This window comes from Sorex fumeus, unplaced genomic scaffold (genome assembly GCF_029834395.1).
Source record: "Sorex fumeus unplaced genomic scaffold, SorFum_2.1 ptg000038l, whole genome shotgun sequence".
Classification (NCBI taxonomy): Eukaryota; Metazoa; Chordata; class Mammalia; order Eulipotyphla; family Soricidae; genus Sorex; species Sorex fumeus.
In genome coordinates this window covers 3,514,614-3,658,792 of record NW_026606095.1, presented here as the reverse complement: position 1 = coordinate 3,658,792, position 144,179 = coordinate 3,514,614, and positions in this window count along the sequence as shown.

The window sequence follows — 144,179 nt, the reverse complement described above, 5'->3', positions numbered from 1 at the left end:
CTCTCCGAGAGGGGCGGCAGAATTGAACCTGACTCAGCTGGGCTGGCTGTGCACAAGGCAAACGCCCTACCACTGTGCTATCACTCCAGCCCTGTAAAAGTATTGGTAGACTATAGACCAAACATGATTATCTCCCATTGCCTCTTTTGCAAACCACAACACCCAATGAGAGAGAACAAAAGGGAATGCCCTGCCACAGAGGCAGGGTGGGATGGGGTGTTGGGGGTAGGAGGAATACTGGGATCCGTGGTGGTGGGAAATGGGCACTGGTGGAGGGATGGTTATTTGGTCATTCTAAAATCGAAACCCAAGCCCAAAAATGTAAGTCTACAACTGTACCTCATGGTGTCACACTAATTAAAATAAAAAAAATACACTGGGAAAGGAAAATAGATATAATTCTGATTGTTCATCTATAGCCTTATCTGCTTTTACCCAATGAATTTCATAATGCTTCTTTCTAAAACTAGTATCTGAACCAGAGTCACTCACTGTCCTTATTCCTAAAACCTTAGTTTTCAATATGGACAGTTACCCATATATCATTCATCTTTCTCAGTTATGGGAATGTGAAGTGTACTAGCCAAATGAGCTTTGTAGAATGATCTTTATGTACAATGATTATTTTTAATTGAATTGTGTATTTTTGGTAAGAATACCAAAAATAAGAGGTTATTCTTTTTTAGAAAATAAAATAAAATAAAACTTCTAGCAGTATGCTAAATAAAGCTTGTTAAGACTAATTCTTCATCCTAGGGAGAATGCATTCATTTCACCATTAAGTATTTTGTTTGGTTTAATAGATGCTCCATATTCCAATAGATGCTCCATATTCCAAATTGAGAACATTTTTAGTTCTATTTTTAGAACTTTTATCATAAAAAATTGTGGAGTTTTTAAAGCAATTTTGCCATATTTTTTTATCATGTGACATTTCCTTAATGTTAACCACAAATCTTTGATGTATTACATTTATTGTCTGAGTATTTTACCAGCATTGCTTTTCTTTTTGTCCTGATATTGAATTATTTTTGTGCAATTTGAAGTTTACTTTCCAAGACTTTGTTAAGGACTGTTATATCTATACTAATGATAAACATGGGCTGGAGCAATAGCACAGCAGGTAGGGCATTTGCCTTACATGCAGCCAACATGGCCGACCCGAGTTCGATTCTTCCGCCCCTCTCTGAGAGCCCGGCAAGCTACTGAGAGTATCTCGCCCGCACAGCAAAGCCTGGCAAGCTCCCCGTGATGTATTCAATGTGCCAAACACAGTTACAAGTTTCACAATGGAGATGTTACTGGGTCCGCTCGAGCAAATCGATGAACAACGGGAGGACGGTGACTGTGACCAATGGTAAACATGGGCATATTTTTGTTTTTAAATTCTCTTTGGTTTTGGTATGAGGCTAGTTTCAGCTTCAAAAATAAACAGTAGTCATTTCTTCAAATTTCTGGAAGATATATTTATTGTGTAATTGGTATTCATTTTCCTTTAAGAGTTGCATTTAGTGGGCTCATTATAAATCTCTCTGAAGAGAGCATAAAGCGACCTACTATAGCCATGCTGCCAGATCCCTTGCCAAGTTGTATCACTGGGGCAACCCGGATCGGGGAGGAATTCCCCAACCCTCCCCAATGGACTCAGCCCTGGCAGCTGAAAACCTCCAGAACTCAACCACCACCACAGTCACAGCCACTCTCCACACACTCGGGAGAGGCTCACCCACGAGCGAATCTGTTCCTGGACATCTCATTCCTCACACCACTCATTTTCCAAGAGTAGTGCACCACATTTCATGGGGTTTAAAATAGAAGTCAACCAATCTTAGAGGGAAATATATTTTTACATTTATCTGTCTATAGATATATAAAAGCACAAGGGTCAACATTTAACAATATGTTAATAATCTCTTATATAAGGACTTAATGGATCCTTATCTGATTGGGGATATGGTCCTTCTAGCCTATTTTGTTGTGTTTTTTTATTACGAATAGATTTTAATTGTTAAAAATGTTCATTGTATCTATTTATATGATTTTAGAATTTGTACCTTTCTTTTTTTATTATGGGACATCACATTAATGGGATTTTGTGTATTGACTCTTCCTGGCTTACCTGAAATGAATTCCATTTGATTTTGTTACACAACGGGTAGGGCATTTGCCTTACACGCAGCCGACCCAGGTTCGATCCCTCTGTCCCTCTCAGAGAGCCCGGCAAGCTACCGAGAGTAACCCACCTGTGTGGCAAGCTCCCCGTGGTGAACCAAATACATTAACAACAAGTCTCCCAATATGCCAAAAACATTAACAACAAGTCTCACAATGGAGACCTTACCGGTGCCCACTTCAGTAAATTGATGAACAATAGGAGGACAATGCTATGGTGCTCCATGGTATTATATCCATATTTTTGGATTTGTTCACTAAGATTGATTGAAGATCTTAGCATTGAATTTCCTAAGGTATTTGATCTGAGACTTTCCTTTTTAGTGATTTCTTTTATGTATTCTTTTGCGATTAGTGTAACGTTAGCTTTAGTAAAACTATTAGGAAAGATTCCTGTTCCTTCAATGGTTTGGAAGAGCTTGAGGAATATGGTCATTAAGTTTTTGAAATTTTGGTACAACTCACTAGTGAACACCAAAGATAATGTTTTTGAGATTTTTAATTTGCTTTCTCCTAATTGATTCAATTTTCTTTCTTGTTATTGATCTATTCAGAGTTCAATTTTCTTTCCCTTTATTTCTCTGTTCAGGTTTGCTATATCCTCCTGATTCAATCTTGGGAGACTACTATTGCATTGATACTTATAAATCTCTTTAAATCTATTAGTTGCTTTATAAAATTTACTTCTCCTTGCTCGAGCGGGCCCAGTAACGTCTCCATTGGAGACTTTGTTGTTACTGTGTCTGGCATATCCAATACTCTCGGCAGCTTGCCGGGCTCTCCGAGAGGGGCGGAGGAATCAAACTCGGGTCAGCCATGTTGGCCGCTTGTAAGGCGAACGCCCTACCCGCTGTGCTATCGCTCCAGCCCTTCTCCTTAACTTGGTGCATATATATTGATGAGAATTAAGTTTTCTTCATCTTTCTTTCCCTTAACCAGTATGTAATGTACATCCTTTTTCTTATCATTTTCTTTAGTTTGAAGGATATTTGGTCTGTTAGATCTTGGGAGGTCTCTTTTAGTCTACCACTAGTCTGTAATGATTGTTTTCCAACCTTGACCACTCAGCCTGTGCTTATTGTGAGAGTTTTCATATACTCCTTCAAGCAACAGAAGGTTGGATTTTGTTCTCTGATGCTCTTAGCTATTTTCTTCCTTTTAATAAGATATCCAGCCCATTGATTTAAAACAGAGAACAAAAAACAATCTGAGCTAGGGAGATATACTACCATCTACACCCATACCAGAAAATGACCAATGAGAAACAAGAATTCCAAATTTATAAAACTGCAACAAAATGCCCCAATATATGCACCCAAACTACCCTATTTTTAGATGTTCTGATTATACACTCACTTGATCACTTGACATCCCATTACTCATTGATTTGCTCAAGAGGGTGCCAATAATGTCTCCATATAGCTCCATTCATCCCTGTGGTGTGCTAGTATAGCCCAATGGCGTCTGCTCACTCCAGGGACCCGAAGAGCATCAAACTGATCTTTCAGGGTCTTGACAAAAAGTGTGACCATCTCATAGGTGGGCGGCCACGCTATCTCTTGACGTCCCATGGAATCTAGTCGGTAATGGCTCTAGTCCAGTGATCCAAATCACATTACTGTATCCAGCCCATCAGATTTTCGACGACTTGGCAAAGGAGACAGCATCCCTGATTCTTGATTGTCAATGGAGGTCGGAACTCTCAATTCTTTCTCTCACTTGAGTGAAGCGTGATACTCCAAGAATAGCTCTTTTGATTCCTCTTTGGGAGGCCCAAATAGCATTTTCATTCTGTTTTCATAGGGCCCAGGTCTGCGAGGCTTATGTGAATGCAGGAAGAATAGTGGAATCAAATAGATGTGCCTGGAGCTGGAGGTTCTTTATCCTTTTAGCTATTTCTTTGGTGCTCTTGAAGATGTTCTAAGACACTCTCTTCTCCTGTCAAACTCAGGTTCCAGGTCATTCATCATGTTGAGTTCCCGACCTAGGTACACATAACTGTTACATTTGGAGATGTTTGTTCCATTGAGAGCCAATGGAAAGTCAGGAACAAGTCCATTTCTCATGAACATTTTCTGAGATTGTGAGATTCAGCTGCAGTCTCACCTTTCCACACTCACAGTTGAAGTCAGCCAGCATTTGTGCTGCTTAGCTAATGTTTGGTGTTATTAGAATGATATCATCAGTGAAGCGGAGGTGGTGTAGTTGCCGATACTCAATACATCAGGATCTTCCATGAGCTGTATTACAGATTCACTACCAGGATCTCACCATTCTACAAGGAAGTGATCATCAACGTCAAGAGAGGGATTCAGCAGGGTGATACCATTTAACTCTTCAGTGCCACCCTTGAGAATGTGATGCAACGACTGGAATGGGAAGGAATGGGAGTGAAGATAGACAATTATATACTCACAAGACCTTAAAGATGACAGCAAGGAGCTGGAGTGATAGCACAGTGCTAGGGCATTTGCTTTGCATGTGGCCAACCCAGGTTCGATTCCCAGCATCCCATATGGTCCTCTGAGCACCGCCAGGAGTAATTCCTGAGTGAAGAGCCAGGAGTAACCCCTGTGCATTTCCGGATGTGACCCAAAAAGCAAAAAAAAAAAAAAAAGTGACACCAAAAAACTCTTAGAAAGAAAAACAATGGTAAAGGTAAAGGTAAAGGCCCTCCCGTTGATCGTCGATTTGCTCGAGCGGGCCCAGTAACGCCTCCATTGGAGACTTTGTTGTTACTGTGTCTGGCATATCGAATACTCTCGGTAGCTTGCCGGGCTCTCCGAGAGGGGCGGAGGAATCGAACTCGGGTCAGCCATGTTGGCCGCTTGTAAGGCGAACGCCCTACCGCTGTGCTATTGCTCCAGCCAATGAAACAAGATAAAAGCCTTCAAACTCAAAAAAAAAAAATCAGTCCCTCCAACATTTTGTAGTTTCTGAGAAGGTAAGTAAGGATTTAAGCCATTTAATTCCTGTCAGTTGGTAACATCCGTCTCCCACCTTACCACTGTGCGAGTGACAATAACTGGAGCATTTTCCGCTGGAAAAGATGGAGGTGACAACCTTTTTAGTTAGCTACTTGGTTATTTTTTTTAAAGAGCTATATGTGAGTCAGGAAATTTATCGCAATACTACTGATAGAGATCAAGTTGGTGATAGATCATTAGTCAAGACAAGGTACTGCCCAAAACCACACGTAAGGGACCCTGAGTGAATTTCTTTGACTTTTGTCTCCACCCAGAGGTAACAAAGTGGTGATTTATCCTCCCAAATTATTATCAGAGAAATCTTACATAGAATCAAAACTTCTCATAATATAATTAGAAAATATCCAGGTTTCATGAAATGTAACCCAAATAGCTATACCAAGTACTAAAGTGATCTCAAACATAATAAAAACTACCAGTAGGTCCTAACACTGAGATGTCAGAAACATTGTAATTATCAAAGTTATGAAAGTAGTCATGATAAAATGGTTTAACAAATACATTCAAATAAATACCGAAGGAAAAAACTAAAAATTCTTCAACAAAGAAATAGCAAAGAAGCAAAAATATATACAGTTCTATGTGTAGTTTTGTTTTTCCTGCTCTCATTTCCTCCTGTATTTTGTTGGCTCTCCATTCCACTGTTGCACTCATATCTTCCTGCATTTTCCTGGATGAGCTTTCCACTGCTTCTCTGAGTTCATTGAACATCCTCACCATTTCGCCTCTGAATTCTTTATCAGAGAGATTTTGTATGTGGGTATTTCTTGTTGGGGCTTCAGGGCTCCTATCTTGTTCCACTCCTCATGGTGGGGTTCTGCACTGTCTTTCCATAGTGCTTTTGGCAGTGCATGGATGGTGATCTCTTCTTTCCCCTTCCAGAATGTTCCCTTCCTTTCAGGTGTTCCTTTGTAACTATATGGAGCTACTTTAGAAGTGTATCTTATGGGTTATAATGTGTGAGTATAACTGGCGCCCACTGGAAAAGCCATGCACTTTGCCTTTCTAACCTGTACATGGAGTTTAGCAGAGTTGCATAGGTTAGAATCCTGAGCAGCTGTCTCCTAGGAATTGGACCAGGACCTGCACACTGCTGCTTCTGTCCTCATTGTAAAATATATATACAACTAAATTATAGTTATACAACAAACACAAATCAGAATAAAAATCTCAGTGGATAGTTTGAAGAACATAGTGGAAAACAAGAGAAAAAATGATTGAACCAGAAGACAATTTGAGAATTTACAAGAGTAGAATGTTAGAGAAAGTATGTTGAAAAAAATGTTAGTGAACGTAGGGTTGTTTTTTTTTTTACATTCAGGAGTGATTGCTTCTTTTCAGGATTTTTTGGACTGAGACTACAAGACTACAGCCTTTTGTTTGTTTGTTTGTTTTTTGGTCTGATACTGTCATTTCAGCTTCTTTTGTTTCTTTGCTTTTGGAGATCAATCCCTGATATTGTCATTTCTATCGAATTCTTCTCCAATTCTGGGATACTTAAGGGAACAATAAAACCAGGTCAGTCATTACAACTTTGAGTATATCTGTTATATTAGATCCAAGCTCATAAATTCTTTAAATGTCAGGGAACATTATTTTTATCTTAATTTCCTATGTATTTCATTTTTGTGGTAGTTAATATTGAGTTATTAAGTATTGATAGTAATTTCTTGGTCGTTCATATAGCAAGCTCAAAATCTACAAGGCAGCATGTAAGCAGAGTAAGATGAGAATGTATACTAACATGGAAGGAACATATAATGTGCAGTGATATTCTATACACAGGTAGTGATATTTGTATCAAGTAGCTGCAGATATTGTTTACAGTGATTTTTTCTATTTTATATTGGATTGTTTGTATTTTATAAAATAATTTTTATGTATAGTACTGCTCAGTATTTTCCATTTTCTTCATATATTAATACTTATAGTTGACATTAAAATATCAAATTATTTCATATGAGCAAATTTAGGTTATCCAATTAATTATGTAAGTTAACAGGATAATTTTTGCCAAAAGTGAGAGCACTAATAGAAGAACTAAAAATTTTAATTTAATAGCCGTACTGAAGTATCAGTGTTTACATGCAGTATGAGGAAGAAATCGGACATACTAGAATACTTATGTATATACCACTATTAAATAATATTTAATGCCAGGCATTAAAAATATCTCATGTGGGGCTGGAGCAATAGCACAGTGGGTAGGGCATTTGCCTTGTGCATGGCTGACCCAGGTTCAAATCCCAGCACCCCATATGGTCACCTGATCACCACCAGGAGTAATTCCTGAGTGCAGAGCCAGGAGTAACCCCTGTGCAATTCTGGGTGTGACCGAAAAAGCAAAAAAAAAAAAATCCCATGTCCCTTTATATGAATTGAGGTGAATTACTGGATTTCTTCAGCTGGAAAATAACAAGATTTATAATGACCTGATAATAGAAACATTTGTGCTCATCATGGAATGCAAATGTATGTCCACTTTGCTTGACTATTATATAAGAAGCAGAGCTTTATAAAAGCATATAAAGTAAGTCTATAGAGCTTACCTCTGCCACTGTCTAAAATAAGAGAGACTGAATAATACCAGAATTTATTTACAACACATAATTTTTTATAATTTTTACTATTGGCCTCTTTAATGATCTAAAGGTCCCAGAGAAAGTGTTTCAAATAGTAAGCACAAACAACAGAATACAGAAGATTTCAAAAGAAATAAATGATGTTAAAAGTGTGCTATAGAAATATATGTCCTTTTCATGAGTAGATTAAATTATGGAAACTAGAAGAAGGCCTAATAACAGCTATAATTTCAAAGAGGATATTTTGAGATTTTGCAACAACTATAATGTGAAAATACCTGCGATTTCCATTGGTGACAAAATCACATATTCTGCCAATGTTCATGTGCTCTACTGCATATAGTCTACTAGTGCAAAATGCTAAATTGTAGCTGGAAGAGAGTGAAATGAAGAAGTACTTTTGCACCCAAATTCTCAGATTTCCTGAATTTACCAAAGATCTTGTTGGGTGGGGATAGGAGTGGGGGTAGGGAGATTTTTATGAAAGGTTAACTATTCCTAACATAATATTAACTAAATTTGGAGGGTACAGATTATTTTTAACCATTTTAAATGCTTAAGCATTAAAATAATAGACACATATTGAAAGAATAAATACAATTAGAATTATCAAGAACTTACTTTTACGTGCGCTGATCTGTATAAATGTATTGTTTTTGATGTTGTACACTGAGGTTATATGGTATATATTTTGTTTTTATATGGGACTATGACAGATACATCTTTCCATTTCATTCCATCAATTTGGATTTTGTCCATTTGGATCTCATTGACTGCACACACTCGAGTTTCTACTTCCACTTTATTCAACCAGTCCTCTGGAAGTTTAAAACATGAGAGAATAATAGATGCTTGTCTGTAAACATATGCTTATTTTTCACTTTTGGGGGGATTACATTTCTGGTGAAAATAAATACTAGTCCATGCTTGGCATTAGGGCCTGTTTTCCAAGATTCACGAATCAAGAATCACGACCATCCTGTTATTTGTCGATTGCCTCGAGCAGGCCCCAGTAACATCTCCTTCATCCTCGCCCTGAGATTTTTAAGAAAGTGCTGTATTCAAGGCTCTTTAGGAGAATGAGACCCATTATTGTTACTGGTATTTGGCATATTGGGTACGCCACGGGGAGTCTGCTAGACTCTGCCATGTGGGCAGGTTACATTCAGTAGCCTGTCAGTTTGTCCAAAGTAGGAATGAGATAATAAGATGTCATAATAAGATGTCGCGCGGCCGCGAATTCCAAGATTCGGGAAACCAAATATAGCAAGAATGTTGAGAGGAAGGGATGGAAGAGAAGGAGAGAGAGAGAGAAAGGTAAGAAAAAATAGAGAAAGGAAGAGAGAGAAGAATAGAGCCCTAGGCCACATTCAAATGTAAGGCAGGTAGAGGGAACATAGGAATCTAGTGTCAGACTCCAGGCTTTATAACAAATGTACCTAGAGATATGAAAGGCTGATTATGATTGGATTCTACCAACATGGAGTCAGAATATACCATTAAAGTACTGCTTCAAGATAGATGTATTCAGTTCACCTTACTTCTCTGATGTATTTTAAGTCATTGCTCTCAGGTTCACGTTCTTGCTTCCTATCTGAAACGTATTCTATCATAGGACAGTTGACTCTGTGTGAGGAATCAGCAAAATCAGTGAAATAATGCCTGGCTTCCTTCTCATTTGCCTCTTTTATCTAACATGTTTCTAAATATAGTCATAAAGGAGATTCTTATCTAAAGATCCATCTCTATAACACTGGCAGAAAGCTGGATAGAGCATAAGCTATAATTGTGTAACATGTCTGATGAATCTCCCGTAATATGCCTGCACAAAAACAGAGAAATTTCTTCACTTCTCTCAGCTTCACCTTGAAGTCAGTCAGGAAACATCTCTGAATAATTTCTACCTGGTAGCCTTCTTCAAGTTCCAGGCCTAAACTGAATTCCCAAATAGGAAGAAAGAAAATAATGTTGTACTTCATAAATGCAGAAGTGTATGTGAGCATCTGAGAAAGCAGAAAACTTGTGGGCAGGTATCAAAGACCTACGTGGAAATTTTCATTACCACCATCTGTCTAACGCTACATAGGTTGGTGACATGAGTTCTTGTATTGTTTCAAGGTGACATGAGTCCTTGCTTTCAACAGGATGGGAATGTCAGTTCAGAGTGCGTGAGCATTTCAAGGGAGATGGGACTCAAGGCGGAGAGTACCTTCCATAGGCTTGGGCACAATGAGAAGAAAAGAAGAGGGGAGCGAAGGAATGAAGCGGGAAGCGTTGAAACACAACGGAGAGAGAGTTAAAAGCAATTTCCAGTGGCTGATAGATTTCAGTTCATCACTGTTGATTTTGAAAGAAACCCTTCCTTCCAGCCAAGCAGGCAGACTGGGTTGCATTTATCAGACGTGATTTTTATCAGAACCCTCCGTATGAGGCGGCCAGCAGTCACCGTGGAACCCCAGGGCCTGTGATTGGCTTTGACACATCCAGCCGCAAGGGCTCTTATTCCTAGAACGATCCTCTTTTTCAGATGGCATTGCGTTGGCACTGATTTTGATAGCCAGCTTCAGTCAAGAATCATAAACTTATTGCGCATTTAAAACCGTCGGCATGAGAATCATTCTCTCCCTCTCTCCTCTCTCTCCCATCATTTCACAGGGCTGCAAGGTTACAGAAAGGTCTAATCAATTGTCAAACTCTCTTTTATCACTGAGAAGGAGGTGGAAAAAAGAGAGAGAAACTAACTGCCCTACTGTAGGGGGTTCTCTGACTACACAGCACCCCCTTTCCACATACAATGCCTCCGTGATTAATGTCCTCCCGCCTCAGACCTTGTTAAAACCTGTTCTCTCAAGCAGCCTGGTGGAGCTCAGTGAGAGCAGGGCCGAGGTTGCATAAATCAACGTGTTCTCACAGCCCCCAGGATATCCATTATAGATGCCAGCTGGATGGCTGGAAGATAGAGAAAAATGAATATTGTATCCTGTGGCCTTTTGCCTCTAATGACCACTTTTCAACATTTTTGAAGGCATGATTAAATTTTGATAACTGGGGAAGTCACTCTGAGCAGGCTGAAATAGAGATAAATTGACGGAGGCTCTGACATCTCAGCGGAGAGCAGGCAACTAATTAGTGTGTGAAGCGCACTCTGAAAGAGATGTAAAAGGGAGGCAGGTTTAATCAGAGGAGCTGCTGAGGTACAGGAATAGTCGGGGATAATTGCGGCCTAGGTAGAAATCACAGGCTCAATGAGCGGCTTTTTTCTGTCTGCTTGATTGGCAGCCGCTGACCTAGTGGCCGGCACCCTTGAACCCTCACAACACTAACAACCTTGTCAAAGCAATTGGCTTGCAGCTCTCTGTGACCAGTGATTTCAGCGACTGAACTGGGACACCCCGTTTGAAAGGGCACCGCACTCCCCCGGCAGCTGGTGAGCCGGGCGGAACAGCCTTGTTATTTCCAATGACTTTACTTTTGAACCTCGTCGCCCTTTCTCACCCGAAACCCCGCTAGAGTACTCACCCATGGATGCTCCTGGGAGATATATATATATATATATATATATATATATGTATATATATATTTATATTTATATATATATTTCCCCCCAAGAAACAGCGTTCAAACTATTTGTTTCTTACTGGTGAGGGGCAGCCAGGGCTAGATTGGGTTGTGGGACCAGGCAAAGGGAGGCCCCATGGGGAACGGAGGGGAATGCACAGATTTGTTCCCGGGACTGATGGTTTTCTCCAGCTGCCTTCAAAGCATGCTGCACCGAGTACAGAGCAGGCGTGGGTCTAAGGTGCTTCCCTCCTTTTCCTGTTGGAGTATACTGAAGCTCAGCAACTGCCCAGTTAATAAGCCCCTGTCCCCTCAAGGACTGGCTTGATGGTACTGCCAGGGAATCTGTGTATTGATGAATCTGTTCAAATCACAGGAGGATTTTGTCTATTGCTGGCAGGAAGAGTTGCATCTCAGACTTCGTTTTAGGAAGCAATATCCTCTTCCCACAAAGAGGCATTAACAGGTGGATGTTCCTGGCATCCCCTTAGAATATCTAGGGGAAAGGAGATTAGATGGAAGGAACCAGCACTGCAGGATGGCATGCAGGGAGTATCCAGGGGACCAAGGGACTGGTATAGGGGCTGGAGCGATAGCTCAGCAGGTAGGGCATTTGCCTTGCACGCGGCCCACTGGGGATTCGATTCCCAGCATCCTATATAGACCCCTGAGCACCACCAGGAGTAATTCCTGAGTGCATAAGCCAGGAATAACCCCTGTGCATCGCCGAATGTGACCCAAAAAGCAAAAAAAAAAAAAAAGAAGGGACTGGTGTATAGTTCTTTCTTTCAAATGCATTCATGACACCATGATTTACAATACTGTCGAAGATAAAGTTCCAAGCCTCCACTGTTCTCACACCACAATCTCCATCAGAGTGTCCACTTCCCTCCACCACTATTCCAGGGTCCCATCCTGTCCAGTCAGGACCCTGCCCCACCTTATGTACGCACAGTTGTGTAGCGCATTCTCAGTTTCTATTGTCTTCAACCATTTGTTATTCACCTTATATCTTCTTTATATTCCACAGATGAGAGAGATCATCCCATGTCTGTCCTTTTCCTACTGAGTAACTTCACTCAGCAAGATATTCATTAGATTCATCCATGTAGTGGCAAATTATATGATTTCATCTTTTTTTTTTCTTAAAGCTTAGTAGTATTCCATGGTACCACAACTGTTCTTAGGCACTTGGATTCCCAGGTTTTGAATACTGTGAACAGTGTTTCAATAAGTCTTTATTTAAAGGCAATGGAGTATTTATTCTTCTCCATTTCCTTTCTTTTCTATCGCCTCTTCTCTTTCCTCCTTTCTCCTTTTCTCTTCTTTTTTCTCCTCTCTCGTCTTTTTTTTATTCTCTGTTTTTTTTCTTGGTCCAGTCTGTACTTACGATTTTCTCTTTTTATCAGTTACTGGACCATAAAAACATGTCCCAAATAAAGGCAAAACCTACAATTAACCTTCTCTCCTTCCTTCCTTCCTTCCTTCCTCCCATCCTCCCTCTCTTTCTTTCTTTCTTTCTCTTTCTTTCTTTCTTTCTTTCTTTCTTTCTTTCTTTCTTTCTTTCTTTCTTTCTCTCTCTCTCTCTTTCTTTCTTTCTTCCTTTCTTTTATTTTTTTCTTTCTTTCTTCCTCTCTTTCTCCCTTCCCTTTCTCTCTCCCCCCCCCCCCCACATAATACACACACACACGAGGCTTGGTTAGTACTCAGTGGCCCTAAGCATCTGATTCTTTAAATGTATTGATCTTATATTTGCTATGTGCTTGGCCAGTGGAAGCCACTATGGCGTATATTGCAATCAGCTGCCTGCATAGTGAAAAAGTACATTCAGGGTACTTAAACCACAGCATGTCAGCTGAGAGGCTTTTCTATTCTAGCTAATGGGGTGCTCCACTCAATCCCATCCTTAGATACTGACTTTGAATGAAGACTGGGGAATAATCAAAGAACAAGAGTTTTGCAGGGAATTAGAGAGTCAAGGCTGCATGCTTTCATTTCCAATGTCCTGACTTCAAACATTGTATACACTGGGAGATGCCTGTGTCCTTTATTTACTATGAGTATGGAGCTTGGGGAATGGAGAAGGAGGAAATTGAGTTACAACCAATCCCCAGAGGTGTTAAGGGGCTATTTCTGGCCCTGTGTACTGGAGTGACCTCTGGTGGAATCCAGGGAACCATATGTGATGCTTGGGACTTAAATGAGGGTCAATATTCCTTCTTCATATTTCAGTTGGGAAGTGTGATACAGATAGACATAGAAAAGCAAAACACAGACAGTAGCTGGACATAGTGATCCCAACTCTCAGACAAATATTAAAAAGTATACTTTCTAAAACAGAAAAAAGAACATTGAGGGATACATCCGGAGCACAGAAGAAGGAGTCTAGACTTCTGCCCCAGAAGCAAGCTAGTGAGTATTCACACAAAATGATGCCACTGAAAAAAATAGCACAAGTTTAACCAAGTGAAGTTGGAATGGAAATGAGTTCTCAATAGTGAACAGAGGGTGTGTTGAAGGAATATCATACATCCACTGAGCACTTGCCCATGGTCCCTGGATCTCAGGAGCATTACCAGAGAGGCAGATGGCAACCACGTATTGAGAGGTCTTAGATAAACTTAAACCCAATGCTTATTTAATGACTGGAACACAGTCAGTGGTCATTAAATATTGTCTTAATGATGAGTTGGAGAATATATGAATGAGAAAGCTGGATAGGAATGTGGAAATTTTTTGAGAAATGTTTAAACAAGGAATGCAGCTGTAGTATGTAATATGAAGAATGGTCCATATTAGAGGGATAGTTAAAGTACGGATTATTTAAAATAAAGTATAATTCGATCAAGAAAAGAACTAAAATAAAATTGTGCCTTCTGGAATGAAAAGGATGAGCATAGATGTAAGGGAAAGTCCTGGGATAAAGTTATGGCACTCATATGACTGAGGGACTGTGTGTGAGAAATATATAGAATGCTTTCAGGATGTGTGGCTTGCATAAGATGGATATTGTTCAGCATAGTTATTTGTTGATTGTGAGAAAGAGTTAAAACTAAAAAATTGGGAAGTACAGTTCAGTTAGGTAAGCGCTCATTGGAAGGGAAAGTGAAGAGATGCCAATTGGATTTTTCACCAGCATCTCACCTAAATGTTCTAAAGTGGATCTGTGGGTGTACTCACCTCATCTCACACTTTCCTAGTATTCTATGAAATTTTAATAAGTATGTGAAATTACAGTTTTTGCATTTTAATAAAGTTATTATGATGCATATTGTCACATAATGTTTATTCTATTGTAATTTTGTGTAATTATGTGGCATGGGGTATAATTTTTATTGGAATAGAAAATATGAGTATCACATCAAAAAAGACAAAAATAAAATAAAATATATACATATACATATATTTTCATTTGGTTTTGGGGTCCCTCTTGGCATTGCTCAGGGGAGACTCCTCATTTTCCACTCAGGGATGACAATTAGTGATGCTCAAGGGACTATAGAGGGTTGTCTACATGCAAAGTCCTTATACTATTCCTCCCTCCCTCCAAAGGAAATAGTATATATATATATATATATCACTATAGTTTTTATTAAAATATTGCTTAGTATTAAGCAATATTTGTCTAAATGTCCTATAAATATCAATTTTCTCTAATATTGCTATGCAGTAAGTATAATAAGCCTGTATATCATGTAGACGTGGAAACTGTGGAGTTTATTAGCTCGAATTAAAAGAGTCTAGAGCCAACCAATCTTCATTTTCACAGTCCTTGTACTTACCCTTTTCTGCTGTCTTATTTCCTTAGAATTGTGTGGCTAAGGACCAATGCAGGAAATAATAAATTTCCTGACCCAAAGACTAACTATTTATGATGATGTTACAACTATAAATAGTTTTTTAAACTTGGAGACAATATTCAATGTTTGGGAGGATTCCTTTTAACTACTGAGGACATAGTTTTTGTTCTCTTTTGGTCGATTTAATGTTTAATGTTCTGCAAATACAAAATAGTTGAGAAGTCACCACCAAATTTTTTTATTCAGAGATCACTATCTTCTTCTCTCAGGATATAGAGGTTAGATGCAGGGACAGGGGGCTTGAAATAGTTGGGTCTGTGACATGGAGTTAAAACTCTAAAAGTAGTTCACAGTCTTTGTACTTACCCTTTCCTGCTGTCTGGTTTCCTTAGAATTGTGAGGTTAATAACCAATACAGGAAATAATGAGTTTCCTGACCCAAAGACTAACTATTTATGATGATGTCTCAACTATAAATAGTTTTATAAACTTGAGACAATATTCAATGTTTGGGAGGATTCAATGTGGTGTGATTTTCTATATTTCTTCAATTTGGTGTGATTTTCTATATTCCTGAAAATTTTGAAGCTACTTAGTAGTGAAGTAGACATTCTGGTGTCAGTGCAGCTTAGTTTGAATCCTGGCTTCACTCCCACTATTCATGAGACTTTGGGAATATTATTCCTTACTTTATTGGTTCCCTCAACCATCAAATGGGGATATTAATGGTTTTTAATACTGAGGGTTACTGTGAAGTTTTATTCTGTCGTATTGTATTCATTGTATCATTTGTAATGTATTGTCTTTATTGTGGGGAATTATTTTGGGATTTATTTGTGGTCTGCAGATTATTGGTTCTGTCATTAGAATCCCAAAAGTGGAAATTCCCTTTCCACTTCTTTGACAAACTGACCTTCTCCTCTCTTGTGTTCCCATTGCAAGTCTTTGAATTGTTAACCTAGCAAAGATAAGGATCAGGAAACATGACTTATTTATCACATGAGACTGCACATGAAATGAAGTAGAGCCTTCTGATGGAGGATTTCACTCACACTGCTTTCCAACTAGACTCCTTGCCTTCAGAATCAAACAAACAAACAAGATGTGGCTGGTGTATGAAGCACTCATTAAGGTCCAGAGCAGCTTCTTTCCTCTGATCTGGGGAAAATCAATAACCTTTACTGTGAAAAACACGTGATATCTTACAATGACCATAATTCCACATCAGTAGTATTCTGTTCCTCATTGCACGTTATGTGCACAGCATAGAACCCTCAGTGGGTCTCTCATTTATATATTTGCATTCCTGTGTTGAATTACTCTGATGATGTGCTTGAAGCAGGACAGTAGATGTTGCAGGACAGTAGATGTGATAAGAAAGATCTTGCAGTCTTGTTTAGAAATGCAAAGAGATGGTGATTAATTTAAAAAGAAGACTCAACTTCGGTCAGTTTTACTATGTCATTGTCTGCTGGCAGTGTACCTCAATGTCTATGTCTGGGCCTGGTGTAATAACAATATATTCACACAAACCACAAATGTTCTTTCACTTTCATGTATGTCCAGATGATCATCATGTTAATTATGATGCGGAAACTTTGGAGTACCTTCCCTGATTATTTCATTTTTGTCTCTATTCCCGCCCACTTCTTTCTCTGAGTAAATAGTTATCCTGTCTCTTACTAATATAGAGTGGTTGTTGTATTCTTAATCTTTGTGTGATGGAATCTTGTATAGTCTTTTGTTCAAGATTTCTTTTGCTAAATCTTGTGCACAGAATTCATCTGAAATCTTTCCTATTGTGGTAATATATTTGTTTTATAGCTGTTTGAGATTATTTTCTATGCTGAAGTGGCTGTATATCCATTTGGATGCACTGGACTTATATCCGGTATTTGAGCTGCTTTGAGTGAAGCATCTGTGAAGGTTTGGTAGATGACATGCTCTTACCTTCTTTGAAAATATATGTAGGTGTAAGGTTCTTGGGGCATCTTCTGATACAAAGCTAAGTAACTACGTTCAGTATTATTGCCAACTTTTTTTACAGGGTGGTTATGTTAGCATAACTTACTTTTAATTAATCAATTATCTTTAGTAATTAAAAATCCCACAGTCCCTCTTCTGAATGAAATAAGAATTACTGCCTTTACATATGAAGAGAATGGATTCCAGAGAAACTGAGTTCTTATATCTATAACAAAGCTGGATTGGATTTTGGCTATATGTAGCAATTCTCAGGGCTTGCTACTGGTTTTGTGCTCAGGGCTTAATTTTGGTGGGCTCAAGGGAACATATGAAGTGTGGCATGAGGGTGGGAAATTAATCACAGGTCATCTGCAGGCACAGAAAGTACCTTACCTGCTGTACTATTGCTCAGGCCCAAAGTTGGAAAATTTCTTACATGGAAGTAGGCCCTGGAATTTTGAAATAAAAGAAAACTCTCCCTGATTTGGTTTCTTTATTTAACAACTCCTTCAAATCATGGAGTTTTCTATAATCAGAAAAGGTACTTGTTAGGCATTCAAGGGACTCTTGAGAGAGTAGAAGAAAATTTTGGCCAGAAGAAAATTTGCATATTCTATTTCTGCCAAAGGTATTTGCTGGCAGAAAGTGAAACTTCCTGCTGGACATAGATGTTGGCAGGATCTCCTTATACAACTTGCTTATACCTTGTTTGGCATCTGAGATTCTAGATTTTATGTGCATTCAAGGACAACACATATAATCCTTGCAATAGGTCTTCGTCACAAATGCTTCCCTTAAAAGATAACCTATACCCTTGGCAAGAAAAGTGTGTCCTATAGATCAACAGCAAGGCCTTGAGGAGATCGTTAGAAATTTGAAAACTCAGATTCCATTCTGTGCTCATCAAAACGTGAGAAGTAATGATTTGTACAGCAGCAGATAATGAGTCACTTCCTCTTACTTTGGGGATCTTTTGAAATGTAGTTTTTCATCTTTGAGTCTCAGTTTCCCAGTCTGCAAAACTGGGAAACTAGCAGTGTCTATTTTGCAGGGTTGTCATATGAACTAGGAAGATAAAAATAGCCACAAATTCTAGACAAATCTTAGTGTTCAGCCAAGTAATAGGTGCTCTTCTTAGAGGTACTCTCAAACAGGATGGACCCATGTAACCTTCTCAGTGGTAAGACGTGAGCCTTTAACTATTGTAAATACGTTGTGCCCAGCAGTCAGCCCTCCTCTTACCTGTGCCAGATCTGTAAGAGAATTAAGTGTTTATAAATGTCAAGCCAGAGTTGGAACTATCCCTGGAAGTTACCCAAGCATGCAGGCCAAATTCCAGTTTTGCCTCAGCTGATGTTCTCTGCTAACTGCTCTCTGTAAACTACAGAACTTAACTTGAAAAAAATACAGAGCTGCAACCATTAGAATAAAAAAATAAATAAATAAATAAATAAATAAAAACACCTGCCAGGATAATAAGTAGTCTTTCCAGGTGCAGTTTGTTATGCCATAGGACAGAAACATTCATGGGGAGGAGGAGGAGGAGACCAAGAACGAGGAAAGAATTGGGAGATTTGACATGTCAGAAATGCTGGTGTGTATACATGTTGCTCATAAGAAAATTAAAGACTTTAAAAAAAATTAGTTTCCCCAGCTGAGTTGTCTTGAAAAATGAGATGTCCCCAAAGTACAAATCAGTGCAGTTTTTTTTTTTAGTTGAATCAGAAAAAAATGTTGGATTACTCAAGTGTCTTCAGCAATGATAATTATAGAAGTACTTGAAACATTGCCTGCCTGGTCATTTTCTGCAGTGAAGAGATTTAAAAACTACAAGTTTTATTTGATAATTTTTTTCTCTTTTCCATGTACTAGTTTTCACTGGGTCATTACTGACTTTGGTGTCAGATTGTACAAGGAAACAGTTTAGAAAATATGATGATAAAAGCAGGCCTGATCAATTTTTATAGGGCCAGCAGCAGCTGATAACTTAATTGTCACATTGGTGAAGGACTGCGATACTTGTGCTAAATTATTTAAAAAATAGCACTCAGTATAAATTTTCAGAATTCTGCCCTTCCTCTTGGCATGTAAAATAATACCAACAATTTCAGTAGAGCCAGGCTTAAGAATAGTAAATTCATGGCTAATTTGAAATGCAGGCTTTCAGCAGCTCTCTGGAACTGAGGTACTGGAGAGGTTGTGAAGCAGACAAAAGAAGATGCAGATGACACACACAATGAGGGCAATCAATAAAACCTTATAGCCAGTAAGGACCAATGTTTCTGCCTTAAATGCTTTGCTTCCTGTCTTGGTGAGAGGCAAGTGCACTTATGTCCGGCTCTGCACACAGTATCACTTCTGGTAGGGCATGGGCACCTAACAAAGGTCAGCTCCATGCAAGGCAAGTCCCATGCCTGCTGTACTAGTTCTCCAGCTCCACAAATTAAATTATTTTACTGGAATTATATTGATGTCTTTCAAACATCTCTGACAGGTAATTTATGAACATGTGCCTCAAAGCTTTGTTGCATGATATTAATTTGGAGCAAGTTAAAACTATGATTTAATTTTTAAGTGAGGGCTCAACTATTTGGAGATAGGGGAGCTGTCATTTCCTCCATTTAAAAGTTGATGATTTTGGCATTTATCGTATAGTCTTAATACAAATAGGCACGTGTGTAATTAAGATACTGTGCTTCCTAGGAAGAGCCCCTCATGCATATATGTTTCTCAAAGAGTCCTCTCTTTCAGAGACTTTCAAGGTACTGAGGATAATTTTCACTTTTTTGTGCATGCCTTTTCAAACTGATAATATTTTCTAAGCTACTAATTTTCTGTAGCTTCAGTTTCACTATACAAAAAAGGCATATCGTCATCACTGCAAGTTAAATAAAATTATTGTTACAAGAGTATGTGATTGCTATCCAAAACCTGGAGGATTTTGAATTTTATTTCAGGAGAGAGGGTAATCTCTAACATGCAAGCAAGAGTGTCAAAAGTTAAAAACAAGCATTGAAATTGTTTCTCATAAAAAGAAGTGGGTGAAGTTGGTGAATTAATGTCTATCATTTCTGGCATTTTATTTTAACAAAGTGAAGAAGCTGATATTCCTCCTACTGGTATCTTATGTACAAAATATAAGGACAGTGTGTGTGACTTTATGTTTCATATATTCATTGAAGTAATAAACTATGGGAACTGGCAAAGAGGTTCACTGGATACTTAGTTACGATTCAATAAATTTGAACATTGACTTGTATAGAGGCTAAATGAATGAATGGTATATTCAAAGAAAAATGAACACTTGCACTATTATAGAACATGTGAGGTACTAAGAAACTTAATAGTCACACAATAAGAAGACAAAGGTGTTTGGTTTTGTATATGAAGCTTTAAAAAGTTATAGTACCCAAACCGATTTTTGGTCAATTGATGTGAAAGGTAAAGAAAAACAGGAACATTATATTTTTTAAAGAAACCTTTTATATTTACCCACTTTTCATTTTTTAATTTTTTTTGTGGTCAAGAATACTCCATTGTGATCATGTGGAAATGTTCTTATCTCTTTGCTGCAGGACATAATTTCTTTCATATGCATAAATATATAAGTATATATACACTTATGCATATATATCTAGAACTTCTATATTACCACAAAGTTGATCCTTTCTGCTTCAAGCATATATAATTACCTATTCCTGCAGTGACTCACGTTACCATTTACTTGGCAACATTTACTAAGTGCATGCACAAACAATGAAGAGTTCACTATATTACTCATAAGATATACAATGGTAATATTAATGATGACATTAGAAAGAGCTCACCATGACCTATCATTGACTATTATTTTGACACATTATATGTAGCAAGCTATGTATTCTTACAATAATTTTGTGAAAGATAGTGATTTTTCTTAATTTTATAGATATAAAAATGGAGATCAGAGAAATTTAGAATTTTGTCTTTAAACATACACAGTGTGAAATGGAAATTTGAGCCTATACTTTCTAGACTGTAGTCTCTGCTTTTAACTATCCAATTCTCACTGTATAAATTAAGTTGGGAGATAAACATACAAACAGTTACAGTATTATTTTGTATCCACAATGTTAGGGAAATAATATAGAAAACTTGAAAATAGACGGTTTTTAGTCTACCATTTTCATGAGCAGGTAATTCTCTGGAGGATACACTCTTGAAGAATGAATAAGATATCCAGAGAAATAGATAGCAAGCAAAGCATTAACAACTTCCAGAGCATTTTACAAATAGTACATAGTAAATATTTAGGAATCTGAGGTACTTGGACACATCGAGAAATACACAAGAAATCAGGAATTAGAAATTTGAAGAGGTGCAACTACTAAGGAGACTAGAAAATGATGCTTAGAAATTTATGGATGGAGTAGCAGACAATTAATAATTAGATTTGCATGTTGATAAAAGTCTTTCTAAAATCATTCGTTAAGTGGCAGAGGACTGGAGACTTAGAAAGCAGTGATATAACATGGAAGTATCTTCTCAAATCCATCAACTTTATCAATGAAGTACTGCCATCCAGGTGAGTTCAAAGCAGCACACAGTATGAGACTCAGAAAATCAGGTGTATCTGCTTTGCATCAAGGACTGTTAACTTTTTGGTCTCTGTGATTATCTTCCAAACTGTGCTTCCTAATTTCTTGGAGTAAGGGCATTTGTATTCTAAATGAATACCCCGCCTTTGTAGCTAGTCCAGGTGCCTGGCCAACTTCAGCTGTTGCTCAGCTGCTCTTAATGTTTTTTTTCCTGTTTCATCAGAGTCTTGCTGCGCTGGCTACTCTGTGTATTATCAACTGCCCTTTTCTACCAATTAAGCCCCAAAGATAAGAGCAGCAAACTAATATGTTATTCAATAGAATCTTTGCTATATTTAAAAGTTCTAATATTAAGGACTATATTGGTTTATTGAACATTCAATTTAAGAACCTCAAGTGATTAATTTAGGATTTTCCATAGGACAGGTATTGTTTGCTAATTAGTTAATTAAGTAACAAATGATTATTGAAAACATGCATTTGGATTAAGCAAGCTGCAAGAGAGATAAAGATATCTCCAAGGCAATTAGCTCACTGTAATTTTAGTGATAAATGTGTAATTAGACTCTTATTCTAAAGAGATTGTTTGCAATGGCTTTTGCAAGCATTAAACAGGCATGTAACAAGATATTTACTTACATAACAAGCAAAAATATAATTCAAATTCTTATTAGGCATTAGCTGGTGTGTTCAAATGATACCTAATTTGCTAAAAGCAAAAACTTACAAGTACTAGTACTTAAAAATATAATCCATTAAAAGCTTATGTAACTAACTTAATTATATTACAACTAGATTTATCTCCAAGCCTGTTTATTTCAGCTCTTACACAATTATCTGAGATTTTAAAATGTATTATGACTTAATAGCCAGCGTTTATGCATTTATGTATTCACCACCAAGGGGATTACTACTGCATTGCATAATGAAAACCTTCCCCATTCCTTTAGCACAACTTGTGGAGAGGAAAATAGATTCTCTTCTTGGATGTCTAGAACCTAACACAATTCCTGGCACATGCACTCAATAAATATGTACTAAATTGATTTGAGTCAGCAGAACCAGGAAGTGTAGATGTTTTTTAAGCATATAATCCTGTTTATTACCATTTCATTGCAACCCTCTCGCTTCCATTACCACAGATGATGCTCTTTTTGTATATTTTTCTCTCTCCAGTTAACAGCCTGATTGAATATGGTTGGAGAAATTTTTTCACAAAAGAAATACTGCTGATTGGGAATGCTTTGGGAATGATGATGATTACATACCAGCAAACATTTATTAAGGGTTTGCCATTTGGCCAGGAGCTCTTTTCATTGTCTACATAGTTTAGCGAGTTATTTTATATTTTATCTTTGTAAATAGAGAAACTGAGGCTTCCAGCAGCTACATAATTTCCCCAAGACTACATAGTTCAGATTAGGAGTCATAGAACAGTCTTAAGGACTCTAGCTCCCATTCTTACGTAAGATTGGGTTCTCCTGAAGTAGGTCCTGAGATGCAACTACTTGTGCAACTGACTTGTGAGGAAGCATGTCTGAAGGAATCATTAAAGGGGGTGATTCAAGCAGGGGTGGGTAGGAGACAAAGTTATCAAAGAGGTGAGTTCATCTGGGAGTCCAGTCTGAGAGTTCAAGAGTCCTATCTTGAGGCCATGGGGGCAGGGATTAGTAGCTAAGAATCTGACTCCATCAACTCCCAGGGAAGAAAGGATAATCCCACAGGTAAATGTTGGTGGGAAACTTACACATAACATAAAGTTGTTTCTGGTGCTGATTTGATCATACTGACTTTTCAAAATTAGGAATCATAAGTGGTGGATCATAAATCAATAGAAGCTCTAGACTAGATGAGACTTTAAAGAAGGGGAATGAGCCCCACTCAGCTCTGCTCTGGGTTTTCTCTTGGTTTTGTGACTGGGGTTGCTTTTGATGGTGTTCTGGGACCAAATGGTGCCTAAACTGGGGTTGAATGTATACAAGTGTCTTGGCCCCAAGATGACCCTTTTGATTAAATGTATGATTTTCAGGAAACCAAATATGTACAAATAAGGAATAAATAAGGATGGAATTGAACTTGAAAGAGGGATAAGCATTTAAGCTGCTTCAAGATTCCTGCAAAACATTAATAAACTAAGTTAACAAGTATGGAAACTGAGAGTCAGAAAACTTATCTACATAATTTCCACAACCTGTAAATGGCAGACTTATGCCTCTGACTCAGATAATTTAAATCCCAATATTATGGCATTTTTTCAGTTTTGCTTATCTTTTTCTATCTTCAGCATTTGCAAATATGAGTAACTTGTTTGAACATTTTGATCCAATGAACATTATTTTTTTTCTATTTCTAAATTCTCACATAGCACCATGTGCCTTGGGTCTTTCTCTTGAATCCATTAAATCTAATTAAATCTCTGATTTCTGTTTGGTCAACCATTAGCACATGCCTATAAGAAATATTTGGAACACTCTGTGAAGTTTATAAAGGCAAAGAGATCACCCTTAGTACTATATGTAGCGGGAGTCATGGCAAACTGCTAGCTTAAGGCATAGTCCTGAAGCCATAATGAAACACCATTAAGCCATTTGATAAGGAGAATGAAATTAAGGATTTGGGTTGGATGCTAATCATGAAGGAAGGAAACAATTTTTTTTTTTTGCTTTTTGGGTCACATCTGGCTATGCACAGGGGATACTCCTGGCTCTGCACTCAGGAATTACTCCTGGTGGTGCTCGGAGGACCATATGGGATGCTGGGAATAAAACCCGTGTTGGCCACGTGAAAGGCAAAAGCCCAACCCGCTGTGCTATTGCTCCAGCACTGGAAACTTAACTCTTCAGTGGAGTCATGTGTTGCTCCAGAGAACATCAGGCAGACAATAGCCAAATTGTCATTAATTCAAGCAAAGTTATCACTGGAACAAAATAACTTTGAGAGTAGTTAATAATCCAATTCATAATACACTAGTGAATTATCCAAGGGTTTGTATTACTAAATCAATTAATTTCTCCTTTTCTCTTCTTTCTCTTTTTCCTTGGATGAAAATACAGATGCCTTGCATACTGTACTTCCACTGTTTTCTTTTTTGTTACTTAAGCCACACCCAGTGGTGCTCAGGGTCCAGGTGATGCTGGACCCTGGCCAAGCTCAGCTCAGGACATATCACCCTGGGGGTCAAATGCATGCTTCTGGCCTCTGAAGTTCCCTTTCAGTGTATTGACAAGGTCTGCAGTAGGTGTGGGGGGTGGGGTATCTGTTTTCTCTGTTTTCCTGCCTTTGCTAATAGCGTGGAAAAGACCTCTACTGATAAAGATGCTCAGGGAACTTAGAAATGTTTTGTAAATACTGCCCAAGTGTCATTAGTAAAAGAAATACTTGCAATCATACTTTAAGTGGGGTGTGTTCTCTTTTCCTTCTGAGGTAGTACAAAAGGAATGTGCATGTCTGAATTATACTGGCATCTGTTAAGAAGAATGAGGAGAGAATGGATGATGTTAGGATGAGGAGAGAGTAGATGATGGATAGGTAAACAGAAAAGTACATATCAGAATAACAATGATATTACACGTTAAAATATGCTTACATATATTTTAGCTAATCTTATTAATTGGTAATAACTTATAGAATTTCTATTCTGATGCATAATTACATCCTCAAATACCCAATATCAACCTACAGATAATTTTTTCTTCCTAATATATCCTATGGTAGATGCGGCAGAAGCTGGGAAAAGCATTCGTAATGCCTGCCTGTCCTTCACCAACTATAAAACCAAGATGACTGCCCTCCGACATCATGATGGATCTATCACATCTTCCAGAAGGGCAATGGAGAAGATTATTCATGACTTCTACTCAGATCTCTTTAATAGCCACGTCCACTTGCCCACATACCACATACCACATGATGGATATGTCGTTCCCAATGTTCTCCCTTCCGAAACCCAACATGCCATCTCCTCAGTAAAGAAACAAAGAGCACCTGGCCCAGACAAGATCAGACCTGAACACCTGAAGAACTTACCATGAGTATTCATCAATACATTGGCTCGGCTCTTCACACGCTACCTGTCTAAATGCAAGGTTCCATCCCAATGGAAAACCAGCAGGACTGTACTACTATACAAGAAGGGAGACATCCACGACATTAGCAACTATCGCCCAATCTGCCTATTGTCTGTCATCTACAAACTGTTCACTCGAGTCATCCTGAATAGGATTAGCAGAACACTAGATGAAGGACAACCATGTGAACAAGCTGGATTCTGAAAAGGATTCAGTACCATCGACCATATCCACACGATTACTAAGCTCATTGAGGTTTCTCGGGAGTTCAAGATGCTGCTCTGTCTAACGTTCATTGATTTAAAGAAGGCATTTGATTCTGTTGAGATGGAAGCGGTCATGGAAGCCCTAACCATTCAGGGCGTACAAACTCAATACATCAGGATCCTTCGTGAGCTCTATTGCGGATTCACTACCAAGATCTCACCATTCTACAAAGAGGTAATCATCCATATCAAGAGAGGGGTTCGGCAGGGTGATACCATTTCACCAAAACTCTTCAGTGCCACCCTCGAGAACATCATGCGACAACTGGAATGGGAAAGCATGGGAGTGAAGATAGATGGTCGGCAACTACACCACCTCCGATTTGCTGATGACATCGTTCTAATAACACCAAACATCAGCCAAGCGGCACAAATGCTGAACGACTTTGACCGTGAATGTGGAAAGGTCGGACTACAGCTGAATCTTACGAAGACAATGTTTATGAGAAACAGCCTTGTTCCTGACGCTCCATTCGCTCTCAATGGAACCACCATCTCCGAATGCAACAGTTATATATACCTAGGTCGAGAAATCAACATGCTGAATGACCTGGCACCTGAGTTGCACAGAAGGAAGAGAGCAGCTTGGAATGCCTTCAAAAACGTTGAAGAAATAACTAAAAGGACAAAAAACCTCCAGCTACGAGCACATCTCTTTGATTCCACTGTTCTTTCTGCATTAACATATGCCTCAGAGACCTGGACCCTACGAAAACAGGATGAGAATGCTATTCGTGTCTCTCAAAGAGGAATCGAAAGAGCTATGCTTGGAATATCATGATTCACTCAAATGAGAGATAGAATCTGGAGTTCTGATCTTCGTCAACGCTCAAGAATCAGGGACGCTGTCTCATTTGCCAAGACATCAAAAATCACATGGGCTGGACACGTAATGAGGTTTACAGACAACTGCTGGACTAGAGCCATTACTGATTGGATTCCACGGGACATCAAAAGATCACGTGGACGCCCAGCTACAAGATGGTCAGACTTCTTCGTCAACACCCTGAATGATCAGTTTGAGGCTCTGCATGTTCCTAGAACGAACAGATACCATTGGGCTACGCTAGCACGCAACCGGGATGAATGGAGACATTACTGGCACCCGCTCGAGTAAATTGATGAATAACGGGGATTAAGTGATTAAGTGATAAGTGAATATATCCTATAGCTTGAGGCCTTGAGAGCGAATGTAAATCCTTCTTGCTAAGACATTTACAGATGGCATGATAATCCACTATAAATAATTTTGATAGTGTTGTAAACACTGTTTTGAAAAGGAAAGCTATTCAATCTCCTCTACAGTCTGTTTAGGAGCTTGGCTTTTGGTATTTGTCAAATCAGTACTTGAACTTTTACCCTGTAATTTTAATCACATATCACTTTACACTTTACCTTCAGTTTGTTCACTTATGAGATGGGGATCATAGGATTGTTTGAAAATTGAGTGGGATAAATACCTGATGAACAAGAGAATTTAGCAATCGTTTTTTAACTGTAAGCACAAAAATGGGATAAGGATGGCGGGAAGCATTAGCATGCTGTCACTTAAATAACATAAGCTTTTTATTGTACTTCACAGTGGAACACAAGGATTAGTTGAAGAAAACTGAGGTTTGATACAAACTCAGCTCTGTCACATTTTTTAGTGAAATATCTGAAAATAATCAACTGACTTTAATATATCATGATGTTATTCATGATATTATCTTTCTGACTTTACAAAGAAATATGTGAAGAAATTTCAAAGCACACACCTTTCACATAATCTGTACACTGTGGCAGACATTAGGTAATAAAAGTAAACTTAATAAAGTAGATATTTGTATGCAAGTGTTTGTGCTTTGTAAAGAACAAATATGAGGGACAGTGTGTTAGATTTTTTATACAATGAGCACTAGAGAGATAGCACAGTGGGTAGAACATTAGCCTTGTACACAGCTAACCTGGGTTTGTACTCTGACATCACATATGGCCCCTAGAGCACTGCCAGAAGTAATTCCTGAGTGCAGAGGTAGGAGTAACCCCTGAGCATATCCAAGTATAATCCCAAAAGTAAAAAAATAATTTGTATGCAAATTATGTTTGATTATCTACTATGCTAGAAACGAGAAAAGTACTCATGCACACGGATTAGTAGTTGGCGAACTCATATTAAAAGATATCACAATTTTTTCACATGTGAAAAGTCATATATCTAGTATATCTATTTTCAAATAGTCACTATTTTAAAATATAAGTCAAGAGTTCTAGAATGTATAAAGGTTAAGACACCTGCTTTGTAGGCAGGTGACCTCAGTTTGATCCTTGACACTGTAAGTGGTCCTCTGAGCAACAACAAGAGTAATTCATGAGCAGCACTTCCAGATGTGCCCCCCCCCCCAGGGAAAATAGCAAACCAAAATATCAATGATACTATCTCACTCCACTGAGATTGACAGAAAGAAACAATCAGTGTTTGTGGAACTGCAGTGAAAAAGGAAACCTCATTCACTATTGGTGGAAATGTCTGCTGGTTCAAATTCCATATTAAACAGTACGGAGATTTCTCAAAGAGGCAGTAATAGAACCCCTATTTGACCCAACTATTCTTGACACAGACCTCCAAAACACAAAATTATTTATTTATTATTTATTTTTGCTTGCAAAATATATGTGCACATCTGTGTTTACTGCAGCACTTCATAAAATAGCCAAGATCTGGAAATCATATAATTGTCCAATGACAGATATTTGGATAAAGAAGTTGCATAGATTCATGGTGGAAATACTATGCAGCTGTAAAAAATATAAAATCATGCAGTTTGCTGCAATAGTTTTAAAACTGGAGACTATCACATTAAGTGAAATGAGTCAAAGAGACAAAGAAAGACAGATATTGGATGATCTCATTCATTTTTGGAATACACACAAAAGGAATAGATCACATCAAACAATGGCAAATCATTGACCTTAGATTACAAAATTGATTACCACCTAGTGGAAGAGAGGAAATGGGACATAAAAAGATTGGATTCTAAAGATTGGCATAAAGACAGCTCTGGAGAGTCATGGGCACTCTTTGGTGATTGTGGGATAGAGTAACTTTTATGTGAATACAAAAAGGTTAAAACTAATTTAATCATGTCATTTTTTTTGCTCGATTCTGGGATTTGGGGACATAATACCAAAAGTGCTCAGTACTTTCTCCTGAAGTTTTGCTCAATGAACAAAACTGATAGTGTTTGGGGGACCATGTATGGTGCTCAGGATTGAACCCAGGACAGCTGCAAGACAGGTACTCTACCTGTTATTCTAGCTTTCTGATCCTATTTTAATCATGTTACCTAAACTATAAAATCAAGCAATTAATAAAACTGAAAAGTCACCAATTTAACGAAAACTAAATTTTTCTGTGTAGAAACTTGAAACTTTTATCCTGAGAATAAGAAATTAATTTTATCTTATTACAATTTATCTCATGATATATGATTTGGAAAAACTCAGACTCTAGCAGATTTCATTTATTTTCTTTAAACAATAGTCTTCGTTATTTTATAATTTCTCCACACTAAACATTTTAGTAGCATTTATAAAAACATCTTTTATTTTTATCATAGACTGATTTTTATTAGCATGAAGAATGGAGACAAGGGTTGAAGAATATATAACACCCGAGTCTGGAGCAGTACATCAGTGGCATAAAGTATGAGATGTCCAAAAATTCTAAAATTTTAAATAGAGTGATAGAACTGGAGTTAAATTTTTAACTGCATGGTAATTTTGGGGTCCAGGGGCATCTTTGCAGTGTGTTATTCTCTTCCAAGATATATTTATGAATCTCTGGATCACGGCCAGTTAATGAGTTCAAGTGGTGCCAGAGATAGTTCCTGGGTGTGACTGCCAGGCTCCCAGAAACACAGGGAGATGGGGGGGAGGGTGCGTGTCCATTTCTAATCCCATGTGGACCTGGAGATTTCAATCACAAAACATGCATACCTGGGATTTTCAGTGGATTCATATGTGATGGGCTCATTCATATGTGAAGATTGGTCATGAGCATGGTAGTGATTGGGTTCTGAAGATTTTTGGCTGCTGGGGTTCTATTGGGGCACATGGTACCAATAGAACCTACCCATCCAGGTGCCCTGGATGAAGTCAGCCTGGTGGCAGGTGAGAAGGCATCTCTGCAGCATGTTGCTCTTTTCGGGGATTTATTTGTGAGTCTATGAAAATATCTTAATCTTTGTAAGTCAAATTTTTCTGCACCGACAATAAAAAAATGAAGGCATGGGCTATTAAACAAACATCAATGATTGACTCCAGTATTTCACAATATTTTATTTGCTTAATAGGGTGAAAGCAATTAAAAAATCTGAAGTCTTTCTCAAATTACTTTTATTAACTGATCAAATTAGAGCTTTTCATGATGCTGAACACAAATAGTAAATGTGAATCAAAAGTAACAAACCACAGTGCCCAAAAGGAGAGAAAGAGAACAAAAGGGAATTCCCTGCCACAGAGGCGTGGCGGGGGGCGTGGGATTGGGGTTGGGGTGTGGGAGGGATACTGGGGTCATTGGTGGTGGGAATGGGCAGTGGTGGAGGGATGGGTACTCGATCATTGTATAACTGAAACCCAAGTACAAAAATTTGTAAGTCTACAACTGTACCTCATGGTGTTTCACTAATAAAAATTTAAAAAAATTTAAAAAGTGGTTAAAAAAGTGAATCAAGTAACATTATTAATTTTCAATGAAGGAAAGCAAGATAAAAATGTGCTGCTGCAGTCCAGTTATTTGAAGGAATATTCAATCACACATGACATTAAGTAAGTGAATATAATTTTACTCTTGCACACGGAGGATTAAATAAAAAACATGTCTCATATGTGTAAGACTTTGTGTGCTATTCTCAGGTCTGCCAAAAATAAATAAATCAATCATTTAATCAAAGTTTCTTTGAGGAATCAAAAAATCTTGAAATATTTATCATTTCTCCCTACCCCCTTTTCTGTTATTCCTTTCTTTATATACCTTCAACTGTCTTTTATTTTTGTGTAATTTTCTGTGTCATGGGATGAGTAAATATAAATTAGGAAGAGAAAAAAAATTGGGGTCAAAAAATTGCTCATTCCAGAGAATTCGGTAATGCTCAGAATTCGGTAATGAGTCCCTTAGAAGGGAATATTGAATATTTATGATTTAGTATTATTTTTTAGTGTGAAAAGGAAGAAAGTGGGTAGAACAAACAGAATGAAAGGTTGTCTGGAGCCTACATGACTTGATTTTTGGAGCTTTTTGTTCCATTTTCTGCTTGTTTCCTAAAATTCAACTGATTGAAAAGGTCCTGGGAAAAGGTGTGTGGAGGTATTTTTTTCTACTACATAATACTAACCCTAAACAATTTAAAGATAATTCATGAGATTTCAGTGTTAAATTTGTACAAAAATAAGAGGATTAAAATATTGCTGCACGTACCTCAAATGCTGAGTGAGAAGACAGTTGGGGTAGAGAAGGGACCACCATGACAACGATAGTTGGAAATGATCACTTTGGAAAAGAACTGGGTGCTGAAAACAGGTAAAAGAACAAACATGATTACTTCTCAGTACCTGTATTGAAAACCACAAGGCCCCACAAATGAAGTGTGTGTGTGTGTGTGTGTGTGTGTGTGTGTGTGTGTGTGCGTGTGGAGAGAGAGAGAGAGAGAGAGAGAGAGAGAGAGAGAGAGAGAGAGAGAGAGAGAGAGAGAGAGAGAGAGAGAGAGACTGCCATAGAGACAGGTTGGGCAGAGGGTGGCATGAAGGAAACTGGGCACATCAGTGGGTAGGAGATATATACTGGTGGAGGAATGGGTATTGGAACACTTGTATGGCTGAAACCCAACCATGATCAGCTTCATAAACCTGTATCTCATGATGATTCATTTAAAAAATTGTAAAAATAAAATATTACTACAACTTGGATGGAAATGGAGGATACTGTGTTAAGTGAAGAAGATCAAAAGAAGGTCACATACTGATATTCTCACATACTTATCTTTGGAATTAGAAAAGCATAACAAGGAATGGAAGGTATCAAAGGTGGGGAAATACTTGACCCTATATTATAAAAATGAAAAGGCCAGGAGAGGAGAGAAATGGAGGAGGATGTAAAAAGAGGTGGATGGGAGATAACAGGGAAAGGACCAGGGTCCTGGGAAAATTGGTGAAATAGAGATTTCACACACACACACACACACATACACTCACACACACACAATTGACAGAATCAAGATCATGAGAAATATCTATTACTGCATTGTGTACTAGTTAAATATCTCATCCTGACTTGGTTCTGGATCTTAATAAAGAAACAGAGACTAAATCTCATCTTCACTGTGATTAGAATTTCTCAACTTCTCAGAAGGTCCCTATCTATAAAATGCCCATTTCCAGAATAACTACAATCTCAACTACATATTTGCTCGAGCGGGCCCAGTAACGTCTCCATTGTGAGACTTGTTGTTACTGTGTTTGGCATATCGAATACATACTATTTTAGGTTATTTCTGTATACATTATAAAGGGATATACATCTTGTAAAAATGACAAGAAACCTTTGTTTATGCCTTTTTCTGGTGCTAAAAAGGTAATTATTAGGCTCATGTTAGTGTATTTCAACCAAAACATCAGAGCCTATTTATTTCATCTTATTAATTTAAACCAGCTATTGATCATGTCATGTTAAGCCAAGACTCTACCTGTCTTTTAACCGACAAATAAATGATTAGAAATGCGCAAGCAATTGCATCCTAAATCCCTAATATTTCTCAACTTCATCTCTTACACATGCAGTTATAGGCTGAAAAATGGAAGAGATGCTTAAAAATGGGAGATATAAATACATTTTCAACAGCAGTCTAACAACAATATTGTTTCTACGGAGACACAAAATTTTATCTTCACATTTTAATATGAAACTTATCTCGCACATTTACAGGTCCTCCATATTGATGATTACATACCAAGTGATCTGATGTATTTATTTGGATGAGAAGAGGAACTTGCATTTAATATTCCAGCAATACAACCAACACTTTGATCTATGAGGCATTGTGAAGGTGCACGCAGATGGAGTACGTGCACAGTTTTAAAGAATTTCATCCTTTGAAATTTTAGTTGAATATGTCAAAGTTGAGCTGCGATGAGCTTCATCTGAGAACGAGAAAGCCCCCAACCTCACTAATAAAACTTTCAGATTTTTTGATTGAATGCCATTTGAAATTACCCTCATCATGTTCATGTACAGTAGGTAGCATGCAGTAGGGTTGCCTCTCGACATGACCCTATTAGAGATTGCCACTTGTGAGGAAATCTATTCAAAAGCAGAGGCTGTATTAAGCTGGATACCAGGTCAAATGACACTATTTGGGGGAAAAATGGAGAGGTACTTCAGTCTAATGACTTGTGAAAAGTTAAGTAACAACAAATTCCATGAATATGAAATTGCGGAAAGAATGCTCTCATCACCGCCTTTATCCCTCGGCACTCTGAGCACGGGAGCTGTGAGGAATTAGAAACGGCACCTGCTGGCATGCCTGTCTCTCTCTGAAATGATGCTTTTAAAGACTGTGATTTTAGAGCATTTAAGATGGAAAGGGAATTTTTATTTGGGGTTTCTCAAAGCCCTTCCTTCCTTCCTTCCTTCCTTCCTTCCTTCCTTCCTTCCTTCCTTCCTTCCTTCCTTCCTTCCTTCCCAATAAAAGAGGAAGATAGAACGTGAAATTTGAGTATTCTGACATTTCCTACCTACTTTTGCTTACAAGAAACTGTATATTCGTATACCTGACTGTAAAGAACTCTGACAATTTTAGTTGGAATCTGTGGGCATCACTGGAGTAGGGGGGTAACAAACTTGATTTCTGCATTAATAAATGATGGAAATCGATCTCGTGTCCACCTCTCATTTATATTTTATATTTGCAATTTTAATTCTTTTTTCTCTGTTTCTGGGGGCCACACCCGACAGTGTTCAGGACTTATTCCTGACTCTGACTCAGGAATCACTTCTGGGGGGTTTAGAGAACCACATGGGATTTGCGGATTGAACTGTGTCAGCTGCATGCAAGTTAATTTCCCTACCCAATGTACTTTTGTTCCATTAATTTTAATTTTTATGAACTTTGCTGAAATATAATTGTACTAAAGTTGTGCAGTAGGTATACAATGCAGAATATCATATGCTGTAAACTGTTTACACCTGAAATATACAACCCACTGATTTTTCACAAATTAAACATGCACACGCACACCTGTACAAAGACATAAGGTCAAGTAGTTGCCTGAAGTTTCTCTCTTGCCTCCTTCTAGGCTCTGTTATCTGCCAATTTGAGTCTGGTTCATAATTTTTGTATTTTATATTAACTTATTTATCACCATCATTGTCTGTTTCAACTATGTGATTTACCCATATTCAATTGATCATTTAGGCTGTTTTCAGCTGCTGCAAACAGTGCTGTTGTGAACATGATTCTTGTGTGGGTCTTCAGAAAAAAACATAGATATGTATTTCTTTTGTGTATAGAATAAAGAATGGGCATGCATATGCGTCTAAGCCCAGGTGCTGCTTATGCCCATGTGCTCTTGCTGAGCATATGTGTTGCCATGCTCGAGTGCCACCTGCATCTCCCCTCTTGAGATGGTGTACTTTGATATCTAATGCTGGGACGTACACGAGTGCTCCTTCTCCACTCTGGAGAAGCCCACGTTCTCTCTTGACCATACCCTCTCTCTGTCTTTACTTCTCTATTTCAGTTTCTCTCTCTCCCTCAGAACTTCCAAATGAAATCTGTTATACTTTAAAAAAAATAATGAACCTTTTGAGGTTATGTTGGGCGTGAATTTATCCTGTGTAAATACTCATCACCATGTTTGCTGTTTGTACTCCTCTCAGCCATGGATGAGGGTTCCAATTGCTTCACATGTGGTGAAGTTTTGTATGTATTTGGAATTGTTGAAGTGTTTGATGTTTGCCCATTCATCTTTGTGTTCTGACCATACAGCACAATAATGGCATTTGGTTAGGTTCTCATATTTCTCTAAGACCTGTCACTGTCACTGTCACTGTCCTCCCATTGTTCATCAATTTGCTCGAGTGGGTCCAGTAACGTCTCCATAGTGACACCTGTTACTGTATTTGGCATATCGAATACGTCATGGGTAGCTTGCCAGGCTTTGCCGTGCGGGCGAGATACTCTTGGTAGCTTGCCGGGATCTCCAAGAGGGGTGCAGGAATCAAACTTGAGTTGGCCATGTTGGCCACTTGCAAGGCAAAAGCCCTACCCGCTGTGCTACCACTCCAGCAAGTCTAAGATCTAATAGTAGGTATATTTGTGAACAGAGGGAGAGTAGAAGACAAACTAAAATCGACACTGATGTCAAATCCTGGGGGATGGGTAAACCATGGCTCCCAGTGATGTTGAAGATGCACTAATGCTGAGGACAATTTATGAGCACAAGTCTGTGAAAATTGCTTCTGAGAAGAAAAGCTCCATTTAGCTGCCCACATTTTTTATAGAGTTCTGTTTTATTTTCTTTTGTACTTTAGTATGGAGACCACTCCCAGTGGTGCTCAGGGACTATTCCCATCTCTGCCTAGGAGTGATCCCTGGCCATACTCAAGCAATCGTATCCTGTAGCAGGAATTGAATCAGGCTTGGCCACATGCAAGGCAAGTATCTACCTCATTCTGGTGTCATCATTTTTGTATTTTCAGTTAATTCAGTCTTACAGAACCAAAAAGATGCACTAAAAGACATTTGTTTGCTACTGCTATATTCCCAAATCAGCTTGTACATTGCTATTGGAGAACAATATCTCTCCAACTCAGAGGTTTGGTTTAAAAATTTATTTATTTTATGTTAATATTCTGCCTGTCTGAATGCAAGGTTCCATCCCAGTGGAAAACCAGCAGGACTATACTACTATACAAGAAGGGAGACATCCACGACATTGGCAACTGTCGCCCAATCTGCCTATTTTCTGTCATCTACAAACTGTTCACTCGAGTCAATAGGATTGACTGAACACTTGATGAAGGACAACCATGAGAACAAGCCGGGTTCTGAAAAGGATTCAGCACCATTGACCATATCCACACGATAACCAAGCTCATTGAGGTTTCTCAGGAGTTCAGGATGCCGCTCTGTCCAATGTACATTGATTTAATGAAGGCCTTTGATTCTGTTGAGATGTAAGAGGTCATCTAAGCCCTAGCCAATCAGGGCGTACAAACTCAAAATACATCAGGATCCTCCATGAGCTTTATTACGGATTCACTACCAGAATCTCACCATTCTACAAAGAAGTAATCATCCATGTCAAGAGAGTGGTTCAGCAGGGTGTTACCATTTCACCAATCCTCTTCAGTGCCACCCTCGAGAACATCATGCGACGACTGAAATAGGAAGGAATGGGAGTGAAGATAGATGGTCAGCAATTATACCACCTCTGCTTTGCTGATGACATTGTTCTAATAACACCAAACATCAGCCAAGCAGCACAAATGCTAACCAACTTCGACCTTGAGTGTGGAAAGGTCGGATTACAGCTGAATCTCACAAAGAGAACGTTCATGTTCCATTCACTCTCAACGGAACCACCATCTCCGAATGTAACAATTATATATACCTAGGTCGAGAAATCAACATGATGAATGACCTGTCACCTGAGTTACCCAGGAGGAAGAGAGCAGCTTGGAATGCCTTCAAGAGTGTTGAAGAAATAACTAAGAGGACAAAGAACCTCCAGATCTGAGCACATCTCTTCAATTCCACTGTTCTTCCTGCTTTAACATATGCCTCAGAAACCTGGGCCCTACGAAAACAGGATGAGAACGCTATTTGGGTCTCTCAAAGAGGAATCAAAAGAGCTATGCTTGGAGTATCATGCTTCACTCAAATGAGAGATAGAATCCAGAGTTCCAATCCCTGTCAATGCTCAAGAATCAGGGACACTGTCTCATTTGCCAAGGCATCAAAAATCAGATGGGCTGGACAGATTTAGAGACGACTGCTGTACTAGAGCCAATTACTGACTGGATTCCACGGGACGTCAAACGATCGCATGAACGCCCACCTACAAGTTGGTCAGACTTCTTCGTCAAGACCCTGAATGATCGGTTTGAGGCTCTGCATGTTCCTATAACAAGCAGATGCCATTATGCTATGCTAGCACGCAACAGGGATGAATGGAGATGCTACTGGCACCCGCTCGAGTAAATCGATGAGTAACAGGGTATCAAGTGATCAAGTGATGTTAATATTCCATTAAGCTTCCCCCTGCCTTTAGCTTCCCTTTCCTAAGACGGTGATTTTTTTTTATGGGACATTGAATAAATAGTATCTAGTTTACTGCATTTGGTTCCAAGAGCTACAAAGCAGGAGGAATGATCTGTCTCGGGTCTCTAATTTTCATTGTGGCCTCCAGGTTACCCTGAATTCTGTGTTGAATTCTAATCCAGAAAATTCCTGGTTTCTGGTCTTCTGAGAAATCTTTGAACTTTGGAAAGTCTCTAATCCTAATGTCCCATAGATCTCTGAAGTGTGAGAAAATTTGTGGAAATTTTCATTGAGCTTATTTGCTGGGCACTTTCCCCCATCGCTACAAAATTTCTCCCAAGCATTAGGTTGCAGTCACTCTCATACATCTTTGGTATTTATTTCTGGGGCTTAAAATCTTCTTGGTGTAGTGATGGGCAAAACACTGAATGCAATAAGAATTATGAAAGTATAATGTGAACTAAGAAAATGTAATGGGGCCTGAGAAACAGAAAAACTGAATGTTACCTTAAACAAGAAAAAGGAGGAAGAAGCATTCCTTATACCCCCTCCAGGCCACCAGATTTACTGCGTCTGATGAATTTACGGGAATCCCAGAGCAATGCAGTTACTGTTGTGCTTAGGCACCAAATAGACAGAATACACTGTGACTGACTATTTTTCTTTTGGGACCTGAAGGCCATACCATAGGGAAAAGATGCTTTGATTATTAGATCTTTTTACCAATTATCTCTGTATCTCCTGTCTCACTGATAAGAAGGTATGTAGATTGTAGACTCTTAGAGGAAAAAAGAGAGACCCTCTCAGCAAATAGGGCTCCAAGTCCTGTTCTCTTCTGACTTGTGATCCTCAGCAGTGAGCTTCTAATAAATTTATGGTCCAGAGCCATCTCTCTATTCATTTGCGGCAAGACAATACTGAACATTTTTTCTCTTTTAACCATCTTTTGTTTGTGTGTTTGAAAGAAAATTAGGTTTGAAATTGTTGAGGAAACTCAATAGAACACAAGCTTCTTTATCTGAATCATTTTTTTCTTGCCTGTTCTTTGAACACGTATTTCCTGTTTCAGTGAAGGAAGGTAAATTCCATGACTCATGGTACATTCATTTCTGTCTGAAAAGGAATCAGGGACTTTCATGATATATTTGATTTATTTGTTAGTTTGGTTATTGATATTTAAAACCATATCTTGCTTAAGTCCAGCTCTTGCCCACCTAAAACACATAACCTTTACAAAAGTCTGCTGTGGAATTGAGAAAACTGTTTATATATTCAATTTAGACTCTTGGTCCAAAGTGTTATCTGCATCCTTCAGGTATTATAATGTTATTACAAGTCTATTAATGATGTAGCAATGGTGCAAAAAGTATGAATGGAGGTAATCGGGACATAGTTTAATAAAAAATTATCTCTCATACCTTGTGGAACTATAAAATTGTATGTAAGGGAAGAAACTTGAAGACACTAGAAGATTTTTTCTTTCCTCAGGGGCCTTATAACTTCACCATATAAAAACTTTCTTTTAATTTTTCTTACAAATATGAAAATAAAAAAACGAGTAGTAGACAAATTTTTAAAATATAAGCCTGTTTCTAAGAAGAGAAGTTATACATAATGAAACAAGAGGAAAGAACATAACATATTTACAAAACTTCCATGAAAATTCTCCTTTCACAGAGTTTTTTTTTTTTAACTAGAGTTCTAGATAAAGTTATAATATTGTGACAGGAAGTTACAGATCATGTCCCAAGGGAGGTCATAAAAAGATTTAGAATATCCTCTTTCTGTTCTGTTTGAGAAAACCGTCTTACAAGCATGTCTTGAAAATCGTCCTGTCTTGATTCATACACCGGGTCAAATAAGTTAAATCAATCAGGGTTTCCAGTTTTTCTTGGATGTTGGAACAAATTCTCCATCTGCAGAGAGCTAAATATATAGCCCTTCTAAAGGGCTAAATAAAATCCACTTTGATTTGTCACTTTCTTCTGATGTCTTGACATTTACATTTCACTATGATTTAGAATGAAAGTATGTCTGACTTTCTGGCCTGAGGGATGGCTTTTGTAATTTTGATATTGTCTTTATTTAAGCAATGGATTCAGAGCACGTGTTGACATAGCCTATTTTTTGCACTCTCTAAGTGCAAAGACACTTTTAATTAGGCATCACTATTTTCTGTCAAAATTTACTAAACATGTTTCACCCTTTACTTTATCCAAAGTTGCCTTTTCACTTTCTCTTGCATTCTTTTGTTAAATTTAGGCTTATTTGGTAGGCTTATGCTAGCTTAAAGGTTAATATAATGAGTCACTTAGCATAAGGATTAGCCTCAGACTAGGACAATAGGATTCTGGGTGATTTAGGTATTAGATTTTTCTGTGTTCATTCTTTATAATGAAAGTTAAGGATAGGGAGATCATTAAGGTTAGAAAAACTGGTAGTTTGGGGCATCACTTAGGTCAGGTTTACTATGAGTTATTTTTGGGATCAGGATTTGAGCTAGGGTAAGGGATTGTATAATGTTTAGGTGTTTAGTATTGCTGTGTTCAGAGATAAAAGAGGAAGCAAGAAATTGGAAATTGTTGAATTTGGGTTAGTTGGTAGGTATATGCTTATGCTTGGGTCAGATTTAGTATAATTATAGGATTATTAATTAGATCAGCCTCTATCTAGGATGAATGTTAGGTTTGTGGCAGTTCGGGGTGTTAGCCTTTTATGTGTTCATTCATAAAAACCTAGACTAAATGGTAGTTTATTCCTATGCTTGGTCAGGATTACTATATATACAATGATAGAATTATCCTTGGTCAAGGTTTGTGATTAGATTTGTGGAAATTTTAGGTGTCAGATTTTTCTGTGATCTTCTCAAAAATGAATATTATGTTATATTAAGTATAGAGAAATGATCAAATTTAGAAAATTGGTAGTTTTCTTATCAGTAAAGTTGAGCCTTAATATAGGGCAAGGGTTACGGTTAGAGACTGAACAGGGCTTTGGTGATAAATATTGATATTTTCAGAAAGAAAATAGAAGTGAATTGCTGGACTGTTGTTAAATTTGGGATAATAGGTAAGTCAAGGCCTATGATAAGGTCAGGCACCACAATGGTAGAACTTACTTTAGGCTAAGTTTAGGATTAGTAGGGCTGTGGAGCTTTCCGAGGTCAGCTTTTTCTGTGTTCATTCTTAAAAATAATGTTAAGTATAGAAAAATGATAAACTTTGGGAAAAAATTATAGTTTTCTCATCAGTAAAAGTCTTACTATGTGCTAAGTTTAGAATAAAGAATGGACTTCATTCAATTTAGGAAATGTCTGGGACTTAGATGATGAGTAGTTGCAGTTTTCAAAGAGAAAATGTGATATAAAGTGTCAGGTGATTGTTTAATTTGGGCTAATAAGTTGTCTTATGCCTATCCTGGGTCTAGCTTATTACAACAATAAGATTGGACTCATCAAAGGGTAAGGTGAGTGTTAGGAATTTTTAAGTGTCAGATTTTTCTATGTCCATTCTTTAAAATTCCCACAAGGCAGAGTCTGCAAGCTACCCATGGCATATTCAATATGCCAAATACAGTAACAATAACATGTCTCATTCTCCTGACCCTGAAAGAGCCTCCAATGTGGCAGCACTGGGAAAGACGAGTAAGGAGAGGTTGCTAAAATCTCAGGGCTGGGGTGAATGGAAACGTTACTGGTGCTTGCTCGAGTAAATCGGTGAACAGTGGGATAGTGATGCAGTGATAAAATAATTATTTAAAATTAATGTTAAATACAGAAAAAAAGATTAACTTGGTAGTTTTCTCATTAGTAAATGTCAGTCTTACTTTAAGCTAGAGTTAGGATGGAAAAAGTTAAGGGTTGGGGTTGGAGTTGCATAGGGTTTAGGTGATAAGTATTGCTATGCTCAAAAACTTAAAGGGAAGAGAAGTGTTCTGTGACTGTCATGTTTGGGTAATTGGTAGGTTTTATGCTTCTCCTTGGTCAGGTTTAGTATAATGATAGAATTAGACTCAGACTAGGATTTTGATTTCACTCTAGGTGCTTTAAGTGTTAGTTAATTTCTTGTTCATTCAGAAATATGAACATGGATATAGAAAAATAATTAATTTTAGGAAAATTGATAGAGTTGGGGCAGTATTACAGATTTCCCTTTCTATGGTTAGGATTAGGAAAAAGTCAAGCTTTAGGGTTAGGAATTGTATAGGGTTTAGGCTTTTAAATATGCTTAGTTCAAAGATAGAAAGTGAAATTAATTGTTGGGCAACTGTTAAATTGAGGGAATTGATAATTTCATGTCTATGCTCTGGCCAGGCTTATTGTAGTGATAGGACTAGCCTTGATCAAGGTTTAGGGGTTTTAGGGTTAGGTTTATGGAGGATCTTGTCGTCTTTTTCTGTGTTCACTCTTAAAATTTAATGTTAAATATAGAGATATTTAAATTCGTAGGATTGCCATCAGCAAAGTTGAGTCTAACACTGTGCTAGGGTTAGGATGAGTAATATGACTGGTTGGGGCTGGGAACTTGGCATAGGGTTGAGGTGATAAGTATCACTATGTTCAAAGAGAAAAGGGGAAGTGTTGAGACATTTTCAAATCTGGGATAATTGGTAGATTTATATCTATCTTAGGTCTGGCATAGTATAATGGTAGAGATTAGATTTTTCTGTGTTAATTTTTAAAAAAGTGAAGTATAGACATATGATTCATTTTAGGAAAATGGGTATTTCTGGCACTAAAAAAGTCATATTTTCTATGGATTAGAGTTAGGATTATGAAGAGTGCTAGGGTTAGTTTTAGGGATTATGTAATTAGGTAATTTGTATTGCTTTGTTTATGGTGGAAAGGGAAGTTAAGTGTAGGATAATCCTTAATTTCAGGCCAATTGGTAGGTTTATGCCTATGGTGGCTAAGGTTTAGTGCCTGAGACTAGGACTAATATTTTGATTGAGGAGATTTTACTTACTTTTTCTGTGTTTATTGTTAAAAATAAAATTTAAGTATACGAAGATCATTAAATTTGGAAAAATATGGATTAGGTTTAGTATTAAAATAAGGACTAAGGTTAGGGCTTGAGATTGTATAGGATTTAAGTTTTAAGTGTTACTATGTTCAAACATAAAAATTGAAGTAAAGAATGGGGTGATTGTTCAATTTTCGCTGATTGATAGATTTATGCCTATGCTTGAGCTAAGCTTTTTATAATGCTAGGATTTTTGTTGGTGAAGGTTAGGATTAGATTTGTGGAGGTTTTGGGCGTTAGCTTTTTTGTGTTATTTATACAAAATGAAAGCTAAAATTAGATCTTAGAATTTGGGAAAGTTCTTATTTTTGGCATCAGTAAAGATCAAGTCTAGGGTTAGGACTAGGAATTTGGGCTAGGGTTAGGGGTTGTATAGATTTAGGTGATAAATATTGCTGTGTTCGAAGAGAAAAATAAAAATTAATTATGGAAAGTCAATGGCATTTTTTAAAACTGGTAGTTTGGGGCATTAATGAAGGTCAAGGTTACTATGCCTTCCAGTTAAAATTAGGTTTAATAGAGCTGGAGCAATAGCACAGCGGGTAGGGTGTTTGCCTTGCATGTGGCTGACCTGGGTTCGATTCCCAGCATCCCATATGGTCCCCTGAGCATCACCAGGTATGACCTAAAAAGCAAAAATAAATAAATAAATAAATAATAAAATTAGGTTTACGAAAACAGGTAGGATTTGACATTGGAGTGATAGCACCACGGGTAGGGCATTTGCCTTGAATGCAGCCAACCTTGCTGACCTGGGTTCAATTCCTCCGCCCCTTTCAGAGAACCCTGCAAGCTACCGAGAGTATTTTGCCCACACAGCAAAGCCTGGCAAGCTCCCAATGACATATTTGATATGCCAAACACAGTAACAACAAGTCTCAAAATGGAGACGTTGCTGGGCCCACTCGAGCAAATTGATGAATTTGGGAGGATAGTGCAGTGCAATGCTATTCTTTATGTGTTTAGTACTGCTGTTCTCAGGATAAAAAGTGAAGTTCTGTGCAGTTGTTGAACTTGAACTAATATTTAGGTTTATGCCAATACTTGGGTCAGATTTTGTATGACTAGATTAGCATAGGATTATCCTAGATTTAGGGTTAATGTTAGGTTTGTGGAGATTTTAAGTGTAAGCATTTTTTGTGTTTATTTTAAAAATAAAATCTAGTTTCAGCCAGGTACTCGAGAACCTGTGACTGACATCTCCAAGCCTGCTTGAATGGGGACTGGGCCTCCTCCCCCCAGCTCCCCAGTTTTCCAGTAGCTTGGCAGTTACACTCACAAACCGCTCCACCCCTCCTTCACACTATGTAATCTCATCAATGGACAAGACCCAGAGACTATAAACTAAAGCTCCTGGAAGAGAGAGGTGCAGAATTTCCTGGAGTATGTGGCCACATTTGCAGCAGTGCAACCTCTTACATACCACCTTACTTACTTATCAAAAGTATTACACATTTATTTGATTTCTAACATACTTGCTTGTATTCTCTTATATTCATGTTTAAATGGCTCCAGAGTGAAGTACAACAACCTTCAACTTCTTATTGTGGTGGGAAGGGTCTTGGTGGTGGAATTGTTGTTTGAATATTATCTGTAATGAACTATTGTGAACTGCTTTTATGAAAATAAAAAGTATTTATAAAATTTTTTTAAAAATCTAGTTTCAGAAAAACAGTAACTTTAGGAAAATTGGTAGCCTTTGCATCAGCAAACATGAGGGTTACTACATTTTGGGGTTAGGATTAGTGTTAGGGTTAGAAATTGTTTAGGGTTTAGGTTATGTTTTATTCTGTTCAGAGATAAAAATGGAAATGAAGAATTGGGAAATTATTAGCTTTTGGATATTTTGTAAGCTTATGCCTTATGCTTGGGTAAGAGTTAGAATAATTGTAGTATTAGGGCTGGAGTGATAGCACAGCGGTAGGGCATTTGCGTTGCACGCAGCCAACATGGCCGACCTGAGTTCGATTCCTCCACCCCTCTCGGAGAGCCCGGCAAGCTACCGAGAGTAACTCGCCCGCGTGGCAGAGCCTGGCAAGCTCCCCGTGACGTATTCGATATGCCAAACACAGTACCAACAAAGTGTCCAATGGAGATGTTACTGGGCCCGCTTGAGCAAATCGATGAACAACGGGAGGGCCTTTACTTTACTTTACTTTACTTATAGTATTAGCATTAGAATTATCCCAGGTTGATGATTAGTGTTATGTTTGTGGACATTGTAGGCGTTGTAGATGCACGCTATTTTGACACTATCATAAGAATGTTAAAAAAATTTGAAGAAATAATGGCTTACATAATTAGAAAATCCCAAGAAAGTATGATGGTTGAAATGAAAAAGTTATTGCAATCAGAAATAACAAAACTGAAACATGAAAGGAGATCTAAAAAAGTCAATAGAAGCTCTGAGTAACAGAATTACAGAAGCTGAGCAAAAGATTGAGGAGCTCCAAATTGAGAAGTAAAAAATTCTTAGGAAAGAACAGAAAGTGGAAAATAGCCTGAAAAGTAATGAACAGCATACCAGGTAACTATGGGATGAGTCCAAGAGGAGCAACGTAAGAATTGTTGGAGTCCAGGAAGAACAGGAAGGCAAATGTGAATAAACAATATTTAAAGAAAATGTCAATAATAAAAACTACCCAGAATTGAAGATTACAGGTGTGGATATCCAAGAGGCCTGAAGAGTCCTGATGAAAATAAACCCAATTAAGAAAATTCCAAGTCACATTATATTCAAAATGACAAAAATTTAAAGATAGAGACAGAATACTGAAAGTAACAAGGTGAAAAAAGAGTTTATACAAGGGAAAGCTCATACGATGGACAGCAGATCTAATCAAACAAGACTCTTTATAATCCAAAAAAATATGAAAAGATATAGTGATTTCAAATGAAAGTTTGAAAGTTCAGTTTCTGGAGATCAGTAAATTAAGAAAATTGGTAGTATTTTTTTTTCTGATGCCACAAGAGAATGAACTTCATTTGGGACTACTGGAGGTGGATGAACGATTCCCACCACCTGCCTGAACAGAACCCCAGGAGCCGAAAACCTCCAGAACCCAATTACCACCATGCTCATGGTCAGTCTCCACAGGCTCAGGTCGAGCCCCTCACCTATAACAATGAATCCACTGAAAACCTCAGGATTACCATGTTTGTGACGGGAACTTCCAGGCTCTTGCAGAGTTGGGAATTGGCGACTTCCACGCATATCCCTGTGTTCCTGGAGCTGCCACACCCACAATTCACCTTCCGTGCCTTTTAAACTCATTAATGGTCATGATCCAGAGTCTTACAAATAAATCTCACAAGAGAGCCACAAGTTGTATCACCCTATCAAAAATCTCGAATCCCTGTATTGTGGCCACTTTTGTGGCCATGCATTTTTATACTCTACTAAACATGACAAGTGTGTGAGGGGGTAACTAAAGGGAATGGGAAGGTGTGTTATGATAGTGGGATTGGTGTTGGAATAGTGAATGTGGTAAATTGCTGTGAACTATCTTATTAAAATAAAATAGTGGAGAAAAAAGAAAATCAGTAGCATTTTTTATTAGTAAAGTTCAGGTTTACAATGCTCTAGGATTAGGATTAAGGCTAGAATTAGGATTAGGGATTGTGTATATTTAGGTGTTAAGTATTGCTCTAATTCAAAGGTAGAAAGAGACTTTAATTTGACTATTAAATTTGGGTGAATTGGTAGATGTATGCCTATGTTGGTACCGTTTCAATATACAGATAGGATTAGCATTAGAATTGTCCTATCACTGGTTCAAGGTTAGGTTTGTGGAAGTTACAGGTGTTGGCTTTTTCATTGTTCATTCTTATAAATGAAAGTTCAATTTTAGGAGATCATTAGGTTTAGGAAGTTTCTAGTTTTGTGAATCAATGAAGGTCAGGCTTACTATCCTTTACGGTTATAAATAGGATTAGGAATAGATTATCTTTAGGAAATTGAAGGATTTAGGTGTTATTTATTTCTTTATTAAGAAATGAAAATGAAAGTGTAGTATTGGGCTATTGTGAAGTTTGGATGTATTGTTAATTTTATACCTATACTTGGTTCCAGCTAGTATATAGATAGGATTATCATTAAGAGTAGCTTAGGTTGACAATTAGTTTTAATTTTGTGTAGTTTTAGATGTTATCATTTTCATTGTTGATTCTTAAAAATGACTTTTTTAGGAAACCATTAAGTTTATGAATATTGGTAGTTTTAGGCATCAGTAAAGATCAAGCTTACCTTTGCCTTACAGTTAGGATTAGAATTAGTGTTAGGACTAGGAAATTTGTGTGGTTTAGGTATTTAGTATTGCTGTGCTGAAAGTTAAAAAGGAAAGTGAAGTAACTGTTAAGTTTTGGGTAGTTAGCAGGTTTATGCCTAGGGTTAGTGTAATGAGAGGATGACACATTAAAATTAGCCTAGTGTCTAGGGTTATAATTAGATTTGTGAAGTTTTTGGTGTTATTCTATGTTCATTCTTAAAAATAAAAGTCAAGAATAGGGGTATAATTAAATGAAGAAAATTGGTAGTTTTCTTTTTTTTTGTAGCCACGCGGGTTCCGGGGCCGAGACCTCCAAGCCTACTCGAATTGGAGTCGAGCATCTTCCACCCAGATCCTCCAAATTCCAGTAGGCGGGGGTCACACCCACCACCTGGCCCCCTGGCGCCGTGTAATCCCATCAGCGGCCAAGACTCAGAGACTATAAAATCCAGATCCCGGACGAGAGCAGTGCAGTCTCTGCCTCCGCGCCTCGGTGTTCCTTCCCGGAGTCCCTTGGAGGGGAGCGGGTTGAGCTTTCCTCCCCGCCCCGGCCAGGGCTACGGCAGCCGGAGACCTCTAGGACCAGCCACCACCATGCTGAGACCACTCTCCGCACACCTGAAGGTACTGGCAGAGGGACAAAGCCACGCGGGTTCCGGGGCCGAGACCTCCAAGCCTACTCGAATTGGAGTCGAGCATCTTCCACCCAGATCCTCCAAATTCCAGTAGGCGGGGGTCACACCCACCACCTGGCCCCCTGGCGCCGTGTAATCCCATCAGCGGCCAAGACTCAGAGACTATAAAATCCAGATCCCGGACGAGAGCAGTGCAGTCTCTGCCCCCGCACCTCGGTGTTCCTTCCCGGAGTCCCTTGGAGGGGAGCGGGTTGAGCTTTCCTCCCTGCCCCGGCCAGGGCTACGGCAGCCGGAGACCTCCAGGACCAGCCACCACCATGCTGAGACCACTCTCCGCACACCTGAAGGTACTGGCAGAGGGACAAAGCCACGCGGGTTCCGGGGCCGAGACCTCCAAGCCTACTCGAATTGGAGTCGAGCATCTTCCACCCAGATCCTCCAAATTCCAGTAGGCGGGGGTCACACCCACCACCTGGCCCCCTGGCGCCGTGTAATCCCATCAGCGGCCAAGACTCAGAGACTATAAAATCCAGATCCCGGACGAGAGCAGTGCAGTCTCTGCCCCCGCACCTCGGTGTTCCTTCCCGGAGTCCCTTGGAGGGGAGCGGGTTGAGCTTTCCTCCCTGCCCCGGCCAGGGCTACGGCAGCCGGAGACCTCCAGGACCAGCCACCACCATGCTGAGACCACTCTCCGCACACCTGAAGGTACTGGCAGAGGGACAAAGCCACGCGGGTTCCGGGGCCGAGACCTCCAAGCCTACTCGAATTGGAGTCGAGCATCTTCCACCCAGATCCTCCAAATTCCAGTAGGCGGGGGTCACACCCACCACCTGGCCCCCTGGCGCCGTGTAATCCCATCAGCGGCCAAGACTCAGAGACTATAAAATCCAGATCCCGGAACCGCGCGACATCGCGGCCGCGCGACATCTTATTATCTCATTCGCGGCCGCGCGACATCTTATTATCTCATTCCTACTTTGGACAAACTTGCAGGCTGTCGAATGTAGCCTGCCCACAGGGCAGAGTCTGGCAAACTCCCCGTGGCCTACCAAATATGCCAAATACCAGTAACAATGATGGGTCTCATTCTCCTAAAGAGCCCTGAATATAATCTCAGGGCTAGGATGAAAGAGACGTTACTGGGGCCTGCTCGAGGCAATCGACGATTAACAGGATGATGAAAATGAAAAAAATGAAAAAATGTATTTTTGTATTTTTTAATTTTTTATTTTAGTGAATCACCATGAGATACAGTTAGAGACTTACAAATTTTTGTGATTACCTTTCAATCAAATAATGTTTGAGTACTGATCCCTCCACCAAAACCCTTTCTCCACCACCAATATTCTCAGTATCTTTCCCACCACCCCCACCCCTACCCTCCCACTGCCTCTGTTAGAAGCACATTCCCTCTTCTCTCTCTCTCTCCCTCTCCCTCTCCCTCCCTCCTTCTCTCTCTCTCTCTCTCTCTCTCTCTCTCTCTCTCTCTCTCTCTCTCTCTCCTATTCAACATAAATAAAGGTCAGTAATGGTGCTTAGGGTTAGGTTTAGAATTATGGTTGAGATTAAAGTTAGAGATTGTGTAGGGCTTAGGTATTAAGTATTTCTCTGTTTAAAATTAAAAAGGGAAGTGAAACATAGTAAATTATTAAATTTGAATAACTTGGCAGTATTAGGCCTATGCTTGGGTCAGGGTTATTATAATGATAGGATTAGCCTTAGATTTTGTTATGTTCAGGTTTTTCTGGAGGTTTTAGGTGTTAGTTTTTCTGTGTTCATTCTTAAAAGTGATAGATAAGGAAAGCTGACGCTGGTGAAGGGATTAGTGTTGAATGATTGTATGACTAAAACTTATCAGTAACTTTGTAGATCATGGCTCTTCAATGAAATTTTTTAAAAAAATTATAGTTAAGTATATGGAGATCTTAAATTTAGGGAAATTGGTGCTTTGGGGCATAAGTAAAGGTCAGGATTAGGGTTGATAGGGTTAGTATTAGGATTAGTGCTAAGATTATGTTTAGCAATTACATAGCATTTAGGTGTTAAATATTGTTCTATTCAAAGATAAAGTGGGTGAACATTAAATTTTAGTGAAATGGTTTGTTTATGCCTATGCTTGGGTTAGGGTTAGTATGATTCTAGAATGAGCTTTAGCATTCTTTGAGTTCTAGTGTTAAGATTATGTCTGACAATGTTTTAGTGTTAGCTTTTCTGTTTTATTAAAAATGAAATGTTAAGTATAGAGAGATCATTACATTTAGGAAAATTGTTAGTTTGGGGCATCATAAAGGTCTGACTTATTGTAGGTTTGAGGTGTGATTAGAATTAGTTTTAACTTAGTTTTTTTCCCTTCCAGCCATTTCCTATGTATGCCTTGTGTGTTCTTCAGTTGCATATGCTCACTGTAGACTTGCATGGTTATGATGAATTTCCAAACACTCATGGAATATGTATAATGAGCTGTTATGTCACTGTCTTCCTTTCGTTCTCCTACTGTCTACTCTCCCATCCCTTCTACTCCACCTTCTTCCTCTCCTCTTCCCTCCCCTTCTCTCCTCTCCTCTTTTCTCCTCACCCCATCCTCCCTTCTTCTCTTCATCTTGTTATCTTCCTTATCCCTCTCCTCCTCCATTCCTGGGATGGAACCAAGGTCCAGTACCGGACCCTTGTGCTATCTCTAAGTCAGTCTTTCTTTTAAAAAAAATTATACAGTAGTTTGTTGAGGTTTAGCCAGCGGTGTTAAGCAGAGGGGTGTGGGCCTAAAGGTAAGGAACTCTTGGTGACAAGGTTGTTTTTCATTTTCCCAGTGGTGCTTGGTGGCCACCAGGGCTACCTTAATGGTATTATGGAGAAAAATTGACATGCAGTTCTGGGGATCACAGCCGGGACTTCACATGTAATGCACATGTGTTCTACCACTTGGAATACTGCCCTGTCCCTCTATCAATATTTTTTTTTGTCCGCCTTCTTTACAGTTTCATGTTGAGGATAAATGATGGATCCCAGTTCATCTGGGATACTCCACTTTAGCTTTCTAAATATCACAGTTATGGAAAATCTAGGCAAACTAGGACAAGGATGACCTAAGTTAAGAGACATTTGTTCTGTGAATAAATATTGCTGAGAAGTTTCTTTGTTTTTCAATAGTTTTTATTATTACATGTTTGCCAAAATTTCACTTTTGTTTCATTTCTATCAATACAAGTAAGTCCATAAGGTTTGAAACCGTATCCATAGTCTGCACCAAATTGTTCCTTCTTATTTCCATTATTGCTGGATAACTGTGTGTTTTTTATTATCAGGTTTCTAATTAATAATTTATTTTTTCAAGGATTCACTTGAAGGGGTCCTTTTTCTGAGTATCATTTTAGAGACTTTCCACTGCCTGTTCAAATATTTTCTGAATGACCATTGCTATTCCAAAAAGGAAATCTGCTTGTCGTCGAGCGATTTGTGGCAATCCTTAAAAGAAAGTGTTAGGAAATATTGTCACATTTTCCACGTATATGATATATGTGGCTATATGTTCAGTGATGGACAATGATTATTTATCATGCCTCAGTAATACCAGAAATAAAATCCTAGTCTATTCATAAGCATAGGTTTTGATATGATTAGATATATTTGCCAGATAACCAGAATTGAAATCTCGAGCGGGCCCAGTAACGTCTCCATTGGAGACTTTGTTGTTACTGTGTCTGGCATATCAAATACTCTCGGTAGCTTGCCAGGCTCTCCGAGAGGGGCGGAGGAATTGAACTCGGGTCGGCCATGTTGGCCGCTTGTAAGGCGAACGCCCGAGAGTATTCGATATGCCAGACACAGTAACAACAAAATTAGTACAATTAAAAAATAATACTGATAACTTTGCTCGAGCGGGCCCAGAATTGAAATCTAAGAAAGTAAAATTTTTCAGAGTCCACAACTATCTAGAGGCAAATGTAGATTATGTTTGACAATGTTTTAGTGTTAGCTTTTCTGTTTTCTTTTTTTTTCTTATTTAAAAAAAGAAATTAAAGGTATTTATTAAAGGTTTTGAGATATATCTCACTATGTTTACTCTGCACGCGTTAGACCTCAGGTTTGAACTAACCTCAGGAATAACCTCACATTGTTGAGTGAAATCTGCATTTCATTGGGGATTTTGTCTTAGTTACACCCATGGCGATATCCAGTGTCAAAGTAAGTATGTAAGTGGTACTACATGGAAAGTATCATGCTAAGTGAAATGAGTCAGAAAGAGAGAGACAGACATAGAAAGATTGCATTCATCTGGGAACATAAAGTAACAGGAGACTAACACCCAAGAATAGCTGAGATAGGTACCAGGAGGTTCACTCCATGGGGGGTGGGAGGGATACTGGGATCAGTGGTGATGGAGGGTGGGCACTGGTGGAGGGATGGATACTTGAACATTGTATAATTGAAACCCAAGCACAAAAATTTGTAAGTCTACAACTGTACCTCATGGTGTTTCACTAATAAAAATTAAAAACAAAACAAAACATTCAAGTTGAGCATAACCCATATGACATAGTCTGATCATATTCAAAATGATGAACACTTAATGACTTCATGTTGTTTTCTTTGTTCTTGATTTTTGCATATTTAACATAACAACCACTGGATCCTGGCCCACAGGTATATAGGAGAGAACCTGTTTGCAGGTGTAGAAAGGCTGAAGAAGGCGCCAGTGCAGGTTAAGAGAATTTCTAATCTAGGCTGTTGTGTCCTCACACCTCGGAGCCCAGTTCACACTCATGTGACAAATAGTTGAAAGAACAGTTTAAACCTAGAAATACTAACTTGCCATTCTCTCTCTTCTGATATCATTAACTAATACTTCCAGGGTTTTATCTCCCCAGTGGTTCTCAGTATTGGTTTCAATTAGACAATTTGAAGATGCGGTCCGGGCTGAGAAGTGCTAAGTCTTGGAATTGTTATCTATTTTTCAAGGATATTTTTAGCATAAAATCAGTAGCAGAGACTGGGAGAAGTGATTTGGTTAATTGGTATACATAGATGTTCATCTTTATTTTAACTTATATACTATAATGCTTGTTGGATGAGTCAACATTTTAAAATTACATATCAAGAATTCTTAGACCAGAGAGAGAGAGAGTACAGTGGATAGGACTCATGTCTTGCATGTAGTTGACCTGGATTTAATCTCTGGTACTCAGATGGTCTCCCAAACCCTGCCAGGGAGTGATCCCTGAGCACAGAGCCAGGGATCACTGAGCATGTCTGGGTGTAGCCCCCAAATAAAACGAAAACAATTTGATTTCTCATATATAACAAAAGCTGAAGTGCTCAAATAACCATCTTTTTTTTCCGCCCCTCTCGGAGAGCCCGGCAAGCTACCGAGAGTATCTCGCCCGCACGGCAGAGTCTGGCAAGCTCCCCGTGACGTATTTGATATGCCAAACACAGCAACAACAAAGTCTCCAATGGAGACGTTACTGGGCCCGCTCGAGCAAATCGATGATCAATGGGAGGGCCTTTATTATTATCTTTATTATTAACATAACAATACCTACTGGACTTTTAGTGTTTTACAAAAACAAAAAAAAAAAAGGAAATATGTGACCCTGGAAAGCACCTCAACCAAGTGTGTCACCTTTGGGTGTTTTATGAATAACAAAGGGAAAGAAAGGAGGAAACACCATTGATCAGTGTTACAAGAATGTTTTACTTATAATGACACAGAAAATGTAATGAGAAAGACAATGACAATTATTGGAGAAAATGTGGAAATATTTTGACTTCATATTTTGCTGCTAGAGATAGAAAATGGTGTATTGTTGTTTCGGAAAATAGTTTGGCAGCTTCTTAAATAGTTAAATAAGATTTTATATCACTTGATGATTCCATTTCAAAGTGTCTATCCAAGAAAAACAAAAATTCCTGCATCTAAAAATTTGCACTTAAGTTGTTCATAATAGCTACAAAGTGGAAGCAACTTCACCCACTGGCTTCTAAACAAATAAACAAAATGGGTGTTGCCACAAATGACATACTAGTGGTGATAAAGAGAAGTGATTTTTGAATTAATAGTTGTATCTGGAAAACCTTGTTAAGCACGACAGGTCAATTGCAATCAATCACTATTTAATGATCTCATTTGCATGAAATGTCCAGAAAAGGCAGATCTAGAGACAAAAGTAGATTAACTGTTCCTGAGTCTAGAAATGTCAAAAGAATATGCTTTCTGGTGTGATAGAAATATTCTAAAATTAGCTTGTGGTGATGCAACTTTGTAAAGTTAATAAAAAATGTCAAATTATAAACTTTATATATGATTGGAGGTTATAGAAGGAACAAACCAAAGTATACTTCAAATAGCTAAATAATTTTTAAAGAAAGTGTTCTTTTTTTTTTCACCTCCTTTAGCTTTCCTTGAAGCAGCATAGATCTGCAAAGGGCAAGAGCTTAAAAGATCAAGATAATTTGAAATTGTGGGTATAGGAATCTCATATATCCCAGTTTGTTCCCTCTTAAAATAATGATGATTATTTTACAAAAAAATAAATTGAGCCTCTGCTAATTGGCAGACATTCTGTTTCGACGCAATTGGGATGGCATAAATCCCTTTTTCTCAGTCTAGCTCTCTAGTTCTCTCATTCTGTCTCATTACCTAGGAACCATTTGGTGGCATTTAAAGTGAGCGTGCAAATGCATTTTCTTATTATAGGTTTAAACAGAGTTTGGGGCCACAGCACAATGAGAGAACAAAAATTGAGGAGAAGCCTCATAATAAAATTCATGGAATCTTATTGTCTAGGAAGAATGGCATCTGACACCCTCTTCTTTAGCCATTGAAATCATTTGCAGTAAGGAAGAGCAGAGGCTGCATTCCACAATCAGACTCCAGCTAAATAGAAGTGAGCTCGTGCAGCCCACCTGCCACAGGCAGAGTGTGGACACAGGAGGTAAGAGCTTTGCAGCAGACAGTTGAAAAGGGCAAGAGACTGACCAATTTGATTTTTCTGTTTGAGGTTTCTTGAAATGCCTGTCTTCATATCACTTGTCACTGAAGTTCTGAGACCAATTTGGTTCTCACTTAGACTTTCCCGCTTCTTTCCTCTGCAGCTGTGTCTCTTGCCCACACCCTGTCTTGTTTTTCGTTGCAATACCTGGAAGTGAGCCCTTTGTACAAGTTAAGGACGGAATCAAAGCCGGCAAATGGAACATGTAGGTTATTTACGGATTGTTGCTGAGCAAATTTAATCACCGGCCTGCTGTAACTCCATCATCATTTCCCTTGACGAGAACATCACAGACTTAAATTTTGCAAAGGAAGGAGAAGTGGCTATAATCCAACTATAACAGTAACAGCCAATTCTGCTGTGATGGGAAGAGGCTCTGTATTAGTGCCAATACATTAACCAACTTTCCAATTGCAGCGGGAAAACTGATTGCCATTACAATTCCCACAGCACTCCTCCATGAAGGCAACAGGACCGCTTGAATGAGCATCCATTTCCAATGCTGCTGTTGTGTATGTGTGTGTGTGTGTGTGTGTGTGTGTGTGTGTGTGTGTGTGTGAAGGGGTGGTGTGGGAGGAAGGACAAGAAGGGACAACTAAATGCTAAATGACTGGTTATGCTGAAAGTAAGCACCTACTGGATATTTCTGAAAGATCTGTCCCACTCCAATGCTAATTTACTAAATATTTGATCATAAGCAAATCAATCCACTACCATAAAATTTGTGTTTGTCTTTGCAAATTTCCGAAGAATTACAATAAGACCACTAGTTTATTAAATAGTGTCATTTTTTTTAAGTGACCCATCCGGTAAAGAAAAAGCTGAAGAGGACTTTGTTGACTGCTTTGACAGAATAAGGCAGAAATGACACTGTGTAATTTCTGGACAGAGGCCTTAAAAGACTGGCAACTTCTACTTTTCACTTTCTGGGAGTCTTTAGCTGTCATTTGAGAAGTCATAAGATGCTGAAAGTACCAAGCTGATGTCTTCTGTTGGCATTTCAATTGATGGTCCCAGCAGTTTATTTTTCCAGTCACCCCAGCACATTTGTGATGTGAATAAAGTTTTGTGTTCTCCGAAAAAATCCTACCCAGCAAAAGAATATCCCAGTGACCTCAGTTGATGCCACATGAAGCAGAATTATTTCCCAGCCGAACCTTACTTTAATTCCTTGGCCACACACTTATGAAGCATATTAAATTATTTTATTGAATTAGCAATTAAATTAAGTATATTAAATCAGTTGCTGTATTAAATTGCTGCGTTTGATGACAGATTCAACAAGTGACCTAAACACCTACCATGAAACTATTGAAATATTTAAATGGAAGAATAAAAATGCTCATCAAGTGATAGCTTTTAATGCTGTTTAAATAATAGTGATGACAATACTAATTAAAATAAAATTTCCTCCCACTGTGGCTAAAATATAGCAACAACAGAAGCAAAAATTCTTGACTTTTTCAGACTTATTTAGTGACCAAATCTTTGATAAACTGCAGATTTTATCTTTAACAACCAAATGCCATGACTATTTGGCTAGAAAGAAATTAGTCATACACATCAAGATAAACTTACCATTTTTTAGTGGCTACCTCCAAATATATCATTGCACCTATATTTTGGCATTTAATCTCCTAGCAACCTTATGAGGTAAATACTATGAATACATTTCTCATAATAGTCTTCAGCTGAGTCACTTTTCCTAAATTTCACAACTCAAAAGTGATTAAATCAAAATCTAAATTCAAATTTGTCTACTTCCAAGGCATGAAGTAAATTTGAATTGAGTATCTGTAATCCTAAGACTGTCTGCATTGCACACAGTGAGGAGACAAGAAGCAGAACAGAGGACAGGAACTCCAACCAACAGTCTCCTTTTCTGGGCTGAGGGGATTCGCCAAGTCCTGACTTTTCATCCCTATCCCCCAAATGATCTAATGATGGATGTTATGGTAATGGACCTCAAATGAGGACAGGCTGCAGAAATTAGGATGAGAAAGGTGTTGCTTTAGTCTCACTGTTTCTGTGAAGTCTGATTTTCCTTTGCCCTCTGGACTTCTGTCAAAGCAAATGCTAAGGAAGAATAAAGACTGCTTAGAGCCTGAGGGACACAGCCGTTGTTATCATTTAGTGAAGAAACAAACAGATTGAATTTGTCATGAAAGCTTCTGAATTTCTTGCTAAATCACTGCAGCCTATGACCTAAAATAACCCATTTGAACTTTTGACCCAACCTACCCAGACTTTTAATTCTCTGAGCACAGTAAGGATCCCTGAAGCCATTTGCAATTCTGAATTGGGTATATGGGGTGGGAGGTTCAAGGCTGCCAAGTACAGATTTCCAGGCTCAATCATGCGCCCTCCTTAGTTCCTGGAATTGAGAGCTTCATACCACAGTTAATTCTTCAAATTACTCACATAGCCAGCCAGCCATGCTGACTTCTCATTTTCCCCAGAGAGTATCTGATTGGTATCAAAACACTTTTTTCTTTAGGGGCAATAGTGCAGTGGGTAGGGTGCTTGCCTTGCACACAGCAGACCCAGACTTAATTCTGTGCCCACCTAGGAGTCATCCCTGAGTGCAGAGCAAGGGATCACTCTGAGAGCCACTGGGCATGGCACAAAATCTCTCCATGGGCCACCACAGTACACTACCCACACCCCCTAAAAAAACCTAAACAAGAAACTTTCTTCTCTATCCTCACTGTCACAAATAGACTGATTTCAGCTCGATTAAATACGAACTCCTAGAATCCAAGTAATTTTTCTGATTTTCTTCAGAAAGCTTTCCTCCTGGAATACAAGGATGACTTTGAAGAAAATAATTTCTGAAATTCTAATTTTCTATTTGAAAACAGATGCTACAAAGTGAAAGTTAGATATTGACAAAACATGTGCTTAAAAGAACGATTATTCAATAGATACTCTTTAAAGCAGGATCAGGAATACAGCTTCAGTGGCTGAATGCATGCCTAGAATGTTTAAAACTCTGGGTTTGATCCCTGATACTGTCAAAAAAATACAAAACCCAAAATCTTAATCAAATAAACACACACAATAGCTCTTGACAGCAAATGGCTAATGACTATATCTGTGGTACAGCACAGAGGATTGAGGGAAGTATAGACTTGATCAACTAGCTGGTCCTAATCTCTCTTCTCAAACTTTATTAAAATTTTTATTTCGGGTTCAATTGTACCCAGTAAGAGGTCTATAGACTGCAGGGACTCATGTATAAGGAAGCCTTTACACGTAAGATTCATTTCCATGGGGCTGTACTACATCTACCATCAAAGTGTCAGTATTCCTCTACCACTGTCCCTAGAGTTTTTCTCATTCATCTTCCTCTCTCCCTCCCACATCCACCTATTCCTTTGTGAATGTACTTTGGTTGGCAGTCTCAATGCTTTAGGATCTGTTTCCAATAACCATTTCATACTCCCTTGACTTGTATCTTTATATTCCATATGTAAATGAAATCATATGCCATTTACCCTTCTTCCAACTTACTTTACTTAATTCCACACTTCCTGGTTTCACCGAAGTTGTGGCAAAATGCAAAATTTCATCTGATGGTATTATTCCACTGTGTTTGTATATGGTCACAGCTGGTAGTCCTCAGGGTTTACTCTGCCTCTGTGTCAACGTCGCTCCTGACTGCTTGGGGAAACCATATGCAGGATCAGGGATGAAATTTGGTACAGCTGTGTATAAAACAAACTCCTTAACCCCTGATCTCTATCTCTATTCCTTGCATCTATCTTGTTTTAGTTGGTGATTTCATGTTGCAGGAATAGATGCTAAGGAGTAGAATTGTTAAATCATATAGAAGCTTTGTTTCTAGGGTTTTGAGAGATTGCTACGCACCTTTCCACAGAGGTGAAACCAAGAATGCATCTACCACAACATGAATGAGAGTTCCCTTTGCACTGAGTCACTCTCAGCATTGGTTGTTTTCAATTTTTTATTTTGACACAGGCAATTCTCACTGTTGTGTGGGTGATATCTCATTGGCATTTTATTTCCAATTCCCTAGTAGTAAATAAAGGTGAATTTTTTTCCTGTGTCTTTAGACCATATGTATGTTTTTAGAGAAGTGAATATTTAGTTCTTCTCCTCAGCTTTTTTGAGAGATGTTTTTTGTTTTTGTTGCTGTTGTTGTTTGTCTTGAATTTTTTTGAGTGCTTCTTTTATCTGGGATAATATTCCTTCGTCATATGCATAGCATAGACATTTTTTTCTTCCATTATTTAAGTCTTATTCATAGTTCCATAGCAGTACAAAAGCTTTTAAATATTATCTAGACCTACTTGTTTAGTTTTTGCTTTAACTTTCTTTGCAATAGTGTTGAATCAATGAAAAATATCTCTGCAAGGAACGTCATGGAGAAATCTGTCTATATTTTCCTAGATGTGTTTTGTGGATTCCCATCTAAATTCAAGGTTCTTAATCCACTTTGAAATTTTTTGTGTATATTGAGTGAAACTTATTTGTTCCAATTTATTTTTTTCTTATTTCCCAGCATCATTTGTTGAAGAACCCATTTTTTCTGTACTTTATGCTCTTTGATTCTTTGTAATAAATTGATTGTACACATCTCTGAAAGTTTACTTCTGAGGTCTAAATTCTCTTTCACTTGTTTTTGGTCCAGTTCCATACTAGTTTTGCTATTATAGCTATATAGTAAAGATTCATCTAAGGTAATGCAATACCACTAAGTTGTTTTCCTCTCAGAATTGCTTTGACTATGAAGGAGTTTTATAGTTTTATGTAGGGAGTTGTATAGTTTCATGTAAGTTTTAGCAATATTTGTTGTAAGTCCTTAGCAGTGCTATAAATTTTCGACAGGGGTTGAGTTTATTCTGCATTATGTTTTAGGTAGAATGATCATTCTAACACCCTAATTTCTTCCAATCCATGAACATGGAATTATTTTTCCATTCCCTTGTGTGCTCTTCTATTCCTTTTAATGCATAGTTAGTGATGCATAGTTTTAAATAAATATTTTACCACCTTTGTTGTTAGTTTTCCTCCCAGGTTCTTATTTTTGACAAAATTATGAAAGACATTCTTATTATATATATTTATCTTTTATATAATTGCTTGCTTACAAAAATTCAGCTGATTTTTATGTATTGATAATCTAGCCTGCTACTTTACGATATAGGTTTTTTCTAGAAGAAATTTAGCTATTGTTTTGAGGTCTCCTCTGGTGGTGTTTAGGACTTACTCCAGGCTCTGTGCTCAGGGATATCTTCTGGTAGTGCTCAGGGGACCATGTGGGATATTGGGGATTGAACCTGAGTTGACGGCATGCAAGTAAAACAACTTACCTACAGTACTATCTCTCTAGCCCTAGAAGTGTTTTATATTTTGGTAGAATATTTAGGGTTTTCCATGTACAATATCATGTCATCTGAAAATAATGATAGTTTGACTTCTCCAAACTTTATTTTCTTTTTTTTACCTAATTGCTGTGGCTAGGATTTTCAAAACAATATAAATAATAGCATTGAGAGTGAACATCTTTTATTTCATGTAATCTTAGAGGAAGTAATTTCAGTTTTTTGACATTTAGTATTATGTTAGCTATAGGCTTGTAGTATAGATCTTTACTGTATTGAGGTAAGTTTCTCCTAGCCCATTTTGTTAAAGTTTTAATTTTTATAGATATAGCAAATTGATGATTAATCTTGTCAAAAACTATTGCTGCATCTATTTGTATTATCAAATGATTTTATGCTTTTATTGTCTATGTTTATCATAAGGGGCTATAGCAATATCACAGCGGGTAGGTGGTTTGCCTTACACGCAGCCAACATGGCCGACCCGAGTTTGATTCCTCTGCCCCTCTCGGAGAGCCTGGCAAGCTACCAAGGGTATCTCGCCCAAATGGCAAAGCCTGGAAAGCTCCCCGTGATGTATTCAATATGCCGGACACAGTAACAAGTCTCACAATGTTACTGGACCCGCTTGAGGTAATCAATGAACAACAGAGGACAGTGACAGTGACAGTTTATCATAATCTTTTTGCATACATTGAACAATTCTATAATTCAAGAAGTAAAGCCCACTTGATCATGATGAATACTCTTTTAATGTTTTATTGAATTTAGCTCAAAAAGTTGGTTGAAGTTAATTTCTGAGAGAGACAAGAATTCACATCTGGTGCTACTCAGGGATTACTGCTGCTTCTGTATTTAGCAGTTGCTCCCAGTGGTGCTCAGGGTACTGTGTGTTGCCAAGACTCAGACATCTTGCATTCAGAATGTGCACAGTGTATTGTTATCTCTCAAGTTCTTTTCATCTGTGTATCTCTATCTTCATCAGGGTTATTGGGCTAATTTTTTCCCGATGTTGCTCTGGTTTTGGTATCAGGAAAACTTGATATTATAAGCACTGCTGAGAAAAATTTCTATTTCTTCAATTTTCTGGACTAACTTGAGAGGTATAGGTAACTGGTCCTCTTTTGATGTTTGAAAGAACTCACTTTGAACCTGCTCTTTTGTTTGTGGTGAGACTTGGTTAAAGTTTTGCTTTACATACTAGTAATTAAAGTCTGTCCAAGTTTTCTGATTTTTTTTGATTCAGCCTTGGCAGGTTGTAAGATTCTAAAACTACATCAATTTCTTCTAGTGCCTCCAATTTATTGGTCAAAGTTGTTCGTAGTAATGTCTTATAATCTTTTGTATTTCTTTGATATGTTATGATTTCTCTTTGAATTGTCATCCATCAAGAGTTTTCTTTCTTTATTCTTTGTGAATTCAGATAATCATTTGTCAAATGTTTTTTCTTTAAAAAAACAAACTTATAACAATATATCTTGGTTTAATTTGCCATGTATTTTTTAAAAATATCTGTATTATTGATTTCTGGTCTATTTTTTATTATTTTGTTCTTTAACTTTTGGTTTCATTTGTTGTTCAAATTATACTTTCTTAAAATGATAAGTTTTGTTATATTTGAGCATTTTCCTTTTTCTTGATATAAGTTTACTTTTCTAGGAACTTCCCTATCTTCATAGCTTTTGTTATGGCCCAAATTTTTTTGTAGCTTGAGTTTGTTTCCAGTAATATTTTTTTAATAAATCACCGTGAGATACAGTAACAGACTTACAAACTTCCTTGATTACATTTCAGTCATACAGTGATCGAGTACCTATTCCTCCAACAGTGCCCATTCTCCACTACCAGTGTTCCCAGTGTTCACAGTTCTCTCCTGCCACCCCAACCCATTCCCCCCTGCCTCTGTGGCAGGTACGATCTCTATTTCTCTCTCCTTTTGTGTGTTAAGGTTGGAATACAGGTGCTATGTGGCTATCATGCTTGGTCCATAGTCTACTTTCAGCACTCTTTGACCCAGTGGCTTATCAGTTGTGTGTTGTGTAATTTCCAAATGCTTGATGAATTTTTCCTAGCTTTATTTTTCTGCTATATTTCTATAGTCATTTCACTGTGGTCTGAAAAGATACTTGATACAAATTTTATCTTAGACATTTTAGGGACACTTACTTGTTTTGTGTCTTAACATGTGCTAACATGGAGAGTTTCCTATGTGCATTGGAGAACAAAATGTACTTATATTTGAGGTAGGGTTTGGGGAGGGTAGAATGTTACATATATATATATATATATATATATATATATACACACACATATATTATTACATCCAACTCTCTCATTTATTCCTTTAAGATGGTATTTTCATTTATTTTTCAGAGAGTATGGTTAATCCACCTAAAGGTGAATAGTGATTACTAAAACCACCCAATACTACTTTGTTGATGTCAATAGCTTTCTTCATACTAGGTAATTAATTACCGTATATTATTTGGAGTTTCTTTATATATTTTAACAAAGTTTTCTTGGTGTATTGAGCCTCTAATTATTGTATAGTTTATATATTTGTCTCATTACACATTTAACTTTGAAACTTTAAAGCCAGAAAGATAGTCCAGGGGTTAAGGCAGATCTACCTGCCTTAAGTATGGTAAACTCAAGTTCTTCTCTAGGCATCATGTATGGTCCCCTGAGCACAGCTAAAAGTAATGCCTATAGATAGAACCCAGAGTAACCCAGACCATTGCCAAGTGCAAAAAAACAATAAAAAGAATTACTGAAATTTTTTTTATGTGGCATATATTTAGCATCTAAGCATTTTTAAGGTATCATTTCCCTGTCTCATTGCTTTATTGCCTTTTACTCGGAATCAATTTATCATGATAGTTCAAAAATGTAAACAGCAGAAGGTTTGTTTCTTTTTCTTCTCTTTTAATTACCTATCAAGCTTCTATGCAGTTTTTGACTGTTGAGTTTAGGTTATAGATAATAATTATTGAAAAAAAGGCATTTGCTACCATTTTCTATATGGATTCTGGGTATTTGGGGAAGATTTCCTGTGTATTTTATTTCCTTTCCCTGTACTTTGATGTATGCCTGCTATGCAGTGATCAGGTCCATTCGATTCTTTTTTTTGAGTCATAAGAGAATATCTTCCTTGAGGTTACTACTGACAATAACTTATCAAAATTGTCTGTCTGTCCCACACATGAAAACACTTTGCTCTCCTCCCCAAAACCACAAATGACACCTTTAAGAGCATAGTGATTACTTTTGAGTATCTATCATTGCTCATCATGTTTTTAAGGCACTGTAGTCTTTTTATTCCCAACTCGTTTAAACACCGTGGCTTGCAAAGTTGTTTATGACAATTTGTTACAGGCATTCCATATTCTAACATCAATCACACCACCACTGTCACCTTCTCTCCACCATTGTCTATATTTTCCCAACCACGTCTCAGGCCTTTCCTCATAGAAGGTCCTTGGTAGTATAATTTATATTCTTGTTACTGCTAAGTGGCCAATGGACTGATCACAGATACTTTAGTAAAAGAAAAATTGTGAAAATTGTATTTTACCATGGAGAAATTTAGTTCTCTAAGGGTTTACTGTGGTTACTTGTTGTAAGTTAACTCTTCTGTGTTAATGTTTTGTTAGTAGAGATTAGTTGGCATTCCCATGCAATCTGGTGTGCTCCTCCTGGAATGTCATTATTGTCACCGTCACTGTCCCGTGACTGTCCTCCAGTTGTTCATTGATTTGCTTGAGCAGGCACCAGTAACATCTCACAACAAATTGTGAGACTTCTTGTTACTGTGTTTGGCATATCGAATACGTCATGGGGAGCTTGCCAGGCTTTGCCGTGCGGGCGAAATACTCTTGGTAGCTTGTTGGGCTCTCTGAGAGGGGCGGAGGAATCGAACCTGGGTCAGCCATGTGCAAGGCAAACGTCCTACCCACTGTGCTATTGCTCTAGCCCTGTCATTGTTGTAGAGTTTGGAAATGTTGCAAGGCCATGAATAGAGCCAAGTGCTCCAGAATATTTAACTGGGTAGTCCATTCAGAGGCATGGCTAGCCATTTTTGTCTTTCTCACATTTTCTCCCCCCATGTCCCCATTACACTGTGTGTGCTACTGCAACTGCAATCATGAATTCCTACTAAAATCTCAGATATCTCAGAGCCTGGGTTTGTTTCTCCATAGAGTGTCTCCAACGGGGTTGGAGCAATAGCACAGTGTGTAGGGCATTTGCCTTGCATGCGTTTGACCCAGGTTCAATTCTCAGCATCCCATATGGTTCCCTGAGCACCGCCAGGAGTAATTCCTGAGTATAGAGCCAGGTGTGACCCTGTGCATCGCCGGGTGTGACCCTCCCCCCCGAAAAAAGAGAATGTCTCCAGTGTTCATCATCTCATCAATTGTAAAACAAGCTCACATCTTTAGTTTCCCTGGAAGTGAAACTAATTTTGTTTTTAAAGAAAGCGGGTTAACAATCTACACTGTGAATGAATATCCTATAAGAAACATACCTCAGGCTGAAGGAAGAAAAAAGTTTCAAGGATAGTCCTATCAAAAAGACTTTCAATGAATTTCACAGAACAAATGAGGTATGCAGTGCACACCTGCCTCTTAGTACTAATTCTCAGGTTACAGCGAAGCTCAGAAAATTGCTATTTCTTGACCTGAAAGGAGGTTAAAACACTTTCAGTAAAAATTGATTCACTTTAAGGTATTTAGCACTGTTCATATTTTGTAAAAGTCTCTATGACAGGGCTGGTTTCAATTGGCACTTTATGTGTGGTTGTAGGAAGCCCATCACATAGAGAGTGGAATCTGAATGAGTGTTTAAAAAGATGAGCTATTTGCTTTGTTTCACTTCCAAGATAAAAGGGGTACCTGCGTAGGTCCCACAGACAGGCTGGGGATATTGGAACCCTTATGCAGGTCAGTTACAGAAGTGGCAAAGTGATTTCTCAAAAAAGTAAAACTAATTTTTCTCACCAACCTTTTTTACTTTACCGGGGGAATTTATGTTACACATGATCAAATAGCATTATCTGCAATGAAAGAAATGAGGTATGAGGGAATCATTCAATAAAAAACGATAAATCATAAAAGATCATTTAGAGACTAATACTGCTAGGAAGAGTTTGAGAAGTTTGAAGATCTTTTTTCCCCATAGCTTTTAGGAAATGCTATCACAGGAAATTGCACCAGTTATACAGTTGTTATTCTTTGAATACATAGTGAAAATTTTCAAATGGAATTAAATAAGAAATAATGCAGGCTGTCAGTCACAACTGGAGACTGGTTGGAAAAAATTGCTTTTGGAATGGACAGAGTAAAATCGTAGTCATGACAAGTCAGAAAACAAAACCCAAATTATGAGAATGACTTCAATGACTATTGGTGACTCGTGGGAAGAAATATTTCTAAAGCAAGGAAAACTAAGAACTCGAGAGAAAGTAGAGAAATATGAACATTTACACATATATAGCACAGTGGGTAGGGCGTTTGCCTTTCATGCGGCCAACACAAATGACCCGAGTTCAATTCTTCAGTCCTGCTTGGATTGCCTGGCAACCTACCAACAGTATCTCACCTGCACGGCAAGGCCTGGCAAGCTACCTGTGACGTATTTGATACACCAAACACAGTAACAAGTCTCACAATGTTACTGGGTCCACTTGAGAAAATGATGAACAATGGGAGGACAATGACAGTGATATAAAACATACAAAGTGTTTCTGGAGTTATACGTTAATAAGAAAACATTAAAAATAAATTCGTGGGCTGGAGAGATAATACAGGATTTGTCTTTTATTCTTCTGACTGTGGTTGTGGCCCTTCATATGCCTCCCACCCTCAAGTACTTTCTGGAGTGATTCTTGAGCACAGAGCCAGGAGTAACCCAAATGGATGTGGCACAGCTGGATATGAACCAAACAAACAACCAAAACAAAAAGCAAACAATTATACAAAATTTTGAGAGGTGAAGTCAAAGCACAGATATAAATATTACTGAATTTGAGAGGACGGATTGTGAAATAAAATAGGGGAGAATAAGTTTTAACCAAATATACCTCGATTTTATATTGATATAAGTTATATCACTTGTATCACTTGTCATCCCGTTGATCTTCGATTTGCTCGAGCGGGCGCCAGTAATGTCTCTCTCCATTTGCCCCTGTTGGATGCTAGTATAACCCAATGGCATCTGCTCGCTCTAGGAACACGAAGAGCCTCAAACCATTTGTTCAGGGTTTTGACGAAGAAATCTGACCATCTCATAGGTGGGCGGCCACACGTCTCCTTTTGAAGTCCTGTGGAATTCAGTAGGTAACAGCTCTAGTCCAGTGGTCATCTCTAAATCTCATTACATGTCTGACCCATCTGATTTTCGACGATGAGACAGCATCCCTGATTTATGATCGTCAATGGAGGTTGGAACTCCAGATTCCTTCTCTCACTTGAGTGAAATGTGATATTCCAAGCATAGCTCCTTTGATTCCTCTTTGGGATACCTGAATAGCTTTCTCATCCTGTTTTCAGGGGGCCAAGTTTCAGAGGCATATGTTAGTGCAGGAAGAATGGTGGAGTTGAAAAGATGTGCCCGAACTCCTAGAAACAATAGACTTGTATAGTAAAGTTGCAGGTTATAAAATCAATACCCAAAAGTCCATAGCTTTCCTATACGCAAACAGTGAGAGAGAAGAAAGCAACATGAAAAAAACAATCCCGTTCACAATTGTGCCTCAGAAAATCAAGTACCTAGGAATCAGTTTAACTAAGGAAGTAAAGGACCTGTACAAAGAAAACTACAAAACGCTACTTCAGGAAATAAAAGAGGACATGAGGAAATGGAAAGATATCCCCTGCTCATGGGTCGGGAGACTTAACATTGTCAAAATGGCAATACTACCGAAAGCATTGTATAAATTCAATGCAATCCCTATAAGGATACCCATGACATGCTTCAAAGAAATGGAGCAAACACTCCTGAAATTTAAATGGAACAATAAGCCCCCACGAATAGCTAAAGCAATTCTTGGGAAAAAGAAAATGGGAGAAATCAACCTCCCGAACTTCAAACTGTACTACAAAGCAGTAATAATTAAAACAGCATGGTACTGGAACAAAGGCAGAACTGCAGACCAATGGAACAGGGTTGAATACACTGACATCTCCCCTCAATCATATGCTCATCTAATCTTTGATAAAGGTGCAAGTAATGTGAAGGGGAGTAAGGAAAGCCTCTTTAATAAATTGTGTTGGCATCACTGGACGGCTACATGCAAAAAAAAATAGGCTCAGAACTCTGCCTAACACCATGTACAAAAGTAAGATCAAAATGGATTAAAGACCTCAACATCAGACCAGAAACCATAAGGTACATTGAAGATAAAGTTGGCAAAACCCTCCATGACATTGAAGCTAATGGTATCTTCAAAGATGCCATGCCACTGGCTGAGCAAGTGAAAACAGAGATAGATAAATGGGACTATCTTAAACTAAGAAGCTTCTGCACCTCCAAAGAAACAGTGACCAAAATACAAAGACAGTCTACAGAATGGGAAAGGATATTCACCGAATACACATCTGACAAGGGGTTGATATCCAGGATATACAAAATACTGGTTAAACTCCACAAGAAGAAAACATCCAACCCCATCCAAAAATGGGGCAATGAAATGAACAGAAACTTTCTCAAAGAAGAAATCCGAATGGCAAAAAAGCACATGAGAAAATGCTCTACATCATTAGTCATCAGGGAGATGCAGATCAAAACCACAATGAGATACCATCTCACACCTCAGAGACTGGCCCACATTCAAAAGAACAAAAGCAACTGATGCTGGCATGGATGTGGTGAGAAAGGGACACTCCTTCACTGTTGGTGGGAATGTCGACTGGTTCAGCCCTTCTGGAAAACAGTATGGACGATTCTCAATAAATTAGAAATTGAGCTCCCATTTGACCCAGTAATACCACTCCTGGGAATATATCCCAGAGAGGCAAAAATGTATAGTCGAAGTGACATCTGCACTTGTTTGTTCATTGCAGCACTCTTTACAATAGCCAGAAACTGGAAGAAACCTGAATGCCCACGAACAGATGACTGGTTAAAGAAACTTTGGTACATCTACACAATGGAGTACTATGTAGCTGTTAGAAAAGATGAAATCATGAAATTTACATACAAGTGGTACAATATGGAAAGTATCATGCTAAGCAAAATGAGTCAGAAAGAGAGGGATAGACATAGAAAGATTGCATTCATCTGGGGGATATAAAGTAACAAAGTATGAGATTAATACCCAAGAATAGCTGAGATCAGCACCAGGAGGATTACTCCATAACTTAGAGGCCAGCCGGGTATCCTAGAGGAAAGGGCAGTTCAGATAGAGAAGGGAGCACCAAATAAAGGATGTTTGGAGGATCCTCCCAAGAGGGGAGATGCATGTCAAAAGTAGACTGTGGACTGAACATGTTTGCCACTCAATGCCTCTTTTGCAGACCACAACACCCAAAAGGAGAGAGAGAACACAGGGGATTGCCCTGCCACAGAGACAGGGGGGATGGGGGGATGGGGGTGGGAGGGATATTATCCATGGTGGTGGAAAATGGGCACTGGTGAAGGGATGGGTATCTGATCATTGTATAATTGAAACCAAAGCACAAAAAATTGTAAATCTACAACTGTAAAAAAAAATAAAATAAAATAAAGGGAAAAAAATAATAAAAAATAAAAAAAAAGGAGAAAAAAAAAAAAGAAAAGATGTGCCCGAAGACAGAGGCTGTTCCTCTTAACAACTTAGTCAATGCTCTTGAAGGCATTCCACACCATTTTCTTCCTCCTGTGCAGTTCTGGTGCCAAGTCTTTCCTCATGTTGAGTTCTCGACTCAGGTACACATAGCTGCTGCATTCGGAAATGTTCGTTCTGTTGAGAGCAAATGGATCGTCATGGACTAGTTCATTTTTCATGAACATTGTTTTGGTGAGATATAATGTTAAACTTAATAATGTAAATTTAATTATATCAACATTTATTAAGAAGTTAGAAAGATACATTTATTATATTTATTTATTTATTTATTTAATTTATTATATATTTATTATATTAACAAATGATACCTTTCTATCGGTGCATATATATGAAATAATAGTACTGTAGCACTATCCTCCCGTTGTTCATCGATTTGCTCGAGCAGACACCAGTAATATTTCACAACAAATTGTGAGATTTGTTGTTACTGTGTTTGGCATATTGAATACGTCAAGGGTAGCTTGCCAGGCTTTGCCGTGCAGGCGAGATACTCTTGGTAGCTTACTGGGCTCTCTGAGAGGGGCAGAGGAATCAAATCCGGGTCAGCCGTGTCATATTGGCCGTGTGCAAGGCAAACGCCTATATGAAAAATATGCATAAAATAACTTTCCCATCTGTAAGTCTAAATAGGATTAAATTAGAATCTCGTAGTGTTGTAACTCCAAGGATAAATCATAAAATTTGAAATAGTCACCAAATAACAGGAAAATATTGGAAGGAAAGCCAGAAAAACAGTAGTGCATTTTACATGAACCTTGGACTATAAAAGAAAATAAAAGTGATAAGAAAAGAATTAATAAAGTCATTAAAACTAAAATTTGGGGGAAAATACTCTGTATATCTGTATATACCCTCAGTGAAAGCAATCAGACTGATGATAACTTTACCATTTGAATCTGCTGAATAGTTAAATAAAGGGTATTCAGCTTTAGAAGAGAAGATTTTAGAGACACGGGATAGCAGTTTTGTTAATAGTAGAATGTAGTTATTATCTTGTTTCAGAAGACACAGCCAGGTCAATTGTCTATTCCCATTCTATAAATGACAATAGAACGGAAATTTTGATTGTCTTTTCTAACTCCAGGAAATTATTTAAAGCTGCAACTGTGATCTCTCTGTTACATAAAACTTTCTGGGCGTGTTGCTGAAGATCATAATCTCGAAGAAGGATGGACAGAATGATTCTCAAGATCTCCTATCTAGAACAGAAGAAGTAGCTCAATAAGGCAAATGCTTATTCACTTAGTTGAATACCTAGTATTTTATGGCCACTGAGCACTGCTCTATTTAAAAATAGAGCACTTCCTCTATTTAAAAATAAGCACTCTGTTCTAATTGATAAAATAATTGGTAAATAAATACTCTATTATAATTAATAAATTATTGTTTAGAATGATTGTAATAAGTTAATTATAATGATTATAATAAATTGATTATAATTAATAATAAATAAATGACTCTAATTAATAAAAGTACGCACTCTAACTCTAATTCTAGTAGTCTTATTGATTCATATTTCTTTGTACTTGATATTGTTTCTTCTAGTTCTTGGTGTCCACTTTGCAGTGTTTACCAAATTACTCATCTTATTTTAAAGAGAAAAGCTGTGCTGCTAATACCAACATAAACTGTTCCCTGTGACCACTGATACTAGAAATGTTAGCTTTAAAGCTATTTTTAAGATACTGTGATTTACAGAACTGATTATAAAAGAATTGTATCAGGCAAACAGTATTGCAACCCCAATCCCACCACCACTGTCTTCAGGGTCGCTGCCATCCTCAGCCTGAATCTTTGACAGGCCTATAATAAATTTATTTTATATTGCTTTCTCCATCAAAAACGAAAGAAATGGAAAATGGAATTATTAGAATATAAATCAATTAAAGTAAATTTATAATGATTAGTTGCTTAATCGGGCTGGAGCAATAGCACAGCAGATAGGGCGTTTGCCTTGCAAGTGGCCGATAAGGCCGATCTGAGTTCGATTCCTCTGCCCCTCTTGGAGAGCCCTGCAAGCTACCGATGCCAAACACACTAACAATTGTCACAATGGAGACTTTACTGGGCCCACTCGAGCAAAATCGTTGAACAATGGGAGGACAGTGACAGTGACAGTTGCTTAATGATTTTAATTTATGGAAATAAGAAAATTCAAATCATTTAATACAATATGGTATACTCCCTATCATCACTTATATAACTATGCTTTCAACTCTGGTTTCTAAAACATTTGCATTAAAATTTTTGTTTTTGAAACTTAGCGCAGTAATCATCATATCTTTCCTGTCATAAATGAGGCTCTGTCACCCATTGTCAGGCATATAACATATTTATTTCATATTACTTGCTCAAAAATACCCTTAATTGTATGGCAAATAAAATCATTAGAAAGAAATATTAAAAATTAATACCACTCAATTTGTGATGATTAATTGCTATATGTTTTAAATCTCTCATAATCTAGAGAACAACCAAATACAATACCGTGAATACTATATTTAATACAAAATAATGGGAAGTTTCTCCTGTATTTTAGAGCTCTTCTCACGCTTCTTGAAAAACTGCTTTCAAGGCTATGAATTCTCTAAGTGGTTACCTATCCATGCTTACATAGGTAAGACATCTGGAAGTTTGCATAGATCATTTACAAAGATAAAATATAAGAAATTCTCTTTGGGGAAGACTAATGCAAGGAGAAACTCTGTCTCCAAGGTACATCTACATTGCTTTTATCTTTCCCTCTAGTTGTATAAGTTATCAATACTTGCAGTTGTTTGGATAAACACAGTAAGAGACAAAGATCCCAACGCTTAGTTCTCTGGGCTGAGAGCAAGCAAGGCTTTCAGCACACATTTCTCTGGGCTCTGAGAGAAAGCTAGGCTTTTACCCTCAATCCCAGACTAAGTCCTCAGGCCAGTTCAGCTTGTCCTTTCCCAAGGGGGTCATGTCTCTTAAGTCATAACAGTTTGGATCAAGATCATGCATTTTTGCTTTCTAGATTGTCCCATTTCAATGCTGGGGAAGCTTTGCCATTCACAACAGGTCCATCCCAGTCCCACGGTGAGACCTCCCTTTTGGGGTGTTAGGAACTATAGCAACTGAAGCCTGAATTAAGTAACTATGACCAAGTAATTATGCCCAGGAGTAGATAAGTTTAAGGGTCAATCAATTCCCAAATATTAGGAGCATAGCATTGATGGTCTTTCTGTGTTTAACCAAAGAACATTGCTCTACAATAAATTATAAAAAGGCTACAGGGAAAATAGAAAAGCAGGTACAAATACACAGCACTTCAAATACAAAGCAGTACAAATACAAAGTTTAGAACTGCTAGAACGTTTTGACTTACAAATGATCAAGACTGACTTGGGGAACTGTGACAATGAGAGGTAAAACAGAAAGGAATGGTTAAAGATAAACTTTAACTAAATTAGGGATGCTAAAGCAAGATCATGGTAAGCTTTTCTGGAAGGAGGAAGGGAGCAATTCACTGCTGAAGACCAAAACATTTAGAGTTAATGTCCAACACTTAGATTTTATTGAATATATTGTATCTTGGAGTTTTTCTAATTGAGTTTATTTTCAATGGCACCCTTTGTGCTTCTTGGATCTCCATGGCTGTAGTACTCAACTCTGGGAAGTTCTTATCAATACTTTCTTTATCTACTGTTTCTTAACATTTGTCTTCCTGTTTGTTCTTCAGGCACTTAAATGATTTTTATATTTTTCTCTGTAATTCATCCTATAGTCCCCTGCTATGCTGTTCATTATTTTCAGACTATTTCCACTTTCTACTGTTTCCTAATAGTTTCTTCTCTCTCATCTTGGGGATCCTCAATCTTTTGTTAAGATTCTCTAATTCTGCTGTTCAGTGCTTCTATTGACTGTTTTGTATCACCTATGTTTTTTTGTCTCTGCATAGCATTTCCATTTCAACTATCATACTTTCCTAGACCTTGTTAACTACTTGTTTCAATGTTTTTGGAACTCATTGTATATCCTTGTCATAGTATCAATAAATAGTCGCACTGAGACATCATTGGTAGTGTTTATATCTTCTGTGGTTCTGTTTTCACTCATTGAGCTTGGTGGGCTTCTATATGTTTCCCCCCATTATTTTTCTAGTGTTTTTTTATTGTGCTGGGAGTGAGTTTATGTAGTTGACCCTTAGGGGAGAAGGTGAGGGGGTTAGCTGTCTGTCTTCTCTGCTGTACAGAATGATAGGCAGAATAACTGTAAGCAGTTTGCAATTTGTTGAGTAGATTCATCTTCAGAAGCTGTGATGTGGGCCCTTAACACGACACAAGCTGAACGTGGAGGCTGGTGGGACGCACCGGGAGGAGGGGCTCTTCTTAGCTCTGCCTCCCATTTGGAGTAGGCTCAGTAATAGCAGCCAGGAGAGATCCTCACCTGGGATGGTAGAGCAGCAAACAGAAGATCAAGAAGAAGCTGTGTTGTGGGCCCTTAATATGATACATGTTGGATCTGGAGACTGATGGGACCCATCTGGTAGGAACTCTGCTTTCTGTTCAGAATAGGCCCAGTGATGTCAGTCAGAGGCAAGCTCACTTGGGCATCAGGCAGGTCAATAAAAATGTTCTTACACTAATTCAGAATTGATATTTTACTGCTTCGTGTAAACTTCCAAACCATAATTCAAATGTCTTCTCTTTCTTTCTTTTTTCAAGAAAAATTTATTTTAAGCACTTTGATTTAAAATGTTGCTAATGGCAGGGCTTCATACATAAAACATTCCAACACCACACTATCCATCAGACAACCCTCCACCATTGAAGTAGTGTTCTTAACAACAGACCACATCATACCCTCCTCCAGGTCCTCTTTGGTGATATGCTTCCAGTTAAAGAGCAGTTCTCAGTTTCTGTTTCCTTTGAGCAGTTGCTGTTTGCTTGTGTGTTTATATACCACATGTGAGGGAGACCCTCCTGTATGCCCCTCTTTTTTGAACTAACATCATCGAGCAGAGTGCTTCTCAGATCCATCCGCATAACAGCAAATTGCATAAAACATCATTTTTTCAGAGTTGTATAGTTATTTCACTGATCTCCAAGGAATAAAAGGCGAGAAAGAATTTTGCTTTAGAAAATTAGACATGTGTTATGACATTTGAGGGAAGCACCTTAAAACTTGTAGAAATTATGAGATTCAATCCCCAAATGATAAAGAAGTAGAGCTTGGAGTTACAAAAGAGAAAAATGCAAAGTATTAATTTTAGAGCTATAATATTTCTGAAGAAAGATAAAAGGCGTTGCAGAATAATTGAAAACTCATAGATTGATATGTGTTTCTAAATGCTTGCATGTTATAACTTCGTATATCTTCTAAGAGTGCCTATCCTAGTTTTCTTTTATCTCTCCCATTGGCTGAGGCAACGATATCAGCATTACCTAGACATATTTTCATCGCCTTAACTCTAACTCTGCATTAGCTTATATCTTTGCCCTGGTATTGTGAAGAATCTGTAATTTAACTACTTTGCTATTCTGACCAGGTCTTTAAACGTTGGTAGCTCAAATACGAAAGTCACAGTGATTCCCTGAAGGCTCAAGTTTCCATGAATTTCTGACTACTTAATGAAGAATGATCAGGTTTTTCATGCAGATGTGTCACAGGGCTCAATGAATTGTTGATCAAGAAGTACATTATCTGTGTATAACTGAAAGGTGACTAAATGTAAACATTAGACACATTATACTTATGGAATCTATACTTATATTTATACATAATATACATATATTATATATAATATTGCATAAATCTATTTATGCAATATTGTATACATATAATTGGCATAGCTGGCGTGCTTCTATGGAATAGTATCATTTAATAAAGGTTAGTAATGAGGTGAATACTTATGGTATGGGATATTGGTTTCCCATTCCTGTTGCAACTTCCCGCTGAAAGTAAACTCAGTCTGTGTGACACTCCTGACTTTTATCCATGTTTGACTCAGCCCTAGTTATGATTTCCCAAACTGATAAAAATTGGGAACGAAAATATAAACATGTATGGGATGAATTCTCCTTTGTCTCTCAGGATCAAGTCTGGATATAGGAGTCACAAACTTCTGTGCATTTTGGACAATGATTTTAGGTCCCGAACTGCTACAAATAGGGCAGAAATATCTATTTGATTCTGAAATTCAATGCTAGAAAACCTATTTGACATGATACTAAACTGTATCTTTAAGACTATTAGTAAAACGATAGCTGTAATTTGACCCATATTTTGAGATACAGAATGATAACAAATTTGAGAATTCATACTGGGATGCATGTGAGAAAAAGCCACTGTCTTTTTTTTTTTTTTTTGCTTTTTGGGTCACACCTGGCTATGCGCAGGGGTTACTCCTGGCTCATGAATGCAGAAATTCCTCCTGGCAGTGATCAGGAGACCATATGAGATGCTGGGAATCAAATCCAGGTCAGCTGCGTGCAAGGCAAATGCCCTACTTGTTGTGCTATAGCTCCAGCCCCAAGTCACTGTCTTTTGATCAGAAAAATTCTGAAACCAGAATATCATAGCAAGGAAAGTTTTTCATTCAAGTTTCTCATCCAAATGCTATATGATAACCTGTCTTTTGATTCTAAGTTTCTTGTTAAGAGAGTTGATTTTACTAGCAGTTCCTCAGAACAAACAGTCTCTAAAGTGAAACGCTCAGATATTTTGCTGTCCTCTCACAGACCTATGTAAGTTCCTGCACCTACTCTGTAAGAAGGGAATAAAACAGGACAAATTCCCTCATTAGAACACAGATCTCTGCATATCTACTGCATTTGGTCTTGGGAATATCTCTGCATATCTACTGCATTTGGTCTTAGTCTTGCCATATCTTGAAAATCTTTCACATATTGATGTCAATAAAGTCTGTTTTTACCCATGTATTTATTATTCCAGGAGTATTTTCCTCTCTTCTATAACCAGCATGTACCCTTTTAATATTTACTATGATTAATAGTGATAGAATCCACAATTTGACAAATCAACACATTCACTTGGCAGCACACCACCTCTAGCATGGTTGTTCCCTCCTATTTCATTGCAGCTGAGTTTTGTAGTTAGCTAAAAAGGGCCCTTGGCAAAAAATTTCTGGAAACCATGAAACCAAGAAATGTTTGGGAGTGACAGTGCATCCAATGTCAGCTCAAACCCCCAATTCCAGCATCCTTTTAGAAATAATTTAGTAGAAACTGTAGCCCTGAGAAGACTCAGAATGCAGACTACAAGAGTTCAGAATACTGGGGAGGGTGAGGGTGGGGGGAGGGGAAGTGCCCTAGCAACAATGCTTATTTGCACAGAGATTCCCAAGCCAACATAGCTTGGAAAGACAATATTTTTTTTAAGGGTTTTATTATTACCAACAAAAGTAAAGTAAAGTAAAGGCCCTCCCGTTGATCATCGATTTGCTCGAGCGGGCTACCCAGTAACGTCTCCATTGGAGACTTTGTTGTTACTGTGTCTGGCATATCGAATACTCTCGGTAGCTTGCCGGGCGCTCCAACAAAAAGAATGGAATTCATTCATAAATTGTAACCAAAGACCAGTTGTTTTCTTATCCTCTCTAGGCTGACAGTCCTACCAACTTGCTCAGATTGTTGATCAAATCGATCCCCTTTCTCTCTGACTCTCTCCCCCCCCCTCTTTAATTTTATTGAATCACCATGAGAAAGTTACAAACTTTCATGTTTGGGTTACAATCATACAATAATCAAATACCCATCCTTCCACCAGTGCACATTCCCCACTACCAATCTCCCCAGTATACCTCCCTCCTGCCCTCCCCCTACCTCTATGGCAGACAATATTCCCCATACACTCTCTCTACTTTTGGGCATTATGGTTTTCAATACAGACACTGGTAGATCATCATGTTTGGTCTATTATCTACTTTCAGCGCACATCTACCATCCCAACTGATTCCCCCAGCCATCATTTTCTTAATGATCCCTTTTCTATTCCATCTGCCATCTCCCCTCTTCCCATGGCTTCCAGCTATGGGCAATCATCCTGGCCCTTGTATCTACTATCCTTGGGTTTCATGCTAAGTGAAATGAGTCAGAAAAAGAGGGACAGACATAGAAGGACTTCACTCATTTGTGGAGTATAAAATAACATAACATGAGGAAAGATAATATTTTTAATCAACTTTCAAAGCAACTCTGAGCACTTTCTTCTGGAGCTGCTTCTAACCCCATTCTTAGTAAATGACTAAATTTCTCTTCCTAATTTTAGGAACTCTCTCCTCTTTAAGAAGAAGCTTGAGTCTTTTACTTGGATAGATTTTAATTTTTCTATAGTTCAACTTTAGGATTCCTCTTGTTCTGAAATTACTTTTTTTGAATTCGACCAAGAATGTAGCAACTCAGTCCAAGAGATAGGATAGTGGGAAGAACACTTGTCTTGCACAATTTCAATTCAGGTTTGATCCCATTACTTCATATGATCCCCTGAGCACAAAGCCAGGAGGAAATTCTGAGTTGGTTGTGGTACAACATCCTCACCCCCTCCCAAAATTAAAAAAAAAATAAAAAGAACCTAACAAGACAGGTAGGGATTTGAACTGATATCTCCTTTTCCTGGAAGACATAAGCTTACCTCAGTAGCTCCCTGAAAATGTGGATGGATAGTGAGGGCTAATTCCCATGCTTTTTAGATCAAGTGGGTCTTACGGAGAGTTTGACAGCTGTCTTAGTCTGGCTATATTAGTGTTATACACAGAAAAGTTCAAAGCATAAACTGTGCCTTATACTTTGAAATGTCCATTAACCTTTATTAAGAATTAATGAACTTTTAGTAGCCTGATGGAAATACTGTAATGAAACTAAAGTCCAGGTCACTGAAACCCCTCTTGCCCAGAACCTGGGCTAAAAGACCAGGTCAAATTTGGGATGAAATCCTGGCAAGGCAGTCCCAGGATAAAAACAGAAAAGTAACCTGAGCTATTTTAACTAACTTTTGTGCATAGAGCAGCAAATTTGTCCCTTCTGATATTTCTTGAGGTTGTGCTATGAATAACCACCATTTGTTTTGCCTCTGATCTGTTCAATATATAAAATACTCCTTCCTATGGGTGGCAACTTTATCACAACTGTAGCTTTCAGATACTGATGCTACAATACTGGAACTAGAAGCTAACAAAGACTTTCTGGTACTTTCTCATGAGTTTGGAGTGTGGCATGTATGACAGTGACAAGTGTAATGGTTCGGTGAAAAGAAAATCAGAATGTGACTTTGTCACTACTTTCTCTGTATTACCCATCTGTGCAATAATTGAAGTCTTATTTATTTTATACCTCATATTACTTTTATGAAAAGGACTCCATTGAAATGCACCAGCAGTTTGATTAGAGGATAGAGGTAAAAAATAGTTGAAACCATGCAAGTTGATAATGGGCTTCTGTAAAAAGTAAAGTTCGAGATTTCCCATGTTCCTGACCAGGAAACAGTTGTGCTTAGGTGTTCTCATTTCTTAGTTTTTCATTAGCTCAAACCTATGGTCACCTACACATAAAACTTTTGTGTAGTGGACCTGGAAAATCATTAGAATGAGTAGAGCACTTGCCTTGCACATAGCCTCTCTGGGTTCACTCTCCAGCACCTCATTTGGTCCCCTGAGCTTACCAGGAATGAGTCCTGAGTGCAGAGCCAGGAGTGAGCCCTGGGACATGTATGGACACCCCACAAAAATAAAACAAAACAAGCTTCTGAGTGCTTATCTACATCTCTTAAATATCAGCATCTGGAAATATTTTTTATTTCAGAGTGTATTTATGTTTATTCTTGACCTATTAATATTTAGTGTGCTGTTTAATTTCTTTATAAAAATGAAGTATCCAAGTTCTTCTATATTTATATCTTTTTAATTTCATTACTGCCAAAGCATGAAGAATTTTAATGAATCTATGTATATACACACATAAGCACAATAAACATATGCGTGTATATATACACATATATACAAATGTTCATAAAGAATTTTACAGTCTTATATATAGCCTAACAATGCCAATCTTTAAGAATGTTCAATGTGTACTTATTTGTACTAAATATAAGTTGAACCTTTGTAGAATAAATTTTTGTAGTTTTTCTTTAGTAACTTTTATTTTTCAAGAGAAGTTTTAGGTTGTATAAAACTAAGAGATGCAGGTCACAGGACCCAAAAGGAGAGAGAGAGAGAACAAAGGGGAATGCCCTGCCACAGAGGCAAGGTGGGATGGGGGGGCGGGGGTGGGAGGGATGCTGGGACCCGTGGTGGTGGAGGATGGGCGCTGGTGGAGGGATGGGTACTTGATCATTGTATAACTGAAACCCAAGCACAAAAATTTGTAAATCTATAACTGTACCTCATGGTGTTTCACTAACAAAAAAAATAAGAATAAAAAAAAATTAAAAAAAATAAAATTTACCAAATGCAGAATTGGAAAAAAAACTAAGAGATGCATATATTTATTCTATACAACTTGTCTCCAACATCTCTCACTAGACTGGTATATTTTCTGTTTTTTTATTTTGTTTTGTTTTGTCATGGGGCCACACTGGGTGATGATCAGTATTTACTCATGGCTCTGTGCTCAGGGATTATTTCTGATGGGCTCCCAGGGACCATATGGGATGCCTGGGATCATATGTGTTCAAGGCAAACATCCTACCTGCTATAGGATGTATTATTTCTCCTAAATGGGCTATCTCTTCTCTCCCTTCCCCTTCCCTCAGGCAGCACCCCTTTCCATGTTTCTTGAGTAATACCTGAGGTACTCAGGCTTACTCCTGACTTAGGGATCATTCCCATATGGCAAACATATGGGATGGAACCTGGGTTGGCTGTGCTCAAGGAAAACCACCTTGCCAGCTGAACTAAAGCTACAGATCTCATTTTCTTTTAAATCAAAGATAAACCTATCTTGACATATTGTGCCTAGTCAAAACTGTAGTTTATCTTAGGGTTAATTCCTAGTGTTGTTTTGTTATAAGGGTTTTGACAAAGGTATAAGGTATGACATTCAAATATCATGAAGGAAATTTATAGTCCCCTAAAATCCCTTTGAATCTCTCCCCACAACCTGGCAACAATTGATGTTTTAATCATTTTGATTTTTCAGAACAATATAGAGCCTTTTTGTATTGGATTTTTCATCTAGTAATATGAATTTAATGTTTTGCTCTGTTTTTCTTTAAATTTTCACATGTGAACATCTAATTGTTCCACCACTATTTGTAGAAGAAATTTTCTTAGTTTCATTTCCTTTACTCTCTTTAAAAAGATTAGTTAACTATAGGGGGTCTATTTCTGCAATATTATTTTGTTATATTGATGAATTTATCTATTTTTTATCAGCATCACTGGTTACTGTAGTTTTATAGCAAGTCTTGAATTCTGGTAGCATCCAACTTATTTCTTCAACAATATATTAAGTATTCTGGATATTAAGCCTCCCCGTATAAACTAGAACTTTTGCCGATACACAAAACATAATTTGCTGAGATTATTTGGTTTAACTGAATCTATAATTTTAATAAAAATTGAAACAATAAAATGACTTTATCCCACAAAATTTCCTGAAGAATATGGATCTGCCAGGCAATTTTACCAAATATTTAAAATTCTAAAAAGAGGAATACATCCAAATATATTTTATAAGTCCAATATTTTTAGTTTTGGTACCAGTAATCCACATTACTGGTACCAAAACCAGAAATGAAAACAAACACACACATACACTATCTATGCAGTATAGCTGATGAATGTTGATGCCAAAATTCTCAAGAAAATATTAGTGAATAAAAAATAAATAATAAATATAAAGGATGACATATAATGAGCAAGTAGAATTTATCCAATTGATGCAAGGATGGCTCAAAATATGCGAATATGTCAATATATTATACCATATAAGTGAAATGAAAGAAAAGTTATGAACTAAAATATTAATAGAAGATAAAAAAAATTGGCAACATTTAGCATCCATTTGTAATAAATATAATAAAATGAGGGTAGAATAAAATAATAAAGACAATTACTAAAACACTACAGTTATAATCATACATAATAGTGAAAAATTTAGCATTGTTAAGAGTAATTCTTTTCAATTACACTTTCACTGTTCTTGTTTTGAATTTGTTGATTTAAGTTTTTATTTGAGTTTTTTATTTATTCTTATTTCAGTTTTACTATGCTATAAAATTTGGTGACATATACAAGTTATAGTAATATTATATATTAGTATCATAATCCTTTTCATGCAGCCTCATAATACTTTTTATTTCTGTGACTTCTATTGTTATTTTTCATCTTTTCACTTTGATTCTGTTTATCAGAGTTCTTTCTCTTTTTTCTTTCTTTTTTGTTTGTTTTTGGGGGCTACACCCAGTAATGCTCAGGGCTTACTCCTGGTTTTACACTCAGCGGTCACTCACGGTGTGCTCAGTGGACTATATGGTATGACAGGAATCGAACTTGGGACAGACATGTGTAAGGCAAATGCCCTAGCTGCTGTACTATTGTTCTGGTCCCAGTTTCTTTTTCTTTTCCTTTTCTTTTCCTTCCTTCCTTCCTTCCTTCCTTCCTTCCTTCCTTCCTTCCTTCCTTCCTTCCTTCCTTCTTCCTCCTCCTCCTCCTCTGTAAAAAACTATGTACGCAGAAGGTTGTGTGTTCGCGGGCTCTCTGGACGGCTCTATCTCACCGCCCATGTTCGGTGCCCTAGAGCCGCCGTGTGTGGCCTGCATCGGGACGGCTGTTGGACAAGGGCAGATGAAGGAAGAGACGAGGGCCAGGCCGGTTGATCTTAGTGGCAGTTTATTACAAGGAAGTTTATCCCATAGAAGAACTTGTATGTTGTGGAGGGCCTAGGTTCTCTCAAGCACATGTTCCCCTTGCTAGTTTCTCGGTAGTCCATCTTTCAGCCCTGCTCTCCCCTTCTCCAGCTCCCTTCTAGTCTGGGCTGACACTCCACCCAGTCAGGTAGCCAAATCAACATAAGAAAGCCCTTCCTGACTGCTCAAGGGCAAGATACCTCTTAAGGTGTTTTTCTCTTTTCCTCAGTCCAATAAACTATCAACTATTCCTGAGGTTATGCAGGAAGGATAGCACAGTGTTATCCTACACTCCTTCCTTCCTTCCTTCCTTCCTTCCTTCCTTCCTTCCTTCCTTCCTTCCTTCCTTCCTTCCTCCCTCCCTCCCTCCCTCCCTCTCTCTCTCTCTCTCTTTCTCTCTTTCTCTCTTTCTTTCTTTCTTTCTTTCTTTCTTTCTTTCTTTCTTTCTTTCTTTCTTTCAAATAACACAAGCTAAAGAAGCAGTGGAAAGAGGGACAGTACAGTGGGTAGGGCACTTGCCTTCCAAGTGCCCTACCCAGGTTCAAACCTCGGCAACAAATATGGTGCCCTGAGCATCACCAGTGGTGATCCCTGAGTGCAGAAACAGGAATAAAACATACTGCTGGTTATGGCTTCCCAATTTTTAAAGGTATTTAATTTTTTAAAAAAAGGTCTATTTGTTTAACTTATCTTTTGCAAAAAAGCTATTGGCTTATTAATCGTTTCAAAATTTTTTTGAAAATTAAACAGGTTTGATATTGAGGTTTTGAATCCATTTTGATCTGATTTTGTGCCTAGTGTTAGAAAGAGGTCTGAGATCTTTTTTTTTCTTTGCATGTTTCTGCCCAGTTTTCCCAGCACAGCTGTTGAAGAGGCTTTCCTTGCTCCACTTCATATTTATTTCTCCTTTATCATAGATTAAGTGCTCGTATATTTGAGGATCTGTGTCAGGACATTCAGCTGCATTCCATTGGTCTGTGCGTCTGTCTTTATTCCAAAACCATGCTGTTTTAATTATTACCGTTTTGTAGTACTGTTTAAAGTTGGGGAAGGTGATGCCTCCCATCTTCTTTTTCCCAAGGATTGCCTTAGCTATGAATTTCAGAAGTGTTTTTATCTATTTCCTTGAAAAATTTCATGAATATCTTTATAGAGAATGCATTGAATCTACTTTGGGGAGTATTGACATTTTGGCAATATTAATCCTTCCAATACATGAGCAGAGTGTGTATCTTCATTTCCTTATGTCCTCTTCTATTTCTTGAAGTAGTGTTTTGTAGTTTTCTTAATAAAGGTAAAGGTAAAGGCCCTCCCGTTGATCGTCGATTTGCTCGAGCTGGCCCAGTAACGTCTCCATTGGAGACTTTGTTGTTACTGTGTCTGGCATATCGAATACTCTTGGTAGCTTGCCGGGCTCTCCGAGAGGGTCGGAGGAATCGAACTCGGGTCGGCCATGTTGGCCGCTTGTAAGGCAAACGCCCTACCCGCTGTGCTATCGCTCCAGCCCCGATGGCCGAGTGGTCTAAGGCGCCAGACTCAAGTTTTCTTAATATAATGTCCAAATCACTATCCTGCTATGATATGGGGTGCCCTGGTTTGTTCGGGGCCAATAGATGTTCTCAGGCTGAGTGGAAGGAATGGGTTGGAAATGGATCACTAGACAAAAATCAACAACCTTTATTCTCAATTTCACAGACCAGATACAGGGGAGAGGAACTGCTGGAGAGTGAGGGGACAGTGTTAGACTGAGAAACAACATAGGGGAAGTGTGGCACAAAGGTGAAGTTAAACACAGGCAGGGGCAATTGTGAGTATCCCTGGGAGTCAATGACCCATGGAGCACTGAAGTGGATCAAACACAAGGGTGGCAGGTAACTCAATTAAAATAACCTCCTAGTAAGAAAAACATACCTGAGCCAAGCCTAATTTCTCTTAATAGAGGAAGAGTGACCACAAATTATGGGCAGCTGGTGCCCCTTTGGCACTGTACTTTGCTTCTGAAGCAATGACTTCAAAGCTTTCAGCTCAAGGAGAGCCCCAAATGTATAATCAACAGGGCAGTATCCCCCCAGATGATCAGGAGCAGTATCAGCAGGGGATCCAACATAGGTCCTTAACCCCATTGGTCTTGCTGTTTCTAGGATACTTGTTGTTTCCAAGGAATATTGTATGACTAAAACCCAATCATGAATAGTTTTGTAACTGTATCTCAAGGCAACTCTATTAAAAAAATTAATCTCAGGACAAGGCAACAGAGACAGGAAGTTGCTTCTAGTGGGTAGGAGGCTGTGAAAATGGTCCAATGTAAAGAAAATGAGATGGGTAACATCTCTCTAATGCAGGCTTGTTTCACACGACTTTTCAGCTTGTCTCACTCTCTCTTTCTTTCCTATTGGAAATCATAGTTTGCAATACAGATACTGAAAAGTTATCATGCATATCCCCATCCTCACTTTCACCACTCAATTCTTGTCCAGAGTGGTGATAATTTCAAACTATTATTGTCATAATGGTCCCCTTTCTTCAGATTGTATCAATCTTTCACCTTTTTATTTTTTTAACTTTTGTTTTTGGGTCACACCCAGTGGTGTTCAGGTCTTACTCCTGGCTCTGTATCTAAGGTTCTTTTCTAGCAGTTCTCAGGGGACCAAATAAACTGCCAGTGATGGAATCTGGGACTACCACATGCAAGGCAATCACCATACCCACTGTACTATTTATTACTTAGGATTCTGATCTGACCCATAGGTTGTCCTGTGGTGTGTGGACAGATAGTATGTCGTTTAGGAAGACTAGTTTTCCCTTCTGTCAGTCCACAGGCTTAATAGTAGCCACAGGACTCTACAGAGAGTGTGATTCTCAAAGTCCATTGGTGGAGTCATTAACAAACATTTGCGTATATTACAAGTTACTTTTAATTCAAATGCTGTAGGATCTGCCTGGAAGCAAGAAGCATTTGTAAAAGGAACCCCAGCATTGGACTCTAGGCATGGATCAGACAAGTCTCCTGAGTAACCCCCAGACCAGAAACTAAGAGAGACAACTTAGCAGGAGGCACATTAAGTTTCCAGCTAGTTCTTAAAGGCCCCCAGTTCACCCAAGGGCTGAGCTCAAAGGGCCTTGCTGAGTGCTAAATTGTCAGTTTCTCTCTAGATGAGTGCAGTTTCAACAGTGCTGTTTCAATTTTCCTCCAGAAAACTGCTATCTGTGAGTTCCATCAAGAGTGTCTCAGACTCCCAACACCCTTTATTTGGTGCTCCCTTCTCTATCTGAGCTCCCTTTTCCCCTAGCATGTGTGGCTGGCCTCCAAGCCATGGAGCAAAATTCCTGGTACTAATCTCAGCCATTCTTGGGTGTTAGTCTCCCATTTTGTTACTTTATGTTCCCCAGATGAATGCAATCTTTCTATGTCTATCCCTCTCTTTCTCACTCATTTCACTTAACATGATACTTTCCATGTAGTACTACTTGTATGTAAATTTCATGACTTCGTCTTTTCTAACAGCTATATAGTACTCCATTGTGTAAATGTACCAAAGTATGCTGAAATTAGACTATAGACCAAGCATGATAGCCACTCATTGCCTCTTTTGCAAACCACAACACCCAAAAGGACAGAGAGAATAAAAGGGAATGCCCGGCCGCAGAGGCAGGATGGGATGGGGGGATGGGAGGTGGGAGGGATACTGGGATTCGTGGTGGTAGGAAATGGGCACTGATGGAGGGATGGGTATTTGATTTGTATAATTGAAACCCAAGCACAAAAATTTGTAAGTCTACAACTGTACCTCATGGTGTCTGACTAATAAAATTTTTTTAAAAAAAGAAAAAGAAAAAAGAGTGTCCCAGACTCAAAGCCAGGAGTAGATCCCTGGGTACCACTATGTGTGGCCCATAAAACAGGAGGCAAACAAACAAAAAAGACAAATGATCTAATGTAGTCTTCCCACTAAATTGTTTGCCACTTAACATGTGGGCACTATAGGGCATAAAAATATTAAGTAAACCAGGAATCAGAAATTTTTGTAGTAGACTTCTGTTACTCACTATCATGCCTTAGTTTTCCACTTTGTTGAAATGGTACAGTAGTAGTAGTAGTAGTAGTAGTAGTACATAGAGAGTTTGATGGCTTTTTAATTCTTGATACCTTAGCATCACTTAAATCACTTAAATCACTTAGCTTCCCGTTAGTTGTCGATTTGCTTGAGCGGGCGCCAGTAACGTCTCCATTTGTCCCTGTAGCGTGCTAGTGTAGCCCAATGGCATCTGTTCGCTCTGGAAACATGAAGAGCCTCAAACCGATCATTCATGATCTTGACGAAGAAGTCTAACCATCTGGTAGGAGGGCGGCCACGCGGCCTTTTGACATCCGTGGAATCCAGTCAGTAACAGCTCTAGTCCAGCGGTTGTCTTTAAATCTCATTACGTGACCAGCCCATCTGATTTTTGACACCTTGGCAAATGAGACAGCGTCCCTGATCCTTGATTGTCAACGGATGTTGGAACTCCGGATTTTTTCTCTCATTTGAGTAAAACATGATATTCCAAGCATAGCTCTTTCTATTCTTCTTTGGGAGACCTGAATAGTGTTCTCATCCTGTTTGCATAGGGCCCAGGTCTCTGAGGCATATGTTAATGCAGGAAGAACAGTGGAATCAAAGAGATGTGCCCTGAGCCAGAGGTTCTTTGTCCTCTTAGCTATTTCTTCGACGTTCTTGAAGGCGTTCCAAGCCGCTCTCTTCCTCCCGCGCAGCTCGGGTGCCAGGTCATTTGTCATGTTGACTTCTCGACCTAGGTACACATAGCTGTTGCATTCGGAGATGGTCATTCCGTTGAGAGCGAATGGGGCGTCAGGAATGAGGCTGTTTCTCATAAACATTGTCTTCGTAAGATTCAGCTGTAGTCCTACCTTTCCACACTCATGGTCAAAGTCGGCCAGCATTTGTGCCACTTGGCTGATGTTTGGTGTTATTAAAACAATGTCATCAGCAAAGCGGAGGTGGTGTAATTGCCGACCATCTATCTTCACTCCCATTCCTTCCCATTCCAGTTGTCGCATGATGTTCTCGAGGGTGGCACTGAAGAGTTTCGGTGAAATGGTATCACCCTGCCGAACCCCTCTCTTGACATCAATGATCACTTCTTGGAGAATGGTGAGATCCTGGTAGTGAATCCGCAATACAGCTCACGGAGGATCTTGATGTATTGGGCTTGAATGCCCTGATTGGCTAGGGCTTCAATGACCGCTTCCATCTCAACAGAATCAAAGGCCTTCTTTAAATCAATGAACGTTAAACAGAGCGGCATCTTGAACTCCCGAGATACCTCAATGAGTTTGGTTATTGTGTGGATATGGTTGATGGTGCTGAATCCTTTGCGGACTATTTGGAGGACTATTATATTTCCAACTTTTATGCTAAGGTTTGCTTTTGAATCCATACCTTAGCATAAAAGTTGGAAATATAATAGTCCTCCAAACAAAGAATTTCAGATTTAATATTTAACTTTATTTGTGTTAATAGATCTTTTCTTTAGTTTTCAGCTTATATATCTAATTATTTCTCTATCAATTATTATTCTCTGTATTCATAATGAGATATTATTATTCTCTGTATCAATTTTTTGGTTCTTTATTAATGTAAGCCTGCTATCCTTTAACAGCAAAGGACCTTCTAGCAGCAAGATAAGAAAATGGAGAAAGGTGATTTTTCATCTGCCCTTTTGGTTTGAATTGGGTCAGAGGGTCATTAAGGTCACTAAGATTAATTTGGAGGTTGTCACAGACTTCATTTAAAGTGTACTCAAGTCTGACTGAGGACACTGACATTTAGAATAAAAGAAAGAAAATGGAGTAGCACTTCCTTCATTGATGCAAGCAATATTTACTGGGCACCTACTAAGTTCAGATTCTATATTACAAGGAATAAGGCATAAGTCTTTCAAGAATCTCCTGTTCTCTGTGGGAAAACACGTAACTCACCAGTATTGCATCAGGAGGTTACTGTGCACTGAAGAAAAAGAAACAGTGAAAAGATTAGTGAAATGTGCTGAAATTTTATATAGGGCACCAAGAAAACATTTCATGAGTTTAAGTGAACACGTGAAAAATGAAAGTAATTTCCTGTAGAAATAATGGTACAAATGTTGTGGGTGGGGAGAACAGGGAAAAAAAGGAGGAAGAAATAGCCACAAGAGTACCACAATGCTACTTCAGCACCAAGACCTTGCTGGTGATGTGGTAGCAAGTTCAAAGCTCATGAAATAGTGCATGAACTTATTAATAACATGCATAAAATCTACCAGACCACAAATGCAGCTGTTAAGTTCTACCCAAGAACCAGTGCATCTGAATCTTCTGGGAAATGATTTCTACCAACCAAATTTGGAAGGGGCTATGGTATTTCATGCTGAGACAAGATTATACTATTTGCAGAGAATGGAAAATTCAGTTCCAATCTGCTCCTGGCCCAGGTTTGTTGCTTAGAGTGGAATAACAAGGTAAGGCAAAGAAATTTTGTTCAAAAGGAAAAATGTGCCCCAGACAGAACATGGGTTTTTGCAGAAGTAGGAGAAGAGTCCAGTGGGTTTTGGGGAAAAGTTATGATGGCATTTCTCCAACTTGCCTTGACTCGGAACTTCGTACTGATGAGAGTCTGGCATCTTCAAAGGAAAGGACTTTGAACCTTGGGTGTTCTTTCTTTATATGTATAGCAGGTCTTCTTCCTGCTAAATCATCTCTTTTCCAAAGGGGGTCCAGTATTTAGGTTCAGACTGACTGGTAATAGAGTAACTCATTTTTAGGTTTTATTGTGTTTTTATGAGTTGGAAACTCAGAAAATTTTCCCATTCATATTCTCCCTTCACCCTCTCTGTTTTCATGCCTAGCTCACTGATAAAGTTAATAGCAAGTACTTAGAAGAATGATTGACACATGCAAGGACTGACAGGGAGGTTGACTGTGACTAACGCTGAATGAGAGAAAGGAAACACTAGGAGAAGAGGGTTAGAGGTAACACAAAGCCAGATGATAGAGGGGCTTGGAGGTCATTATGTGAACTATATTTTTTTACTATTGGGACTGAAAGCTCAATCTCAATATAGCAAATTAACAAATATATGTGTGATATGCATGTTAAAAAGATTATTTTTTACAGTAGGTACAGTACTTGGCCAGGTACGCACATTTGAAAATCACCTCCACTCCCCCCAAATTAGTTTCATTATAGAAACACCACAAAACTGTGGCATTGGACCACACTGACAACCATTAAGCAGATAAAAAAGTAAATGAAGCTTTTCAGACTATAGCTTTTCAACCTAATTTTAAAAATCAATTAGATTGTAGTATCTCTCATCATGAGGCCTCAAAATCCTCCAGTCAGGAAATCTGCTTCGTCCAAAACAGTATCAAGAGCTTTTCCCATTTTAAATGTGGCCAGGAGAACTGGCTTCCGGAGATTAGAGCCATAAATCTCATAGGGCTGTGTTGAAGTTTAGATCATTAGGCATATGCTCTAAAATATAGTATTATGTTTTTGCTGCACTTATTAATACATTTCCTCCCATTTTCTTTCTTCTCCTCTCTTGCTCCTGTTTCTATTACTTTTGTTTATGTCATTATCCTCAATAGGACTGGATATTAGTCGTGAAATAAAATATAATAACTGGAACTTTTTAAATGGCACTACCTTCTGCTTAGGTAAGTTCCAAGATAAGACTACAGCTTTAGGTCTTAAGTTACCTTTGTCAACTTCATAGGAAAATAGAACTTACTCCAACCAAGCATTTCTCAAACATTAGCTATACATTAGAATTACCTCAACAAAAGAAAATATAATGAGATATGGTGACATAAATCTTTGTCACACTCCCACCCATTACCCAGACGTTTAGATTTAAGAAGGTTCTTGATATTTTATATCTATATTTCTATTTCTTTTGATATTCCTTTTACTGAAAACAAGAAATTATAGGACTGGAGAGATGGAACTGGATGAGATTGAGGTGCTTACCTTGTGCACAGTCAACTTGGTTTTAATTTCTGAAACCCACATGGTCTACTTGAGTCCCTCTATGAGTGATTACTCAGTGCAGAGTTGCAAGTAAACCCTGAATACCACTGGATATGCCCCCCAAAGAACAATGACAACAAAAATGAGATATTCTACACTTATAGAGGTATAGACATAGAGCTCTTAAAATAGTCCTTGGTATAGAGATATAGCCCTTAATATAGTGGTATAGAGCTATAGCTCTTGAAACATTGTGTTGTCAACCAATGATTAATCAAAGAAAAAATAAATGAAAAATTTCTATTTAGGTAACTTCTTGGTCCTTGACTATGAACAGAGGAATGGTTTTGAACAGCTGAGCTCTACAAATTATAAAAGATCTTGTCAATTGTTCTATCTCAAACTTTCAATAATTTTGTGGGAAAAGTGTAAAACTGAAGAAAATGAACCAAATATGCTACACTTCCCACTTTTGTTGAATTAAATTTAAAGTTGTCTTTTTTTCCCATCGAGCAAATATTCATTGAAAACAAGAAATCAAATTTCTTTGTCTGTATTCTATTATGCGTATTTTCACATCTGCTTGGGTTAACAGCTGCTCACTTATTTTTATATGTTTTAGTATTGACTAAATAGTAATCAAATGTCAAGGTAGTTCCCCATTCTCTTGTCAATTTCATATGGTTAACAATTACTATATTTCTGCAAGCTTATTTGTTCTGCATCTGGAGAACATGAATTATTCTTTCCCACTAGGCTGCTGCTACCACTTGCCTTTGTGATTTGATTCTGTGTGCACAATTCTCTCACAGCTACACCCCCAATTGTATTACTAAAAGTCCCTAGATTTTTGTTTCACTTCCAAGTCTTTCAAAGGATGTCTCATACATATATATTCAATCATCTGTATCTTATTTATTTTTCCTTTAGGTCACTTCTGAATTCAACATTTATTAAACACTTACTATACACAAGGGATATGTTCCAGATGCTGGAAGCACATAAAGATGAGATCAAGGCTAGGAAGCAGATTTCAGTCTTCAGAGACAAAAGATTTATATCTGGTTAACACAGACAGATTTTTTTGCTATAACTTTGATAGTAATATAGAAAGAAAGCAAAAGTTGAAAGTAGCCAGTTCAGTATCAGTATATTTGATATTAGAAATATTTTAAATTTCTACTTGTAGAGTTGAGACATTAATCAAAAGTGACAGTTTCCAGTTTAATTGCCTATTTGCACTCATAATTATCAGGGTTTATGTCCCCCACCAGGCAAGCCTGTGACCCTAACACAGCCCTTTTGACTTGACCAAAATCCATGTCCATCTAATGAACATTTGACCTCAACTTTACAGTAGATTTTATTCTAAGCATTTGAACATAATTATTTCACTGGAAAATATAAGTCAAATATTCCTGAGCAAAAAGTAGTGGTCAATAGCTAAGAAAGATTCAACAAGTTATTTTAATGGTTATTGTATAGCTAAGTCTTTTTTTAAATATTCATGCATTGATTAAATGTCAGGGGAATAAGACCCATTGTAATTACTGGTTTTGGCATATTGAATACTCCACGGATAGCTTGCCAGGCTCTGCTGTGCAGGCGGGGTACTCTCCGTAACTTGCCATGCTCTCCAAGAGGGATAGAGGCTTTTAGGGCGGCCTCTAATCGCCCTTGCAGGTGTTCCCATGGTTCAAACCATATTTGAACCCTATCAAATATGGTGCTGCATGCAAACCTGCAAGATGGTATTAAGTGTCTTATGATATATCTTATGAGAAATCAAAAGAGCTATGCTTGGAGTAACCCACTTCACTCAAATGAGATAATGAATCCGGAGTTCTGACCTCCAATGATGGTCAAGAATCAGGGACGCTGCCTTGTTTGCCAAGGCGTTGAAAATCAGATGGGCTGGACATGTAATGAGATTTGGAGATGACCGCCGCACTAGAGCTGTTACCGACTGGTTTCCACAGGACATCAAAAGATTGCAAGGTCGCCCACCTACGAGATGGTCAGACTTCTTCGTCAAGACCCTGAATGATCAGTTTGAGGGTCTTCGTGTTCCTAGAATGAGCAGACGCCACTGGGCTACACTAGCATGTGGCAGAGACAAATGGAGATGCTACTGGTGCCTGCTTGAGCAAATCGATGAATAACGGGATGTCAAATGATCAAGTGATCAAGACTAAATGTCAGATGGCACATCCTCAGTGCCATAGGAGTGAATGGATTTTGATGTAGATCACAGGGGAGGAATATTTTCTTTTCTTGCATGATCTCCTTTCACACTAATGCTCATTACTGTCCCTGAGCTTGGATCTGGTGGCAACACTCAGAGATCATCATCTGTGATGAGCAGGTCCTTAATTGTCTGTGCCACAGTTATAGAGAAAGAAAGAAAGAAGAAAGAAAAGGCCCTCCCGTTGATCATCGATTTGCTCCAGCGGGCCCAGTAACATCTCCATTGGAGACTTTGTTGTTACTGTGTCTGGCATATGGAATACGTCACAGGGGAGCTTGCCAGGCACTGCCGTGTGGGCGAGATACTCTCGGTAGCTTGCCGGGCTCTCCGAGATGGGCGGAGGAATCGAACTCCGGTCGGCCATGTTGGCTGTGTGCAAGGCAAAAGCCCTACCGCTGTACTGTCGCTCCAGCCCCATATAGAGAGTGATGAGAAAATAAATTCTAGACTGATTATTAGCATATATTTTCTTTAATTTATTTTTATTGAAGGAAGGACTTAAAATCAATACTAAGGGGTACAGAGACAATTTCCACTAATTCTTGACCCTCTGTGCTCAGTTATTGCTGATCAGCAAAAGAGTTCTGACCTGCTCAGTGTCTGACCTAGGGTGGTTTACCTCTCCTTAAGCACTCTGGCGGCCTCCCCTCTCCAGGGGGTGGGGGGGGGCAACACATCAAATCTGAGCTTAGTTCAAACGTACACTACAGCCCAGAACTTCTGGAGTATGCTCAGTTATTAAATACTTGATCCAAGCCAGACAGAGCTCTCAGGCTCAGGAGTGCTTGGAGACACCAGGATTATACCCAATGGTGCTGAAGCAGGTTACATGGTGCCAGGAGTCAAATTAAGGGTCTTAAACCTGCAAAAAATGAATTTAATCTCTTTGGGTAATTTTTCTGATCACTCTCTTGTCTTTTGGCCATAGCCAGAGTACTCAGAGCTTGCTCCTAGATGCTCAGAGATCACTCCTGGCAAGACTCAGGGGATCATATATGGTGCTAGGGATAGAATTTAGGTCAATTGAGTATAAGACAAGTGGACTACTAATTATACTATCATTTCACCCTCAACTTTGGTTTGTATTTTAAATCTACAGAATGGGTTGATGCAGATCAAGATTTGCTCTTAATTTCAGATCATAGTTAAAAAATATCCATAATCACTGTTCGTAATACTTGTTGTGAAAGCAAGTGTATACACTAATGTGTGCAATGAAATTTTATTTTTTAAGTTCTATTCAGATAATTTATAGTTGCCTAAAGATTTATTCTTCATTCCATGGCTGTCTTTTGTTCTGTTTGGCTTGTTGAGGAGTGACTTTTTTTTCAAACTTAGAATAAGTAAAATGAACAAAGACTTCTAATCTGACACATCTTTTATTATATGTCAGAAATGTTTATTTTCTCTATATTGGACAGGTAACCAGATTTAGACATACCCCATATAAAAGAAAAATCACATTCCTAATGTTAAAAATGTATTTTATCTAGATGCTGCTATGGCTCTATAACAAATCTTTTCTCAGAAAAATGTAAAGGCTGTAAAAACATTCAGAATTTGAAGGACAGTGTTAAGAAAAAGACTTGAAAGATATTTAATGATTTCCCGATTTGACAGAATCAGAAAACAGATCCCTTATTAATGGATTGTGGGTCATTATGAATTAAGAAGTGAGAGCTGAAAGAATACTGTAATGTAAGTTTTTAATTAAAATCCATTTCTTTATGTCTGACTCAGGTCACTATGATCACAGAAAGCATAATGGAAAGTTATGCCTCGTGGATATATTGCATAAGATTACAGATCTAAGCACTTTAAATATATAATTGTCTTATTGCAAAATATAAATGTATTTTCTCTGAGGAGTCTCATTAACTCTTCTTCTTTATTGATTTCCCCCCTTTTTACGTTTGATTCTGTTATTCTTTATGTTATAGAGATTATGATGATCAGCTTTTTATCAAATGTGTGTAATTATCAGCACTTCTATATCTAGATAGGGCCATAAGTAGTTTTTATTAATAGAAAGAGGATAGAAACAGGTTTTGTTAGATTTTGATCAAGTGCCTCATCAACAACTATTTTTCCCCTTCTGTGATGAGATACTGACAGTTATGAGACATCTTTTATAAGATAGGGAAAATTTAATTTCAGAGTAAGACTTGACACAATCACATAGAAACACTAGGTGATGTTCCAAAACTAAATAAAACAATAATAAATTTCTGTTGTGTTAGTCACTAAATTTGTGATGTTGTTGTAGCAGCTAATGTTACTTTAGCAAAATCACATATCACTGTCACTGTCCTCCCATTGTTCATGGATTTGCTCGAGCGGGCCCAGTAACGTCTCTATTGTGACAATTGTTACTGTGAATGGCATATCGAATACATCACAGATAGCTTGCCAGGCTTTGCTGTGCAAGCGAGATACCCTGGGTAGCTTGCCAGGCTCTCTGAGAGGGGCGGAGGAATCAAACTCGGGTTGGCCATGTTGGCTGCTTGAAAGGCAAACGCCCTTTGCACTGTGCTATCGCTCCAGCCCTAGCAAAATGTAAAACAAAAATAATTGTTAGCATGATGAATTGTAGAATTTTTCATGCCCTGTAAATTTTGAAATTACAGGGACCTGAGCAATGGTATAGCAGTTAGGGCATTTGCATTGCACATGACTGACTAGTGTTCAATCCCTGGCATCTCATGTGGTCCCCCGAGCTCTACCAGAAGTGACTGCTGAGCCCAGAGCTAAGGATAAGTCCTGAGCACCATCAATTGTGTTTCAAAACTCATAATTTAAAAAAAAAATGTTTGAAATTAAATTACTTGGAAAAGTGTAAGAAATAAATGAAAGGAATAGTATCATGCACAGATAGATGCTAATACCAGTTTCCAATGCATCCAAGTCTAGTTCTGAAGTCAAACTTAGAGCATTTAAATGTACTCTAGTGAAAATCTAATTGCCAGAAGTAGTCCTTAAACATAGAGTCAGGAATAAGCCCTGAGTACCTATTAGTGTAGTCTGAAAAGCAAAACAAATAAAAAAAAAGAAGAATACTATATGATTCAATATAACCCTCTCCTAGGAGTTTATCCCAAGAAAATGAATATACCAATTACAATAGATATTTACATTCTTATATTCATAGAATTATTAACAATAGCCAAAATATAGATTCAAACTAAATATCCAGCAACAGATGGTTGTATATAGGGATATGTGTGTGTGTGTGTGTGTGTGTGTGTGTGTTCAATGGAATACTACTCTGATATTAAAACATTGAAATTATTTCTTTACAGATAACATGAATAGATTTTGAGGTGATTATGCTAAGAGAAATAAGCCAGAAAGTTGAAGAATCTCAAGTGAAAGAAACAGTTTTGTAAAAAAGAAAGACAATTAAATTAACTCTTAGACTTGGTGATGTCTGTGTTGATTGCCAGAGGGACAGTGGTGGTGATGGTGGTAGGCAGGGTAGGAGAGCTCTTGGTGCTAGGATTGTATTGGAACTTTGGTGGTGAGGGTTGAGTGTGTACTAGAGTTGTCAAGCTAAACACATGCAATTCTACAGTATTGTTAACCATTGAAAAATCAATAGGGACTGGAGAGATAGCACAGAGGGTAGGGCGTTTGCCTTGCTAGTGGCCGACCCAGGTTCGTTTCCCAGCATCTCATATGGTCCCCTGAGCACCACCAGGAGTAACTCCTGAGTGCAGAGGCAGGAGTAACCCCTGTGTATCGCCAGGTGTGACCCAAAAATCAAATAAAAAAAATAGAAAAATCAATAGAAAAATAATAGGGAGAAAAGAAAGACACTTTAAAAGACAGCAGCAATTACAAAAATGAGTGGGTTGGTATTTTAAATGATAAAGAATTAAATTTTTTTTCAGAATTCAGTGTTATAGGCTATTTTAATCTTATGCACTGATTTTCTCTGTTTTCAAATATTTAATGATGACTGCCACTTCTATCCATATATCGATGTTTTGCTCCGATCTAGTTCTTCTTCCTGTATTCAAACCTGAATTTTCTTTTCATTAGTTCTTTTGTTTTGTTTTGGGGTTTAGTCTGTTCTCGGAAGTGCTCAGGATTCCTCCTGACTCAGTGTTCAGGGATCACTCTGATAGATTCTGGGATATTTATGTCGTGTTGGGGATGGAACTTGGGTGTGCTGAGTACAAGGAACCCTACTAAACATATTGTCACTCCAGCCCCTCTATTATCTAGTTTTATCTAAATCATAGAGATCCTAATTCCTACCTATCCAAAGGATTTCTTTCTTCTTCCTTCCTTCCTTCCTTCCTTCCTTCCTTCCTTCCTTCCTTCCTTTCTTTCTTTCTTTCTTTCTTTCTTCTCTTTCTTTCCTTTCTTTCTTTCTTTAATTCTTTCTTTCTTTCTTTCTTTCTTTCTTTCTTTCTTTCTCTCTTTCTTTCCCTTTCCCCTTATCTCAATGACTGACGAAAACCACCCTGCCACTCAAGCCCAAATCCCCAGTGCCATATTCTGTGTGCCTCTCATTCACACCCATGCTCAGTCACTTACCAAGATACTGATCCCAGTCTTAAATATCTTATTAATTTATCATTATTCTTTATATCCTCTATTCTTCCTTTAGACTATGATGATATTTTGCTCAGACTACATCACATCCTGTTGACAGTCTTCCTTTAGAACTACTCTAAAGGGGCAGGGTGGTAAGTCCCATTAGTTTGATTCTGTCCAAAGTTTATTACAAAGAAAAGTCAAATAGCATATGCCTTATATGAAGACAATGATTGTTTCCTGAAAATCTAAGGAAAATCCTCTGAAGAATTTTAAGATTGGTATCTTTAACTAAGTTACAAAAAAATAGGATAAAAACCATCGATTTTTCCAGGCCATGTATGATCACCAATAGAGCTGGCAAATATCTTTTGAGAATCACATTTTCAATCGTAAAAATTAGTTTCCCATTATACTGAGAAAAGTAGAATAACAGGGTAGCTTTTAACTAGTGAGAAACAAAATGTTGACGAAAACATTTCAAGTTAGAGACCCCTATGGGATTCAAATGCACTTAACTTCTGTATATTAATACAAAATCTCTAGGCTGGGCAACAGATTGAATGTTGGGATGCATACAACATTATTTCTCTTTTTTGCAGCTATTTTATTATTTCCTCTTAAATTTTTCTTATTTTCATTTGAAGCACTATGATTTACAACAATGTCAGTAATAAGGTCTCATGGATACAATGTTAAAACCCCATACTCTTCACTAGCATGTCCACTTCCCTCTAGTATTGTTTAGGAGACTCTCCTCAACTTGTCCGCTAGTCCTCTCCCCCATTCTTGATAAATTTGGTCTGTAAACCAGTTTTCATGTTCGATTGTCTTTGACCATTAAATATTCTCATGCTATTTTACCTTATATCCCTTATGTGTTTCTCTCCTTTTGACTGATTTTTTACTCCACATGATTCCATCCAGTTTCATCCATGTAGGAGTAAACTGCATGGTTTCATTTTTTTTCCTTATAGCCAAGTTGCATCCTATTGTGTATGTACATATACCAAGTATCTTTATGCAATCATCTGTTTTTATTACAGATTGTTTTTGCATCTTGGCTACTGTGAATCATGCTGCAATTAAAATAGGAGTGCTTGGGGGTATGGTGCTGCCAGCAGGTCAATCTGTACTTGTGAGGTGAGTGAATCAGCAGCCTGATGGCAACGTCAGACTTTCAGATACTCCAAAATTGCTGCTGTGCCTTTGGCCAGACTCCAAAAACTTGGGGCAAAGTTTACCAAGAAAGTAACTGGCCAAAAGTTAGGTATGTGGGAGACACACTCCCAAACCACCTCTGGCTCAGCTATATAATTGCAGGCATGGCCTCTCTGGTTCCTGATCAAACTGCTTAATGGCCATGATCCCAGAGACTCAAAAATGAATCTCGGAAACCAAAGGTTTTGGGCAGAAATGCGTCCTGTTCCTGCAGAAGGTTACTGGCGCTGGGCCACTCCAGATGGGAATAGGTTTTGTGCCTTGGCCTGTTCCCCCTGGAGGCCTGGTGACTGCCATCCTCCAGAGGCCACTGGACAATCAGGTTTGGACCTGCAGTGATGAGACACGTGGGGCCTCGCCGGATGGGGTGGAACCGGCCCTTTCCTCCCCATCCCAACGAGACCCCAAGTTGCTGCCTACAAACAGCCTCTCTGGCTCCTGATCAAGCTGATTAACAGCCATGATCCCAGAGACACAGAAACAAATCTTGAAACCCAGGGCTTTTGGCAGAAATGCATCTGGACCGCATACAAGGTGACTGCCACCTCAGAGCTTATTGGAAAGCCAGGTATGAGCTGGTGGTGACGGGACAACTGCAGTGTCATGGGTAGGGGGGCAGTACCGGCTCATCCTTCACGCCCTACCGAGTTCAAAAGTTGTCCCCCATGAGCGACTCTCCTGCATGGCCATAACACCAGACGCACAGAAACCAATTGTAATTATCTGGCTCTTTGCAGAAATCCAAAATCGCGCGGCCACTATTGCAGCTGCACAACATTCCATGATTCTCATAACCAGCTATAGAAAACTAAGTATTTCACAATGCCTTTTCAGCAATTCTGATTGTTGGGGGGGAAATTCTAAACAATAACAGTGCATCTTTTGTTGAAATAATGAATGTAATCAATGTGGAGAATAGTTAAGTGGGAATCATATGCCTCATAGGCATTTGGAGGGGTGAGGGGGTATATTGGGGTTCTTGGTGGTGGAAGATGAGTACTGGTGGAGGGAGAGGTGTTTGATCATTGTATGGCCGAGACTTAAACCTGAAAGCTTTGTAACTTTTCCCACAATGATTCAATAAATAAATATAAGAAAAAAAATAGGAGTGCAAGTATGTAAACAAAATATTTATTTTGGCTGATTGGGATCATTGGGGTAAAGCAGAGAGTTGGGATTTTTGGATCATATGGATGTTTAATTCTTAGGGGGTTTTTTTTTGGTAATTGTCAGTATCGTTTTCAAATGAGATTGAATCAGCTGACATTCTCACTGACAGTGGATAAGAGTCCCCCCGCCCATCTATGCCAACACTTTTGTTTCTATGTGTGTTATATAACTTAAAGATTACAAAAAATTTATAGAAACAAAAAACTTGCCCAGTAAGGTGACAGGATACAATATAGCATTCAACAACTCATAGCATTTCTACTTGTAAATAAATAGAGGAGGGAGAAAAAAACCCAAATCACAGCTTTACTTCAAAATATTAGGTACCTGAAAATCACTTAGCAGGAAAGGTGAAAGACTTAAATAATCATTAAGTAAAATAAAATAAGGCAAAAGGAAATGGAAACACATTCCCTGTTCTTGAATTGGAAGGACTAATATTGTTAAAATGGTCATCTTATCCAAAACACCACATCGATTCAATAAAGTTCCTATAAATAAAACAACTCATAACAATTTTAGAGGTAGGAACAAATGCTTTTGAAGTTTCTAGCCAAAATAACACTAGGAATAAAGACAGATTCACAGATCTGTGGAACACTATTCAAAGTATAGAGTCAGATCCTCAGATATATGGACAGATACTTTTCAAAAAATATGAGTAAGAGTATAAACTGAAACAAGGAACACCTCTTCAGCAACAAATTTTGTTTGGGAAACTGTTCAGCCATATACAAATAAATTAATTCAGACTCCTGTGCTTGCAGCATGAACACTTCAGTTCAAATAGATGAAGGCCTTTATGTCACACAGGAATCCATAGGTTATATTAAAAAAAAAACTGTTAAAGAAAACATAGGCAAAATCCTCCATAACATCAGGAGTAGTCTTCAATGACGTAATGTCTTTGGCAAAGCAAAGGGAAACAAAAAATAAGCAAATGAGACTATTTCAATTCAAGAAGCTTCTGCATTGCCACGGAAACAATGATGATAATAAAAAGACAACTCACATACTGGCAGGATATTTTCAGAACACTCACTGATAAAGGATTACTCTCCAAGACATATAAAACATTTGTAAGACTTAACAGCAAGAAACAAACAACTTCATCGAAATATGGAGTGAAGAGATAAACTTATACTTCCTAAAAGAATACATAGACACATAAATATGTGTGTATATATCAGAACAATAATCAGCTATTCATAACTAGTGAGACTGGCACATATCAACAGGTGCAAAATTAACCAGTGTTGGCATGAATATAGGGTGAAATGAAATTATTCACTATCCTCAGAAGGTAGACAATATTTAAAGGTATATGTATTCATGAATTTATCATCTTTAGTGAATGAAGGGAAAACTGATGTATGGCCTGAACTTTGGTATGCTCTAATATATAGGGGCTCTTTAAATACATATGATGTGTCAAGGAAATTATGATTTTGCTAAATTTGAAGTGAACAAGGAGAGTGTTTTTCTGAAAATCAAGTATAATGTGTGTACCAAGAAAAAGAGTGATTTTCTATGTCAAATGTTGCTTACTGGTGAAATAAAATTAGGGCAAAATATTGGCCATTGGTCTTGGCAATGTGTACTGGGATTATTTGTAATCTTGAAAAAAGGCATTTTGTAAAACGTGATTAGAAAGGGTTCAGGATAGAAAAAAAAAGAAGGAAAGGGATTAGACAATTAGATATGATGAAACAAAAAAATTAAACCTTGAGAAATTTTTCTTAAAATGGGCAACATCAGTTCAAGAAGACATTAGTTAGATAAGATTGCAGTCAAGAAATTTTATATATTTTTACAAATAGAGGAAAATAGCATTTTTTAATACAGAGATCAGAAACAGTCCAGGAGAAAGTTAAAACTTGCTCATAGAAGAGAGAAAAATAGAATTTTTGAAATGAAACCTTCTCATAATCAAAAGGCAAAATGTATGGATTTTAAATATCTTTACTTATTTGTATATAACATTTAATTTGAGCAGTTATCTTTGGAAGCAGGGAAAGTTCATTCATACCAGTAGAGAAAGTAAGTCATGCTATGTGCAGATAATAACTAGTGAGTATTCTGGTACAAGTGATAAAATATGTAGGAATTTTTAAAGTTTTTGTTCTCATAATTTTATTTTGTGCAATATTTATCTGGTTTGATCATTTATTCCTTAGGAAGTATAAGACCCAGAGACTATAAAACCCAGCTCCCAGAAGTGAACAGTGTGGAGTCTCCTGTCCCTGCTCCTGGCTATCCTCGCCAGGGCCCCTTGGAGGGGGGAGAATTGAATTTTCCTCCCTGCCCTGAGCAGAGCTTCGGCAGCCAAAGAACTCCAGAACCAGCAACAGCCGTGCTGAGACCACTCTCCACATGCATGAAGGTACCAGCAGAGGAACAAAGGCGTGCAGGTCCCAGGGCTGAGATCTCCAGGCCTGCTCAGATGGGGGCTGAGCATCCTCCACCCAGATCCTCCAACCTCCAGTAGGCAGGAGTCACACCCATGAACTGACCCCCTGGTGCCGTGTAATCCCATCAACAGCCAAGACCCAGAGACTATAAAACCCAGCTCCCAGAAGTGTGCAGCTGCATTTGTGGCCGTGCGACATCTTATTATCTCATTCTTACTTTGGACAACCTGGCAGGCTACCGAATGTAACCTGCCCACACGGCAGTGTCTGGCAAACTCCCCATGGTCTACCCATATGCCAAATACCAGTAACAATGATGGGTCTCATTCTCCTAACCCTGAAAGAGCCTTGAATATGGCATTTTTTAAAATCTCAGGACTAGGACAAAGGAGACGTTACTGGTGCCTGCTCAAGGCAATTGACAAACAACAGGATGATTGTGATCGTAATCGTGATCTTTTGATTACTTGACATCCCCTTACTCATCGATTTGCTCGAGCAGGTGCCAGTAACACTCCATTCATCCCTGTCGCGTGCTAGCGTAGCCCAGTGACGTCTGCTCACTCCAGGAAAACAAAGAGCCCCAAACCAATCACTCAAGGTCTTGACAAAGAAGTCTGACCATCTTGTAGGTGGGCGGTCACACGATCTTTTGATGTCCCATGGAATCTAGTCAGTAATGGCTCTAGTCCACTTGTTTTCTCCAAATCACATTACGTGTCTAGCCCATCTGATTTTCAACTCCTTGGCAAAAGAGACAGGGTCTCTGATTCTCGATCAAGGTCAGAACTCTGGATTCTTTCTCTCTTTTGAGTGAGGCATGATACTCCAAGCATAGGTCTTTAGATTCCTCTTTGGGAGACCCGAATAGCATTCTCATCCTGTTTTCGTAGGGCCTAGATCTCTGAGGCATATGTTAATGCAGGAAGAACAGTGGAATCAAAGAGATGTGCCCAAAGCCGGAGGTTCTTCATCCTCTTAGCTATTTCTCTGATGCTCTTGAAGGTGTTCAACTTCATGCTCTTGCTTCTGCACCACTCAGGTGCCAGGTCATTCGTCACATTGAATTCTCAACCTAAATACAAAAAACTGTTGTATTTGGAGATGTTCATTCTGCTGAGAGTGAATAGAACGTCAGGAATGAGACCATTTCTCATAAACATTGTCTTTGTGAGATTCAGCTATAGTTCGACATTTCCACATTCTCGGTTGAAGTCGGCCAGCATTTGTGCCGCTTGGCTAATGTTTGGTGTTATTAGAACAATGTCATCAGTGAAGCAGAGGTGGTATAGTTGCCGACCTTCTATCTTCACTCCCATTCCTTCCCGTTCCAGTCATCACATGATGTTCTCGAGGGTGACGCTGAAGAGTTTCATGAAATGGTATAAACCTCTCTTGACATTGATGATCACTTCCTTGTAGAATGGTGAGATCCTGGTAGTGAATCCGTAATAGAGCTAATGGAGGATCCTGATGTATTGATTTTGAATGGGGCTTCAATGACCGCTTCAGTCTCAACACAATCAAAGGCCTTTTTTAAATCAATGAATGTTAGACAGAGCAGCATCTCGAACTCCCGAGAAACCTCAGTGAGCTTGGTTACCATGTGGATATGGTCGATCATGCTGAATCCTTTTCGGAACCTGGCTTGCTGAAATGGTTGTCCTTCATCTAGTGTTCTGCCAATCCTATTCAGGATGACTTGATTGAACAGCTTGCAGGATAACAGGTATACTGGGCCTTAGTTGCCAGTGTCTTCCTTCTTGTACAGTCCTTCTGGTTTTCCACTGGGATGGAAACTTGCATTCATACATGTGAAGAGCTGAGCCAGTGTATTGATGAGTACTGACGGCAGGTTCTTCAGGTGTACAGGTCTGACCTTGTTTGAAATGGCGTGTCAGATTTCAGATGGGAGAACATTGGGAACGACAGTAAATTTATCTGGTTTAATAATAAAAATCTTATATTCTCCATAAAATACGTTGGGTTTAACATTTATGTTTTAGATAATTTTGCATAAAATTTTAAAAAGATTTATTTGTTATAGGATATTTTATTTTTAAACTAATTAATAGGTGTTTCTAGCATTAGAAAGTTTTGTACTTTACTCTTTTTGTTATTTATATAAACTTACAGTCAGGTTTGATTCATCTCAATTTCATGAAACCATATGAATGCTTAATACTGGTATCTGCAGCCCTGTGAAAGTTTCACTGTATCTATTAAAACTTTACTGTGTTCCTTAGAAATATCCCAAAGACTCCAATCTCCTTTATTCTTATTTTCTTGAATTCTTCCTGCATAGATATATCTGTCTCTGCAACTAAATCACCATTGTTTATTGTTTCTTTTAGACTTATGTTCCATAAGGTTAATCAGATTTCTGGTCAAATTTACACTTTAAAGTATTGTAGTGTCTTTAATCCATTTTGATATGACTTTTGTGACTGGCATTAGACAGTGGTCTGAGTCCAATTTTTTTTTTTTGCAGCAGCAGCAGCTGTCCAGTTTTCCCAGCATTACTTTATGAAGAGGATTTCCTTGCTTCACTTCACATTTCTTACTCTTACAAGGGGCAGGAAAATTGATCCACAGCCTCAGAGGCTGGGGGAGAGGGAATTTGGGATAGAGAAGGAACCATTATGACAATGATTGTTGGAAGGTATCTTTCTGGATGGGAGACATGCTGAAGTAGGTAAAAGACCAAAAATGAAGGCCTCTCAGTATCTCTATTGAAGGTCATAATACCCAAAAGGAGAGAGAGAGAAGAAAGAAAGAGAGAGAAAGAAAGAGAGAAGAAGAAGAAGAAGAAGAAGAAGAAGAAGAAGAAGAAGAAGAAGAAGAAGAAGAAGAAGAAGAAGAAGAAGAAGAAGAAGAAGAAGAAGCAGCAGCAGCAGCAGCAGCACCTGGCATAGAGAGGAAAACTGTGGTAGAGGAGAAGAGGAGAGTTGGGCAGGAAGGATATGGGAGATATTGGTGGGAAATGTACACTGGTGGAGGGATGGGTTTTGGAACATTTTATATGTATTGTATATGTATATTTATTGTATTTGTATATATATATGTATATTAGTATGTTTCATGGGCTGGAGCGATAGCACAGTGGTAGGGCGTTTGCCTTGCACGCAGCCAACATGGCCTACCGGAGTTTGATTCCTCTGCCCCTCTCGGAGAGCCCGGCAAGCTACCAAGAGTATCTCGCCAGCACAACAGAGCCTGGAAAGCTACCTGTGATGTATTCGATATACCAAACACAGTAACAACAAAGTCTCCAATGGAGACTTACTGGGCCCTCTCGAGCAAATCAATGAACAATGGGAGGACAGTGACAGTGTATGTTTCATAATTAAATATAAATATTATTAATATAGTAAAATAGTAGCCTATGTCATATATTTCATCGTTTTAATACATTCTTTAAATATACGAGTAACATTATAATTATCCTGGAAGTACTGATAAGGAAAATACTGGAGAACTACTTACTCAGGCCTGTTTATTTTGCCTTGCATATTCTACATTGAATAGTACAGTGATATTTAAATAGAAGACTATATTCTTTGAATAAATTTATTGATATATTTATATAAAAAAGATATATTTATAAACTAATAAAGTCTGTTGAAACCTAGGCTTAGTTTACATTGTTACCTTATTTATTTCTAAACCTTTGTTGTGCCATGTACAACTTTGTACAGTAAGAATTGCCACACATGACTGAATATGTCTAATTTTTAAAGCATCTTTGGGCTTTAAAGGCATTAGTTTCCCCTCCTAGGTTATGTATAGAGAATTAGGGAGCACATAATTAGCTTTATAATAAGCTGATTATAGAGTAATACCAGAATGTACCATCAAAACATCTTATCATCCATATTAGCGCATGAGAATCATGGGGAGAGAAACATATTACACCCCTCCCAATACCTACACTTCCCATTTGTAAAAGGTAAGTATATAAAACTGGTGATCTTATAGGGGAAATACTTGGACACAGTTACAATTTCCAGATAAAATTTTCTTTTACATACATACATACATATGAAAAGTATTGGGGTAAAAAATTATTATGATTGTTTGCAGTTGTTTTTATGCAAGTAAAGGATGTTTGGAGGACTCACTCAGGATGTGAGATGCATGCTGAAAGTAGACTATAAACTGAACACGTTGACCACTGAATTCCTCCATTGCAAACTACAACACTGTAAAGGAAAGAGTGAGCAAAAGGGAATGCCATCCACAGAAGCGGGTTGGAGTGGGGGGGAGGATAAGGAGGGGAATGGGAAGGCTACTGGGAACATTGGTGGTGGAGAATGGGCATTGGTGGAGGGATAGGTACTGGATCATTGTATAACTGAAATCCAAGCACGAAAGTTTGTAAGTCTACAACCTCATGGTGTTTCACTAATAAAAAAAAATGATAACACCCTCCATCATTGTCCTTGTGTCACTCCTAACATACCTGTCCCTTATCCCAGAAGCTCCAATCCCCAATCTTCATTGCTTGCTAACTGCAATTTATAGTCAGTTTGTAGTCAGTTTGTAGTCCAAAGTTTGTTATAATTCAATGCTGTTTATTCTCTTGTTTTGATTCTATGTGTACTACGTATAAGTGAGAGAACATTCAATATTTGTTATTCTCACTCTGAATCATCTCACAGAACATAATATACTTCAACTTTATCTAAGTTTCAGTGGACTCCAAGATTTCATTATAGCTGCTTAATATTCTGTTATGTATTACATCTTTATCCATTCATGCCACCAATTTTGTGGGGCATTATAAATATGTTTACTGACATAAACCTAGAATTCAATCAGTGTAGATATTTCATTAATTTCTTAATTAACAACGAAAAAAGTGTGGAATATTTAACACTGTATAGTACATGCAATGAGTCAAACAAAACTGAGCATTGAATATTAGTGAATTTTCTATGAACCTACGTTAACCAACAACCTAAGTCAGAGAGAAAGGAGGGATCCAAGGTATCTAATGGGTGTTTCTTACAATTTAGTAAGAATATGGTTAAGTGATTATTGAATAAATAGGTTGAGGTTGTGCCTGGGCTTCTGCATTTTCAATATTTTATATAGATTATGCCATAAGTAATAAGAAAGGATGAAACATAAAGGGGTATTTCTTTGCAAATTTTCTCAGAACATATACAAGGCACAAAAGTAAGAGATGTTATACTGAAATGACAAAAAGTATTTTGCATTTATATATGAGGATATTCTAACCTTGAAGCTGTAGGCCATGTTGCCATATCAAATAAGCTAGTGGTCACCCTCTTAGTCTGATAGTCTTGCCCCCATTTGAAAGAACTGACTTGTAAATAATGCCCACTCCTGTCCTAGGGGTATGCTTGAGGCAACTTGGTAAAGGAATTCTAGGTGCTTCAGGATATACCCGACTCCAATAAGTAGCATATCCATTTGTCCATCCCATTTGTATGTTGTATTCATATACTTCAATAGATTAAAGGAATTGGCTTCAAGATCCTTTGATTTAGGAAATAGATTAGCTTCTTAAAAATTCCTTCTAGGATATATATGTATATATACATATATATACACATATATGTGTGTGTATGTGTGAGTGCTATATATTCAAATATTTCTAAAAAATTTCATGTATATGAGGGAATAACTGTCTATTAGTCAAACTATGAATGGAAATTTTAGTTAATCTAAAGTTTCTAAGAATTAAGTTTAGAATGGTTTATCTTTTAACTATCATCACTTTTTGTTCTGCCTCTTTAATGGAAGGAAGACTTCATCAATTGATCTACTGGTAGCTTATTGCAAAGGGCCAGAGATAGAGAGTATAGCAGGCAGAGCATTTGCCTTGTCCAGAGCAGACACCTGGATTCAATTATTTATTTTTGTAGCATTGAGGAACGAACCCAAAGCCTCACATGAAAAGCATGCACTCTACCAGTGTGCCACCTTCTTGGCTATACTGCCATTTAGTTACTTTTGTTATCCTATTTCCTGCTCTTATTTTCCCTTTTATCTTTAATGATCATGATCACGACGATCACGACCATCCTATTGTTCGTCGATTGCCTCGAGCAGGCCCCAGTAACGTCTCCTTCATCCTAGCCCTGAGATTTTTTTAAAAAGTACCATATTCAAGGCTCTTTCAGGGTTAGGAGAATGAGACCCCTCATTGTTACTGGTATTTGGCATATTGGGTATGCCACGGGGAGTTTGCCAGACTCTGCCGTGTGAGCAGGTTACATTCAGTAGCCTGCCAGTTTGTCCAAAGTAGAAATGAGATAATAAAATGTTGTGCGGCCGCAAATGCGACTGCGCGCTTCTGGGAGCTGAGTTTTATAGTCTCTGAGTCTTGGCCGTTGATGGGATTACAGGCACCAGGGAGCCAGTTGGTGGGTGTGACCCCTATCTATTGGAACTTGGAGGATCAGGGTGGAGGATGCTCTGCCCCGATCCGAGCAGGCTTGGAGATCTCAGCCCCGGTACCCGCATGCCTTTGCTCCTCTGCCGGTACCTTCATGTGTGTGGAGAGTGGTCTCAGCATGGTGGTGGCTGGTTCTGGAGGTCTTCGGCTGCCGGAGCTTAGATTAGATTCCTGGCCAGATTAGATTCCTGGCCATGTTATTGATAACAATAAGACTGACAGAAAAACTTGGCAGCAGTCAGCCCAAGAGGGGAATCATTTTAAAAATTAGTAGTTTAGAATGGCTAGAACTTAGAGTAAATAACTATAAATTTCTCTACTTTTGCTCTCACTTCCAAATCAGAAGCTATAATAAATGGACAAATAGACTTCTAAAGGCCACTTATGCCACGTATAGCTTCCCTGTTACAACACAAAGTGTTCAAATATTATTTATATATATATATACATATATATTTGTATTTAGGTCACAAACAACAGTGCTCAGGGCTCACTCATGGCCTTATCCTCAAGGATCACTCCTGGAAGTTTCAAGAGACAATATAGTTGCTGGATATTTAATCCATGTCAGTCACGTGCCTAGGAGGCACCCTATCCACTGTACAATACAGCCCCAAATATAATTTATAATAAACTTTTGGCAGATTTCACGGAGTTTATATCATTGGGTATCTAGAGAAGAATTCTAAAGAATGTCTGGTAAAAAATAATATTGGTACTGTCATAAATCTGAAGTGATAGACATATATTCTGATCCAGGAAACCCAGAATACCAAGCAAAATAAATTGAAAGAAAATGCTACCAAGGCTCATTGTAAGTAAATGAAAGAAATGAGAGAGAGATGAGAGAGAGAGAGAAGAGAAAAGCAAAGGACCTCTCTAGAAATTTCTATAAGCAGCAGGAATGCAATTAAATTTATTTAATTGAGTTTCTCAAGTTAAGCCCTAAAAGCAAGAAGAAAACAGTAAGATTTATCCAAAGTCTTAAATGAAAGATCATTCAATGAAAAAACTCTATAAAACCAAGTTTTTACTAATTTGTAACAAAGTGATCAAACTGTTTTCAGATAAATAGGAGCTGTAAGCCAGCTCTGAAAGACATACTATATGGTCTTCTATAAAGGCCACGGAATCACACTCAGAAGCAAGATGAATATGAAATACAAAATTTAGTAAAGAAGAATTAATAAATGAGGGACAAAATGAACTTGAAGTTCACTGGCTTTAAATAAAAGTCAGGGAATCGCACTTAGAAGCAGGATGCATATGAAATACAAACTTTAGTAAAGGATAATTAATAAAGAAGACACAAAATGAACTTGAGATTCACTTGCTTTAAATTCACTTAATCACTTATCACTTAACTTCCCGTTAGTCGTCGATTTGCTCGAGCGGGCACCAGTAACGTCTCCATTTGTCCCTGTCGCGTGCTAGTGTAGCCCAATGGCATCTCTTCGCTCCGGGAACATGGAGGGCCTCAAACCGATCGTTCATGATCTTGACAAAGAAGTCTGACCATCTGGTAGGTGGGCGGCCACGCTGTCTCTTGACATCCCGTGGAATCCAATCAGTAACAGCTCTAGTCCAACGGTCGTCTTTAAATCTCATTACGTGACCAGCCCATCTGATTTTCGACACCTTGGCATATGAGACAGCGTCCCTGATCCTTGATCGTCGACGGATGTCAGAACTCCGGATTCGTTCTCTCATTTGAGTGAAACGTGTTATTCCAAGCATAGCTCTTTCTATTCTTCTTTGGGAGACCTGAATGGCGTTCTCATCTTGTTTGCGTAGGGCCCAGGTCTCTGAGGCATATGTTAATGCAGGAAGAACAGTGGAATCAAAGAGATGTGCCCGGAGCCGGAGGTTCTTCGTCCTCTTAGCTATTTCTTCGATGTTCTTGAAGGCGTTCCAAGCCGCTCTCTTCCTCCTGCGCAGCTCGGGTGCCAGGTCATTTGTCATGTTGACCTCTCGACCTAGGTAGACATAGCTGTTGCATTCGGAGATGGTCGTTCCATTGAGAGCGAATGGGGCGTCAGGAACAAGGCTGTTTCTCATAAACATTGTCTTCGTAAGATTCAGCTGTAGTCCTACCTTTCCACACTCACGGTCAAAGTCGGCCAGCATTTGTGCCGCTTGGCTGATGTTTGGTGTTATTAAAACAATGTCATCAGCAAAGCGGAGGTGGTGTAGTTGCCGACCATCTATCTTCACTCCCATTCCTTCCCATTCCAGTCGTCGCATGATGTTCTCGAGGGTGGCACTGAAGAGTTTCGGTGAAATGGTATCACCCTGCCGCACCCCTCTCTTGACATCAACGATCACTTCTTTGTAGAATGGTGAGATCCTGGTAGTGAATCCGCAATACAGCTCACGGAGGATCCTGATGTATTGGGCTTGAATGCCCTGATTGGCTAGGGCTTCAATGACCGCTTCCGTCTCAACAGAATCAAAGGTCTTCTTTAAATCAATGAACGTTAAGCAGAGCGGCATCTTGAACTCCCGAGAAACCTCAATGAGCTTGGTTACCGTGTGGATATGGTCGATGGTGCTGAATCCTTTGCGGAACCCTGCTTGCTCGCATGGTTGTCCTTCATCTAGTGTTCTGCCAATCCTATTCAGGATGACTCGAGTGAACAGCTTGTAGATGACAGACAATAGGCAGATCGGGCGATAGTTGCCAATGTCATGGATGTCTCCCTTCTTGAACAGTAGTACGGTCCTGCTGGTTTTCCATTGGGACGGAACCTTGCATTCAGACAGGTAGCGAGTGAAGAGCCGAGCCAGTGTATTGATGAGTACTGACGGCAGGTTCTTCAGGTGTTCAGGTCTGACCTTGTCTGGGCCGGGTGCTGTTTGCTTCTTTACCAACGAAATGGCATGTCGGATTTCGGAAGGGAGAACGTTAGGAACGACATACCCATCCCGTGGAATTTGTTATGTCGGCAAGTGGACATGGCTATCGAAGAGATTTGAGTAGAAGTCATGGATAATCTTCTCCATTGCCGTTCTGGAGGATGTGATGGATCCATCAGGACGTCGGAGGGCAGTCATCTTGGTCTTATAGTTGGCGAAGGACAGGCGGGCGTTACGAATACTTTTCCCGGCTTCTGCCGCATCTATCAGTACTTCTGCTCTTCTCTCTTTGAGGTCTTCCTTGATCGCATCTCTGCACTGCTTTGCAAGCTCGGACGTTAGCTTGCGGTTGCCTGCAGCATGCGCCAAACCACGCTGGCGAATTAGCTCAAGAGTTTTCGAAGATAGGCGACTTTTTGTGGCTATCTCTCTCTTGGCGTTCCTCGCACATTCATGGAGGTGCTGAACCAGTCGATCGTATTCCTCGTCAATGTTGTCAACAATGGCATCTTCCCATGTTGCCGCAATAGTACCAAAGAGTTCCCAGTTGGTGGTCATTCTGGGAGTTCTCTTTTTGAACTTTGCAGCCCTTTCTCCCCGCTCTGTGAAGTAGAATTTTGCACGAAGGAGACGGTGGTCCGATCCCGTTTGAAATTTTGGGACAACAGCGACATCAGTCAGGCAAAACCGTGGATTGAATATGATGTGGTCTATTTCGTTGTGGAATCGTCCACCGGGAGACTCCCATGTCCATCGTTTAGATTCTGCCTTCTGGAACTGTGAGTTACCATGAATGGTCTTGGTCGACATGATGAACTCAGACAGTCTCTCACCCTGTTCGTTCCATTCTAGGCCATGGGTCCCGATGTGAAGTTCTTCAGCTGATCTTCTCGGTCCTATCTTGGCATTAAAATCACCCACAATGATCTTGTAGAAGGTGTGGTCTTCTTTATAGAACTTCTCTAGCTCCATGTAGAACTTTATTTTTGTTTTTGTTTTTCTTTTTTTTTTGGATTTTTTTGCTTTTGGGGTCACACCTGGCGATACACAGGGTTACTCCTGGCTCTGAACTCAGGAATTACTCCTGGTGTTGCTCAGGGGACCTTACAGGATGCTGGGAATAGAACCCGGGTCAGCCGTGTGCAAGGCAAATGCCCTACCCACTGTACTATCACTCCAACCCCAAGCTTAGAACTTTAGAGGTAAACTATATGATAACTTTAAAACAAAAGTACATAGAAGCAATATGAAACATATTGATACTGATCACTGCATAAAAGTTTTATAAATAAAAATACATGTAAAATGTCAATAAATACCTTTGCAGGATTAATTTCATTGAATGACTTGATGATCCTAATACAAATTACAGAACTACAGAGTGTATAGAAAAACACAATCAAATCTTCTGTAGTTTACAACAGATACATTTGAATTCTTATGATAAACACAGGTTCAGTGTGAAATGCTACGAATCAGTCATATGGGCAAATGACAACCTCAAATAAAGCCGTGTCAGTCACCCTTGAATCAGACAAAACAGAGTTCAAATTAAAGATGGTAATTAAGATAGGGGTAGATATTATATATTGATTAAGATAACAACACATTAAGAGCTCTTAACTCTTATCAACATATATGCACCAAATGGAGAGTCAGCAGACTTCTTAAAGCATCTATTAATCGTCCTAAGGAGTGATATTGACAGCAACACAGTGGTAGGAGACATTAACATCTCACTCTTACCAATGGCAGATCAACCAGACAGAAAATCAATAGAGAAGCAACATCACTTATTGAGGATTTAAAAGTGCTGGAATAGAGACAAGTTTTGGTCTCCCCAATCTCTCCAAACCAAAAAAAATATTATTCTATGGCACATGTGGAACATTTTATGGAACAGGTCATTGTAAATATTGTTTTTCTCTTCTCCCTAAATCCTTCGCATAGTTTATTCAGAGCAATGTCCTTTTTGCATGGACATAAGAAGACATGTTTTTGCAATGTGACTCTCAGTAATATTTCCCTCCTGGACATCTGTTCTCTCACCTAAGCCTCAGCTGCCTTTACTTCCTACCACTCCCAAAAGCAGGGTCCCAACGAGGAACTGGATGGAACCAGGGCAAGCAGTAAGCTATAGGCTACTCTGGCATCGAGATGGGCCTGGTCAAAGTGCCATAATCTTTAACTATAAGTTAAGAGCTTGGTCATGGACAAATGCGGTCATGCTCCAAAATTAATAACTAGATTTGAACCCTACTAGGGTTAGGAATGATTAATCTGGCCTGAGCCCTATAGTCTCTCTGAGTCTGTGGCAAGATATTCCCAGGAAAGGTGCCCTACAAGCCTCAATGTTGTCTCTTACTGTGTCCATACAAAATAGCTAGTATTGATGTGTTGATAGTTACTGGACTGAGGAAAAGAGAAAAACACCTTAAGGGATATTTTGCCCACGGGCAGTCAGGAAGGGCTTTGGAATATCCTATGTGGGCCCTCAGGAAGGGCTTCTTATGTTGATTTGGCTACCTGGCTGGGGGCAGTATCAGTCTGGAGAGATAAGGGAGTTGGAGAAAAGAGAGCTGGAGAGAGGAGAGAGCAAGGGAGCAAGATGGACCGTGGAGAGGCTAGCAAGGAAGACAGAGAGAGAAGAATGTAGAAGAAGAATACAGGAGCAGGAACGTGGAGAGAGAGACCAAACTGTGAGGTGGAGCAGAAAAATGAGTGGGAGAGACAGGAGGAGATGGGAATGAAGAACAGGGTGAGACCAGAATAGGAGGCTCAGAGAGACTGGGGCAGGCACGTGGGGAGAATGGAATAAACGGCAACTGATCAATCAACCGGTTTGGCCCACGCTTTCTCCACAGTCTGCCCCTCAGACCTGGGCCGCCCTGGTTGCGGGAGTGGACAGGGCCCACCAGAACACGGTCGGCTATGGGGAGAGCCGTTGGGGCCCCCCTGGCTGCCCTCAAAAATTTTTTACAAGTATCCTCAGAAAAAAATTATCTTCCTCCCTCAATAAAGCTAATTTACTTAAAAGACAAAACAAAAATATTGAGGACTTAAAAATAGTTTAGAAGTGGAGCTTTTACTTATTTAATTAATATTATTTTTAATAGTTAAAAAAAGAAAAATCTCTAGGTAATTATCATGCAACACACATGTCCTTAAAAAATGTTAGCATTTTAAGCAAAATGAGTCAGAAAGAGAGGGATAGACATAGAAAGATTGCATTCATCTGGGGAACATAAAGTAACAAAATATGAGATTAATACCCAAGAATAGCTGAGATCAGCACCAGGAGGATTGCTCCATAGCTTAGAGGCCAGCTGGGCATTCTAGGGGAAAGGGCAGCTCAGATAGAGAAGAGAGCACCAAATAAAGGGTGTTTGGAGGATTCTCCCAGGAGGGGAGATGCATGTTGAAAGTAGACTATGGACTGAACATGTTTACCACTCAATGCCTCTTTTGCAGACCACAACACCCAAAAGGAGAGAGAGAACAAAAGGGAATGCCCTGCCACAGAGGCAGGGTGGGACGGGAGAGATGGAGGTGGGAGGGATATTATCCATGGTGGTGGAAAATGGGCACTGGTGGAGGGATGGGTATTTGATCATTGTATAATTGAAACCCAAGCACAAAAAATTGTAAATCTGCAACTGTACCTCATGGTGTTTCACTAATAAAAAAAAAGTTAGCATTCTACATAAAACCTTAAGGAGTTACCTCTGAAGAGGTTTAAAAAGTCCAGTAGGCAATGTTGGTGTACAAGCCCTTATTTTAGGGAGAAAGAATATAGAAATCACACATTAGCAGGATAATTCTGGCAAATATTTACAAATAAATTATGACATGATCCAAATCCTTAAGGACTACTTAACAAACTCAGATGAATTTTATGTCTTTTTATTTCACTATAGGATTTGTATATGTTTGTAATATAGTATATCTGTTTTGTGGGTGAGGATCAATAACTATTCTAGCAAGTGACTGAAACATTGGTATACTGGAAATCACAAAATAAATTCTCAAAGTAGAACCTTTTCCCCCAAATTATACTGACATTACTACTAATAATCTTGTATGTTGGTTGGAAGAATTAGTGGCATCTAGCAAATACATCTAGTCAAACATTCAGGGGCCTTTGAGTGACCTTGGTCAAGATTACTTCTTACCCCTTGTGCAATAACATTACTGCTTGTTATGAACAGGTTTAACTTGCTTCTTTTTTAAAAGATATTTATTTATTTATTTTTTGTATCACACCCAGCGATGCTCAAGGGTTACTCCTAGCTCTGCACTTAGGAGTTACTCCTGGCAGCGCTTGGAGGACCATATGGGATAACAGGGATTGAACCCAGGTCGGTTGCTTACAAGGCAAATGCCCTACCCACTATACTATCAATCTAGCCCTGAGATTGCTTTCTAAAAATATTTTTAACATTATCTTGAATTTTTTTCATTCAGTAGAGTTTGTCTATGAGAGAGACAGGGAAATTCCTTTTTTTCCAAACTCATAGCAAGTAATATTATTTAGTTCTGTTAATACTTGTAGCTGTAGGAAGTAATTACTAGGTATCATCAGAACAATAAAACAGAAATAATATAAGGTTAATCTTTGTGTTCATATGGGAGAACTAAAAATCAAGAATACTATTTATCTTCCATAAGCATCTTATCCTCTGTTGTACACTGCAAATTTAAGACTTTTAGAGTTATCTGATGACTTTAGATAGAATACAATTTTTGCCCAAGATATTTTGTTTTACTTTGTTTGCATATAATTTTTCTCTTTATGTTTTCCTGATAACCATCAACCTTTTCTCGTTTTCCTTTGAATTTTAATTATTAGGCGATAATATACTCAACCGAGTGCCACACTTAGGTTTCCCAAATTGCCATCACTGCTCTCAACCATAGGAAATTCAAGTCAATGGCATTTGCACTTGAATCTATGTGAAAAACCACCGTTAGCAAATAACATTACAACTTTGCTGGGTTACTCTCATAAAAAGAACAATACCTTATAATTAGACCATAGGTCAATTTAAACTTGAATTTGGTGATCTTAATGCAGCCCTGTAAGCACTGTCCTCCCATTGTTTATCGATTTGCTCAAGCGGGCCCAGTAACGTCTCCATCGTGAGACTTGTTGTTACTGTGTTTGGCATATTGAATATGTCACAGGTAGCTTGCCAGGCATTTCCCTGTGGGCAAGATACTCTCGGTAGTATGCTGGGCTCTCTGAGAGGGGCGGAGGAATCGAACTGGGCTCGGGTGGGCCGGCTGTGCGCAAGGCAAACACCCTCCCTCTGTGCTATCGCTCTAGCCCTTTAATCCAGCATCGAACTAAATTCTTTTCATAAGAAAAATAAAAATAGAAATTCTCCATGGGTGACCCATTTAATATAATGTATTTATTCTGGCTTTGATATCATTACAAGTCGTCTTTTTTGGTCTTGGATCTCCATTCACACCTACTGGATACTACTCACTCTGTGAACTTCAAATTCTTAGTTCTTTTTTCCTAGTATTGATATTTAAAGAATCCTAAGAACCAAAAGATTTGTCTATGAATGTCTAATTTATAATTATATAAATCAAAATCTTTAAATTGAGTCATGTAAAAACTTTTAAAGAATAATACCATTAATTATAGATGCACTCTCTTTTCTTTAAACCAGGAATTACACTACACCTCAAAAGAAACAGTGACCAACATACACAGAGAGGCCATAGGATGGAAAAATTATTTACCGAATACCCAGCAGATAAGAGGTTAGTATCCAGGATATACAAGACACTGGCAGAACTTTACAAGAAAAAAACTTCCAACCCCATCAAAAACTGGGAAGAAGAAATGAACAAAACTTCCTCAAAAAAAGAAATACAAATGGCTAACAGACATATGAAAAAATGCTCTACATTACTAATCATCAGGGAGATGCAAATTGAAACAGCATTGAGATATCATCTTACACCAGAGAGACTGACACTTATCCAAAAGAAGAAGAGCAACCAGTGCTGACACTGATGCAGGGAGAAAGGGACTCTCCTTCATTGCTGGTGGGATTGCTGACTGGTCCAGCCTTTTTGGAAAACAATATGGGCATTCCTCAAAAAACTAGAAATTGAGATTTTATATGACCTAGCAATACCACTTCTGGGAATATATCCCAAGGATGCAAAAGAGCAAGTAGAAATGAATCTACACTTATCTGTTTATTACAGCACTGTGCACAATAGTCAGAATATGGAAAGAACCTGAGTGCCTGATAATAGATGACTGGTTAAAGAAACTTTGGTATATGTACACAATGGAATACTATGAAACTGTTAGAAAAGATGAAGTTGTGAAATTTGCTTAGAAGTGGATGGACATAGAACATATCATGCTAAGTGAAATGAGTGAGAAGAGGGACAGACAGAATGACTGTACTCATTTGTGGAATATAAAATAACATAAGATGAGACTGACATTCCCAAGGACAGTAGAAACAAGGGCCAGGAGGATTGCTCCATGATTTGGAAGCCTGATTCATATGCTGTGGTTTGGGATTTGGGATGTTGGGATGTAGATTGAATGAAGAAGGGACCACTAAGTCAATTATGGTTGGAGGGATCACTAGGGATGGGAGATGTGTGCTGAAAGTAGGCTAAGGACCAAACATGATGGCCTCTCAGTATCTGTATTGCAAATCATGACAATCATAAGTAGAGAGTAAGAAGGAAGGTGTCTTCCACAGAGTCAGGGGGGTGTGATGGGGTAGAATTGGCAGGAGGAATACTGGGGATATTGGCGTAGAAAACGCACACTGGTGGAGGGATGGGTGTTCGATCATTGTATGACTGAAACTCAAGCACGAAAGCTATGTAACTGTATCTCACAGTGATTAAATTAAAAAAAAAACAAGGAATCACAGCAGTGATACCAAGCACAGCCATAATATAAGTAAAAAAAGATAATACATGATCTTAGACTGACTAAAATAATTTGTTGATAATACCACAAATGATCTATTTGGAATACAGATCAACCTTCACCTGAACGAATGAATAGAATAGTGATGGAAAGTTTCATTGCTCTAGGTTTGTTGTTGGGCTGGAGCGATAGCACAGCGGTAGGGCATTTGCCTGGCGCGCAGCCAGCCTTGCCGAGTCAGGTTTGATTCCTCCGCCCCTCTCAGAGAGCCCAGCAAGCTACTGAGAGTATCTCTCCCATGTGGAAAAGCCTTGCAAGCTACCCGTGACATATTCAATATGCCAAACACAGTAACAACAAAGTCTCACAATGGAGACATTCCTGGGCCTACTTGAACAAATCGATGAACAATGGGAGGACAGTGACAGGTTAGTTGTTGGCTAATAATTTTGATCTTTATGCCATTGTTAATATTTCATGCTGTACTACATTCAATGACAGACAACCTAGAATATAGTATAAAATAAAGTTACCTGGCTCTATAGTTTTTTGTAATGGTCTGTGGGAATAGACATAGGTCTTTTGGTCCAAGTTGGACAATTTGGCTTCTTTTTTCTCTAAAGATTTTATAGGGACAACTAATTGGGTTTTTTTCATGGTTTTCTTCATATAGTTTCATTCATAACTTTAGCATATGCATCTAAAGCCAATGGGATTGGCATCTTTAATATTCTCCTAGTGTGGTTCTGTCACAGAAAATGACACAAACTGACATATATGGTTGCAGACAAACAGATAAGGACAATCCAAGTTTTAGGGTCATCTGAGTACTCATCAGTGAGCTCACAAGACAGATTTTATTCCATACAATGTAGCTTTTCCACCCTGGACCCCAACATATGAGTCATTGTTTAAGTTGACAGAATCATCAAGGACAATTAGTAAGCACATCAAAATTCAATATGTCCTTAAAGCACAGAGGTGAGGATATTTTACAGAGCCAATCAGCAGGCATCTTTAAAGAATAAAACCATGACAGTTTCCTATTCTATTTTTGCCTATGTTTACCTCTATACCTAAAAGACCCCAAATTGCTTTATTCTTTTATTTCCTGAGTGCATTTTGCTTGCCTGGGGGACTGTCACAATCCTGGGATTATTGTTAGGGGGATTGTCTCCCACATAAAAGTGACTATATGCTGTTATTTCCTCATAAGGTGCTTGCTGTAAAAATGCAATAAAAATGTCAAGAGTATCTCATGAAATAGTGGATTATGGAGATGTCTACAGAATGGCTGTAAGGTGAAAATATGGGTCTTTAGCCCTCTTGGCACTGTCCAACCATTCACGTGTAATAAACCAGCCAATTTGACCAAAAGAGGCCTATAAGACTGACTTTGCTTGAGCGGGCCCAGTAACGTCTCCATTGGAGACTTTGTTGTTACTGTGTCTGGCATATTGAAAACTCTCGGTAGCTTGCCGGGCTCTCGGAGAGGGGCGGAGGAATCGAACTCGGGTCGGCCATGTTGGCCGCTTGTAAGGTGAACGCCCTACCCACTGTGCTATCGCTCCAGCCACATAAAGTGACCAGAGCAATTGTGGTAACAGATTTTAGACCTTATCTCAAACCATTGTGGCACCCAGTCCAATGAGTCAGACCAGATCTCCATGCAATCTGTCCAGAGTGGTCAAGACTTGGTCAATTATTACCAAATTCTCTCTCTTTTTTGTTAATCATTCTCCCAACTCTGAACCAAGAAGAGAAAATGCAAAACGTTCCTGAAAGCCAAACCTATAAGATATTCTGCCTCTAGGATTAAAAAAAAAGTTGCCCTAGGCCACAAAAATGATTTAATGACAATACCAATAATGACTGGATTTATGTAGTGTTCTTGTTCACATTGAGACAACTGTGCAAAATCTATGGATTCAAAATCATATTTTAAAACTTGACCTTCTTTGGATGCCTATACCTGAGTTGGAGTTATGAGGTTATAAGCAGAAGAGAAATGAATTTGACCAGATTTGGAGAAAAAAAATGTCTTCACCTTGCCCATAACTATGATTTGTTTTGTCCTTTTGGGGTAATTAGCCATACTTCAGCAAAGAGAACTAGGAGGTTTTGTACCACAGCGCTGAAAAACTCTTGCCAAACAAAGAAGGTGAGAAAAAAAATTATTGGAGTTAAACGAGTTACATTTGCTCTTCATCAAAAAAAACAAAATTTGACAATGCCAGGTGACCATTTTAATTGACTAACCTTAGCAGGTTCCACTGTCATTTAAGAAGAAGCAGTAAAGAAGAAAGCTGTGAGACGTGGAAGATATAGCTGTATTTCTTGCCAAGGAAGTGAGGAAAGGACAAAACTACACCAGTGACATTAAGAATAAAAGAATTGGCAATGGTTGCTCTGCTTGAAAGCCAGTGGCCTTAATGTTGCATGCACATCTTGGCTGGATTTTCACTTCCTTTTTTCCCTATTCATTCATATTATTTCTGTCCATAGTCAGATAATCCACCTTACTTCCAACTTTATCTTTCATTTTTATTTGAATTATCTGAATTAAATAAAATAAAATAGTTCTCAACAAAAATTGAATATGTTCCTATGTAAATCCAGTTAAAACATGCTCACAATAAAAATAATATTTGAATAATTCCCTTTTGTGTATCCTATAATACCAAGTGTTTCTTTCTAGCACACTAAAATATCCTTTTTCCAATAGACAATTTTGGTCTTGGGGGGCAGGAAGGAACTATAGGAGTGTCACACAGATCTATGTTCAGGGCTTACCCCTGGCTCTGTGCTCAGAGATCACTCCAGGCAGGGCTTGCAAGGCAAGCACTTTATCTTCTGTCTTTTTTCTCTGACTGATCCTGTGCCGTTTAAAATCTGAAAACAGGAGTAAAATAGTAATACAGCAGCATAGCAATGATGAGCTGATAAAAACAGGTCTAAAGAGGATTAAACAACTGGATTAGTTAGATGAGTAACAACTAAGATTAAAAGTAACAAGAAAGGACCTACTTTATGGCCAAACCCAACCACCTAATAACTTTTTGTGAATGACATATGGGGGAATAAAAAATAAAAACAATTACAATTTCTAATGGAACATTTGATCTAGTTGGTGATTCTAAGGCACGAAGTGCCTTTAGGAAGCTTTCTTCTCAGCTGGAACCTAATTTTACTGGAGCCATTTTACTCTGTATTATAATGCAGATGTCCTTTGTGGCTACTAGGAGGTCAAAAAGGCATCACTGTATACTGTTTGGAAGTAAGCTTCTTTCTAAATAAGATCTGACTGGGTCATTACCCAGAAGCAGTAATTGGGTCATCAGGGACAAGATGAGCTCAAAATGAAAGAATTATTCACTGGCTAAAGATGATAAGCCACTAAAGCAAAAAATCAGCAAAAGCCACAGATTGTTTCATCAGTATTAGGCGCCTCTCCTCCTTCTTTAAATGAAAGATGGAATTAACCATATATGATTTGTTTAACAAGTCTTTTAAGATGCCACTTTTAAAAAAATTGGGGGCTACACCTAGTGGTTGGTTCTCAGGGCTTAATTCTGGCTCTTTGTTCAGAGATTACTCTTGACCAGGTTTGGAGAATGATAACAGGGTACTGAGGATCAAACCTATGTTGTCCACATGCAGGGTAAGTGTCCTCCCCACTGTACTATTGCTCTGGCACATTAGGGGCCACTTTTAACAAGAAGTATTTATTGCTTCCCTCAACTATTTCTCTGAAAAAGAGGGGATGAGAACATTTTAATTATTGTAAACCAGCAGTAAGGAGAAATTTAAGTACATATGTATATACAGAGAATACAAGATTTTGCGAAACCATACTCCATGATGCTCAGGGGATACTTCTGGCTCTGCATCCAGGAATTACTCCCAGTGGTGCTCAGGGGACCATATGGGACCGTACTGAACCTGAGTAGGATATGAGCAAGGCAAATACTCCTTCCACTATTTTTGTTCCAGCTCCAGAAATACAAGATTACATATTATTTATTATGAAGGAATTTGGGAATGAAGGAGGCCCATTATTGTTACTGTTTTCGGCATATTGAATACTCCACCATTCTTCCTGCATTAACATAAGCCTCAGAGACCTAAGCCCTATGAAAACAGGATGAGAACACTATTTGGGTCTCCCAAAGAGGAATCGAAAGAGCTATGCTTGAAGTATCATGCTTCACTCAAGTGAGAGAAGGAATCTGGAATTCTGACCTCAGTAGATAATTAAGGATCAGGGACGCTGCCTCATTTGCCAAGATGTCAAAAATCAGATGGCTGGACATGTAATATGATTTGGAGATGACCACTGGACTAGAGGCATTATTGACTGGATTCCACAGGACATCAAAAGAATGCCTGGCTGCCCACCGAGGAGTCTGTGGAACTTCTTTGTCAAGAACCTGAATGAATGGTTTGATGCTTTCCATGTTCCTGGAGCAAGCAGATGCCATTGGGCTACACTAGCACACGAAAGGGACAAATGGAGATGTTACTGGTGCCTGCTCGAGCAAATCAATGGGCAACAGGATGACAAGTGATACAATTGATGAAGGAATTTGGCAAGTTCAAGTGAAAATTAAATAAAATGGATAATTTTATTTGGAGCATAAAGCATAAGGCAGCTGAAGACCTCCAGAACCACTATGCTGAGACCACTCTCCGCACACATGAAGGTACCGGCAGAGGAACAAAGGCATGCGGGTACCGGGACTGAGATCTCCAAGCCTACTCGAATAGGGGCTGAGCATCCTCCACCGAGATCCTCCAAATTCCAGTAGGCGGGGGTCACACCCACCAACTGGCCCCCTGGTGCCCTGTAATACCATCAATGGCCAAGACTCAGAGACTATAAAACTCAGCTCCTGGAAGCATGCAGCTGCATTCACGGCCGCGTGACATCTTATTATCTCATTCCTACTTTGGACAGATTGGCAGGCTACCGAATGTAGCCTGCCCACATGGCAGAGTCTGGCAAACTCCCCGTGGCGTACCCAATATGCCAAATACCAGTAACAATGATGGGTCTCATTCTCCTAACTCTGAAAGAGCCTTGATTATGGCACTTTTTTAAAAATCTCAGGGCTAAGACGAAGAAGACTTTACTGGGGCCTGCTCGAGGCAATCGACGAATAACAGGATGGCCGTGATCATGATAAAGCATTATGTACAGTGGTTTCAACATGTGCAATAAAGTCAAATGTTTTGAAAATGGTAATTCTTATATCAAATATAGGATAACGGAATGCTGAGAATCAAACCTAGGTTGTCTACATGCACGGTAAGTGTCCTCTCCATTGTACTATTGCTCCAGCACATTAGGGGCCACTTTTAACAAGAAGTATTTATTGCTTCCCTCGACTATTTCTCTGTAAAATAGAGGATGAGAACGTTTTAATTATTGTAAACAAATATAGGAATATTTTCATAATGAAATATCAATTTTCATATTACTGGCACATTTATATTACATATCTGAAAATAGGGACCTATATGAATTTTGCAGTTCAGCTATAAAACTGTCAAAAATAAAAAAAATAAAATTCTATTTTTAATTATAACTCTCTACCAGGAATACTGCTCGGTAGCTGGAAGCCTGTCTCTTGAACTGGGGAAGAAGGCAGCTGGAATAGAGAGGGGATCACTAAGTCAATAATGGTTAGAGGAATCGTTCAGGATGGGAGATGTGTGCTGAAAGTAGATAAAGGACCAAACATAATGGCTTCTCAGTATCTATATTGCTAAGCATAGAGCCCCAAAGTGGAGACTAGGGGGGAAATTGTCTGTCATAGAGAAAGGGGGAAGGGTTGGAAGGAGGAGTATACCGGGGACATTGATGGTGTAGAATGTGCACTGGTGGAAGAATGGGTGTTCGATCATTGTATGACTGAAACTCAAGCATGAAAGTTTTGTAACTGTATCTCATGGTGATTCAATTTTTAAAAAAGGAAAAAAATTATAACCTTCTAAATATTTCATTTCTTTTTTGTTTGTTAGGGCTGGAGCGATAGCACAGCGGGTAGGGCGTTCGCCTTACACACGGCCAACATGGCCGACCCGAGTTCGATTCCTCCGCCCCTCTCGGAGAGCCCGGCAAGCTACCGAGAGTATTCGATATGCCAGACACAGTAACAACAAAGTCTCCAATGGAGACGTTACTGGGCCCGCTCGAGCAAATCGACGATCAACGGGAGGGCCTTTACTTTTACTTTTACTTTTTGTTTATTGAGCACAAAAAAACCACTTCTCATGGTCAAAAAAACCAATGGGAATAACTCTAATATAATTTGATTAAAAGTATATTATCGCACAGTATATATCTAGATTTCTATTAACAGAATTGTATTGTACAAAACACTATTGTGAACAGGGCTCTGTACCTCAGTATCCAAAGGTGTATTTGTAAAGATAAGAGAACTATTCCTAGATTAGTTGTTAAGAATATATCTTTAGATTTTGTGTATTAATGTTCACACAGTATAAATGTGGTCTCCCAATAGTTTGAAATTTGATAGTTTATAATCTAGTATAGCTGCCTATTTGCATTTTATATAAAGATTGTGATTAGAATCCACAAGAGCCCATTTCAACTCATGATGTAAATAAAAAAGTGACTAAATTGAGTCATTATGAGAAACTGGACTTAATAGTTACAGATTGTGAACATATTGTAAGGTAATTAACTGTCCCAATTTGTTCAGGGCTGAAAATTTTATTAGACTATGAGAATCAATGAAAAAATCGTAACCAAATGGGGCAAGCTAGAAGAACTTGAGTACCCTAATTCATATCTTTGATAATTTCCCTGGAAAAAGAACCCCTTTCTTAATGTCACCTAGGAAACTTTCTACCATCTTATCAAAGCACAGTATTTTGATAAACTGAGGTAATAATCCCTGCAAATACATTGGAACACGTTATCAGAATTACACAGAAAGGATTTTAGTTTGCATTTCAAATAAAGGGAAGTTTACTGAAAATTATGAATTATGTGATGCGATTTGACTGATTAGACTTATTTTCAATGGGGCCCATTTGGCTACAGGAGAAGCAATCATTGAGATGAGATGACCAGATAAGGGTCTTTATGAAGTGTAGTTGAAAGTAATTATAAGGTGATAAGAAATTGTTGGATTATCGTATGTTTTAAAGAACAAATATTTAGAATTGAACAGTATTTATTCATTTATAGGATACAGCCCTGAGAAAAACAGGAACCTAGGGTTATAATTTTTTTTCCTTGAAACTGGGTAATTGGTGTTCTTAATAGCAGAACTGCTTATGCGTTTTTAGTTTGTTTGTTTTTTGGTCACACCAGGAGGTATTCAGGACTTACTTCTGATTGTACATTCAATGGGGTATAAGAGGTCATATGGAATGCCAAGGATCTAACCTATGTTGGCCAAATGGAAGGCAAGTGCCCTACCCGCTGTGCTATAACTTTGGCCTAAAAGAGAAGACTTATTATGTAGAAGTATGGCCTAAAAGAGAAGACTTATTATGTAGAAGTAAACCAACAGTTTGTTTTAGATTTATTAAGTTTAAATGTTTATTAGAAATTAATTTAAATGTTAGATAAGCTATTAATTATAAAAATGTAGAATTTATGGAAATACTTGGGCTAAACATATGAATCTAGTGAAAACTGTGTGTGCATTGATGCATCTAAAGCATTGGACTGTTTGATAGGGAAGGAAACGTCCAAAAAGCTTCAATATTTGAAGGTTATAAGTTGAAGAGTTGGAAAAGATGTGTGGGAAGGAGAAGCCAGTAATGCAAAAGTAAAGCCAGAATGACTTTTTTGTCATAACACCATGAGAAGGACAAGAACGGAGTGATTAAGTGTATCATACGCTAGTGAGGATCAATTATTTTGATTGAATTGGTATTATGTAGACTCATGAGAATAGCTTCCAAGCAATTTTGGGAATAAAAGCATGATTGGAGTAGTTTGAGAGAGCATGAGGAGATAAGTGGACTCAGAATGTGTGTTCTGAGGATTGGAGGTATTGCCATGTAAATTTCATTGAATTTGTTCGCTTTGAATGTTTTTTTAAGAGTTGGGCTATAGTTAAGTGTGTTACAGTTTTGTGAATTCAAGATTTCCTTATAAGTCATGAAAAATTGTAATTTATGATTTTTTCTAAAAGGTCATCCTAGCTCTTCTGTGGCATATTGCTTTTAAAGGAGGCTGTGTTCACGACTAAAAAATAATAATGAGGTGAATATTCTATTCTATTCTACCCAGTTTTTCCATTTTATACTATTCAATTGTATCAATTTATTAATTATATCTTATTCTTTATTGTATTCAATTTGTCTGGAAATAAACCAGGTAAAAAAAAAGTGAGTTTCATTTTCTATAAGAATTATTCACTATAGTATGATACTATTACTATAAACATTATCAATCTTAACCTTGACAGTTAAGGTTTTTTGATTTTCCCTTTTGTGCAAGATGTTTAATTCTTGTTTCTAAACTATAGATATTGTCATAGTAGTGACAATATTGATCATGTTTATCTTATTTTATTAAGATTTATTGTGTTAAATGTACAATAAAAATAAATATGGTTTATTTCTTTTTTTCTGCACAAAGTACTAAGCTTAAAAGTAATAAAAATACTAAAATGTACCCTCAATTCCATGTATTGCTCCAGATTTAAGTATGATTTATTAAGTTCAAATGGACAAAAATAAATATTATTTTCACTTTGTATTACAATCAAATCTACAAACAATGCAAAGTCAGACAAAAGGTCAAGGTTGTATATATCAGTGGATGCTGTTGGAGGATGATTTTTTTTCTTATGAAGCAATCCCAATGTCCATTCTCAGTAGCCACCATTGAGAAATATTTCAGAATCCAAGAGCCCAGATCTTAGAGCTCTGACTGCTTTTGCTAATATTGTTGTGCACAAGAAACATGTTAGCAATTAAATATATACCACACTAAAATTTCTTAGACATGAAATAAGAATTAACATTTTGAAGAATCTGTCTTGGCCTATTTAACAACAATGGATGTCAGTCTATTCAGATCATATACCCAAAAAAAAGAATAAACTTAAAAGATAGTATAGTGGTAATGAAATGTATAAGGTTTTTATGTAAAGATATCATATACTAAAGGCAGTGAACACAACCATTTTGAGGTGGCTGTGTTCTTGCCAAAATGAGAAATATGATTCACTAAGTCTCCGTGATAAAATGGAACAGTTCACAAATTCTGAGTGATTTATTGCATGACAAGGCAAATTAGAATTATATGGGGAAGACAAATTTAGAGCAAATTGTGTAGGGTTATGATAGTTGGATTTAAAATGTAGACAATATCACCTGTTGATGGTTATAGATAAACTGCCACAAAATGTCTATTTTTTTAACCATGTCTGGTGGTGCTCTGGGCTTATTCATTACTCTACTCTTAGGGAGAGGCTCAAGGAACTGCGTGAGTTACCAGGGATCTAACTGGGTCTGCCTCATGCAAAGCAAGCACTCTGCTCACTGCAATCACTCCCCAGCCCTACGTAACGTTAAGATTAGTCATAAAAGTGGTAGCAAAGGGATTGGACCAAAGGAAAACATTTCTGAGAATTAAAACACTTCATGAAATTTGGTAAGACATAAAATGTTTGACATAGGAAATACTGGATGAAAAATTCTACTCTTGAAGGGCATGATGAAGAAAAAAGTATTATAATCATAAAAATTCATAAGTGAAGAGGATGGTTGGATAGTGAAATATGGTGTTTGAAAATACTACCCTAATATATCTAGATATATGCTAATAACATTAATAATATTGGCAGAAAAAGGAAAATCCTATTTTTGGCTGAGAGATAATAAATATGTGCATACAAAAATGTGGTGTGCAGTCTGGGGGGAAATTAAATCTTAAATTTTGAGAGGTTATTATTATGACTTGTAGAGTGAAGGAATAAAGGAAATGAATAGAAATGAGAATTTAAATTCAGAAATTCTTATAAAACTTCTAAAGCAACATATAAACATTGCATAGTAGATAGCAAACAAGCTTCAGTTGAAGTCTTATTCATAAAACATTAGCTAGTGTGTGTCATTCAAGCCAGTTATAAAATTATTGTCTCCTACTCCAAGTTCTTTTGCTTCTTATATGACTCCATTTTTAATAACTCAAGACCTGCATTTTAGTTATTTATTAATATGTGTGATCATGATGCAGTTATATATTTCTTTTAAAATTAAAGCTGCCTCACCTAAATTTAACTCAAAGATATATGATTATAAAGTGACTCTAATGTCTTGGTTATTGACACTTGAGTTCTTCGAAAATGTTTTGTTTCTTGAATTGGAGGAACGTAACAAATACCAATATGCAGTAGCATTGTTAAGGCAGAATCCCCTTACTGTCTCTCAGTATGTACCGCTTTTGATTTTATTTATACTATTGTCTGGTTAAAAAATACTTTTTCAAAACTAAACTCATAATTTTGTATGGTCAGACACTGAGGTTCTGGTCACTGTGATGTGGGTAAAAATAATTTGTAATCACTTTTATCTCCAAGCCTACTCGGATTTGGGCTGGAGTGATAGCACAGCGGGTAGGGCGTTCGCCTTACAAGCGGCCAACATGGCCAACCCGAGTTCGATTCCTCCGCCCCTCTCGGAGAGCCCGGCAAGCTACCGAGAGTATTCGATATGCCAGACACAGTAACAACAAAGTCTCCAATGGAGACGTTACTGGGCCCACTCGAGCAAATCGACGATCAACGGGAGGGTCTTTACCTTTACCTTACTCGGATTTGGGCCGAGCATCCTCCACCCAGATCCTCCAAATTCCAGTAGGCGGGGGTCACACCCACCAACTGGCCCCCTGGCGCCATGTAATCCCATCAATGGCCAAGACTCAGAGACTATAAAAACCAGCTCCTGGAACCGCGCGGCCACGACATCCTATTATGACATTTTATTATCTCATTCCTACTTTGGACATACTGGCAGGCTACCGAATGTAGCCTGCCCACACGGCAGAGTCTGGCAAACTCCCCGTGGTGTACCCAATATGCCAAATACCAGTAACAATGATGGGTCTCATTCTCCTAAAGAGCCTTGAATATAATCTCAGGGCTAGGATGAAGGATACGTTACTGGGGCCTGCTTGAAGCAATCGACGATTAACAGGATGATTTGTGATTTGTGATTGTGAATCACTTTTATTATAAAATTATTTAAATAAAATTGGTATATCAAACTGACCCGGGTTCAAATCCTCTACCCCTCTCAGAGAGCCCGGCAAGCTACCGAGATTATCTCACTTGCATGGCAAAGCGTGGCAAGCTACCCATGACGTATTCGATATGCCAAATACAGTAGCAAGTCTCACAATGGAGATGTTACTGGGCCTGCTTGAGAAAATCAATGAATAACGGAAAGACAGTGGACAGTGGATTATTACATTAAAATTTTTTCATTGAAATCTTATTAATTAAGGAAAAGTTGAATAGTCTGCAATGGAAGGGAAGAGGAGAGAAATTATTTGAACATGACTTCTCTAGATCTTTGATGGTGAATACCATAGAAAGGGAAGTACAATCTTACATTTCTCGTGTGTCATACATTCTGAGAGGTGGGTTGCTAGCTGACTTCATCTTTGTGCAAAGACAATTGTGTGTATTAACAAAAACCTCATTGATTGGTCTACTATACACCTTGTCTACAGTCTTCTAGTATGGTTTCATGTGCATCCATTTTTGATAGAAAATTCATCATACAATGCATTACTGTCCTTTTTATTACTTTTATATTGTGCTTTGTTATAGTAGCTGGACTTGCATTGTAATAAATAAAATTAATTTCAAGAATGTAGTTCTCATAAGCTTATGAACACTTCCTTCATTACATCATCCTCTCAACTATTTTCATGGAAGATGATTACAAAAGCATTCTTTCACATTTGACTTTCTCTTTAAATTCTCTATATCTCTTTTCAATTCCCTTGAATTTAAGAAAATGAAATTGGGGCACAGCGGGTAGAGCATTTGCTTGGCACATGGCTTACCCAGGTTCGATTCCCAGCATCTCATATGGTCCCCTGAGCACTGCCAGGAGTAATTCCTGAGTGCAAAACCAGGAGTAACCCCCATGCATCACCAGGTGCAAAAAGAAAAAAAAATAAAAGAGAAGGAAGAAAGAAAGAAAGAAAGAAAGAAAGAAAGAAAGAAAGAAAGAAAGAAAGAAAATGAAATATTCTTTTCTCTCAAAAAACACATACAGGGGGCTGGAGTGATAGCACAGCAGGTAAGGCATTTGCCTTGCATGTGGCCGACTCAGGTTCAATTCCCAGAATCCCATATGGTCCCCCGAGCACTGCCAGGAGTAATTCCTGAGTGCAGAGCCAGGAGTAACACCTGAGCATTTCTGGGTGTGACCCAAAAAGCAAACAAACAAAAAAACCCACATGTACACTTAATTCTCTCCATTCTTTTTTTTTCCCTTTTTTGGGTCACACCCGGCAATACTCAGTGGTTACTCCTGGCTCTGCACTCAGGAATTACTGCTGGCGGTGCTCAGGGGACCATATGGGAGGCCGAGGATCCAACTCGGGTCAGCCACGTGCAAGGAAAACGCCCTATCCGCTGTACTATCACTCCGGCCCCATCTTTCCATTCTTAATTCCGTAACTTCTATAACCTAGCCACAATCTCTATTTATATAGGACCTTCACTCCTGTTGTATTTTTTAAAACATACATAGTTTCCTTAAAGTAGAAGATTAAATATTCAATATTAATATTCTGTTGTTTCATATCTTAATTTTCTTTCATGCCAAACTACTTAATTGATGGGCTGTGTACATGGTATTAATTTCCTAGGAGTTCACATGCCCTTTTTAAAAAATTAATTTTTTGCTTAGTTATTTAGTCAGTGTGATATTACAAAGTTATGCATGACTGGGTTTCAGGCATACAGTGTTTCAACACCAATCCCTTCCTCAGTGTCTACTTCCCTCCACCCATGCCTCCCTCCCACCCTCATCTGCCTCCAACCTACCAGTCTGCCTCTGTGAGAGGCATTTATATATATATATGTGTGTGTGTGTGTGTGTGCATGTGTATATATGCATAGATATAATATGTTTTGCACTGTGAGTTATAGTACTGTTGTTGATAGGTTTTATACACCATAATTTAACATTTTCCTCCACCAGGTTTAATGCTGCCCTCCACCATAGACGGGATGATCTCTTTTCCATGGCACTGTAGTACTGTCCTCCTATTGTTCACCAATTTGCTTGAGCGTGCACCAGTAACGTCTCACAAATTGTGAGACTTGTTGTTACTGTTTTTGGCATATTGAATATGTCACAGGCAACTTACCAGGCTTTGCTGTGCGGGCGAGATACTCTTGGTAGCTTGCTAGACTCTCCGAGAGGGGCGGAGGAATCGAACTCGTGTTGGCCGAGAGCAATGCAAACACCCTACCTGACACCTATCAAATTTTATTCTACCAAACATCATCCTTTATGTTATTAAGACTGCTTTCACTGATTATAATTTAGGATTTTCTCTGGTGTTTTTGTTCATTTTAGGGTCACACCTGGTGACCCTAACTAGGTTAGTTGGGCAGAAGTCAAGTTTCCTGCCCACTATACTATCGCTACAGTTTGACTTATTATATTTTTGGCATTTGGAATTTTTAAAATGATAAGTCCCCAAAATTTAGAAATTAAAAAATGGGCTGGGCTGGGGCAATAGCATAGCGGGTAGGTCGTTTGACTTGAAAGTGGCCGATTCAGGTTCGATTCCCAGCATCCCATATGGTGACCTGAGCACTGCCAGGAGTAATTCCTGAGTGCAGAATCAGGAGGAACCACTGTGCATCGCTGGGTGTTACCCCCCACCCAAAAAGAAAAAAAGAACTATTTCCTGATCTACCACTTAATATGTTTGTAAACATAATCACTTGTATCACTTGTCATCTCATTGATCTTCAATTTGCTCAAGCAGGCGCCAGTAACATCTCCGTTTTCCCCTCTCACATGCTAGTATAGCCCAGTGGCATCTGTTAAAATGAACACAAAGAGCCTCAAACCGTTTTTTCGGGGTTTTGACAAAGAAGTCTGATAGCCACGCATCCTTTTGACATTCTGTGGAAACGAGTTGGTAACAGCTCTAGTCCAGCCGTCATCTCCAAAGTGCATTACATGTCCAGCCCATCTGATGTTCGAAGCCTTGGCAAATGAGACAGCATCCCTGATTCTTGATCATTGACGGACGTTGGAGCTCTGGATTCCTTCTCTTGAGTGAAATGTGATATTCCAAGCATAGCTCGTTTGATTCCTCGTTGGGATACCCGAATAGCATACTCATCCTGTTTTCCTACAGCCCAGGTCTCTGAGGCATATGCTAGTGCAGGAAAACGGTGGTGTCAAAAACATGTGCCTGGAGCCAGAGGTAATTTGTCCCCTTAACAACTTCTTCAATGTTCTTGAAGGCATTCCACACTGGTCTCTTCCTCCTGCACAGTTCTGGTGCCAAGTTGTTCGTCATGTTGAGGTCTCAACCCAGGTACACCTAGCTGCTGCATTCAGAGATGTTTGTTCTATTGAGAGCAAATGGAACGTGAGGGACTAGTTTGTTTTTCATGAACACTGTTTTGGTGAGATTCAGCTGCAGACTGACCTTTCCACACTCACTGTTGATGTTGGCCAGCATTTGTGATGTTTGGCTAATGTTTCGTGTTATTAGAATGATGTCATCAGCGAAGCTAAGGTGGTATAGTTGCTGACCATCTACCTTCACTCCCATTCCTTCCCATTCTAGTCTTTGCATGTCGTTCTTGGGGGTGACACTAAAGAGTTTTGGTGAAATGGTATCACCCTGCCGAACCCCATTCTTGACGAAGATGATCACTTCCATGTAGAATGGTGAGATCCTGCTAGTGAATCCATAATACAGCTCGCAGAGTTTCCTGGTGTACTGAGTTTGAACGCCCTATTTGGTCAGGGCTTCGATGACCACTTCAGTCTCGACGAAACCAAAGGCCTTCTTTAAATTGATGAACGTTAGACAGAGTGGCTCTTGAACTCCCGAGAAACCTCAATGAGCTTGGTCACCATGTGGATACGGTCAGTTGTGCTGAATCCTTTTTGGAACCCGGCTTGCTTGAACGGTATCCTTCATCTAGTATTCTGCCTATTCTATTCAGAATGACTCGAGTGACCTACTGATAGAGGATGGACAGCAGGAAGATTGGATGATAGTTGCTGAAGTCATGGATGTCTCCCTTCTTGTACAACAGAATGGTCCTACTGGTTTTCCATTGGGATGGAACCTTGCATTCAGACAAGTAGCGTGTGAAGAGCCAAACCAGTGTATTGATGAGTACTGGTGGCAGATTCATCAGGTGTTCCAGTCTGACCTTTACTGGACTGGGTGCTGTACACTTCTGTACTGACAAAATGTTGTTCGGATTTTGGAAGGGAGAACTTGGGAACGACATATACATCCTGTGGAAGTTGGTATGTGAGCAGGTGGATGTGGATATCGAAGAGATCTGAGTAGAAGTCGTGACTAATCTTCTCCATTGCCCTTCTGGAAGATGTCATAGATCCATCAAAATGTCCTCCATTGCCTCCACTACCCAGCCTTGGAAATGCTCCAGGCCGATTTCCAGGTGCTTGGGCCAACCCTCATGCATGAGTGAAGCCCCACAGAACCAGGTATCAGAAACTTTGTTACCTTGGACTCTAGGCTCAATGGAAACAGAGATCCTCTGCCTGCTTTTATCAGTCTCTGGCAACCCAGGGATCACACTGAGAAGCCCCATCCTTCCAGTGTCAGATAAATACCTCATTGGCTGACCTCCACTACCTCCACTACCTCCACTACCCAGCCAATGCCACAATGCAGGCCACTTTCCAGTCCACACAGCCACATTGTGGCCGCGCAGGGCATCATAAGACACTTATTACCATCTTCTAAAATTATCACACCATATTTAATAGAGTTTAAATATGGTGTGAACCATGGAAACACCTGTAAGTGTGATTAGAGGCCACCCTAAAAGCCTCCATCCCTCTTGGAGAGCCCGGCAAGCTACCGAGAATATCCCGCCCGCTTGACAGAACCTCGCAAGCTACCTGTGACATATTCAATATGCCAAAAACAGTACAATCAATAGGCCTAATTCCCCTGACCCTGAAAGAGCCCCCAGTATGGCAGTATTAAGAAAGATGAGCAAGGAGAGGCTGATGGAATCTCAGGGCCGAACTAACCTGCCAAAATGAAGAAGGACTAAAATGACTGTCTGTACTTTCAATGCACATATGCTTGCATCAGAAGCATCCATCAAGGACATGATGGTGCAAGCCCAGAAAACCAAGTACGACATCATTGGTCTGACTGAGATGAGAAAGCATCGATCACATCATGCTGTTTTTGACACTGGAAAAGAACTGTTCCTCAGAACATGCGACAATGAGGCATTGGGGGTGTTGGTGTCCTCATAAACATGAACTTGGTCATGAGCATTGATTCATTTGAATGCCTAACAACCAAATCCAATGATTATACTTGAATAGATGTGACTCACTGCCGGCAGTTTCTACCTTCGTCATCTCCACACCAACATCCAACTACGATGAAGAAGAAATTGAGAAGTTCTAACTGGAGCTCATAAAGTTCTATAAAGAAGAGCACACCTTCGACAAGGTCATTGTTGGTGATTTTAATGCCAAGATAGGACTGAGAAGGTCGCCCAAAGAATTCCACATCAGGACCCATGGCCTAGAATGGAGTAAACAAGGTGGGAGACTGTCTGAGTTCATCATGTCGATCAAGACCATCCATGGTAACTCACAGTTCCAAAAGGCCAAATATAAACATTGGACATGGTAGTCTCCTGGCGGACAGTTCCACAATGAGATTGACCACATCATATTCAATTGATGGGCTGGAGTGATAGCACAGCGGTAGGGCGTTCGCCTTACAAGCGGCCAACATGGCCAACCCGAGTTCGATTCCTCCGCCCCTCTCGTAGAGCCCGGCAAGCTACCGAGAGTATTCGATATGCCAGACACAGTAACAACAAAGTCTCCAATGGAGACGTTACTGGGCCCGCTCGAGCAAATCGACGATCAACGGGAGGGCCTTTACCTTTACCTTTTATTCAATTGATGGTTTTGCCTGACTGATGTCACTGTTGTCCCCAAATTCCAAACAGGATCGGATCACCATCTCCTTCATGCAAATTTTTACCTCATGGATCAGGGAGAAAAGGCTGCAAAGTTTAAGAAGAGAACTCACAGAACGACCACCAACTGGGAGCTTTTTGGCACTATTGCGGCAACATGGGAAGATGCTGTCATTGACAACATCGACGAGGAATACGATTCACTGGCTCAGCACCTCCATGATTGTGCAAGGTATGCTGAGAGTGGAAAAGCCACAAACAGATGCCTGTCTTCGGAAACTCTTGAGCTCATTCACCAACGTGGTTTGGCGTGAGCCTCAGTCAATAGCAAGCTAATGTCCGAGCTCACAAAGCTGTGTACAGAAGTGATAAGGAAGACCTCAAAGAGAGAAGAGCAGCAGTGCTGGGTGATGCATCAGAAGGTGAGAAAATTATTTACAATGCTCGCCTGTCCTTCACCAACTACAAGAGAACAAGATGTTGCCCTCCGACATCTGACTTTGACATAATAAATATAATAATATGCTACCAAAAAGCCTCAAACTCATTCACTATTTTTAGGAAATCTGTTTTATATTGTAGTGTTTCTTTTATCTTTTGGAAATGTTCCTATGTAAATGAAGATGCTACACCTTATGTAGATTAATTTTATACTCTTCATTGAAAAGTGGGCTGGAATGATGGCACAGCAGGTAGGGCATTTTCCTCGCACATGGCCGACCCATGTTCGATTCTTCCATCCATCTTGTAGAGCACAGCAAGCTACCAAGAGTATCCCGTCCACCTGTCAGAGCCTGGCAAGCTCCCCGTGGTGTATTTGATATGCCAAAAACAGTAACAACAAGTCTCACAATAAAGACGTTACTGGTGCCAGCTCGAGCAAATTAATGAACAATGGGAGGACAGCGCTACAGTGCTACTATACATAGTATAAATTTATATAGTATAATGATCACTTAATATTAAAATTAATATAGTATATTTATCTAATTATAAATATCTTTATGTGTAAAAATATTTATAAATATCTAATATGCTTGGTATATTTTATACATTATAATGCACTTGGCATATTGTATATATTACAGTACATTATTTTTTTATTTGGAATGTACACCAAATTTCTAATGTAAAGTTTATAACACTTTTTCTATCAATTTCTAAAGCAAGTTTTATTATACTATTACTATCCATATTATAATACATTTTCTAAAACAAAATTTTTATTAATCACTTTGCAAAATTAACTGTTTTACAGCTTGATTGGTACTTGGATAGGAGTATCATGTACATGACCTTAATGGAATTGTACAGGTATCATATGCAAGAGAGGTAGTTTTCAGACACAAATGAGCAATAAACAATAGCAAAGAGAACTGTCAGATTACCAGAAGGAGAAATTCATCAGATGAGAGAAATTGATTGAGTTCAGTTTCTCTTGGTTAAGTCTTGAGTGTAGACTAAAAACCAGATTTGAATTTTTATATGATTATTGATAGCAATGGGAGGGATAGAGGAACCAGAATTTGGTTCTTATTCCACCTAAGGAACATGTTAGAAAGCCACATATTAATTATTCACCTTTCACAGACTTCACAGCAATGGTAAAGTGGATGTATAATATACCGTCTTGCCTACATAAAAGATGTGGGTAGGCAAGATGGTATATTATATAATAAATGGGTTTCAAAAACCACAACCTCTGCAAATAGGTTGCAGATTTCATTTGCCACAGGTGGTTGTGTACCATCTTCTGTCTTACCTGATTTGATAATGAGATACTACTTTTCCCCTATCAAGAAGAGGAATCTATTAACTCCACTTAAGCCTGGGTGGACTTTTGACTATATTAGCCACTTTGAGTGTGTCAGATGTACAGCTCTGTGACTTCCAAAGCTAGGCCATGAGAAATAATATTTTGAGACTGTCATGTTTTCAGGAAGTACTGATCACTTAAGTGGCCAAGTGAAAGTGCTGAGTGAGATATCTCCAAATGACTCAAGTGAGTATCTGCTGACTGTAATGGCTACTCTAGCCTCCTCTATTGCAGATCCAGAGAAAAGTCATGCTCAACTATCCCCTGTCCAATTATTTCACCCACTGAATCTTTGACTACGATTAAATGGTTATTGTTTTAAGACCTAATATCTGGATGCTTTGTTAGGCAGTGCATAAAACCAGAAAACTTCCAAGATATTGCAATTCTCATTATTAGAAGGGTTGACCTGGGAGAGAATACCAATGTCACCTGATTAAGTCACTAACATTAAGGAATGGGTTGGAGACGACATTTCAGAAGTAGAGATTTGGCACAGTCAGTACTTTTCCAAATATAATGTTTCAGGGCAGAGAACATCTGTGGATGCTTAGTCTATAATAAATTAAAACCCCCCTTTCCTAGCATCAGTTGGGATTATGAAATCCACTAAGACACACTGGCCTTAGTCTTTAACAGTGAACCTCAAAGAGCACATGCTGCCCCAATCCCCAAGCTCGTCTTGTATCTCTGCCAGACTGAACATTGTGAGCCAGCATACACAGACTGTCGCCCTGATCCCGAGCAGCTGTCTAATTACAATTTTGTTATTATTAATTACAGAGTAGAAAATCATTTGTAATTAGCTCAGCCTAAATCATAGTTTAAACAGCCAAAAATTACATTACAAACCAAAGTGTAATTAAAGCACTACACTAAAGTGTTTATTTAAACCCAGTTTAGTTACTGAGAATTTTTCAATCAGCTTCTCAGGCTCATACATAGACTTAATTAGTCTCCAGTACTGACAGTTTAGTGCATTTATTCATTAAGCATCAATATTGCTGAACAAATGTAAATAAAACATAGACAGAGATGCTTTAAAGGGGCAGTCACAAAACATCTGGGCAAGATAATGAGGCTGAGAAAGATGTGAATGTTAATGAATTTCCCAAGCTGCTGGCACAGCACTGACTCTGGAAAGCGAGGGATCTCAGTGCTACAAAAATTTACAGTGTACATTTGTGCTGCCTATTGACTGGAATGGTCCTTTGGGGTGGGGCAGAAGTCAATTAAATTCCTTGCTTCTCAGCGCTCCACAGTAGGTCTCAGATGCCACTCAGTGGAATTCTGGAGGAAGATAAAAGGGAACACCCTTTTCTGCCAACCTCTGGGTCTCTCTGTATCTTCTTAAGAAACAGAAGAGCTCATAAAGGGATTTTCAGGATGAAGTAGCTTCTTACTTGAAAGGTTTACAGAAAGTGATCTCTATGATGATAAGTATCAAGAACATTCCCAGGAGTAAATTTTCTATTCAAGGACTATTGTTTGGAAACTGTCCTTACCACGCATGCAAAAAATGGCAACATACACTTATAAATGAGATCCAGATTCTTAAAAGTACTCAACGAAGGAGCACTACACATATGTCAATGGATCTTCTTTTGACAACACATCCTAGGTAGTTCTTTTCACACAGTCTTTAGAATCACTTTTTACTGGCTTGTCTCTGTAGTTTCAGAATATGTTTCCCATTTTCAGGCTTGTTCCCTCATGTTCAGACATTGAACTTAGATTGGAAATGTGCTAGACATACACCCTAATCATTGTATCATCTCTTAGCCTCTAGGATCATTATACTTATTATTTAAAATATTCCCCTTTTGGTTTTCCTCCTTTTAAAAAATTTGAATTGTATAAACTTAGAATCATTTAAAAATCTTTTAGCAGTTCTCAACAAATGACCTGTTTACTTTCTCCATACTTTGACAGAAGTTTTTTAAGTTTTTCACCGTTTGGCATCAATTTGTGGAAGTTTTCAAAGTTATTAAAAATAATCTTTAGGGAAAATTGCATTTAAAAATTCCTTTGTAATTTTCATATTGCTATTTAAAAATGGAAAATGAAAATTTGGTGGGTAACTATAATACCATTGTTAGAGTGTCAGTTTAAAATGTAAAATTCAAGTAGCTAATAAAATGCAATTTCATCATAGGAAGTGCTGAGAGATAGTCTTACAGATTAAAAGCCCTTGCCTCCAAAAATATCTTTTCCTTCTTTCCCCCAAATTCCTCAGAGGATAAAAGTCTTCATGTCTTAATTAGATATCAACCTTGTTATAAAAATACTCAGGAGAGAAAAACATATTTTCTTAAATTTATTCTAATACAGACATGATTAATATGTTCCTCTCTAGGAGCATATTTAAGGTTTGAATATGCTGAGACAGAAGCTCTTGGATAAATCTGAATTATATTCCCACACCTGATGGTGGAAATTTGTGGTGCTTTTTCTCTTCCTTTCTTTTGATAAGATTTCATGAACAAGTGCAATCCAAGTCTACAAATTATCTAATGGAATTGAGAGTAGCAAGTAGTATATACAGAATGGTCTCTTATCGTCAGAGTATATAATATTCTGAGAGCGACAGCACGAGCCTATCAGATTCTTTTTAATTATTTTAGAATTAATTCAGGGCCAAATTTGAAAGAAACTCCCTGAGGCTGAAACTTACACCAACACTACCAAAAGATGTGAATTCTCTTCTCTATGTATCTGAAGTATGGTATATCTTCAAAAGAACAAGTTATAGAGCTGTTAACACTAAAATCATCCCTATCACCTCTGTTTCTGAAGATATAGTTTTGTTCTTAGAGGCATCTTTCCCAAACATATCTCTGCTCCTGTAATGTCTCTAGTTACAAAACTGATAGCCGATGTCTTTCCACTTAGCAAACTTGATATTTTTGTATAAATTGTTTTTAGAAGCCATGGCCTATTTGTCTGTATGTCTTCTTTCTTCTTTCTTTCCTTCTTTATTCCTCCTTTTCTTTCTTTCTTTCTTTCTTTCTTTCTTTCTTTCTTTCTTCCTTTCTTTCTTTCTACCCTTCCTTCCTTCCTTCCTTCCTTCCTTCCTTCCTTCCTTCCTCCCTCCCTCCCTCCCTCCCTCCCTCCCTCCCTCTCTCTCTCTCTCTTTCTTTCTTTCTTTCTTTCTTTCTTTCTTTCTTTCTTTCTTTCTTTCTTGTTCTTGGACCATACCCAGCAGTGCTCAGGGGTAACTCCTGGCTCTGCACTCAGGAATCACTCCTGGCACTTTTCAGGGGACCATATGGAATGCTGGTGATGAAAACAGTTTAGCTGCCTGCAAGTCAAAAATACTACCCACTGTACATCTATCTGCCTTCTGCCTTTCCTCTTTATCTACTCATCTTCCTGTCTACTTATCTATTATCCCAGGCCTTGTTTCCAGTCTTATAGAACCTCTAAAACAAAAATTTTTTTATCATGGTTGGACTTCTAATAGTCATTTAAATATATTTTAAGTCTCTGTAGCTATAGACATCTTATTTTCAGTCTGTTTTGGAATTCAGAGTGTAATTGCATATTCATGTACTCTTCAGTGATATTCAGATCATCTTCTTGTTTGCACTCAGATCATTTTTCCACTATTCCCTACCATACACTGTATTATGAAGGATTTATCAAACTTAACTAGATTTCCCAAGCTCAATGGTCCACTGACTTCCATTGAAGTTCATTTAACACAAGATCGAGATGTGATATTGAGAGAAGAACTGAGTAATTTAGCTCCGTTCCTTTGCCCAAGGTGACTTTCATGTCTTCTATGATTAGAGCTTGCACTTTATGGCTTAAGTCATTAGTTTATGCATCACATCTTTTCATTTTTTTTTCAGTTTTAGAGTAATTAAGACTTTTTCTACATTGTTATCCTGGATATTACCTCACCATAAGGTTTTCCAGTCCTTGCAGTTCTTTGGAAACTGTCCCTCAATCCTGAAACATCTCTTTCCAAATACTTGAGAATTACTGTCTCCTGCCACATACATTTATTAGTATATTATTGTTATCTTCATTACTCTCCTTCTTCTTATTCAAATCATATTTTCCATAGTTATAATTATTAGCAAGATGAGTCTCATGTCATAATGAAGAACAAATTACTTCATTAATGTTTACAATTAAATGTCTGAAAGTTTCTTTAATGTCATCAGATAATGTGAAAGACAATATCCCAGACCCAGAGAGGATAAACCAAAAGAGGAAGGTGTTTCTGAGTTTGTCGCCACTAATACTAAAAAAATCAATCTCTGTGAGAAAGTGTTTCTAGTAATATAGATTATTTGAACTACTTACCATTATGTCAAATTCACTTTAGCATTTGCAAACAGACATACTGTATGAATACCAAGAGAAGCACTATTTTCTCTGCTTGCATTTAAAGAGCTAAAGTTGTATAGATTTTTTTAATTAAGTAAGCTTTGCAAGTCAATAATGAGACCTTTATTTAACCCTTACATACTTGGTGTCTTAGGGCAACTTCTGTCTTGAAAGAGAATTCAAAATAATTCAAACTTGGTTTAATTTATCGAACATAACTAAACATTTCCATAGAAGTTTCCACAAAAGAAGTATGTCTCCCGTCCTCAATTCCCTGGACACATACTCTGTTTCTTTTCTTCAAGCAATAGAGATATGGCAGGTTCAGTGAATGAAATTCCTTGAGGAAAAAAATTTTCCAAAGATTTCTGCAGTGTATCAGATACTTCAATCCCAAGACAAATTAAGTACAGATTATACTCTCAAATTCTTCAGGGTATATATGATGTAGAATTTGGCTGATAATTGGGCCTCTCCTCTCTTAAAGCTGAATAGTATACCATTGTGCATATATATATGAGATATATACATATATATGATCTGTTTTTGCCACATGACTGTCTCCAGATTTTAGTTACTGTGAATAGTGCTCATAATAGTTCTTGTGCCTTTGGGGTGGGCTGGAGCAATAGCACAGTGGGTAGGGCATTTGCCTTGCACACGACCAACCTGATTCAATTTCTCCGCCCCTCTCGGAGAGCCTGGCAAGCTGCCGAGAGTATTTCCCCCACACGGCAAAACCTGGCAAACTACTCGTGATGTACTCAATATGCCAAGCACAGTAATAACAAGTGTCACAATGGAGACGTTACTGGGCCAGCTCGAGCACATCGATGAACAATGGGAGGACAGTGCTACAGTGCTACAGGATCTTTGGGATATATGCCAAGAAGTGAAATTGTGCTACAATGCTACAGTGCCTTTGGGGTAGATGCCAAGAAGTGTAATTGCTGGCTACAGGAAAACTGAATCCTTAGTTTTGGGCAAAAAATTGTGTCTGTACTGTTTCCCAAAAAGGCTAAACCATTCAAGAGTCTCACCATCATTGGAAAAGGTTTATTTTGTTGCACATTGTGCCAACATGAGTTTGTTCTCTTTCACATATGCCAGACTCAGTGTTGTGTGAGGTGATAGTTCACTGTTGTTTTGCTTTTCATTTTCACTGATGATAAGAGACACAAAACATTTTTTCATAGACCTGTTGGCAATCTATATGCTTCTTTAAGGAAATGTCTATTTCTTTCTTTTTTCCATTTTTCTATGGGGTTTATTGGTTTTCTTAGGTTTTATGTACGTTGGATATCAAATTTCACCAGATAATGGTGGACAAATATTTTGTTGAAGTGTGTGGGGCGGTAGTCATTCATCTAGTGTTCTGCCAATCCTATTCAGGATGACTCGAGTGAACAGCTTGTAGATGACAGACAATAGGCAGATCGGGCAATAGTTGCCAATGGCATGGATGTCTCCCTTCTTGTACAGTAGTACAGTACTGCTGGTTTTCCACTTGGATGGAACCTTGCATTCAGACAGGTAGCGTGTGAAGAGTCGAGCCAGCGTATTGATGAGTACTGACGACAGGTTCTTCAGGTGTTCAGGTCTGACCTTGTCTGTGCCAGGTGCTGTTTGTTTCTTTACCAAAGAAATGGCGTGTTGGATTTCGGAAGAGAGAACATTGGCAACGACATATCCATCCTGCAAAATTTTGTATGTCAGCAGGTGGACATGGCTATCAAAGAGATCTGAGTAGAAGTCATGGATAATCTTCTCCATTGCACTTCTGGAAGACGTGATAGATCCATCAGGACGTCAGAGGGCAGTCATCTTGGTCTTGCAGTTGGCGAAGGACAGGAGGGCATTACAAATGCTTTCCCCGGCTTCTGCTGCATCTACCAGCATTTCTGCTCTTCTCTCTTTGAGGTCTTCCTTTATCTCATCTCTGCACTGCTTTGCAAGCTCGGACATTTGCTTGCAGTTGCCTGAGGCATGCACTGAACCACCTTGGCGAATAAGCCCAAGAGTTTTTGAAGACAGGCCTTTGTTTGTGGCTATCTCTCTCTTGGCGTTCCTCCCACAATCATGGAGGTGCTGAACCAGTCAATCATATTCCTCATCAATGTTGTCAACAACGGCATCTTCCCATGTTGCAGCAAACATGCAAGCAAGCTGGGTTCCGAAAAGGATTCAGCACCATCGACCATATCCACATGATAACCAAGCTCATCGAGGTTTCTAGAGAGTTCAAGATGCTGCTCTGTCTAACATTCATTGATTTAAAAAAGGCCTTTGATTCTGTTGACATGGAAACAGTCATTAAATCCCTAGCCAATCAGGGCATTCAAACTCAATACATCAGGATCCTCCGTGAGCTGTATTATGGATTCACTACCAGGATCTCACCATTCTACAAAGAAGTGATCATTGATGTCAAGAGAGGGGTTCAGCAGGGTGATACCATTTCACCGAAACTCTTCAGTGCCACCCTCAAGAACATCATGACGACTGGAATGGGAAGGAATTGGAGTGAAGGTAGATGGTCGGCAACCACACCACCTCCGCTTCACTGATGACATTGTTCTAATAACACCAAACATTAGCCAAGTGGCACAAGTGCTGGCCAACTTCGACCGGTTCGACCGTGAGTATGGAAAGGTCGGACTACAACTGAATCTCACGAAGACAATGTTTATGAGAAACAGCCTCGTTCCTGATGCTCCATTCGCTCTCAACAGAATGACCATCTCCGAATGCAACAGTTATGTGGACCTAGGTCGAGAAGTCAACATGGTGAATGACCTAGCACCTGAGTTGCGCAGGAGAAAGAGAGTGGCATGGAACACCTTCAAGAGCATGGAAGAAATAGCTAAGAGGACGAAGAACCTCCAGCTCTAGGCACATCTCTTCGATTCCACTGTTCTTCCTGCATTAACTTACGCCTCAGAGACCTGGGCCCTACGCAAACAGGATGAGAACGCTATTCGGGTCTCCCAAAGAGAAATTGAAAGAGCTATGCTTGGAATATCACGTTTCACTCAAATGAGAGAAAGAATCCGGAGTTCCCACCTCCATCGATGATCAAGAATCAGGGACGCTGTCTTGTTTGCCAGGGCTTCAAAAATCAGATGGGCTGGACACATAACGAGATTTGGAGACGACCACTGGACTAGAGCCGTTACCGATTGGATTCCATGGGACGTCAAAAGACCGTGTGGCTGCCCACCTACCAGATGGTCAGACTTCTTCATCAGATCCTGAACGATCTGTTTGAGGCTCATCATGTTCCTAGAACGAACAGATGCCACTGGGCTACACAGGTTGTTACTGGTGCCTGCTCAAGCAACTCTGATGAACATAACTATCAATTGTTTTTTATATCTTTTATTAGTTTATCAGGAGAAGAAACTACAGTTCAAATTCTATTCATTATTCAATAGCTTATTTTTTCTATTATTGATATCATTATAAATAAAACCATAGTACTGTAGCACTGTCCTCCAGTTGTTCTTCAAATTTGCTTAACTAGGCACCAGTAACATCTTCATTGTGAGACTTGTTACCATTTTTGGCATGTCGAATACGTCACCAGTAGCTTGCCAGGCTTTGCCATGATGGTGGGATGCTCTCAGTAATGTGCCGGGCTCTGTAAGAGGGGTGGAGGAATTGAACGGGGATTAGCCACATGCAAGGCAAACGCCCTACCCACTGTGTTATTACTCCAGCCCAAATAAAAAATATAATAGTGAAAAACAATTTTTAAAAAGTATGACGCTAACATCCACGGGCAATAGAAACAAGGGCCAAGAGGACTGGTCCATACTTGGAAGC